We start from the raw sequence: 110010 nt of genomic DNA, 5'->3' as shown, positions 1-110010 counted from the left end.
GGTTCTCCCCTTCCCTTCTCTGTCCTCTTTGTTTCAGAAGCTGAGCCCACCTGCCTGACACCTGGCACCCAACTTGTCTGGGATGCTCTCTATCTCCCTGCTAAAGCTGAGGCCTGGTCTTCTGCCTGTCTCCCTTTTCTTCAGTGCCTCCTGGAGGGGGCAGCCCAGAGGAGCAGGTTTTGGAAGGCGGGGCTTGATCTGTGTTGAAGGAGGAGTCTGTGCTTTGTGCAGTGAGGTGTGGCATGGGCTGGCTTGCTTAAGCTGCGGCAGATCAGAAGGCTGGTTCGAGGGGTGCAGGAACGTCTGACCGTGCTACTCTGGTATTATCTCCCTTCCTTTAAACTTAAGACCTAGGTGGAGTTCCCTGGTGGCTCAGCCAGTTAAGGATTGGCATTGTCTCTGCTGTGACTGGTGACTACTGTGGCACAGGTTCAATCTTTTGATCCCTGGCCTAGGAATTTCCCAGTCCACTGGCATGGACCAACAAACAAAAAAACCCCAAAAAACAAAAACAAAAATAAAAATCCCATCCAGTTGTCTTTCCTTTATTGTTTATATGCTCTGACAGTTTTTCCTCTGGGTTTTGGGTCTTTTCTAGAGACCTATGAGGTTTCAGAGTTGAATATGGAGTTTTAGAGTTTGCATTCTGAAGCCAAACTTCAATTCTGTTTTGAATCCTGGCTCTACCACTTACTAGCTCCATGGCCTTGGGCGAGTTGCTTAACCTCTCTGTGCCTTAGTCGCCTCACCTATAAAATGGAGATGATATAGGATTGTTGTGAGCATTGAATGAATGAATGCATCAAAAAAACAGTACCTGGGAGTTCCCGTCGTGGCGCAGTGGTTAACGAACCCGACTAGGAACCATGAGGTTGCGGGTTCGGTCCCTGCCCTTGCTCAGTGGGTTAACCATCCGGCGTTGCCGTGAGCTGTGGTGTAGGTCGCAGACGCGGCTCGGATCCTGCGTTGCTGTGGCTCTGGCATAGGCTGGCAGCTATAGCTCCGATTCAACCCCTAGCCTGGGAACCTCCATATGCCGCGAGAGCGGCCCACGAAATAGCAAAAAGACCAAAAAAAAAACCAAAACCAAAAACAGTACCTGCCACATATTAGGTACCGTATACATGTTTGGTTTTGTTATTATTTCTTTGATGTCTAGCAGCTCTTTTTTTTTTTTTTTTTGCTTTTTAGGGCCGCACCCATGGCAGATAGAAATTCGCAGGCTAGGGGTCGAATTGGAGCTGCAGCTGCTGGTCTACACCACAGCCACAGCAACGCGGGATCCAAGCCGAATCTGCAACCTACACCATAGCTCACAGCAAAGCTGGATCCCTGACCCACTGAGCAGGGCCAAGGATCAAACCCGCATCCTAGTGGGAACTCCTTGAAGCTCTTTATATGTGAGGGACATTAGGTCTTTATGATATGAGTTGCATATATTTTAATACAGTCCTCTTTTTCTTTTTCTTTTTCTTTTTTCCCCTTTGGCTTGCTGTGGGATCTCAGTTCCCAGACCAGTAATTAAACTCAGGCTGCAGCGGTGAAAGCACTGAGTCCTAACCACTTGACCACCAGGGAACTCCCTGTTTCCTTTTAAAAAAAAAAAAACAAATAACTTTCTATTTTGAAATAATATGGGTTCACATGCAATTGTCAAAAAGAATCCAGAGCTCTTGTATACCTTTCATCCAATTTCCCCCAATGGTAACATCTTACATAATTATAGTACAATATCACCACCAGGAAATTGACATTAATGCAATCCCCTGATCTTACTCAGATTTCACCCATTTTGCGCATACTTATTTGTGTGTGTGTGTGTGTGTATTTAGTTTCGTGTAATTTTATGATGTTTACATTCCTGTGATCACCACCACAGTCAAGATTTAGAACAGTTCCACAGGGGTATTTCGTTCCACCTCTTTCCCTTTCTTCTCCCCAACCTCTGGCAACTACTAGCCTGCTCTCCCTCTCTGTAATTTTGCCATTTCAAGAATGTAGTATACATCTATGAGGACGCAGGTTCGATCCCTGGCCTTGCTCAGTGGGTTAAGGATCCGGCATTGCCCTGAGCTGTGGTGTAGGTCACAGACCAGCTCGGATCTGGCATTGCTGTGGCTGTGGTGTAGGCCAGCAGCTACAGCTCCAATTGGACCCCTAGTCTGGGAACCTCCAGGGTGGGGTGTGGCCCTAAAAAGACCAAAAAAAAAAAAAAGAATGTAATATAGGAGTTCCTGCTGTGGCACAATGGGATCGATGGTGCCTCTGCAGTGGCAGGGATGCAGGTTTGATCCCTGGCCTGGTACAGTGGGTTCAGGATCTGGCACTGCTGCAGTTGTGACATAGGCTGCAGCTCCGGCTTGGATTCGATCCCCGGCCCAGGAGCTCGGTATACCACGGGGTGGCCAAAAAAGAAAAAAAAAAGTTATATAAATGAAATTGTATAGTAGATAGCCTTTTGAGATTGGCTTTTTTTCATGCACCATGATGCCCTTAAGATTTATCCAAGTCGTATGTGTCAATCGCCTGTTCCTTTTTATTCCCGAGTAGTTTTCTGTGGTGGGGATGTTTCACAGTTTGTTTTTAACCAGACGACGCTGAAGGGCATTTGGGTTTTTCCAGTTGGAAGCTCTTACACATAAAGCCTCCATGGACATTTGTGTGCAGATTTTTGTGCATTTCAAGAGTGCAATTTCTGAGTCATAAGGTAAGTGCTTGTTTGATGTTGTTAGAAACTACCACACTCATTTCCAGAGCGGCTGTACCTTCTACGTTCCCACCAGTCATGTGTGAGTTTATCCAGGGCCCGGCTGCACCCTCAGGCCTACAGGTACTCTGCTTGCACAGCTTCAAGACGGGAGGAGGAGCCCAGAGTCAGCAACAGAGATGTGAGTGGTTTAATGGGGTGGGGGTGGCAGTGGAGATTAGGTTGGCTGCTTAGTTACCAGGGAAACCAAGAGGCACAGACCCCTCACCCTCTCTTTGATAAGATACCCCTTCCTGGGGCCTGGGCCAAGGACACAGGAAGGTCAGTCATGTGCATAGGGTGTAGGGGAACCAGGTCCTGTTGGAACAGGGGGTGTGCACATATGGAGAGCAAGAGAACAGCCATGGGACTTGCTGGACTGAACATCCAGTTACCCCCGTCCTCGCCAGCATTTGCTGTTACTAATTTTTATTTTAGCCATTCTGACACGTGTGTGTAGTAATATTTCATTCTGGTATTAATTTGCATTTTTCTGGTGACTAATGCTGTTGAACATCTTTTCATTTATGTTCAAATAATTTCCATCCCTATAGCCTCTTTAGTGAAACGTCTGTTGATGAGTTTTGCCCATTTTCTCATTGGATCGTTGTTGTTTTAGAGTTTTGAGAGCTTAAAAAGATGTTTTTTCTCTCTCTATATATATATATCTCCACACTTTGTTGGAGATGTCTTTTGCAAATAAATTCTCCCAAAGTGTAGCCGTCATTTCATCGTCTTAGCAGGGTCTTTCACAAAGTACAATTTCTTAGTTTTGATGAGGTCTAATTTATCAAGTTTTCCTTTTATGGATTGTGCCTTTGGTGTCACGTCTAAGAACACTTCCCCTAGCCCTAGGTTCTGAAGCTTTTCTGTTTTTTCCCCTATAGTTTATATTTTACATTGAAGTCTGTGATACATTTTAACTTTTTTTTTTTTTTTTTGTCTTTGTGCCTTTTCTAGGGCCGCTCCTGTGGCATATGGAGGTTCCCAGGCTAGGGGTTTAATCAGAGCTGCAGCCACTGGCCTACACCAGAGCCACAGCAACTCGGGATCCCAGCTGCATCTGTGACCTACACCACAGCTCACGGCAACTCCGGATCCTTACCCCACTGAGCAAGGCCAGGGATTGAACCTGCAACCTCATGGTTCCCAGTTAGATTCGTTAACCACTGCGCCACAACGGAAACTCCCATTTTAACTTTTCGTGTAAGGTGTGAGGTTTAGGACGAGGTTATGTTTTTGCTTATGGATGTGCAGTTGCTCCAGCACCATTTGTTGAAATGGTCATCCTTTCCTCACTGAATTCCTTTTGCACCTTTTTGTCAAAAGTCAGTTGGTTGCAGAGTTCCCTTGTGGCAAAGTGGGTGAAGGATCCAGGGTTGTCACCGCAGCAGCTCAGGTTGCTGCTGTGGTGCAAGTTTGACCCCTGGCCCCTGGAACTTGCACACACTGTGGTCTCGGCAAAACAAACAAACAAAAAACAGTTGGATGTATTCCTATGGGTCTGTGGATCCAATTCTGAGTTCTCTACTCTGTTCCACTGAACTATGTGTCTTGCCAGTACCACACTGTCTGGATTACTACAGTGAGGCCCTAACATTGGGTAGAGTGATTCCTCCCATTTTGTTCTTCTTTTCAAATATTGCTTTAGCTGTTATTTTGTTTTTCAAATACACAATATGGTATCATTAACCATGCTGTACATTACATCCCCAGGACTTATTTATTTTATCACTGGAGATTTGTGCCTTTGTTTTTGTTTGTTTGTTTGTGGTTTTTTTTTGTCTTTTGTCTTTTGTCTTTTTTGTTGTTGTTGTTGTTGTTGCTATTTCTTGGGCCGCTCCCGCGGCACATGGAGGTTCCCAGGCTAGGGGTTGAATCGGAGCTGTAGCCACCGGCCTACGCCAGAGCCACAACAACTCGGGATCCGAGCCGCGTCTGCAACCTACACCACAGCTCACGGCAATGCCGGATCATTAACCCACTGAGCAAGGGCAGGGACCGAACCCGCAACCTCATGGTTCCTAGTTGGATTCGTTAACCACTGCGCCACGATGGGAACTCCTGTTTGTTTTTTAATTTGTGCTTTTTGACCACCTTCATTCATTTTGCCTACTCCCTACCCCCCTGCCTCTGGCAACCACCAGTCTGTCTCTGTATCTATGAGTTTGTCTTTATCTCTCTCTCTCTCTCTCTCTTTTTTTTTTTTGCTTTTTAGGGCTGCGCCCACAGCATGTGGAGGTTCCCAGGATAGGGCTTTGATCAGAGCTACAACTGCCAGGCTACACCACAGCCACAGCCACGCCAGATCCAAGCTGCATCTGTGACCTACACCACAGCTCACGGCAACGCTGGATCCTTAACCTGCTGAGTGAGGCCAGAGATTGAACCCGCAACCTTATGGTTCCTAGTAGGATTCGTTTCCTCTGCACCACGATGGGAACTGCTGTCTTTCTCTTTTTTAGCTGCATTCATGGCATGTGGAAGTTCCCAGGGCCAGGTATTGAACCTGAGCCACAGATGCAAACTGCACCACAAATGTAGCAACAGCATATCCTCCTTAACCTGCTGCATCACATGGGAACTTCTTTTTTTTTTCTTTTTTAATTCCACATGTAGGTGAGATCATATGGTATTTGTCTTTCTCTGTTTGATTTAATCTCACTTAGTATAACGCCCTCAGGTTCTATCCATGTTGTCACAAATGGCAGGATTTCCTTTTTTATGGCTGAATAATATTTCATTATATACACAATTTTTATATATGTATATATTTCTTTTTTCTTTCTTTCTTTCTTTTTTTTTTGTCTTTTTGCTATTTCTTGGGCCACTCCTGTGGCATATGAAGGTTCCCAGGCTAGGGGTCTAATCAGAGTTGTAGTCTCCAGCCTACTCCAGAACCACAGCAATGCAGGATCTGAGCCGCATCTGCAACCTACACCACAGCTCACGGCAATGCCGGATCCTTAACCCACTGAGCAAGGGCAGGGACCTTGCAACCTCATGGTTCCTAGTCGGATTCGTTAACCACTGCGCCACGACGGGAACTCCCTATATATGTATATATTTCTTTATCTGTTCATCCATCAGTGGACACTTAGGTTGCTTCTTTGTCTTGGCTATTGTAAATAATGCTGCAATGAACATTGGGGTGCAAATATCTTATGTGAGTTAGTGTTTTCATTTTTTTCAGACAAATTCCCAGAAGTGGGATTGTTGGATCATATGGTTCTATTTTTAATTTTTCGAGGACCCTCCATACTGTTTTCTGTAGTGGCTGCACCAGCTTACATTCCAATCAGCAGTGCCCAAGGGTTCCCTTTTCTCACATCCTTGCCAGCAATTGTTGTTTCTTACCTTTTTTTTTTTTTTTTGGCTGCCCCATGGCCCATGGAGTTCTCAGGCCAGGGATCAGATCTGAGCCACAGTTGCAACCTGTGCTGCAAGTGGCAATGCCAAATCCTTAACCCACTGTGCCAGGCCTGGGATGGAACCTGCATTCCAGCATTCCAGAGACACAGCTGATCCTATTGCGACATGAGGGGAAGACCTTTTTTTTTTTTTTTTTTGCTACACCCGTGGCATATGGAAGTTCCTTGGCCAGGGATTGAATCCCAGCTCAGCTGTGGCAACTCCAGATCCTTAACCCACTGTACCTGGCCAGACAACACTGGATCCTTTACTTGCAGCAGGAATACCTATTTCTTATCTTTTTTTTTTGTTTTAAATGATTTTTATTTTTTTCCATTCTAGTTGGTTTACAGTGTTCTGTCAATTTTCTACTGTTACAGCAGTGTTTCTAGTCTTTTTGATGATAGCCATTCTAGTAGATGTGAGATTATGTTTATTTTTTTACCAGGCAGATATATTTTGGAAAATTTTTATGGGGTTAGATAGATATTTTAGTGTGACTTGGAGCATGTCATTGCTCCACTTAAGATCTTTTCCTGTAGCATTTAGGATGAAATCCAAACTCCTTGCCCTAGCACCTGGCTGTGGTCCCTGCCTACTTGCCTGATCTTGTCTCTCCAAGTGTCCCTTCATGGTCATTTCTCTGTGCTTGGCTAACCTCGGTTCATTTCCTTTTTCCCTTGGGCCTTCAAAAATGCTGATTGTTCTGTTTTGAAAGCAGTTCCTCTACATTCTTCACATGGCTTTCTTTCATTTCTCCTTGAGATATACTCTCTAACCACCTGAGAGAGGCCTTCCCTGAATCCCCGCCTCCCTGTCCCCTAGGCTTGGTTCACTCCTGTGTTCCAGGGCTGATGTCAGCACAGTGCCTGTCATGCAAAGGACAGTGGTGTTTGGGGTGGGGAAGGATAACTTACGTAGGAGGTACTGCATCCTGGCCTGCCCACCTGATGGGTTCAGACTCCCGCTCTTTGGGGTCCTATTGAAACAGAAACACCTCTGACTCAAATCCTCCCTAAACCCAAAGGTTTTTGTGTGTGTGTATTTTTTTTTTTTTTGTCTTTTCTAGGGCCGCACCCATGGCATAGGGAGGGTTCCAGGCTAGGGGTCCAATCGGAGCTATAGCCGCCGGCCTACGCCACAGCCACAGCAATGGGGGATCTGAGCAGAGTCTGCAACCTACACCACAACTCACAACAACGCCAGATCCTTAACCCACTGAGCAAGGCCAGGGATTGAAACCACAACCTCATGGTTCCTAGTCGGGTTCATTAACCACTGAGCCATGATGGGAACTCGTGTGTGTGTGTGTGTGTGTGTGTGTGTGTGTGTGTGTGTGTGTGTGTGTGTGTGTGTGTCTTTTTAGGGACGAGCCCATGGCGCTGTAGCTGCCGGGCTACACCTCAGTTACAGCAACACTGGATCTGAGCCGCATCTGCGACCCATGCCATAGTTTGTGGCAACAACGCTAGATCCTTGACCCACTGGTTGAGGCCAGGATCAAACCTCATGGATACTAGTCGGTTTGTTTCCACTGAGCCATGATGGGAACTCCCGAACCCTGTTTTTTAATTAGAATCACTCATCTGGTGTCTGGACTTACTGAGCCTCAGGTTGTTTGTGTCTCAGTGTAGAAGGAATTCAGCAAGAGGCCAAGTGAAAGGCAAGAAGTAGATTTATTGAGATAGGACCCTGTGAGAGGACTCCGAGGATTAGGTGGGCTACATTTTTATAATCCAAGGAAAGTGGGAAAAGACCGCCTTCTTCCTGATTCTTCGAGTAGATGTCAGGCTCACATCACCAGCTCCTCCTCCATAGCAGGTAAGAGAGTGTTTGACCCTATGAGGTAAACTAGGACTGTCGTGATGCTTCTTCAGATCAGCAGAAGGGCGGTAACCGATGCTAAAATATGTTGAATCATCTCAGGCTTCCCTGGCTCATGAAGGTCTCCCACTCTGAAATGTCATCTTTCCCTTAAATTTGTGTCCTCGGTCCTAAGGATCATTATGTTGCTGAGCTTGAAGGCAGGCCTCATTTTATCTTTCACTTTAACGACCTCTTGCGATTTTATTTGTGGTTTTATAGTTGAGCAAGCCAGCTTTGTTCCATGATGTCCCGATGGCTTTCTTGATGGTGGTCTCCCCCTCCCTCGGTGTCCCTCTCTGTCTACGGTCCCTTACTGGGACCTTCTACAACTACCTGAGTTGATTGTCCTGCTCCATTCCTATCACTGTCTCTGGCTCTCCCGCTGTGCTCCCTGTCCAGGCCATGCTCCCTTCCCTGGAGGACTTTTAAGACCCTGTAGCCAGTGAGGAGAAGCAGAAAGCTGGGGGCTGTGATGAAGAGGCAGAGGAGAATGAACACTCTCCCGAGGGGCTGCTGACCCCTGCATCAGGCCCACTCCACGGAAGTTTGAGGGCGACAGGACTAGGAAGTCACAGGTAGGAGTCCTCATCCCTAGCAGCCCACCTAGCTTTGTTATTTTCCTCACCACACTATCCTTCACCTGAGGGCCCGCTCGGATGTGCTGCTCAACTCTCCACCCTGCCAGGAGCTGTGGCTTGACCTATGTGAGCCCATCCCTAAGGACAGACTCCCCCCCGGGGAGCTCTCTGGGCAGAACCTCCAGGCAGCACTGCACTGACCAGGCAGCAGGGCACCTGTGCGGCATCACCTCTCCTTTCTCCTCGCAGGACCCGGTGGCCCTGCCTCCCTCCTGCTCTTCTTGCAGCACCCAAGTGTCCTCCCTTCTCCTAGTCCCCTGTGATCCATTCAGGAAACTCATTCTGGAGCCAATCAGAGAGAAGTCAAGGGGCCTTCTGTGCCAAAGAGTGTGGACGTGAGGGAATGAGGGGTCAGGACTACATGAGGATTAGGCTTCTCTGTACTGTCTCCATGAACACCCAGGGTAGAGAAACTGGTACCCAACAAAGCCAGTCCCCTGAACCCAGGGGAATGAGGGAGGGAGGACTTCAAAGCCCATCTTGCACCTTCTCAGGCTTCTGGAAAGTGCCTAGTTGACTTCTAGAGACCACACAAGCCCTTGGAGGGGATAACTAGCAGTGTGCACAGGAGGCCCAACCAGCCCAACCTTTGGATTCCGAAAGACCTGGGTCAAATCCTGCCCTGCCTGGCTGTGTGACCTTGAGCAAGTGAGTTGCCATGTCTGAATCTCCCTTTCCCTATCTGGAGAATATGGTAAATATTTATTTCACACCACTGTATGAATGTGAAGTGCCTTGCACAAGGCTTGGGACACAGTGAATTGGCAACAGGTGAAAACTCTTCTAAATGTATCATTAAAGCAGTGGTTGTCCACAACACTGTGAATCAACTATACGCCAATAAAATTTAATTTTTAAAATTTAAGAAAAAAAAGAAGTGGTTCTCTGAGCGTGGTCCTGGACCAGCCACATCAGCATCCCTGGAGACAGGTAAAAATAGAAACTCTCGGATCCCACCCCAGACGCCCTGAATCCTGAAACTCTGAGGGCAGTCACCCAGCACCCTGCTTTAACAAGCCCACTGCAGTTTGAGAACCACTTTGGGAATGCAGGCAATCAGATTCCGAAGCCTAGGAGACAACAGAATCACCTGGAAGCTTGTTAAAAACTATAGATTCCTGGTGACAAAGCTAGGATTGAGGTGGGACCTGAGAATCTACTTTTTCACTGGCAATGAGTTTGGTAGGGGCCCCTGCACTAGAGACTGTCCCGAGGGAAGGTCGTGGAAAGCACTTCGGGTTGTAGAAGGTTCCAGTCCAGGGAGCTGAGGGCTCCCCGTGGGTGGAGGAGGGGACCTAAAACTGGAGGAGGGACGAATTTGGACTTTACCCTAAAATCACCGAGGGCTGGGGAGGAGGAGTACGCAAGGAAGGAAGGAAGGGCGTGCCCTACGCGCCCAGTGACGTCATCCCACGAGCCGAGCCCGCGCACTCCGCCCGAAAGGGGCGTGGCCTCTGAGAGGCGACGTCTCCCCCGCCCCCGCCTCCGGTCGAGTCCGAAGTTTCTCCCGCTCCCGGTCGAGTTCGAAGTCGCTCCACGTTCGGTGGGTGCTGGACGAAGAGCCCTGGTTCAAGGACCCTAAGTGCTGGGTGGGAACGATGAGGGGGGCGGGGGTGGCTCTGGACGACCTGTCACCTCCCGGTCCTGAGCGCCAGGGGGCGCAGCGCCGCCTGGACCCTGACACAACCCGCGGCGCCGCCTTGGGCCTCTCTCTGCACGGCTTCAGGATTGCGGGGAAGGCGGGGCGGTGTCTCCAGACAGGCTTCCCTTCGTGAGCCCGTCAGCCCCGACGGCGTTAACCAGTGGAGGATTAGCTGACGGAGAACCCCTACCCTGTACCTTTAAACATTTAGGGTCACCTACCGTGGTGACAGGGCCATTGGTGTTATCAGTTTCACAGGACAGTTCATTTCTAGTTAAAACAACTTTTCAACAAGCTAGTGAAACCATGTCCGGTGGCCTGGAGCAGCCGGCCTCTCACTCCCCTTTCCCTCTCTGTGTCAGCTGCTGTCCTGGTTGCCACACCATTAGGGCGTTAGGTCATGGCCAGCGGGCTTTGCATCGACCTCTTATTTGGTCCTAAGGGCAGGCCGTCCCTTAGGTCCCTAGGGCATCACCCCACTTCCCAAATCAGTAAACTGTGGTTCAAGGAGTTTGGTAACGCCGGCAGTTAGTGATATTAGAGTGGGAATGGGTGTTCAGGGACCACTGCCTTCCCCACCCAGGGGTTCCCCCCTTTTCTCTCAGAGCTCCCCCGCATCCCTCATGGCCACCCCTCACATTGTGTAGGTTGTGCACTGCACAGCTCCACAGTCGACAGATATATAGAACCATTAAGGGAATTTTCCATCAGATGGCAGTAAAGAGCTTTGAGGAAGGGGCACAGTTTTCTCATTTGCGCAAAGTAGCCTTCTGCGCTGCTCTGCTGACCCTGTAGCCATCTCCCTGTGTTTCTTCCTCTTCCCCCTAGCACAGAACATGTTCCTGGCAGGGGATGTGACCTGCTTCATCCTTCCAGTTCTCAATGCACTCACTTTATGCTTCTAGGGTTTTCTTTATGGCCAAGGAGTAGCTCATTTCCAGCGTCTTCCAGACCTGCCACTTTTGCGCTGCATCAGGAGTTCTGCTGCTTCCTGTGGTGCGTGGTAGGCCTGGGTATAGTGGGCATGCTCTCTACCTAGCTCATCCTGAGCTGCTGCTGATGCTGGGAGTGAGGCTGGTTGGGGGGGCTGCCTTGGGTGATGGAGATGGGGGGGATGCTGGAATCCTGGGCAGGAGGGAGGAAGGAAGGGGCTGGCTGCAGGAGAGGGGACCAATCCTTGGATTGTGGCAAAAGAGTGTGTGTGTATGATGTTAGGGGTGGGGATGTACAGCCTGGAACAGATGCTGTGCAGAGATCAGCTGGTATAGCCTCTCCAAGCCCTCTCCCCATTTTATAGATAATGAGACTGAGGCCCCAAAGAGGAAAAAGATGGTGTCACTGTGAAGTGGGTGGAATCCCCTGACTTCTGGCCCCAGGCACAGTCCTCTGTGGGATGTGAGTCCCTCCTGCTCCGCTGCGTCCCAGGAGCAGACTTTGGACCTGGGACTGCCAATGTAATCTCAATGCTGTGGTCATAGTACACTGGTGACTGGTGTCAAAGGCCTCTTTCTCCGCCAAGTTCACTTTCTGCTGGGCCACCCAATCCTCGCCTGCAGCCCCCTCTGTTCCTGCAGCCCAGAACCAACCCAGCCTCAGCCGTTTGTTGCCGGGGTAGCAGCCTTTCCTTAGCCTGGGAGGCCAGCAGGAAATGAGCTGGGTGTTTGGGTTTTTTTCTCAGGTTGAAGGACTGACATTGTGTGTGTGGGGAGTAGCTTGTGGGGATGGGGCTAGGTCCTGATGCCTAGGGCTCTGCTAGCAGCCTAGGCTTCCTAAAATTCAAGTGACTAAGGCCTGAGTTTCTTTTTCCTTTTTGCTTCATCTTTTTAGGGCTGCACCCAGGCTAGGGGTCCAATCGGAGCTACAGCTGCCAGCCTCCACCACAGCCACAGCAACGCCAGATCCAAACCACGTCTGTGACCTATACCTCAGCTCATGGCAACGCCGGATCCTTAACTCACTGAGTGAGGCCAGGGCTCGAACCCGCAACTTCACCGTTCCTAGTTGGATTCATTTCTGCTGTGCCTTGACAGGAACACCAGGCCTGAATTTCTTGAGTACGGTTCCTGGTTGCCATGGCAACCTGATGCTGCTGAGCATGATTGGTGACCAATGGTATGGCCACATTATTATACCAGCCTTCCTTCAAACACACATGTGTCGATCACTTAGTCTACAAGTTGTAGAATCAACCAGGAAAGGAGTTAAGTAGGAGGAGAGGTCCCAGGACCAACTCGGGACCAAATTCTCCAGGCAGGCCCACTTGGGGGTCAGGTGACGGGGCAGGAAAGACCGGAGAGGCAACTGCATTTTTCCACAAGTTGTGCAAACAGAACTTGCGTAAAGGCCTCCTTTATGCCACTTGCCCTGCTCTCAGGTCAGGAAGCACTAGGGGTTGTGGGTAAGAGCCCGGGCGGTCCGACCAACCTAGGGGTAGACAGAGGCTTCACTCCTTACCAGCTGTGGTTCTCCAAAGTGTGGACCAGGGGCCAGCAGCAGCATCTCCTGGGAATTTATTGGAAATGCAATTTCTAAAAATTAAAACAAAAAGAAATGCAATTTCTAGGGCCCCATTCAGAAACTCTGCGGTGGAGCCCAGCACTGTGGTTGACAAGCCCTCCAGGAGATTCTGATGCTTGCTGGAGTTTGAGAACCACTGCCTTAGACTCCTCATTTAAAAATGTGCACAGTAGTACCTACAGCAAACACACCGTGATGGATAGGATTGAACATAGTTACGTCCATGGAGGACTTACTCCTGTACCTGGACCTTCACAGTAGGTGCCCGGTACATATTTGTGGGATGAGCGAAAGAGCTTTAAAATGAATAATGGAATACGAGTGGTATGGTTTTCATTCACTCAACATTTACTGAGTGCTAGGTCCTGCATGTGGTGTTTTTAAAGGTAATTCACTCCTGCTGGTCCACAATCAAGAGAGGGTAATTTGATAGCCTCAGTGCAAGTTGAGAAGTCCCTGCAGCTGAGGAATGTTTAGATGGGCTGAGGGAGCCTGAAGATGGAAGGAAGGAAACCATTGTAGACTCCGGAGCTTTCACACATGCATTATCTTTTAGATCTATGAAAAGAGCATTAGAGTGTAGTTTCGTTTCCTACTTACCAAGCGACTGAGCAAATCCCTTGGCTTCTTTGTATGCAGATGTATTTCCCCATCTGTGAAACGGGGATGATAACACTGCACCCGGTCTTGTTTCAAGCATCTAGCTCAACCTCTGGCACGTAGAAGTTCTGAAAAAAGTTGAATGTCTTCTTATAATCCTCCCAGCAATCCTGTGATGGAGGTGTTACATTCATTTTTTAAGGTCTAGAAGGAACTAAACATGCGAAAACCTAGGCTGAGGTCAGTTACTGCAGTCTGGCCGAAGCTTTAGCATTGAGCTACCTGGCAGCCACATAGAGGAGGAAAGGTGATGGTTACCAGGAGAGCTGCTTACTTTACACAATAAAAGGAGACTGCCTGGCCCGTTGGGGGACTGGAAGCAGGGCTACCCCCAGGCTGGCCCTCTCCACCTGCCCTCTCTCCTGCTCCAGTATCCAGCTAGTGGGGTGATGGGGCTTGTGGGAAGCAGAGGTGTTTCAGTGAAGGTGCACCTGAGTCAGAAGCCTGCTCAACATGTGTGTATACTGGAGTTCCCGTCGTGATACAGTGGAAACGAATCCGAATAGGAACCACGAGGTTTCGGGTTCGATCCCTGGCCTCGATCAGTGGGTTAAGAATCCGGCATTGCTTTGAGCTGTGGTGTAGGTTGCAGATACAGCTTGGATCTCATGTTGCTGTGGCTGTGCTGTAGGCTGGCCGCTGTAGTTCTCACTAGACCCCTAGCCTAGGAACCTCCATATGCCACGGGTGTGGCCCTAAAAAGCAAAAAAAAAAAGTATATATATATATATATTGTGTGTGTGTGTGTGTGTGTGTGTGTGTGTGTATGACTGAGCTGCTTTGCTGTACAGCAGAAATTGGTGCATTGTAAATCAACTATACTTATAAAAAAATCCTGCTCAGATTCAAGGGAAAGGGACATAGACCTTGCTTCTCAATGGAAGGAACGTCAAAGCATTTTTAGGATTTCCCCGGTGGCTCAGTGGGTTAAAGATTTGGCAGTTGTCACTGCTGCGGCGCAGGTTCAACCCCTGGCCCAGGAACTTCCACATGCCAAAAATTAAAAAAATAAATAAATAAAAAATCACCATTTAAATCAAATCCCAAATTGTCAGAATCAGGGATGGTGTTTAAAACCTCAAGAGTACTTTTCTGACAAATATTTATTTTCTTTCTGTGGTGGACTTGTGCTAGGCTCTGGGGAACATGGTCCCCCCTTACCTAAGCACAAATGGTCGCAGAGGGAGGTGGTTGGGAGAGCATCACACAGAGGCGGGTGCCCCAGGGTCAGGTCCTGGCTCTGCACCTACCAGCTGGGTCAGTTCTCTCATAAGCTCTGCGATCCTCTTTGTGTTGCAGTTTCTAGGAGAGGGCTCAGTCTGCACCTGGGTACCTCTTGGGTGCACTTGGGGGAGATGGGGACAGTGTAGGGGCAGAGACATAGGCTGAGATAAGGGGAATGTGTTTGGAGAACTGGTTCAGACTGGACAAGAGAGGATGGTAGTCTGTGGAGGGTGGGACCCCCTGTCCCAGTAGTTTTGAGGAGAAGAGTCCTGTTCCCCCTTCCCCTCCCCCACCTCCCGTAGCCTCAGCAGCAGTGGATGCCAGTGGGCTCCGGACGGTCTTTCCTTCTTTGCCATCTTGGAAACCTCTTGCAGCCTCAGGACCAAGGCAGGACCTCAGAGCTTCGGTTTCCTCTCAGGCCTTCTCCCCTTTACCCCCAGCCCTGGTCCCTCTTCAAGTTTCTGCGCAGCTGAGGTTATTGCTGGGGACCACAGCACCTCTTGGTTGCTCCATGATGTCCCAGCTCCCAGTACCTTGTCTCTGCTCCCTGGACTTGCATTTCTCCTCTTTGCCTAGAGCACCTCTCACCCCTACCTGGCAACTTTCTCTGTCTGTTTCCCATCCCTTCCAGCTTTCCTCCTCTTCTCCTCCCCCTGCTCCCGCTGTGTCTTTTCCTACTGGGAAAGCATTTGGCAGATGGTCCTGGGGCCACTGTGGAGAATGGAGTCCTGGGGATTCTGGCCCTTCTTTTCTACCAGCCAGCCTTGGGCTGTGGAAGGATCTGACACCGGCATCTCCCTGTCTGATCTCGAGATTTCCATGGACTCACCCTTCACCCTAGAGATCCCCCAGCATATCCTGTCTGCCTCCCTTCACTGAGTAACAGACTGTTCCCATTCCATTCTTTGAGGCCCTGACTTCCTGCCAGGCGGAGATCTGTCAGGACCTGTTTCCCAGGAGAAGGCCAGCAGTTTATCACATGTCCCCTCTGCATAGTTAAAACTCCCCCACCCACGGCCCCATACTCCAGGCTTATGGCCACTTAAGGTTTTTTTGTTTTTGTTTTCATTTTTGCTTTCAAGGACCACACCTGTGGCATATGGAAATTCCCAGGCTAGGGGTCAAATCAGAGCTGCAGCTGCCAGCCTACATAAGAAGCACAGCAACGTAGGATCGAAGCAGCACCTTCAACCTACACCAAAGCTCACAGCAATGCCAGATCCTTAGCCCACTGAGCGAGGCCAGGGATCGAACCCAGGTCCTCATGGATACTAGTTGGGTTTGTTACCACGGAGTCACAACAGGAACTCCTGGCCATATGTTTTATGGCTCTAACCCCACCCAAGTTGCTCATGGCCTCTATCCCCACCTCTTTTTTTTTTTTTTTTTTAATAGCTCCAGTGGTTTTTGACCAGCCTCTCCCCAGACTCTTTTAGGCCGTAACCAACAGGCATCAACTTCTGTTCTGTGTTGGCGTCAAGGCCATCCCCTCCTCAGCAAGATCAGGCCCTCAGTTCAATACTGTTCCCTTTGCTGAACCCAGCTCCATGAGTTCTCCATACCTCCAACCCTAAAAATCTGTTTCTGTTTTTCTGGCTTCATCCAGTTTCCCCTTGTTCGTTCTCCACCCCACCCAGACTGTGGACCACTTCTTCCAAATGCGACCCTGTTCCCTACCCTCACCTCTCCTTCATCCCAGAAGCCGGCCTCATGCCGTATCCCTGGAGACTCGGACAGAAGGGGTGTCCTCCTGGCCCTCCTGTTCCTTTTCCTGCTGCTGGAGGGGCCAGGCTGAGGGGCTCAGAGTCCGTGCATTGGCCTGCAGCCAGATCTGGATCTCCCATCTGGATCTCGGTGCATTCCTTCGGGGTTGGGAGAAATGAGTGGTGGGCTCAGGCCTGATTTTCTGCTTTGGGGGAGGGTTATCCTGCCAAACCCTGAGATTAGGTAGGACAGCAAAGCAAACTGTGAGTCTGCGAGCCTGGATGTGTGTGTGGCTGGCAGGTGGGATTACAGCCATTGAAGTGCAAGGTCAGCCTCTCCCATTTTTCCAGCACCCCCCATGTGACAGGGACACAGTGTGGCGGTGTCTCTGGGTTGACCCATAGGCAGCAGCCAATTTGGGAGTGGGAGATGGAAAGTGAGGGGTTCTTGTCCGTGGGGTTTGCAGAGGGTGGTGCTGGAGGGTTTCTGCCTCATCTCTTTGACTTGTCTTGGCCCTACTGGAGGGCGCCTCTGGATGGAACCTTTGCTCTTCCTTCCTCAGCCCTGGCAGGTCTTCCTAGCTGCCCGCTGCCATAGTCCCAGCCCTACAATGGCTTCATCTTAGTGCTACTCAACAGCATGGCCCCTGGAAGGACCTCTGACTCTGTCCTGTCTTCTGTCCCACCTTAGCCACTCCCCACCCACCCATAGTGTCTGGCCCAGCAGAACCTTTGCGAGTTTTTTTTTTGTTTTGTTTTGTTTTGTTTTTTTAGGGCTGCAGCTGCAGCATACGGAAGTTCCAGGGCTAGGGGTCAAATCGGATCCTCATGGACACTAGTCAGGTTCATAACCCGCTGTTGTAACTGAAACTCCCAGAACCTCAGGTGTGACCCTGAATGACCCCTTCCAGCACTTTGTCTTTTCCAAACCGGGCTCCAGATCTGGGATTGCCTGTCCCAGATGACTAAACTGAACGCCACTACCTGGTGAGTCTAACCCATCAAGACAAAACCCAAGAGCCTAAAGCAGGGCCTCTTACCCTCTTCCTTCAGCATTTCCTCTCCCCTCCCACCCTTCCCTGGATGGGAGATGATGCAGAGGTGGGACCCCCCCCCCCCCCCCCCCCCGCCAGCCTGGAGAAGGGAGGGAGGAGCGAGTTGATGAGGGCTCGGGCAGGGCCCCCTCAGGAGGCAGTCTCAGCTAATGGGGTCAGGGAAGCTTCTGGTTCTTCCTTCCTTTGCTTTGAGGAGAGTGGGGCGGGGTCCGTTCCTGGACTCCCTCCTCTTGGGTTTCCTTCTTGTACCTTCTACTGCCCCAGTCAGTGCTTGGTTTGGTGTGGTGTGTACTTGGAATCCATCTTTGCAGAAGAAGGTATAGCCCTAGAACGTGCTGTCAGAAGGAGACTCTGAAGGTAAAGAGGAGTCTTCCTCTCTTACCAGCACCTTCTTAAGTGGAGATTTTTTTTTTTTTTTTAAAGAGGAAAAGCCATTGTAGGCCTCAGCCTGGTCCAGCCAAAAAAATCTTAGGAAGACTGGGGGCAGGACTCACCTCCAACGACCCATCCTCATATTCACATTGTTTCTTTTTTCTTTTTTTTGGCTGCACCCGCAGCATGTGGAAGTTCCTAGGCCACTGCAGTGACAATGCTGGGTCCTTAACCTGCTCTGCCACAGGGGAACTCCTCATATTCTTTAAAGTTGTTTGGTAAACCTTCCACTTCCTGGAGCCCCATAAACATAAGCTGGCAAACAGAATGGCTTGTTTTTGTCCCTCTGTCCAGGCCTAGGAAGAGGTAGTAGCTAGATTTTTAAGGCTAAGGAATCGAGTTTACTGAATTCACGGCTTGGGTTCCTGTAGGAACTTTATGTCCACCAGCACAGCCAAGGCCTGGGGTAGGGGTGGGGGCACAATTTCAAGTTTCAGCTTCAGCATTTCCTGGGTACCTCAGCCTCTTTAAAAAAAAAAAAAGTTGTTTTTTTTTTTTTTCGATAGAAATGTTCCAGTATATACAAAAGCAAATATTCTCATAAACCCCCATGTACATACACATCACCCTGCTTCAAAAATCATCCACATTTGGCTAATCTTATATCCTATATATACCCATGCTCACATACTGCCCCCTTCCCAACCCCAGCATTACCTTTATTTGTTTTTGTTTATTTGTTGGCCATGCCCGTGGCATGTGGAAGTTCCCGGGGCTAGGGATCAAACCTGAGCTGGGTCCTTAACCCACCGAGTCATAGAGGGAACTTCCTGTCTTCCATTTCTAAATCTTTTTTTTTTTTTTTTTTTGCTTTTTAGGGCCACCCTTGCAGCATATGGAAGTTCCAAGGCTAGGGGTAGAATTGGAGCTACAGCTGCTGGTCTGTGTCACAGCCACAACAATTCAGAATCTGAGCCACATCTGTGACCCACGCTATAGCTCATGGCAACGCCGGATCCTTAACCCACTGAGCGAGGCCAGAGATCGGATCCACATCCTCGTGGATCCTAGTCGGGTTTGTTAACTGCTGAGCCATGAAGGGAACTCCCCATTTCTAAATCTTTGTTATTTCTAAAATGTCATATAAATGGAACTATCCAGCTTGTAATTTCTGGGCGGTTGGCTTTTTTTTTGGCTCAGCATAATAACCTGTGAATTCATCCAAGTTGTTGCATATATCAATAACAATCACCTTTTGGTTGCTGAGGAGAATTCTGTGGTATGAGTGGATCACAGTTTAACTCTACCTGGTGAAGAATGTTGGGTTGTTTTCAGTTTTTGTCTGTATGAATGAAGCTGTTATGAACATTTGTGTATAGGTTTTAAAACGCCCAGGGATATGGAATTAGCTATCAAATTCTGGAGGCCAGGGGTGCTTACTGGATCCATCATGGTTTCTAAGCACTTTTCAGTGGGTTAGGATATACTTTTCTTTTTAGGGCCGCACCTGAGGCATATGGAAGTTCCCAGGCTAGGGGTCGAATTGGAGCTGCAGCTGCCGGCCTACGCCACAGCCACTGGGTCTGAGTTGTGTCTGTGACCTACAACTCATGGCAATGCCAGATCCTTAACCCGCTGAGCAAGGCCAAGGATCCAACTCTCATTCTCATAGATCCTAATTGGGTTCCTTACATGCTGAGCCATGACAGGAACTCCTACACTTTTTACATTTAAGCTAAAATACACCATGGGTTTATAAGATACTTCCTGAGTTTAAGGTTACAGGCAATTTGCGTAGTATTATTGATTTTATAATCCACTATGTCTTTTCTCCTATGCCAAAATTCCAGTTCTGACAACATCAACATAATTATGGGTTATTTGTTTGTTTTTGTTCTTTTGTTTTTGGCTATGGCATCCAGCGGCTTAATGTGGGATCTCAGTTCCCAGACCAGGGATTGAACCTGGGGCACAGCAGTGAAAACACTTGAGTTTTAGCCATTAGGCCACCAGGGAACTCCCATTTATGTTCTATCCATTTCCTCCTACTCCCAATTATATGACTGCTGAATTCAATTTAAGATTTTTACATCAGCTTTTTTTTTTTCCCCTATGGCAATCAATATCCTCAGGGCAGATCTTTGGGACATATAGCTAAATTACTGTGTTTTAAAGTCATTCAGGAGAGTTCCTTTCTGTGCAGTTAGGCCACCAACTAGATTTACATTTAGGTTCATCTGTTTCATTTTACTTTCTTATTATTTTATTTTACTCCCCCCCCCCCCCGACTGGCATCTTTTTTTTTCCCCCACTGTACAGCATGGGGGCCAAGTTACGCATACATGTATACATACTTTTTCCTCCCATTGTTGTGTTGCGATGTAAGTGTCTAGACATAGTTCTCAGTGTATTTTTGTCTTTTTAGGGCTGCACCCCCAGCATATGAAAGTTCCCAGCCTAAGGGGTCAAATTGGAACTGTAGTTGCTGGTCTATACCACAATCACAGCCGCACCTTATTTGAGCTGAATCTGCAATCTGTACCACGGCTCCTGGCAATGCCAGATCCTAAGCCTACTGAGCGAGGCCAGGGATCAGACCTGAGCCACTGCAGTGACAATGGTCGATCCTTAACCTGCTGAGCTACAGGGGAACTCCAAAAATTATTATTTTTTTATCCATATAATCATGTAAACCATAGATTTTCAAAGTCAGAATACACAAACACAAAACAAAGAATTCAGATGGTCTGGTTTATAATAGTTCGACTGAGAATTTTTTGGCTTTATGGTGATTGTGTGAATGTGATACACATTCAGTAGAAACCATACTTTGGATTCTTTTTTTTTTTTTGTCTTTTGTTGTTGTTGTTGCTATTTCTTGGGCTGCTCCCGAGGCATGTGGAGGTTCCCAGGCTAGGGGTCGAATCGGAGCTGTAGCCACCGGCCTACGCCAGAGCCACAGCAACGCGGGATCCGAGCCGAGTCTGCAACCTACACCACAGCTCACGGCAACGCCGGATTGTTAACCCACTGAGCAAGGGCAGGGACCGAACCCGCAACCTCATGGTTCCTAGTCGGATTTGTTAACCACTGCGCCACGACGGGAACTCCTGGATTCTGAATTTTGATCTTTTTCCCAGGCTTGTGATAAGTGGTACGATACTCTTTCGTGATGTTGGGCAGAAGCAGTGAGCTGCAGCTTCCAGTCAGCCTCTCCATTAGGAAGGTAAGCCACCTGATACACTTACAACCATTCTGTACCCGTATCCTTTCAGCACAGTATTCAGTAAATTACATGAGATATTCAACACTTTATTATAAAATAGGCTTTCTGTTAGATGATTCTGCCCAGCTATAGGCTAATGAAAATGCTCTGAGTACATTTAAGGGAGGGTAGGCTAAGCTGTGATGTTCAGTAGGTGTATTAAATGAATTTTCAATTTATGCTATTTTTCAACTTACAATGGCTTTAATGTGACATAGCCCCATCATAAGTTGAGGAAGATCAGCAGTAAAGGGAATGGTCATACTTTCTCAATCCTGATTTTAGCAGGAAAGCTTTTAGAGTTTCACCATTGAGATCCTAGAAAACTTTATTTTGTAAAACGCAGGTAACACTATCCATTCTCTCTGATCTTCCACAGGGTTTCTTGGGAAGATAAAGGATGTAAAAACTCTCAAACTGAAAAGTGGTGTACAGACATGCCTGTTGACTATCTGTTTATCGCCCTGGCAGCCACGGTGCCCAGAGTCCTAGGAGGGAGACGGGCTGGCGTCAGTGAGCCAGGCCCTCACTCAAACTGGGAAGCTCTGCTGGGGTTCAGAGGTGATGGGACACCTGGAGATGCTCTGGAGGTACTGCACAGGTGTTGCCGAAACTCGGCTTCTGTTTACTGGTGCTAAAAAGAAAAGTGGAGTTATGGGCGAAGTAGAAAAGAATAGCTTTTATTGCTTTGCCAGGTAAAGGAGGCCACAGCAGGCTTATGCCTTAAAGACTGTGCCCTTCTTTGAGAGAGAAAAGGATGAGGTTTGGGAGTGGGAAACAGGGCCTCAGATAAGGATCAGAGTAGATGCAAGCCTGTATTCTTCAGGGCTCGCGTCAGACAGTCCAGGGACAGGTTCCAGCGGTCTTTCAAACTGAAGTCGTGGTGACTGGATCGGGAGGACAATTGGTCTTGATGAGGACCCGTAGGGCTTCCACAGGCTTGGACTCTTAAGATCCCAGCCCAGAGGCGGGGCGAGGTTGTGCGGGCGGAAGCCGACAGGGAGTCACGTGGACAGAGCAGCGGAAGTGACGCCTAGGAGCCCCCACAGGGCGGGGCGGGGCTGTTCCCCCTCCCGCCTGGGGAAGGGGCCAACGGTTTTCAGGAAGGGCGGGGGAGAGGAGGTGGTGAGGCCGCGCTTCGTGACCCTTGGCCCCCAGCGACCCCCGCCAAGATGATGGGCTGTAGGGAGTCAGAGCTGGAGTCGGTGGAAGGGGGAGAGGCCCTGGCGGCCCCAGGGCCACCTCCAACACCTCGCGCCCCGGAGCCCGGAGCCCCAGTGCCGGAGCCCGGCCTGGATCTGAGCCTGAGCCTGAGCCTGAGCCCGCGGTCCGAGAGCCCTGGGCACCGGCGGCCCGACTGCAGCCCAGGACGGCGGAAGGGGCGGGCGGACCGACGGGGCGGGGCCCGCAAGGGGCGGCAGGTGAGCTGGGGGGAGGCCTGGCTGCCAGCCAGCCGCCGGCTCGCGCCCACCTCCTCACCACCTCGCTCTGTTCCCAGGTCCGCTTCCGCCTGGCGCCGCCCTCCCCGGTCAGGTCCGAGCCGCCGCCGGCCGCTGCCGCACCGAACGAGAAACCTGCGGCGTCGCAGGACCTGGGGGCGCCCGCGCAGCAGAGCAGCCTGGCCCTGAGCCTCGAGCTGCAGGCTGCACGGGCCGCAGCCAGGGGCCAGTTCGATGCCGCGAAGGCCGTGGAGGAACAGCTGAGGAAGTCATTCCAGACCCGCTGCGGCCTGGAGGAGAGCGTGGCGGAGGGTGAGGGGGGCAGACAGATGGCTGGCCGGGCGCGGGAGTCGGGGTGAGACGCGCCGCTCACCTCCACTCCTGCGGTCTCAGGGTTGAACGTGCCGCGCTCCAAGCGGCTCTTTCGGGACCTGGTGAGCCTGCAGGTGCCCGAGGAACAAGTTCTGAAGGCCGCGCTGCGGGAGAAACTGGCGCTCCTGCCGCCGCAGGCCCGAGCCCCGCCTCCAAAGGTGAGGGACCTGGCTTGCGTTTGCCTATCCCGGCCCCTCCCCGACTGCCGCGGGTCCTGTCCCCTCCCCGAGTGTAACCTCGATTTGGGTGCCCATTCCAACAGGAGCCACCTGGGCCAGGGCCAGACATGACCATTTTGTGTGATCCAGAAACACTATTTTATGAATCTCCACACCTGACCCTGGAAGGCTTGCCCCCTCTCCGGCTTCAACTCCGGCCCCGCCCTTCAGAGGACACCTTCCTCATGCATCGGACACTGAGGCGCTGGGAAGCGTAGACCTGGAAGCTCCCTGGATTGCTAGTGCACATTTGTTAAAACGATCAGAATAAAGTGGTTTTGCTAACAAGACTCTTCTTGGAACCCTTAAGATGAGGTCAAGTTTCAGGTTGCAAGCAGCCTGACGTCAAGGTTTTGGTTCTCTTAAACTTTAAAAGCACTTGGTAGTGGCAAGTTGAAAACACTGCCCAAGTAGGGTTTCTATACTCTTCTCACCTCATACCCTGACTTCAGTCAGTTACCACTTTTTTGTGTTGTTTTTGCATGCTGAAGTTCCCAGGCCAGGGATCCAACCCATGCTACAGCAGTACCACCACCAGAGTCTTAACCCACTGAGCCACCAGGGAACTCCACCACCTTTGTTTTTGATGACACCTCATTTGTTCTTTTTCTTGTCTTTTTGCCTTTTCTAGGGCCCCTCCCAAGGCACAAGGAGGTTCTCAGGCTAGAGGTCTAATCGGAGTGGTAGACGCCAGCCTAAACCAGAGCCACAGCAACGTGGGATCTGAGCAGCGTCTGCCACCTACACCACAGCTCACAGCAATGCCAGACCCTTAACCCACTGAGCAAGGCCAGGGACTGAACCTGCAACCTCATGGTTCCTAGTCAGATTCGTTAACCACTGCGTCACAATTGGAGCTCATTTGTTCCTTTGAACCACTTATTTCTGATCACTTTAATATGTGGGTCTCAGCCCACATCACACTTTGGGGAAGGCTTCCCTCAAAACCCAGCTCAAAGAGTGCAAGGTAGCTGCTAGCACCCTTGGTGAAATTACCTCCTTGCTTTCACCTTAAAGGACTCACTCATCTTGTTTACATCCAACCCAAGAGTGCTCAATATTTGTTGAATGAATGTTCACAGCTCCAGGAACACTGTTGAGCTGCCTAAGAATTTGATGTTAATTAAATCACCCATTAGTCTGGTTTCACAGCACACCAAAAAATGTGGGTAGGTAGGTGCTACAGTCCAAAGAGTGCCTTTTCTAGTTTTACTTCGGCTTCCAAAGTTAGCTTTGTGCCCAAAGCTCCCACAAAAAATGTTGCCAATGGGCTTTTTGGGGAGGGTAGAGGGACATTTCTGTTTCACATCAGAATTCACGTTATACCCGCTTTTCCTGACCTAGGATTCTGTATACTTGTGTGTAGGTCTCAGTAGCATTCAATAATCTTCCCACCACTGAAAAAAACCCTCCTTTTCCTTAAGACTATAGTTTGGGCACAGAGGAAGCACCCCCCCCACCCCAGCCCTGCCACTAGAATGTCCCATACACAGGTGTGGGGGGCCACTGCCCTAAACATCAAGTTTATTGTGCTGTTCTCACAATCCAAACCCAAACCCGTCTCCCAGTGGGGGATAGCAGAGGGAAGGATTTTCACAGTACCTGTATGCCTCCCCGCCACCTTCCCCCTCTTAACCCTTAGTCCGTCTATCCGTGGTCCACTGAAACGCAGCAAGGGACAAGGGCTGAGGAGAAATGGGAATCTCTCCTTGGGAGGACAGGAAGAAGAGGCTAGAGAACTTGGTAACTCTACCTCCCATGCCCTAGGAGAACAGAGGTCAGCAAACAGTCCATGCCATCCAGCCCAGTGGGCCGGGGGAGAGGAAGATGGTAACTCCAGCACAGCTGGGCTTAGGTGCCAGAGGTGTAGGGGAGAGGCTGGGGCAGCAACATAAGAAAAGCATTCTTTGCAGATCCAAGAAAGGAAAGTATTTTTGGAGCCAGAAAGGAAAGACCTTGGGATACTTCCTCTTCCCCCAGGTCCTCAGGAGCAGTGGGCCGCTTCTTCATACTCTCTGTTCAGGAGGCCACTTAGTGGCTGGGGGAAGAGGCCTTGTGGAACAGGTACACAGGACGCTGGAAGCCTGAGGAAGAGTGTGCCATCAGGAGGGGTTGGCAGGACCTTAAGACTCTCCACAGGGTCTACCCTGCACCAGGACAGGCCTCCCTTCCACCCCCAACAAAACAAGCCAGCCTTACCTTTGGAGGTGTTGTGAGGTGTGGCCACAAGCTCATAGCTGGAGAAGCCCACCTCTGGGGATGTCAGGTAGGAACTGAACTGCTCTGGCTTCAGCTGAATTCGATAGTAGTTCTTGTAGATTGTTTCCTAGAGAGAAGGGCAAGGGACCGCTTCAGCTTGGTGCCTTCTCTGTTGATGGAGAGTGATGCCCACCCAGGGGGCCTTTTCACTTTGTTCAGAAAGTCCGCTTTCTGCTTCCTTGAGACCTTTCTTGCCTCACCTAAAGGAAGGACAGCCACAATTTCCACAGAAACCCCAACTCACCGTGAGAGTCTTTCTCTTGCCGTAGGTTGACCAAGGTTGGGGCTCCAGGACCAGGATGCCCCCAGGGCGTAGGTGCAGATAGATCCGGCGAAACATGCGCTTCAGCCCCTCGTCTCCCCAGTTGAGATGCACCCACTTGGTGAGGCTGAGGCAGAGCACCACATCATACTCAGGTTTTTGGGCCTCCACCAGCTCATCTCGATCCAGCACATAGTTACCCTGAGGGTGAAGAGTTAGGGGTGAGGTCAAGAGACGCATTCAAGAACCACTGCCGCCCCCACAGTCCACTCTGCAGCCTCACTATAGTCCTGGCCACAACCTTCTCTGACATGCCTCAAAATAACTCCCAAACGGTGCCCTCTGGTTTTTTTGGACCCAAAGCACATGGAAATTCCAGGGCGAAGGACCAAACCTGAGCCACAGCAGTGACAATGTTGAATCTTTAGCCACCAGGGAACTCTAAATGGTGCCCTCTTTTGAGTCTCATTTTCTTGCTTTCTATTGGTAACAAGCCAATCAAACATAAAAAGGGAGCCTGGATAATTTTAAGTTGAGCAAATTATCCATGAGATCGACAAAGTTGGGGTCAAATTGCAAAGAAAGAATGCTTGGGTTCTCCTAGGACCCTGTCCAGTACTTATTCCCACTCCACAATCACTGAGCTGAGTGACCCAACATTATGCAAAGGGCTCTAACTCAGGTTTGAAAGGGAGACCCGTGGACTCATTCCCTGTAGTTGGGGCTGACAAAGTTTCAGGCCTATTCTTCCCTTTCTCTCAGGGAAATGAAGAGCTTCATCCCAAGAAAAGTTTTCTAGATGATAAGCTTATTACCACCCTCTGCCAAGTCCATTCTTCCAGTTGTAACCCAACACACTCTATTCCTGTGGAAGGCCTACCTGGAGCATTTTACGGGAAGCCACGTAAAGTCAGGGGACAGACACTGAGGGCACAGTCATCTTTCCTAGAGGACTTTCTGACCCTCCCCCCGACCCCATCATCTAGGGTCAGTGTGGAGAGGATTTAAGGCCACGGACACTCTTCAACCAACTCTGCATCTAACTGTAAACGAGGTCCCTATGGAAGGGCAGAAACTATGAATATTAGCCACTTCCTCAATCCTCCCCCCATTCCAAGACATTCGAGGTCTGACACCCATTCCATGCACCTTCAGGAGGTTGGAGGACAGGTTTTCATTTGGACCAGATGAGCACCAGCCCCCAAGGGAAGGTGGACAGGAGCCTGTGCCCATCCTGGGGCTTGTAGTCATGAGAAAGGACTCCAAGTAGAGCCCCTACCTTCCCCACCTTGCTAGGTTATAGGAAAGGAAAGACACCCAGTGGAATCAGTCGCCGATTCAGACCCTTCTTTTGAGGATGTGGGCTCTTCGTGCGCACAGAAGTCCTCTGGGTCATAACCTTCCCCTGCCATGTTCCTGTTTAATCTCATCTTCATTCCCGGGCCCCTATCCCAAGCCTGCAGATCTTCTTACCGTAACGAAGACAACATTGTTGGGGAAGACGGATGTGTCTGCTCCATCCAAGGGCACTTGGGGTGCAGCGATGGGACCCCGGCTGGCGGTCAGTGAAGCTGGGAAGCAGCTCCTCTTTTGGACGGTTGAGGTCCCTTCCTCACCCTCTGTTCCTGGGTCCCCCTCAGAAGTCTGGGGTGGCTGACGCAGCTCTTCAGACAAGTAGTGTCGGATGTTTTGGCGGGCCGAGTGGATGAGATGGGGATCAATGTCCAGGCCCACCATGCGGGATGGGCCCCACTTACAGGCAATGCTCAGAGTCAGATGGCCCACGTTGCAGCCCAGATCTAGGACGTCACGACCCCGAAACCACTCAGGCTTCATAACTCGAAGGCGCCCATCCTCACAGGAAGGATTGCGGTACCCATAGTACTTGCAATAATTCCCATACTGGAACTTGCACTGCTGCTTTTTGAAGCCTGCTGCAGGTAGTGGGTGGGGGTGTTGGCGGCCTCCCCCACTCCCTCTGCCCTTTTCCTTGGGACCCTGGCCTCCACCCCTAGCCCCTGCCTCTGACTTGCTGGAAGTCCTGCGACGTTTGCGATGTCGTGAGGAGGAAGACGGGGGTGCAGAGGTAACTGAGGCAGCTGAAGGGGCTGAAAGGGAGCCTGAGGGACCCTGTAGGGCAGATGGAAGGGGAGACACGACCTCATCCCTGCAGTTGATGGCTGTGTTGAGTTCATAGGGTTGGGGGACGTCCCGGTTCTGGCCCCTTTGCCGCTGCTGCTGTGTGGTGCCCTCCCCTTGGAGTGAGGGAGTGAGGGGGGCTGTGGGCAGCACGGAGTGGCTATCATTCCCTCCAGTTGCCTGCTGCTGCTGCTGCTGGTGGTGCTGTCCCCGATGTCTATGCCGCTTCCGACCAGTCTTGAGTGGTGAAGCAAGGACTACTTGGGCCTCATCAGTGCAAGTATTGAGACTGAGAGGGTCAGTAATATCTTTGGGGATGAGTATCTCCACTGGATCTCGTCCCTTGGCCGGAAGTGGGGATGACTTAGGGGTCTCCGCATTGAGTGCACGGCTCACTTCCTCATCCAGGAGACTATTCAGGTTCAGCGGATCAAAGATATTGCCCCCCAGGAGGAAGTTGGAAGGTAAGACAGAGTCACAGTCCGAATTAACCCGCCTGCGCCTCTTGAAGGCCGGATGTTTGAAGCCTCCACCACCTCCCCCTACATTACAGCTATTTCTCCTCTTGCCCCCACCTCCCCCAGGGGGCCGGTGGGGCTGATAGCCATTACGCGGTCGAGGAGGAGCAAGGGGGCCCAGTTCTGTTCCGCCCCCTCCCCGGCGCTCCTCCCCCACGTCCGGGGGAGCGGCTAGCCCCTGGGGATCCGACAAGCAGGCCTCCCCGGTCGACAGGGCCTGGGGGCCGCCCCCTCGCTGCTGCTGCGACTGGCCGCCCCGAGGGGTAGAGGTAGCCCCGGGGCTCTCCTTGCCTGCCCCAGAAGCTGGGGACCCCGCCGACTGTGCGCGCGGGCCCGGCCCACGCTGCGTCCCGCCGCGGAGCTCCCCGGAGGCGACCTCTCGGTGTGGTTGCACCGTGGGGCCGCCCCCTCCGCCCGACTCATCTTTGAGCGGCGGTGGCGGGGCCGGCACCAGAAACGGCTCCTTCTCCGCCGCCATCTCGATCATTTCCTCCCCTTATTCCGTCCCAGTCGAGGGCAACCAGGGGGACCAGGGGGCTTAACCCCCCCTTCCTAAGACCGCGCTCCCTTCCCCCCTTTCCTGAGTGCGCGCGCAGTTCCGCTTCTCGCCTAGTCTCGTCCCCAAGCGCCTCCCCCGAAGCGCGCCCCACTCGCCCGCGAGACCAAAACAAGATGCCCGCGAGACCCGAACTCGAGGAACCAACCGCGCGTGCGCCGACTCCTTTCTCCTCTACCACTACCGCTTCGCCGCGAGCGCGCACTGCTGGAGCGCGTTCCTCTGGCCCCGGAATCACGCATGCGCACTCAGCCACCACCCTGGTTGCGCGCGCATCAGAGTACGAACCAACTTAACGGCTCCGGGAGTTTAAATATAGCCCCCCTCAGCCCCCCCAACCAAAGCCCACCACCCCAAACTGACGCCCTACTTCCCTTCGCAGCTACGTCCGTCCCTAGTGATATCCTTTGTCTCTGCCGCGCGATCCCACCCACCGTAGGCGGGGGACGGGGAGCTGGTGTGAAAAGGTCTCCTTGACACCCGACCCTTGTTCCTGAGGAATGAGTCTCGGCCGTCTCCGCCCGGCTCTAAACCCAGCAACCTCCCTACCCCGCCTCCTTCCTCCCCCTGGCGGGCAGCGCCTGCGCACACCCTTTTGGGCTTGCGCGGGTAGATGCAGCACGTGCTGGAGATGACGCCCCTCCCTCCGTCCTAGAGGCGGGGACTGCTACGTCGCTTCCTCAGGTTTGGTACGCGCAACATGCGTCAGCACGATTCGGAGGGGCGTGGCTAAAGAACGGGGAGGCCCTCGTGAATTATTCATAAAGTGGTGGCCCTCTTGGCCCACCTATTTCTAAAGAGGGGCGAACCTAGAAGTAGGAGAAGGAAAGGAGCGGCGTGTACCCACCGTCTTCCTAACTACTGTTCTCAGTATAATACAATAGGTCATTTTAACTCACCCCCCTGGAAAATATTCTCTGATGAACTGGGGGAAAAAAAGTACTAAAACAGGCGATGTTGTCCAACTTCCTCTTTCCCCGAAACAGCCAGGTCGTTCTCTCGCTCCTCCGCCTTCCCACAATCGCGATCACCTGGGGACACCACGCCCTCCTCTCCGCCTCCACACCCACCACCCGACGCCTGCTCGCGAGCCCCTCCCCCCGTTAGGGAACGGCGACCCAGACGCCCACCACAGCCACCAATAACAGTGTATCTACCACCACCGCCCCCTTTGCACGCAGGCTTTCCCGAGCACCCGCGGCGCGTTTGCGCCGCCTTATATAAAAACGAACGTGGGCAGGGAAGAGATTTCGGTCGGCTTTGGGGGCCCCGGCCTCAGCCAATGGGGAACAAGCTACTCGATGCCCTTTTCAGAGGGGGCCCGTTCTCCGAGCCAACAGCGATTGGGGTTTGGGTCCTGTGGCTGCGAAGAGGGCGAAAGAGGCGGGAGTGGTGTTAAGGGTAGTCTCAAAATATCAAAATAAGGGTTTGAAGGAGACTCAAAGGAAGAATGGGAATCAGGAAGGAAGTCTAGGGCAGAGAAAAAAGTTAGGAAAAGGAAGATGGGCTTCATGAACGATCAGGCACTGCTGCTGCCACCTAAAAAAAAAAAAAATGAGGCCAACCAGGATTATGGGACTTGTAGTTTTACGGGGCGTTCGTTTGGAAGATGGCGCTATAACTCAGCTGCGCAAGCGCCGAACTAGCTTCCAGCTGCTCATGCGCAGCAGTCCTGCGAGCACGCCGCTTGTAGGAGGGGTGGGGTGGAGCTTGTGTGTGGCCTCGCGCCTTACCTTGCTTGGTGGCGGGAAAACTGGCTCGAGTTTTGGAGGAGTTTGCAGAGTTGCTGCGGTAGCTCATTCTGCTCCTCGCCTTTAGGTCCTCCTCGCTCCAGAAGATTGTTGGTGCTTTTCCGGTTGCAGGTGAAGGTGCTAGGCGCGGCCAATCCTAGTACCTGTTGCCTGAGGAGAAGTTTTCTCTTTAGGGCGAGGACCAACTCTTAGCCTGAGGAGTTTTCTCTTTAGGGCGAGGACCAACTCTTAGCCCTCTCCTCAGAATCTCCAACAGCAAACTCGCACCCAACAAACAAACAAAAGTAACCCAGTAGTATCGGGGCGGGCGACGACTGGCCGGGAAAGAATGAGGATCCTGGTGCCTCAGCGGGGTGGGGGAGGGGAGAGGGAGCTGAGGGGAAATTCAGGAGGAGTTTCTTGACGGGGAAGAGCTAGTCACTGTTTTACCTATTGAGGGGAGTGAAGAACTTTTGCCTGTGGTACCTTTGGTGTTAATTGCCGTCCTTAAGAGGGAATTGGTGAGGGAAGAGCGAAGGGAAATGCAGGTCGCCCAAAATTCTTCCTTCTGGTTTTAAAGGTGGAAGTAGGGCTTTTACTGTTCCAAGCCTTGGCTCTTTGAGAGGGCAGATGGTGAAGAGATATGGGAGTTCATGGCCGTGTGCCCTTCAAGGGAAAACAACATGAGCTAGTTTGAAGTCAGCAACAGGGGCACGTGTGGAAGCATTTCAGGGAGTTAGATAGAAAGGGTCTGAACCAAGATCAGGGTCCCGAAAAAAAAAAAGTCTGTTTTGGTGATAAGTGGCCCTGTCCCTGTTGCCTGGCGTTCTGAAGCAATCGGCTTTAGTTCACCATTAACTTCCTTATATGATTCTGTAAAGGTTTAGTTCAAGTAGTTTATGGCAGTAAATGCCTTGTTAGGTGTGAGAAGTAAGGGTAGCTGGGATGATTTTTCCTTTCAGTTTTGTTAAAAGTTTGAAATCATTCTGTGCTCATACACCCAAAAAAGAAAAGGCAAGGAGAAAGGGAGACAGAAAGGAAGAAAGAAGAAAAAACTACTACTGATGAAAATAAGCAAGGGTCTACATGCCATTAGGAATGTGAATGAAATCAAACTCCAGCTTGAAAGAAATTTTAAATAGAGTCTTTCTTAAATTATTCACTTTTTTTTTTTCTTTTTAGGCATGAACCCCCATAGCACATGGAGGTTCCCAGGCTAGGGGTGGAATCAGAGCCGCAGGTGCCTGGCTACGCCATAGCCACAGTAACGTTGTGCAACTTACACCGAACCTCACGGCAATGCCAGATCCTGAACCCACCAAGCAAGGTCAGGGGTTGAACCCATATCCTCATGGATACTGTGTCAGGTTCTTAACTGCTGAGCCACAGTGGGAACTCCCAGTTTTTGTTTTTTTCCAAGGCTCATGGCTTCTGTTAGAGGACAGTTCTAAAGAGTTTACATTTGCTCTTAGACCAAGGATTCCAGGGACAATATAAAGAGAATAATTGGATGGTTAAGAGGGGGAAAATTTGTGAACATGCTGTAAATGGGGGAAGGAGGAAGGAGGATTAATGCTTTTGAAAATATTGATAAAGCTAAATTAAGTTATTTAGCTAGATCAGTTCTCAAACATTTTGGTTTCAGGACACTTTTATATCCTTAAAAATTATGGAGGACTCCAAATGTTGGTTTGTATCTGTTTATCTATTAATATTAATATACTAGAAATTAAACTGAGAAAGGTTAAACATTTATTTTAAAATACTAAACCCATTACATGTTAATGTGGATAACATTTTAAGGGAAAATATATCTTCCTAAATGGAAGAAAATTTGGTATGAAGAATGGTGTTTTACATTTCTGCGAATCTCGTTCATGTCTGCTTTAATAGAAAACACCTTGATTTTCATCTATTTCTGAATTCAGTCTGTATTGGTATCTTGTTTTGGTTGAAGTGTATGAGAAAACCCAGCCTAACACAGATAAGTAATTGGAAAATAGAGGGGACCCCCAGGAGTCTTTGGATCATACTTTGAGAACTGTTGAGCTAGGTGATTTCATTGTAAAATAGATGTGATGATTTTTAGTATTCTAAGTGAAAGAAAACTATTTTTTGGAACACCTCATTTACCTTTCCTTGGTTCCCCTTAATATTTCTAGTTATTTTTTCCCCTCCTTCTTCACCCTTCTTTCTATGTCAGTCAAATAGTTAGGATCTGGTTTTGGAACTCTCTTTTACGTTCACACTTAAAGCTTTATTGCATATATTTTTTTATCTCTCTTTTTCATCTAAGGTCGGAAAAGAGAAACTAAAACCCCAAATGTTATTCCTGGGCCTAGAACCCCCAGTCATTTAGTAGCTGGTCAGATGAAAGTTGGTGGTATTTTGTATATTTATTAACTGTCTTTAAAACTATTTTTTTCTCTCTGAATTAGATTTCAGTATTTGTTTTTGTGGAAGAAAATATTACATCTGAAACGGAGGAACGGAAGCTTGAGTTGTCAGACAGTGACTTCCTGGCTTCTCTATTGACCAGGTTAGAGATTTTCTTTAAAAGTAATATTCTTCATTACATTCTCACTCTAGGTTAAGGGAAGCCAACATTCATTGCTGCTTGTAGATTTCGTAAATCTTATGAACTCAACAGCAATCCGCAATTTTTTCTAGTTATTTGGGGTGCTAGTAACACATTGTGGCCTAGAGAGGTCAGTATATGTTTAGATAATGATTTGAGAATGCAAATATTCTTTTTATCTTCTTTTAAAAATTTAGAATTAAAAAATCATTTTTAAAATGATTTTTTAAATTTGAAAATGGTGATGCATATATAAAACACTAATTACATAATTTGAACATGGTGATGCATATATAAAACACTAGAATCACACAGTGGTGTAAGTACAGTAGAAAGCGCCCACACCCACTTCCCAGAAACTGCCTGTAAAAAGGGGAGATGGCACGTCATGACCTCTGAAGACTTTCCTAGAGCTGTAATGCTTGTTATAATTGTTGCAAAAATAGGAGTGCTCTAAGCCTAAAGAAAATTGGGTAAAAGAGTCACAAGAGGTTTAGGCTGATAAAATAAAAGGTAGTTCTAACAGCTGAGTAGAAATATATCAATAGTGCAGTATGTACGACTGGAAAAATGTATAAATTCTTGGAACATCATAAGATGAGTCTTGGCACTGTGCTGGGTCACACTTGATGTATAAAGCTGTGTAGAGATGCTAACCTCTTCAGCCTCTGGTTTGGCTGGAGGCCCCCTACTCCCACCCCTCGGTTTTATATGGCTCTTAGTAGCCTGGTCCTTTTACCCTAGAGCACGTAGAAATATTTTCTGTGTATTTCAGTGTCTGCGTTAGTATATGCTTTACACCTGTGCTGTGATATTAAAATGGTTGTGAAGTGCTGAACTACTGAACTAGACTATTGGGGTGTAGTGTAGCACAGTTCATAGCACAGATTTATAAATCAGACATGTTCTAATCCTGATTTTGCCGCTTATCAATTACTTAATTTCTCTAAATCCCTCTAAGCCTCATTTTCCCTAAGTGTAAAACAATATCAATCTCAGATTCATTGGGAGAATTAAATGAGATGACATATTCAAAGATACAGTCAGTGCTCAGTGTTATTCACTATTATTAGTAACAATTTTGGCAGAAATTATGAAGCATATTGATGTCATGTGTAGAACGTCTGTGAGTAGATAGCTACAAATAAACTATGTGTATAGAGTGAGAATGCAAGATTCTTATTTCTAGCTTCTCTGGGACCTCTGCTGGTTACCAAATATTCCTGAACCATGAGGAGAAATTGTTAGCATCCAGCACCTTTGGGAAACTTATTGGACTAGAAGATCTAAGTGAAGTGAAGATATACATTATAGTGATGTTAAAAGAGGGTTCTCTATGCATAGGGACCTCTGAATTATGTTAGAGAATTTCCAGTTTGTGTTTTAGGCTTTAGGAGAACCTTGTGAAATGAGGTTATCTCTCTGAAGAAAACTCTCACTCTTTGACTCCTAGGACTGACCACATCCTACTGCCACTACTACTAGTACTACTGCTGCTACGACTTTTTTTTTTTTTCTTTTCTAGGGCCACACCCTTGGCATGTGGAGGTTCCCAGGCTAGGGGTCTAATCGGAGCTGTAGCCCCTGGCCTACACCAGAGCCACCTGCTACTACTACTTATACTTCCATCTCTTAAAAATTTGTCTGTTTTAATAAGAGGCACCAAATAGAGTTGCTTATGCTAAGCTCCATGTCACTAAACTAAAACAGCCTAATTACAATTATGGCTCTCCCAGCAGTGGAATTTTTTTTTTTTTTTTTAGGGCCGCTTCTGCGGCACATGGAGGTTCCCAGGCTAGGGGTCGAATGAGTCAGAGCTGTAGCTGCCAGCCTACACCACGGCTCACAGCAACGCCAGATCCTTAACCCATGGATCGAGGCCAGGGATGGAACCTGCATCCTCATGGATACTAGTCAGATTTGTTTCCACTGAGCCACGACAGGAACTCCCCGGTAGTGGAATCTTAAAGTCAATCAGGAATTGCCTGATCAGCACTAGTTGGGTAATCTGCTTGATAGGCCCCAGTAATCCCCTAAAAGAAAGTGACCTTGTATAACCAATCTGCTTCATTTGGCCTAGTATTACTTCTTTGTTCCTGTGCCCTTCTGCCTATATTAAACTCTTTTAATTTTGTACAGGTCCTTGAGGCTCTTATCTTTCTGGTAGATTGTATGCTGCCTGATTCATAAATCATTGAATAAAGCCAATGAGATCCTCAAAATTTACTCAGTTGAATTTTGTTTTTTAACAGATTACCACCACTATCATTTCCATCTACTTATAAGTGGCTGCTTCATGTTGGACATGAGTCTAGGCACTTAAAACACTAAGGATTGTTGCTTATCTTTAAAATAATAACTCTCCCCTGGCCTGGGAACTTCCATATGCCATGGGCATGGCAAAAAATTAAAATAGTTAACTCATTGTCCTCCAGCATCTAATTGACACTGCTGAGAAGTAGAATTGTATTCCATAAGGCAGAAAATGTAGTTTAGGTTTCCCAGGCAAAGAGTCCCTGAGCCCAAGAAGACAGGGAGAGGAGTTCCCTTATGACACATAGCAGGTTAAAGGTCCATTACTGTGGCTTGGGTTGCTGCTGTGGCATGGGTTCAATCTCTGGCCTGGGAACTTGTGCATGCCGTGGGTGTGCCCCCCCCCCAAAAAAAGAAAAGGCGGGAAGGGGAGAAAGTTTAAAATCATGTTCAATCAGAGTCATAGCACTTCAATTCTTTTTTCTAACAGAGACATAAAGTATAGCTTCTGAGCTCAATGATGACAACTTTGCAGAATAAAGAAGGTAAGTCAACAGTCATTTTCCTCTTCTTTCTCAGACCGTTGTCATCTGGACATCCTTCCCACCAAAGGGAAGCTCAGTTTACATACATTTTGTGTCTACTTTGTTGAAGACACTTTGAGTGAAATATGTATGACTTAGAAACAATCTTGTGGAGTTCCCCTTGTGGCTTGTTGGTGGGTGAAGAATCCAACTAGTATCCATGAGGATGCAGGTTTGATCCCTGGCCTTGCTCGATGGTTAAGGATCTGGTAGGTCACAGACGTGGCTAGGATCCCACATGGCTATGGCTGTGACCAGCAGTTGCAGCTGCAATGTGACCCCTAGCCTGGGAACTTCCGTGTGCTGCAGGTGTGGCACTTAAAAAAAATAAAAGGAAAAAAAAGAGAAACAGTCTTGCTTAAGAAAAGAATGGACTTGTAGGGAGAAAAGAGACATTTAAACATTTATAACATAAATTTGAATTTGAAATGTTACAGGACAGGTACAGAGTATTATGGAAACTGGGAAGAAAGATACATTGTTTATACTTGTGAGGATCAGTATAATTTTCATTGCATCATTTGTAGATTTTGAGTAGGTTTTAAAGCTTTTCTCTATTTTCCTGTAAAATTTTTGTGCAAAGTTGAAACAAATTATTCACATTTGAATAATTCAGTTTCCTGCATACTTACATTTATCACCTTTAAGTTACTCAGTGGTTTCTAAACCTGGAAGTGCATCAGAATCATTTAGATAGCCTTGTAAAATTATAGATTCCTGGACCTCACTTCAAGCTGCGTTATCAGAATCTCTGGGCAGGGGAGTTCCCATTGTGGCTCAGTGGAAACAAATCCAGCTAGTATCCATGAGGATGCAGGTTCGATCCCTAGCTTTGCTCAGTGCGTTAAGGGTCTGGCACTGCCATGAGCTGTACTGTAGGTCACAGACTTGGATCTGGTGTTGATGTTGCTGTGGTGAAGGCTGGCAACTGTAGCTCAATTTGACCCCCATGGCCTGGGAACTTACATATGCTGCAGGTATGGCCCTACAAAACCAAAACCAAAACTAAACCAAAACAAAACAAGAGAATCTCAGGACAGGGGTGAGAGGATAGGGTACTGGGAGGGCTGGCTAAGGAGAGGCCTAGGACTCTGAATTTGTTAAAAGCTCTCTCCAGATAAATCTGATATGGTCAGTCACTGGGTAATGTTTGACAGTTTCTGTGTTAGATTCCATGTTTCAAAAATTCCATTTGATGATCAAATTTCTTTCAGGATGCGGGAAGGGAGCAAAGAAAACCTTTGCCCCACCTGCACAAAAATTTCGTAGCCTGATGCCCTATAGCCTTAACTCAGCCAAGGAGGAGATCCTGGAGATCAGTCCCCCAGGGGCAGAGGCCACGCCAAGCCTGCAAAAGGCCGGGTTAGAGAAGAAGGAGAAAGTGACCACAGAGGATGGTCCAGACAGTGGCCAGGAGATAAAAGGAAAGGCTGAAGACAACAAGAAAGCAGAGAAGAAAGAAAAGGTAAAAATCACAGGGGCGAGCTCCAGTGGTACAGTTTCTTCTTGTCACCCAGCCTGGACAAACAGAATCCTTTCATTTCGGAAGAGACATTTAAATATTTATAACATAGATTTGAATGTGGTAAATACCACAGGGGAAATTCATTCTGTAGTTTCAGTTTTTATTCCTTTTAAGGGATGCTTCTGTTTTCTTTTCAAAGAGGTAAAACATGTTTTTTTTTTGGTTTTGTTTTGTTTTGTAGAACATGCTTTGATGAAAGCTTTTAGCAGAAAATAGTGGGTAGGTAGGGGCTGAGATGGGATGGAGGTGAGAGTAGAAGTGGACAGAGACCTTATAAACTTTTTCTTTTTCTTTGAATTCTCTGTTCCTAGAAGATCTGGGATAGAATTTATGGAATCCTTAGGTTGACTTCATGTTCTCAGCCTTGTGAACTTACTGCTTCATCTGAAGGAGGCTTCCTTGACTAGTGAGAGAGGAGGACTCTCCCCTGCTTTTCTCCCCTGCTTTTTCTCTCTCTGCAGGAAAAATCAAGTCTCACCAATGCAGAATTTGAGGAGATTGTCCAGATTGTGCTACAAAAGTCCCTCCAGGAGTGCTTGGGTATGGCTCATAGGGAGAGAAAGAGTTTCAGTTAGGCAAAGAAACTGTTATCTGAGGGGTCGAGTAAGCTCATGGCTTCTCTCCTTTCCTCCATCTTTCTAAGTAAGGAAATATTAGATGGGACTTTGAAATATTTTAAAATACTTTATGTATAAACAGGACTATAGCTAAACCACCTTAGACAGGGGGTATAGGTTTTTAGAAAAGTAGATTACATTGACTCCAGAATATATAGTCTCATCTCATTTTTTTCCCCCCTTTTTTGGCCACCTGGCGGCATATGTAGTTCTCTGGCCAGGGGTCAGATCTGAGCCGTAGTTGCAACCTAAGCAGCACCTGTGGCAACACTCAGTCCTTAACCCACTGTGCCAGGCTGGGGATAGAACCTGGGTCCCAGCACTTTCAAGTTGCCGCTGATCCCATTGCGCCACAGCAGGAAGTCCTCATCTCAATTTTTACCATGTAATTTAAATTTATTTTTATATGTTTATGATCTGTTTAGAAAAGACAAATTGTTTTTCCCAGATTTGAAGAACTTAGTCTTCATACACATGTTCTTTCATACATACACTTGTGTATTTCTGTTTCCAATACTGTTTTAACATGTGCAGAGAAATTTGATTTTTAGAATAAGGAATTCTATAGCATAGCCCCTGAGGCCTTCTCCATAAGGTCATGAAGCTAAGCACAGTGGTTTGACCTAAGCTATTCTTAGGTATACTTCTGCTCCTAGAGAAAGTTTGAGAAATAAATGATACAACACATAATATATAAAGTTTCTGTTATGTACACTAAATAAAATGAATATTACCTAGCTACCCTTGAATAGGCAGCTCAGTCTGGAAAGGCTTGCAGAAGGATACAGATTTGTGGTTTTTCCTGAGAATTAAAAAACTTAAAGTTCTATGGTGTGACAAAAGTCCAAAGGTAAGTTGTCCAAAGGCAACCAATATGAGATATTTTAATGAAAGTTTATAGTTTGGAAATAATGTGATTATTTTCTTTAATTGCTTCTCTGCTTATGTTTTGGGAGGGATGGAATCTAGCCTTGATTTTGCAGAGACTTCCTATGCCCAGCCTACAAGATGTACCCAATTAGACAAGGAACCAAGAATTACTTCTACTCCAGATAATGAAAATGCTGTTGGGTAAGTTTATCCCAGTGAGTTGAGTTGATCATAGGGTAGACTTAACATTGATAAGTGATTATCCATCTAGCTGTCTATTTATCTAGTCATTTTTCATATCTCTATAGATTTCCCTCACCTTAGGAAGTTGAGTTGGGAAAAACAGGCCAGTAGATGGATAAAATGACCTCAGGAGACCATCGAGAACCTGTGATTCTTCTGTCCTAATTTTTATCTTTGGGTTTTTTCAAAAGAAGTTTACTACAAGTTGCTCCCTTTCACCTTTTTTTTTTTGTCTTTTTAGGGCCGCACCCACAGCATATGGAGGTTCCCAGGCTAGGGGTCCAGTCAGAGCCGTAGCTGCCGGCCTGCTCCACAGCCACAGCAATGCTGGATCCTTAACCCACTGAGCAAGGCCGGGGATCGAACCTGAGTCCTCATGGATGCTAGTTGGGTTTGTTAACCGCTGAGCCATGATGGGAACTCCTCCCTTTTACCTTTTAATAAAAAATCTTATTTTCAGAGAGAGGGTAGTGGTACCTCATAATCTAGAGATTTCAGCCTCTCAGGAAGACGGAATAATTCCTGAGATAAAGACATCTAAGCCAGGCCAGCCAGATCCTGCACCCTCTGAGAAGAAATTCAGTAGACTTTCCTTAAGCAAAAGAGAGAAGAAAGCTCGTAAGTATATCAGATATACTTTGACATCTGGCTTAAGTACTTACTCCGTGAAATTAGGGAATGGGACAGGGGGCATGCTGAGAATTTTCAGCCCAAGATGTGAAACTATTTAGCTGTGATTCTTCTTCCTTCTTTCACTGGCCCGTAGTATCTACAAAGTTTCTCTTCTTTATCTCCCTACCATGCAATTTTTTTTTTTTTTGCATTCCCAGATCAGAAAATGGAGAAAACCCAAAGTGGATATGAGCACAGACAGAAAGACCAACTGAAGAAAGTGGTTCAGGATCATTCTCAGTTCAGGGACCAACAAAAAGGAGAGGGAAGTGGTTTTGGTGAGTTCAGCCATGGTGTGAAAAATCTGCTTGGGCTTGAAAATGGAAGGTGGGAGAGAGAGGTAAGGGTTAGGGTGTTAGAAAAAATTCTGCAAAGATTGTAATTTCTCTCTCACAGTTACTTGTTAGATATATGCTGCTGAGGAAGAGAGAGAACTGTTTCATTCATTCAGTTATTCAGTCATATAATCCATAGTTAATGGGTGACTACCATATACCAGACATTTTAGGAGGTGCTGAATAAATGCAGAGGGAACAAATGTAAGCCTACCACAAGAGAGATAGGTTTGTGAGGAAGGCCAACAAGAAATAGAGTAGACCTGGAATAGTTTCCAAGAAAAAGATATGGCTTAAGCCAGATCTTGAAGTATAATTTACTCAGGTGAACTAAGATGAAATTGGAGGTCAGAGTGATAATTATTGGCAGAGTCATGGAGGAGGGCTAATGGCTGTAGTTCTTGGGTGTTTTGGGTGTGGGATGTTGTAGGGATGGGACTAGATCATAAGGGACCTTACAAGTCAGGATAAGGAATTTGGATTTTATCTTAAAGGTAAAGAGGAACCATTGATATTAAGCAGGGAAAACTTTTTTTTTTGTCTTTTTAGGGCTGCAGTCATGGCATATGGAGATTCCCAGGTTAGGGGTTGAATTGGAGCTGTAGCCACCGGCCTGCGTCACAGCCACAACAATGCCATATCTGAGCTGCGTCTGCAACCTACACCGAAGCTCATGGCAATGCCAGATTCTTAACCCACTGAGCGAGGCTAGAGACCCAACTTGTGTCCTTATGGTTACTAGTCAGATTCGTTTCCACTGAGCCATGACAGAAACGCCAGAAAACTTGATAAAATTTGCATTTTAGAAAGCTTTCCCTGGCACTAGCATGGAAGATGGATTGGCAGGAGCAAGGCTGGACCCATAAAAATAAGTACAAAGAAGACAAAAAGAGTAGCAATGAAGAGGAAGAGACAAATTTGAGATCTTTAGAAGGCAGGATCAATATATGATCACCTTTTGTTATGAGAGCTGAGGAAGAGTGAGGCCTCTAAGGTAGTCTTTTTTTTTTTTTTTTTTTTTTTTTGTGTGTGTGTGTGTGTGTGTGTGTGTGTCCATGGCATGTGGAAGATCCCAGGTTAGGGATTGAACTCACCACAGCATCCATCTGAGCCTCTGCAGTGACAACTTGGGATCCTTTAGCAGATGCACCACAAGGGAACTTCAAGGACAGTCCTATTTTCTGGCATGAGTGACTGAGTGACTGAAGAATCATGATCTGAAGTGGAGACTATAGATGAGAGAGCAAGTGGAAGATGATGAATTGAGCTTTGGATGATTTAGGGGGTCTGTGATAAGATTTAAAGCTCAAGAAGGGGGTCTTGGCTGACAATACAGATTTGGGAGTTACCTGCATCAATAGGAATAGATGAAATTTTCCAGGAAGAGAGTATAGAATGAAAAGAGAAGCACAGTGGATAAAAAAACCACAGGGGGACATAACATTTAGGGTTGAACAGTGGAAAGTGGCCCAGGGAGAAAACTAAGAACTAAGAGAAAGCTTAGAAAGGTAGGAGGAAAATTAGGAGAGCGTGGTATCACAGACACCAGGTGGGGAGAGAAGTCAAGAAAGAGGGAGGGTTTAGCTGTGTCAAATGCTACTACAGGAGTTCTGGCAGCAGTGGTACAGAAGCTTAAGAATCCAGCATTGTCTCTGTGGCGGTCTGGATTTGATTCCTGGCCCCACATGGTGAAGTAAGGGTCTGGCGTTGCTGCAGCTGTGGAGTGGGTTGAAGTTGTGGCTCAGATTTGGCCCTTGGTCTAGGAACTTCCATATGCAACGGCTTCGGCCAAAAGAAAAAAAAATGCTACTATGTAGACTTCAAAAAGGATAAAGATTCGAAAATGCTCAATGGATGTCGAAAGTCATTAAGGTTGATTAGGGCAACCATGAGGGTTGGGAAGGGTGAATGGCAAGATTATAGTTGGTTGAAGAATAAATACTTATTTTTAGATGTGAAAACTAGGAGGGGAAAAATGGTCAATGCGAGTGGGTATAAAGTTAAAGATTTTTCTGTTTTTAGCTTTCTTTTAAAAGAAAGACACTTGACCTCTATATTATCAACATATTTATATGCTGAGGGAAAAATTGTTTATAGAGTGGGAGAGATTAAAGTGAATAAGAAGAGAATCAGGGAGTTCCCGTTGTGGCGCAGTGGTTAACGAATCCGACTAGGAACCATGAGGTTGCGGGTTCGATCCCTGCCCTTGCTCAGTGGGTTAATGATCTGGCGTTGCCGTGAGCTGTGGTGTAGGTCGCAGACGTGGCTCAGATCCCACCTTGCTGTGGCTCTCGTGTAGGCCGGTGGCTACAGCTCCGATTCAACCCTTAGCCTGGGAATCTTCATATGCCGTGGGAGCGGCCCAAGAAATGGCAAAAAGACAAAAAAAAAAAAAGAGAGAATCAGAATGTTTATTTTTAGTCAGAAAGGACACCTTAGCTTTTTCAGATTGGATGGAGGGAAATAGGATTGATATAGATTTATTTATTCTTTTAACAATAGTTTTTAATGCCTTATATTATGTGCCAGGCATTGTGTTGGGTACTGAAAATACAGTGGTAAACAAAGTAGATAATCCTTGTCTTCATAGAGTTTACAGTTTTAGTGTGTTAGATAATAAACACAGTGTGTGAAATAATCTTGATAATAATAATGGGAAATTTTGGTATGAGAAATAAAATAAGTTATATATTAGTATGTTTAATATTTTGAATAAGTAGACAGTCTGGGGGAAAACAGGCTTGCACCAAAAAACAAAACAAAACAGAACACAAAGTTTAAAGAACAGTGGAAGAAACAGTCATGTAGTATCTAATATGTAGTGTGTATGTATATGATTTTGATTATAAAATCATAATATGGTTTGTACACACTTGAAAGAAAACTCTAGAAAGACTCTGCAGGTGCCAAACGAGATGATCTAGGGCAGTAAACCACTCTTCATCTTGTATTGATGTGGAAATGTAAAGAGCTGGAGGTATAAGTCTCATCTGGGCAGGCTGATAGTCTGGATGTTGGTGTTCCATCTCCTATAACTCTCAAAATTAGGGTGAGGATTTGATTTTAGGCTGGGAGTTGGATGTTCACGCTTTGGCAGGGAGCTGAATTGTGATTGTAGTGAAAAGGAGGAAAAGCTGCCCAGGGTGAGCCTCTTACTATCAGTGAACCTTTCTTCCTGTTTCTCATAGTTGTCAAGGAGAGAGGGGGGGTGCTCATGCAGTAGGAAGTAGAAAGGGAGTATCCAGTGAATAAAATTTGCATTAAGTTATGTGAAGGGAAGGAAAAGAATGTCATGAGAGGAAATGGTGGAGACCTAATTAAGATCTGGCCATTTGGGAAATGCATTTGTGCAGAAATAACATTCAAGCTGAAACCTGGAGAAAGAGTAGAAGTTAGGAGTGAAGCATAGGAGAAAGAGTTTTATTTACTTGGTTAGTTAGTTATTTAGTTAATTATTTTTTTGTCTTTTCGTCTTTTAGGGCTGCACCCGAGGCATATGGAGGTTCCCAGGCTAGGGGTCCAATTGGAGCTACAACCGCCAGCCTACACCACAGCCACAGCCATGCAAAATCCGAGCTGCGTCTGTGACCTACACCACAGCTCACTGCAACGGCAGATCCTTTACCCACTGAGCGAGGCCAGGGATCGAACCCGAAACCTCATGGTTTTTTGTTGAATTCACTTCCAGTGCGCCACGACGGGTACTCCTGGGGGGAAGAGTTTTATGTAAGGTGAAGTTTGGCATATTGCAGGTACTTAAAGAAAGCCAGTGTAAATTGGGATTCAGATAGCAAGGGCAGCAAGGCTGAAAAGTGGCTCTGGATAAGTGTAAGGAGGGAAGCAGTGACTAGATCAAAGACCATGTTACACAGTGAGCATTTTATCTTAAGTGCAATGGGAAGCCACTGGTTGGTTTTAACCAGGGAAGTGACACCATCAAATTGATGTTTTTTTTTTTATTTTTTTTTATTTTTGTCTTTTTGCTATTTCTTTGGGCCACTCCTGTGGCATATGGAGGTTCCCAGGCTAGGGGTCGAATCGGAGCTGTAGCCACTGGCCTATGCCAGAGCCACAGCAAAGCAGGATCCGAGCCGCGTCTGCAAACTACACCACAGGTCACGGCAAGGCTGGATCCTTAACCCACTGAGCAAGGGCAGGGACTGAACCCGCAACCTCATGGTTTCTAGTCGGATTTGTTAACCACTGTGCCACGACGGGAACTCCAAATTGATGTTTTAAAAGGATCCCCTTGGTGATTAAGTGGAGAATTGAGTATGGGGAGACAAGAGTAGACTAGTTAGGAAGTTAGTGCCAGGATTAGATATTTTTGTGGTATGGATTAGGATGATGAAAGGGAGATAGTGGATGGTTTTAAGATTTTTGGAGGTAAAATTGTCAGAACTTGGTAATGAACTGCATATTGGGAGGTTAAGAGAGCAGAGAGGGTATGCCAGAGACGACTGGATGTGAAAGAAGGTGGGAAAAAGCAGCTCTGTAGGATAAGATCAAGCATTTGGGTTTGGGCTCATTAGGCTTGTGAGACATCCACATAGAGATGTCAGAGAGCAAGCCGACTGCAGGAACGGGGAGCTCAGTACGGCTCCTGGTGTGGCTCTGTGATAGTGAACACTGATGTCATAGACACATGTCAAAAGCATTTCAGTTGACTGCTCATTCTTGAAACATTCGAGGTCTCTGAGCTGAGGTTCCAAAGCCTGATCACGGGTCTGCACTCCCCATGCGGCACTTTCTCCTGAGGCCAGCTCACTCATCCCTTCTGCCTTGAAATCCATTTTCACATGTAACGACGCACAGATGTACACTAGAGGCCTGGAGATTGGACAGAGAACAAGGGGAACCCAGTAAAGGAGACTGAGGAGGGAGGTGCAAGAAATATGGGCAGGGAAGCGGGAGAATGAAGAATCACAGAACCCAAGGAAACTAGCGTTTCAGGAATGAGCAGTCAACTGAAATGCTTTTGACATGAATCTATGACATCAGTGCTCATTATCACAGAGCCACGTCAGGAACCTCAAACGCAGTTTTCAAACACACCTTCTAAGTTGTATGTAAAGGAAACTTTAAGGAACTGAATGTCTTTAAAAACATTCCTTGGAAATTTCATCCTAAACCATAAATACCTAGTTTTATAGCATTAGGATGATTCCCCCCACTTATTTCCTCATGAATATTCATTATTTTCACAACTACCATTTATTTTATTCATCTCTGTTCACTTTTTTTTTTTTTGTCTTTTTGCCATTTCTTGGGCCGCTCCTGCGGTATATGGAGGTTCCCAGGCTAGGGGTCCAATTGGAGCTGTAGCCACCGGCCTACACCACAGTCACAGCAACGCGGGATCCGAGCCGAGTCTGCAACCTACACCACAGCTCACGGCAACGCCGGATCCTTTAACCCACTGAGTGAGGCCAGGGATTGAACCCGCAACCTCATGGTTCTTAGTCGGATTCGTTAACTACTGTACCACGACGGGAACTCCTCTGTTCACTTTTAAGGTCCCTGGCCCTTTCCCCACTCTTTTTTTCTAGTCTTGCCAGGTCACCTCCATAAACATCCAAAACTTTGAGTGGCACTTTTCACTGAGATGGAGGGCCTCCTGTGTGTTTCAGCATTTAAGGTAGAATTTGATAGTGAATTTAGTAGAGAAACGTATTGATTGATGATTATTATGAATATAAATGTACTTATGTGCCTGATTATGTTATTGTTCTCTAGCAACAGGCACTGAATGGGTATAGGGACAGAAAAGGCAGAGTGGGTTCATTCAGAGTTGTGTTTTGCCAGCTAGGAGGGAGGGAGGACAGAGGGGAAGGGAGTTAAAGATATCAGCAAAAGAATCTAAGGTAATAAATCTGTGTAAATACAGAGTGAAGAGGTTGCTACTAGATTGAGAGGAAGGTAGGATTGGAGATCTAGACAAAGTGAAAGTTGCTGTGGTTGTTTTTGAGCAGGTGAGGTAGAAGAATGGGGCATTTTTATCAGAGAGGGATGTTTGGATAAGTGTGTTTAGGGGTGTGTGAGGTCTCTGCAGATGACTGGGTGGGGCATGCAGGATGAGAGTGGGTTCCTGAGGTGAAGGAAAGGTGTGAGGGCAGGAGGTGGACAGGAGGAGACCGAACCAGATGCCAGATGCCAACATCTTTATGAGGGAGATGAGAAGGCAGTGTAATCCAATAGCATGGACCTCAAGGGAGGAAGGGTTTTTATAGGAGGGAAGGTACTAAATATCAGTGGGGAGCAAGGATGATGCTGACCCCACTTTCTGGCCTGGGGTATGTGAGAAGGAGCAGACTGTACTTAGAGGGCTGCAGGGGTCGGGTTGGGGCCTTGTCATTAGTGCATCACCAGGTTTCAAAAAGGAGGAGAGGTTCAGAGAAGAGGTTGACAATATGTGGACTTTTGTTGCTTTTGTCTGGAATTCCAAAGAATGTAGTGGAAGGGTTTGGGAGGGAGCGAGTAGAGGCTGTGGGGGGCGTTGGGTCAACTTAGAAGATGGGGGGATAGAGAAAATTTGGAAGATAATGGATAAAAGGCATGTTTGGCCTTTGAGCAGGGCCTGAAGTAAACAGGCTTAGACCTGTCTTTTGGAGGGGAGTGAACTCAGGTCTCAAGGGCTGCAATTTAGTGATTTGGTGACAGGTTAATTTGTTGAGATTCAAATAGGAACTCTGGATGTTATGAGCAAAAGAGGTGCTGATTAGTCCTTCAAAAGTACTTTTAGTAGTGACATGACAGCAGAGAATGAGGCACTAGCCAGAAGGATGCCAGGCAACCTTTTAAAGAACTGTCAATACAAAGAACACTCCTTTCTGCCTTGAGGGCAGGGGAGATGATAGCATGGTGTGAAAGAAAGCTTGAGATGTGAGACCTGGGTTTAAATTCAGCTTTGCCACCAATTTAGACTGATCTTCAGCTGTTAGTTATCTTCTCTCTCTCTCTCTCTCTCTCTCTCTCTCTCTCTCTTTTTGGCTTTTGCCATTTCTCGAGCCGCTCCCGTGGCATATGGAGGTTCCCAGGCTAGGGGTCTCATTGGAGCTGTAGCCACTGGCCTACACCACAGCCATAGCAACGTGGGATCCGAGCTGCATCTGCCACCCACACCACAGCTCACGGCAACGCTGGATCCTTAACCCATTGAGCAAGGCCAGGGAACAAACCTGCCACCTCATAGTTCCTAGTCGGATTCGTTAACCACTGTGCCACTACGGGAACTCCTTGTTATCTTCTCTGAGCTTTTAGTTTTCCCATTTATAAGTCAGGGATTGGACTAGTTGATCTCTAAGGCTATGTGATTCCGGCAGGGATGCAGTGGTGGGGAGTATATTGTTTTTAATTGAATTGAAGAAGGAAGAACATATTTTTGAGTCTCTTACTTCATATTTTTTCCTGTGACAGATCAGTGTCTAGTCTGGGTCCAGTGTTCCTCTCCAAACTGTGAGAAATGGAGGCGGCTACGTGGGAACATTGACCCCTCAGTTCTTCCAGATAATTGGTCCTGTGACCAGAATACAGGTAGAGTGGAGTAGAAATTTTTTTTTTTTTTGTAAATCAGTTTTTATTGGTCCTTCCTTTCTTTCTCTGCTTGCATACTTTAGATTAAATATGACAAAAATAGGAGTTTCTGCTGGGGCACAGTGGGTTAAGGATCTGGCATTATCTCTGCAATGGCTTGGGTTGCTGTTGAGGCACAGGTTTGATCCTCAACCTAGGAACTTCTGTATGCCATGGGTGCAGCCCCCCAAAATATGACAGAATTATAGTTATAATTCCAGGTGTCCTTGTGTTAGTGTTTGGAGGAGAGGAAAGGATCTTCCTGATATATCAGAATGAATCAGGCAAAAAGGGCTAGAAGGGAGTTCCTGTTGTGGCGCAGTGGTTAATGAATCCAACTAGGAACCATGAGGTTGCAGGTTTGATCCCTGGCCTTGTTCAATGGGTTAAGGATCCAGTGTTGCCGTGAACTGTGGTGTAGGTCGCAGATGCGGCTTGGATCCCTTGTTGCTGTGGCTGTGGTGTAGGCCGGTGGCTACAGCTCCGATTGGACCCCTGGCCTGGGAACCTCCACATGCCGCAGGAGCAGCCCTAGAAAGGGCAAAAAGACCACAAAAAGGGGGGGGGGCCTTGAAGAAAACAGCCTTTCTTCTAGAAAGAGAAGAGTTATGTTGGGTGGAGGGTCCTAGAATCTAAACATATATTCTGAGTGAATTCCATCCTGTTCAGCATTGGTTTGACTCTGTCATTCTGATTAGATTGTTGGTATTGGGTAGGTGGGTAGGAAGGGATATGGGATGTATGGAGAAAAGCAGATGAGAGAGATGCAGTGGCTTAGAATTCTAGAATGTTTGAAACTACTTGAAAGAGATTATGATTATCTAGTCTAGCTCAACTCTTTTACAGACAAGAAAAAAGCCTCAGAGAAATTACCTTTGTGATGGTACATTGATGGGAGCAGGGTCAGACATATGGGGTATAGGCAGAAGTTTGTAATCACTTGCTACAGAGCATAACGAGGCAACACTCCTGCTTCCGCTGCCTCTAGCTGCATTTCCTTCAAGGGTCGTTACTCTTCCTCCATGCCGGTCTCCCAGGTGTCCTTTTGGGCCTGCCTGATGCATATGCCAGCTTCTGCTTGTCCTCTCCTTGCCCTCATCCAGATTTTCACCTTATGAGGCGCTTTCCTTCCCTTCTTTCCTCCTCTGTTTTGGCAGACGCAGAGTATAATCGCTGTGATATCCCTGAGGAGACCTGGACAGGGCATGAAAGTGATGTGGCCTATGCCTCCTATATCCCAGGATCCATCATCTGGGCCAAGCAATACGGTTACCCCTGGTAGGGCCCATGGCAGTCCCTCATGAACTTGGGAGTGGTAGAATCCGTAAGGAGGGGGATGGAAATGTAAAGCATTTATAATGAAAGTGGTACCTGCCTTATAGAGCTCACAGGGTGGGGGAGAAGCTAAAGTATCAAGCTTGGAGGCTTTGCAGGAGCACGTTTTCTAGCAGTTTCACAGTGGAGGTGTATCTTCCTGGGAAAAAGGGTCAGACAATTCTACTCTGAATGGGTAGAAAGAGGAAAGTGGCTCCAAGTTTTTTTTTTTAATACATTGAGATTTGAGAGATGTACAAAGTAAAGAGAACCAGGAAGAGTGGAATAATTTCTTCTTTGGAGATGTCACTAGTCAGAAGATTTTGTTCTTGAAGTTTCCAGAAGACCTAGAACAATAAGATACTTTTACTAGGAAAATCCTGGGGTTCTTTGTACATTGATGGAAGTCACTTCAGTCATTTGTTAATGACCACTGTGGGGAGTTACAGGGGGTTCTGTTTTGGGGATCTTTTGTTTGCTAAACACATTGCTGATTTCTGTACATGTATATCGATGAGTTTGTGTTCTGTTCATCTAACCGCCTTCTGTCCCCTCTACCCATCTGTCTTCTCCAGGTGGCCAGGAATGGTAGAATCTGATCCTGACCTGGGGGAATATTTTCTTTTTGCTTCTCATCTTGATTCCCTACCGGTGAGTTTTCTTGGTTCAGGGTGGCTAGGTCAAAGTAATGAACAAATCCATCCTAACAGATTTGCAGAGTTAGAAGTATAAACATAGCCAGCAGACATGAGCAGAAACAGATACTTAGCTGGAGTGACAAACATGGAAATAAACTTGTACTTAATTAAATATTTATTCATTATTAGGACATTTGTGGTTTAAATTTTTTTATAGTTGATTTAGTATGTTCTGTCAGGACATTTATGTTTTTGATAAATATGCTTTGGTTAGTCTTGAGGTCTGGATGGAAGAACAGCGGAGTGAGGTGGGGTAGGTAGGTCAGGTTTAAGGGAATGGATGAAGCCCAGCACTCCCTTCCTTGTGGATCCTAAGTTCTTCTCCTACCCCTTCTGGCTGGAGGGCCAAAGCATGGAGGAGGACAAGAGGCCGTAACAGAACCATCTTTTATTTCAGTCCAAGTACCACGTGACATTTTTTGGAGAAACAGTCTCTCGTGCTTGGATCCCAGTCAACATGCTAAAGAACTTCCAGGAGCTGTCCCCGGAGCTAGCTGGAGTGGTGAGCAACTCTCCGGGGTCAGTTGTGATACAGGGAACTTGAAAAACTAAATCTCCCATTATTAAACCTGACTGTGCTAGGGGAAGCTGTGTTTAGAGAAAGTCCCATGTCTAACCAAATATGCAAGGGTGTGGTTATTCGTGAAGGACTCTTCTTTCTACCAGGGTTGCAGCAGGATAGTTAATGAAACAATATTTTCTTCCTATAATTGGGGGATTAGCCTTACAAATGATCAGAGGCCCAGAAGCTCTGGGACCTTAGAAAAATCAGGTAGTGAGTATTAAATCAAACATCTGGATCTAAAGAAACTTGTGAGAAGCTTAGAAGTGCAATCACTGGAAATCCTTTAATCTTGCCTTTAAAAATTTCCATGGGCTTTACTTTGGAGAGGAAACCAAAATGTTGGTTGAAAATATTGCTAGAAGTTGATGAAAGTTTTATTTGGATGTAAGGGGGGTTTGTGTCTCTAAACTCAAAAGATGAAGAATAGAAGTATCATCTCAGTACCAGAAACTGGAAATGGATGTAAAGATAACGTCTGGTGAGTAGCAGTATGTTGGGGTCACCTCTCAAAAAAAAATATGCATAGTCTTTTTAGGGCTGCACTTGCAGTATACGGAGGTTCCCAGGCTAGGGGTCCAATCGGAGCTGCAGCTGCCGGCCTACACCACAGCCACAGCAACACAGACTCCGAGTTGCATCTGCGACCTACACCTTAGCTCACAGCTAATATTTATCATTGACTTTAATCTCCTTTTATTTCAGAAAAAGTGCAGGAATAAGGACTGCAGCCAGAAACTTGGGGCAGCCCTGATGATGGCTCAAGAGGCAGAGCAGATCAGTATTCAGGTGGGAGAGTTTAGATCACATACCTGCTCCTTTTTGGGACTTGGGACACAAAGCGAACCATACATCCCCTACTATAGAAAACTGGCTTGTTCTTATCCGTTATAGTTGATCTTAAAACTACTAGTCTTTTCTTCCCAGGCCAGATTCCCTTGACTCCTTAAATTGTCCATTCGTTTCCTTATATTTGGACAAATGGGATCTTTTCTAAGCCCAGGCAGAGTCAGTTTGTGGTAGGGAGCATCTTACTTTCCTGTTTAATTTCAGGTCTCAGTTGTATGTATCTTACCCGTTCTTTTATGTGGAGTCAGTTTTTACTCTCAAATTGTGCCTTTGGGTGGGGCAGAGAACTACAAATAGTGCATTTCCCCTTTCCAGTTATTAACTGAACTGTAAACAAACTGGAAAAAGAAATAATAATAATATTATGTATTATAATGTAATATATTATACTGGTTAATCGCCATAAAAATATAGATAAACCTAATGTGAAATTTATTTTTCTTTTTCCTTTTTTTTTTTTGGTCTTTTCTAGGGCCACACCTGCGGTGTATGGAGGTTCCCAGGCTAGGGGTCTAATCGGAGCTGTAGCTGCTGGCCTGTGCCACAGCCATAGCAACGCCACATCTGAGCCGCGCCTGCGACCTACACCACAGCTCATGGCAACACTGGATCCTTAACCCACTGAGCAAGGCCAGGGATCAGACCCGCAACCTCATGGTTCCTAGTCGGATTCGTTAACCACTGAGCCATGACGGGAACTCCCTAATGTGAAATTTAAAGTGAAAATGGTGTGGAATATGTATAAAAATTCTGCAACAAAAAAATCTTGAAAACAAAAAAGCACAAATAGCTCCTGGGAGAGTAGTGGATAATGCCTTTGTTTCTTGGTTCCCTCAGGAGCGGGTTAATTTGTTTGGTTTCTGGAGCCGATACAGTGGATCTGACCATGGTAGGGAAGGAAAAGGTAGGATAAGTAGGAGTTAAGGACTAGAGATGGCTCAGAGGAATTCCTTCATGAGGCAGCAACTTAAACATTTCTTTATTGTGTATCTAATGTCATCAGCCTAGTTCTGAATTCTATAATGGGAGGTTCTCCATGGATGCCATTGACCAAGTATCTGGGATGTATGGATAGACAGAGGGGTAAAGAGAGAAGTGGAGGAGAAAAGAGAGTAAGGAGGGAGGGTGCATGTTGCATAGTGACAGGACTTTGCAAGGGGTGGAACCATGATCTAGGATCGTGTTTTATGGAGAAAATACCACTTGGATATGAAAAAGTTTGAAAACTGATTCTTTGGAATCAGCTCCACTAATGAATCAATTTTTTTATTGGATAATTTTTTTAGCCTTTCCTTCTTATTCCTGTTGTAGACTTAATGCTCTCTAGGGCTAACAGTTCAGATTCCTGCATGGAGAAGGAAGAGGAAGAGTCAGAGTTGGAGGAGGAGGAGGAAGTGGAGGAGGAGCAAGAGAAAAAAGTAAGATTGATCTTGGGGATTCCTTTTAGGAGATTACTGTAGGGCATCTGGTTAGCATGGATTTATTTATATTTATTTATTTATTTATTTGGTCTTTTTGCCTTTTCTAGGGCCACTCCTGCGGCATATGGAGGTTCCCAGGCTAGGGGTCCAATTGGAGCTACAGTCACCGGTCTACACCAGAGCCATAGCAACACAGGATCCGAGCCGCGTCTGCGACCTACACCACAGTTCATGGCAACGCCGGATCCTTAACCCACTGAGCAAGGGCAGGGACCGAACCCGCAACCTCATGGTTCCTAGTCGGATTCGTTAACCACTGCGCCATGATGGGAACTCCGGATTTATATTTACTAAGGAACTGTCCGGCCCCTGCCTCAGGGTCATCCTGACTGGCTGGTCTTATCTTCTTAGGGGTTTCTGGGGAAGGAGAGTCTCCTCTTTACTCAGTCTAATATTTCACATCTCTAGGAACTTTATTTTTTTAGGGGGTGGCCCGTGGAAGTTCCCAGGGGAGGGGTCAAATCGGAGCTACAGCTGCTGGCCTACACCGCAGCCACAGCCACATGGGATCTGAGCCACATCTGCAACCTACACTACAGCTCACTGCTACGCCAGATCCTTAACCCACTGAGTGAGGCCAGGGATCAAACTTGCATCCTCATGGATACTATCGGGTTTGTTACCACTGAGCCACAATGGAAACTCTAGAACTTATTTGATTATCATTTTAGTTCCTATTGTAGTTCTTTGGTTCTTACTGGAGCAATTTCAGAGAATAGCAGGTTGCTTTTCTTCACTCTCCTTTCTTCCTTGTGTGGATATTAGGATATTCATTATTTTATTTCCTGAGTGTTTTCATGCATATGAAATATAGATTTTTTTCATATTTAAAGACTTTAAGAGCTGTTTTAGGTTCAAAGGAAAATTGAGAGGAAGGTACAAAGAGTTCCCATATCCCCCTGCCCCACATTATCAATATCCCCTACCAGAATGGTGCATTTATTTAAAACTGATGGAGTTCCCATCATGGTGTAGTGGAAGTGAATCTGACTAGGAACCATGAGGTTGTGGGTTCAATCCCTGGCCTCGCTCGGTGGATTAAGGATCCGGCCCTAAAAAAACAAAACAAAACCAAAAAAACCAGTCTATCTTTGTGAGAGTTCCCTGGTGGCTCAGTGCGTTAAGGCTCTCTTGTCATTGCTGTGACTTAGGTTGCTTCTGTGGAGCAGATTTGATCCCTGGCCTGGGAACTTCTGCGTACTATGGGCAAAGTCCCTACCCTAAGACTATCTTTGTTCCATTTTATTGCCTTTTTTCTTCTTTGTCTAAGATCAGCTGACTCTGTTGATGTGAGTCTATTTCTGGGCTCTGTCTTATCTTCCATTGATCTATTTGTCTATTCTTTTACCAGTACCACACGGTCTTGATTACTGTAGCTTTACAGTAAGTCTTGAATTTGGGTAGGGTCAGTCTTTTAACTTTGTCCTTCTCCTTCAATACTGTGTTGGCTATTCTGGGTCTTTTGCTTTTCCGTATAACTTTAGAATCAGTTTGTTGATATCCACAAAATAACTTCCTGGGATTTTGATTGGAGTTGCATTGATTCTATAGATCAGGCTGAGAAAAACTAACGTCTTGAAAATATTGAGTCTTTCCACTCACAAACATGAACTATTTCTTCATCTATTTAGTTTTTCTTTGATTTCATTCATCAGAGTTTTGTAGTTTTCCTCATGTATATCTTGTATATATATTTCTAGATTTATACCTAAGTATTTAATTTTTGGAGGGTGTTAATATAAATGGTATATAAATGTGCTTTTTTTCTTTTTTTTTGTCTTTTCGTCTTTTTCTAGGACCATACTCGCGGCACATGGAGGTTCCCAGGCTAGGGGTCGAATCGGAGCTGTAGCCGCCAGCCTACACCAGAGCCACAGCAACGCGGGATCGAGCTGCGTCTGCGACCTACACCACAGCTCACAGCAACGCCAGATCCCTAACCTGCTGAGCGAGGCCAGGGATCGAACTTGCAACCTCATGGTTCCTAGTCAGATTCGTTAACCACTGCGCTATGAGGGGAACTCCATAAATGTGCTTTTTATTTATATTTTTTTTTCTTAGGACTACACCTGCACCATATGGAAGTTCCTGGGCTAGGGGTTGAATCAGAGCTGCAGCTGCTGGCCTACACCACAGCCACAGCAGCACCAAATGCGAGCCACATCTACAACCTATGCTGAAGCTTGCAGCAATGCCAGATCCTTAACCCACTGAGCAAGGCCAGGGATGGAACCTTCATCCTCGTAGACACTATGTCAGTTTCTTAACCCGCTGAGCCACAATGGGAATTCCCTAAATGTGCTTTTAAATATCAAATTCCACTTGTTTATTGCTGGTATATAGAAAAGTTATTAACTTTGGTATATTAATCTTGTGTCCTCCAAACTTGCTACAATTGCTTATTAGCTGCTGGAGTTTTTATTTGTTACTTTTGGATTTTCTACATAGATAGTCATGTCACCTGTAAACAAAGACAGTTTCATTTCTTCATCCTCAGTCTCTATACTTTTTGTTTCCTTTATATTATTGCATGAGCTGGAACTTCCCAGTATGATGTTGAAAAGGAGTGGTGATGGAGTTCCTATTGTGGCTCATCAGGATAAGGACCCAGTGTTGTCTCTGTGAGGATGCAGGTTCAATCCCTGGCTTGGCTCAGTGGAGGATCTGGCATTGTCATTAAGCTGTGGCATAGTTTGCAGATGCAGCTCAGATGTGGTATTGCCATGGCTGTGGCATAACCTGCACCTGCAGCTCCAATTGAGCCCCTGGCCTGGGAACTTCCATATGCCACAGGTGCAGCTGTAAAAAGAAAAGAAAAAGAAAGAAAAAAAGAAAAGGAGTGGCAAAAGGGGACATTGTTGCCTTGTGTCTGATTTCTAGTTTCTCACCATTAAGTATGAGGTTGGCTGTAGCCTTTTTGTAGATATTCTCTTTTTTTTGTTGTTGTTGTTGTTGTTGTTATTGTTGTTGTTGTTGTTGCTATTTCTTGGGCCGCTCCCGCGGCACATGGAGGTTCCCAGGCTAGGGGTTGAATCGGAGCTGTAGCCACCGGCCTACGCCAGAGCCACAGCAACGCGGGATCCGAGCCGCTTCTGCAACCTACACCACAGCTCATGGCAACGCCGGATCGTTAACCCACTGAGCAAGGGCAGGGACCGAACCCGCAACCTCATGGTTCCTAGTCGGATTCGTTAACCACTGCGCCACGACGGGAACTCCTTTGTAGATATTCTTTATCAAGTTGAGGAAGTTCAGCTGTATCCCTAATTTACTGAGAATTTTTGTTATGAATAAGTGTTGAATTTTGTCAAATGCTTTTTCTGCATCTATTGATATGATCATGTGATTTTTTTTTTAGCCTGTTGATGTGATGGAATACATGAATTGATTTTCATATGTTGAACCAGGAGTTGTGACTCAGTGGTAATGAACACAACTTGTGTCCATGAGGACGAGGGTTCAATCCCTGGCATCATGTAGTGGGTTAAGGATCTGGCATTACCATGAACTGTGGTATAGTTTGCAGACATGGCTCAGGTCCTGAGTTACTGTGGCTATGGCGTAGGCCAGCAGTTATAGCTTTGATTTGACCTCTAGCCTGGAAACTTCCATATGCCATGGGTGTGGCCCTAAAAAAAAAAAAAAGCAAATGTTGAACCAGCCTTGCATGCATTAGATAAATCCCCCTTGTTCATGGTGTATAATTCTTTTTATACATTGTTGGATTTGATTTGCTAATATTTTGTTGAGGACTTTTACATCTTACATCTCTTCCTAAGAGATATTGGCTTATCATTTTCTTTTCTTGTGTTGTCTTTGTCTGGTTTCAGTATTAGGGTAATGCTGGCCTCATAGAATGAGTTAGGAAATAAAATAGTGAATATCCTAATATCCATACAAGGAAGAAAGGAGAGTGAAGAAAAGGAACCTGCTATTCTCTGAAATTGCTCCAGTAAGAACCAAGAACTACAACAGGAACTAAGATGATAGTCATAAAATAAGTTAGGAAATATTCTCTTTGCTTCTAGTCTCTGAAACAGATTATAGAGAATTGGTATAATTTTTTTTTTGTCTTTTTGCCTTTTCTAGGGCCCAGGCTAGCATATGGAGGTTCCCAGGCTAGGGGTTTAATCAGAGCTGTAGCTGCTGGCCTACGCCAGAGCCACAGTAATGCGGGATCCAAGACACGTCTGCAACCTACACCACAGCTCATGGCAACGCTGGATCCTTAATCCACTGAGCGAGGCCAGGGATCAAACCCACAACCTCATGGTTCCTAGTTGGATTCGTTAACCACTGAGCCACGACGGCAACTCCAGAATTGGTATAATTTCTTCCCTTTATTTCCACTGTGCCACAATGGGAACTCCTAGATGATTGATTTTAGATCTTTCCTCTTTTCCAATATATGCATTCAATGCTATAAATTTCCCTTAAGCACTGCTTTCACTGTATCTCACAAATTTTAGTAAGTTGTATTTTCATTTTCATTTAGTTCAACACACTAAAAAATTTCTTTTGAGATTTCTTCTTTGACCTATGTGTTATTTAGAAGTGTCGTTTGGAGTTCCCGCTGTGGCACAGTGGGTTAATGATCTGGTTTGTCTCTGTGGAGGTGCCTAGTTCCATCCCAGGCCCTGTGCAGTGGGTTAAGGATCCTGTGTTGCTGTAACTGTGGTGAAGGTTGCAGCTCTGGGCTTGGATTCAATTCCTGGATTGGGGACTTCCGTGGGGGTGAAAGAAAAAGGAAAAAAAAAAGTGTGGTGTTTAATATTGACATGTTTTGGGAGTTTCCATTTTTTTTCCTTTTTGGCTGTGCTTGTGGCATGTGGAGGTTCCCAGGCCAGGGATCAAACCTGCACCATAGCAGCGACCTGAGCTGTTTCAGTGACAATGCTGGGTCCTTAACCTGCTAAGCCACAGAGGAACTCCTTCCAGTTACCTTTTTGTTATTGATTTCCAGTTTAATTTCAGTGGGATCTGAGAGCAGATATAATAGGATTTTTATTCTTTTAAAATTAAGTTGTGTTCTATGGCTGAGACTGTGGTCAATATTGGTGAATGTTCCACATGAGCCTGAGAAGAAGGTGTACTCTGTTGTTGGATGAAGTAATCTAAAGATGTCAATCATATTCAGTTAATTGGTGGTGGTGTTTAGTTCAGCTATGTCCTTACTGATTTTCTGCCTGCTGGATCTGTCCATTTCTGATAGAAGGGTGTTGAAGTCTCCAACTATGATAGTGGAATCAACTATTTTTCTTTGCAATTCTGTCATTGTTTGCCTCATGTAGTTTGGTGTTCTATTGTGAGCTGCATAAACTCTTAGGATTGTTATGTGTTCTCAGAGAATTAACCCCTTTATCATTATGTACTGCCCTTCTTCCTTAACTTTCATTGTTTTGAAGTCTGCTTTGTCTGAAATTAATACATTAGCTACTCCTGCTTCCTTTGGATCAGTGTTAGCATGGTATATTTTTTGTCATCCATTTATTATATATACATTATATATGTCTTTAAAGTGGGTTTCTTATAGACAGTATATAATTAGGTCTTAGTTTTTTGATCCATTCTGACAATCTGTGCCTTTTAATTGGTCATTTTAGACATTTATTTAGACTGTCTAAATTCAAAGTAATTATTAATACAGTTGGATTTATATCTACAGTATTTGTTACTGTTTTCTATTTGCTGCCCTTGTTCTTTCTTTCTTTTTTTTTTTTTTTTAAAGGGCAGCACCTGTGGCATTTGGACGTTCCTAGGCTAGGGTCAAATTGGAGCTGCAGTTGGCAGCCTACACCACAACCATAGCAACTCAGGATCCTTAACTCACTTCAACCTACACCACAGCTCATGGCAACTCGAGATCCTTAACTCAGTGAGCAAGGCCAGGGATTGAACCTACAGCCTCGTGGATACTAGTCGGGTTCATAACCTGCTGAGCCACAATGGGAACCCGCTTTCTTCCTATTTTTGTTTTCCATTCTTTACCTCTCTTTTGTAGTTTTGATTGAGCTTTTTTTTTTTTTTTTTTTTTTGCTTTTTAGTGCCACACCAGCAGCATATGGAGGTTCCCAGGCCAGGGGTCTAATTGGAGCTACAGCTGCCAGCCTACACCATAGCCATAGCAACGCCCGATCTGAGCCACGTCTGCGACCTACACCACAGCTCACGGCAATGCCGGATCCTTAACCCACTGAGCAAGGCCAGGGATTGAACCCGAAGCCTCATGGTTCCTAGTTGGATTCATTTCCACTGAGCCATGACAGGAACTCCCTGATTGAGCATTTTATATGATTCCATTTTCTTCCCTTTGTTAGCTTATCATATAAGATTTTTTTTTAAATCTTCTTTAAGGAGTTTATCTTTGTTTTTTTGTAGTTTGAAAAATGCTGTGGTGTGGTTATTTGGCATTTCTCTTTCTTGGTGTTCTCTGAACTTCATGGATCTCTGGTTTGGTGTCTGACATTAATTTGGGAAATTCTCAGTCATTTTTGTTTTCAATATTTCTTTGGTTCCTTTCTCTTTTTCTTCTCCTCCTGGTATTCCAGTTACATATATCTATATGTTCTGTGGTTGTCCTACAATCATTGGATATTGTGTTCATTTTTTTTCTTTTTTCAATTTTTGGGCTCTTTGATTTTCAGGTTTTTTAAAAAATTTTTTATGGCAATTTTTCCATGGCGCAAGGAAATTCTCGGGCCAGGAACTGAATCTGAGCCATAGCTGGGACCTACACTACAGATGCAGGAGTGCTAGATCCTTTAACTCACTCCACTGGGCCAGGGATCAAACTGGTGTCACCGCAGAGACAATGTCAGATCTTAATCTGTAGCACCACAGCGGGAACTCCTGATGTTCAGTTTTGAAGGTTTCTGTTGAGATACCCATTTCATGTTTAGGTTTGATACTTGCTCTGTCTCTTCAGGTTGTGTTTTTGCCTTTTGATGTGCCTTGTAGTTTTTTCTTGATTGACAGCCATGATGTACCAAGTAAAAGGAACTGCTGTAAATATATCTTTAGTAATGTGCTGGGAAGGTTTGAGGGAGGGGAAGTGTTCTAGGTCTATGTCTGTAAATGGACCTATTCCTTTAGACAGTGAACTTCCCAGTATTTGTAGTTTTTTTTCCTCCCCTTAGGTGGGACAGAATGGTTATAGTGGTTATTTCCTTACTGCCCAGACCCAAAGGCTCTGTTCACACTCTAATAGATTAGGTTCTGGTTAACTAGTTTCTCCTGAGGGCAAGCCTTGTTAAGAAGAAGAGAGTACTCTGGTGTATTTCAGAATGGTTCCCCTTCCCCTCTCCCTGCTGGAAGCATGAAGGAATTTTTCTCTGATATTTTCTGGGAGAATCTGGTTGGGCTTTCAGAGGTGTAAAACTCACAAAAGTCTGGAAGCGCCCCCCACTACCGCCCCATGACTGGGTATCTCTGTCTCTCAGACTTGTCTAAACTGAGTAATTCATTTATTACTATTGAGGTTTTCTTGTCCTGGCAATAGTTCTCCTGGTAGTTTCTGCTTTTGAGTCTGCTCTGGTAAGCCAATATATATTTGCCTCTGTATTTTCAATTTCGAGGGCAGAGGTTTGCCCTGTGTCTTTTGGATCCAAAAAAAGATGTTGATTTTGCACACTGTTTAGCCTTTTTTTTTTCCTTCTTTTTTTCTTTTTTGGCTGCCCCTCAGATTATGGAGTTCCAAGGCCAGGGATCAGATCTGAGCTGCAGTTGTGACCAAAGCTGCAGCTGCTACAATGACGGAACCCTAACTCACTGTGCCGGGCCAGGGATCAAACCTGTGTTCCAGTGCTCCCAAGACACCACCAATCCTGTTGCTTCACAGTGGGAACTCCTGTTCAGCTTAAAAAATTGTTGTTAGAACAGTTATGACTTCTCAGCTCCTTACTTGTAGGAATGGAAACTGAAAGTTCTGAAATGTATGTTTCACTTTCTCTTTTATTTTTGATTTTAGGGCTGCACCCACAGTATATGGAAGCTCTCAGGCTAGAGGTTGAATTGTGGCTATAGCTGCTGGTCTACACCACAACCTCAGCACCGCAGTATCCAAGCTGCCTCTGAGACCTACACCACAGCTCGTGGCAACGCCAGATTCCCCAACCCACTGAGCGCGGCCAGTGGATTGAACATGCATCCTCATGGATACTAGTCAGATTTGTTTCTGCTTTGCCACAATGGGAACTCCCTTTCTTTTATCTTTTAATTTGCCAGTTTTTATCATGTTTGTAGCCTAGCTTTATTTCCTTCTCTCGTGCGTAGAGCTTTGCATTGACTAATATCAAATCGAATAAGAAGGATGAACATTTTTATCTTTGCTGTCATTGTTTTAAGTTGTATTAGGCTCGCAGAACCTAATTTGACTTCCTTAAGTACACCCATCATTTCTGTACCATCCTATTCTATTACATTCAAAATTTTGTGACTTCATTTACATTTTATTTTTTTTCTCTCCTTATTTTTCTCAGGATCCAACTTTGCCTGGTCTGAAGCCAGCCAAAATTCAAACCAGAAAGCCTAAGGCAAGAGGTAAGCAAGATAAATGGGACATGTGCCCAGTTAAGGCAGGGCAGGAGAGAGTGGGAGGGGTCTGCAGATAGGTGGGCCTTACTGGCTGTCAGTTCCAGAACCTGAGAAGATGGGTAAGACTCATGCTAGTGTCATCAGGGAAGCGGGAACCTTTTCATTTCTGTGTGTTGAATTATAAAATCCTAGGTTATGAGTTCCTATTGTGGCTCAGCAGGTTAAGAACCTGACTAGTATCAATAAGAATTCGTGTTTGATCCCTGGCCTCTATCAGTGGGTTAAGGATCTGTCGTTGCCATGAGCTGTGGTGTGGGTCGCAGGTGCAGCTCGGATCTCATGTTGCTGTGGCTGTGGTGTAGGCCGGCAGCTGCAGCTCCAATTCGACCCCTGGCCCGGGAACCTCCATATGGCGCAGGTGTGGCCCTAAAAAGACAAATAAATAAATAAACAAAAAACAAAAGAAGAAGACCTAGGAAAAAAAAGGAAATATTTGGGAAAAAGAAAGGGACTGAGGGGGCTCATGAGATTGTGGATGAGCGGAAGATGGAGAGCAGAGACTAAATGTGGGAACTCTCTGGATCCTAGCTCTGCTGTCATTCAGGGAGAAGTAAACCATCGTCCTTCCTGGTTGGGGGGTGGGGGTGATGCAGGTGTAACAAATGGAGGAGATGCGACCCTGCAAAGGAAGAGAGTGAAGAGATCTCGGGGAAATGAAGCTGCAGCTCCTCCTGTACCCTTAATGAGAAGGAAGGAAGGGCCTGGGAATTCAGATCCAGAGCAGCCAGGTAAGGCTCAAGACTTGGGAAAAACTGTGGGGAAAATGAGGTTCATGTCTGCATTTCCCCTCCTTGTGTCATTTCTTAACAATTCTACAGTTTTTTTATTACTTTAAGAAAAAATGAAAATTAGGCCGAAAGGGCATCTTTCAAATTGTAGAAAGCAACATACTTTGCAGAAATGTAATGGTTGTTATTGGATTTGATTCAGGGGTAAGAGAATGGTAAGGAGGTGGGAACTAACATTTTTTGATCTTTCCATGAGCTGGCTAGATAGATACTTCTATGCTTATTCCCTTTAATTCTTTCAGTAGCTCTATGACTGAATATTAGCCGTTTTAGAGATAGGAGACTAAGGCTAAAAAGGTTTAAAATGTGCTCAAGACCCATGTCTACCATATGACTGATCCATGGCTTGAATTTGGGTCTTTCTGATTCCAAAGCCCATTTTCTTTCTGTTGAGAAAGGTCATCTTTCCCAGAGATTGCTTGGAAAAAGAAACTTAGGAGTTTGACTTGTAAAAGGTGAGAACAGATGGCCAAACAGGACTCTTAGTTTTGTCACTTTTTCATTTAGGCCCTAAGAAAAAATTTAAAGCTCCCCAAAGCAAGGTCTCACTAAGCAGCTCGTCTGAGGAAAAAGAAGCTAGAATAGCGCCTGAGGGGCTGACTCCACCAGCTCCTTGTGGGGCCTGTCCCGTGGTGGGGAAAGAGGGGCCTGAACCCCAGGAGCCACGGATTCTGGAGGCTGGAAGTGTCCCCTCTGACGATGAAGCCTCCAGGGACCTGGATCTGGAGCAGCTCATGGAGGATGTTGGAAAAGAGCCGGAGCCGAGGGAGGAGCCGCAGCGCAGAGACGCCGCAGGGGAGCTCGCCATGGCCTTCTTTGAGGAATAGCCGTGTGCTCGCACCTCCTCCCTGTGCTCTGACCCCTTCCCCGGGAGCAGGAGGGCCGGCTCTCCCAGGGTCCCCGAGAACCTGAGAAGTGTTGGGGTTGTTCGTTCACAATGAGGTTAAATGGCGAAAGGCAGAGTTGTCCAGTTGATGTGTTAATAAACCAGGTTACCAATTTAGTGGGTTTGGGTCACCTCTAACCACATGCGTTCTCTTGGCTTCTTCCCGTCCTCCTCCGTGTCACTGTAGCCCACTGCACTTTCTTGTGGGAGGCCTGTCAGTATGGGGACCTGGGAAGGTGATGACACCCGAGTCCCGGGAGAAGGACATTGAGAGGGCGGCTCTGGGGTCCCATCCTGGCTCAGCCACTTACTAGTTGTGTGGCCTTGGGAAAGGCCCTGTACCTGTTCAGGTTCTTGTTATCCTGCCTCCAAGGGCACATCCAGTGCCATATGAGGCTGTTGATGATGCTTACGTGGGGCGGTGCTTGTAAAACACAATACTTGCTGGTTGTTATCATAAGGGAAGTAGAATGGTCAGATCAGGAGGGCAGACGTGGGTTCCAGATGGGCTACTAGTACTGGGGATGTACTGGTCCCTGGCCTGAGCAGTCACTGAGCAAAAGTACAAGGGCAGGGGTCTGGGTGTGAGCTGTATATTATGGTTCCTTTTTGGACAGAGGAACAGAAGTTATGGGTGACACCACTTTCTCCTTAGATGCAATTGGTCAAATCATACAGGTACTTTTATTCGTGTGGTCAAGGGCTGGGAAGTCGAAGAGGAATTGGAGCAGGTAGGTGCTCAGGTCCTCGGTGGCCTTCGGCACCTGCTGGCTTCTGAGCGGTCTGTGTGTGGCTGTGATTATGGGGAAGTGAGATCCCCGTGCACGGCTGACCCTAAGGAGGTCATCACTCGTCCCAGTCCTTAGGTCTTCAGGGCAGAGTACAGGGTCTCTTCCTGGGGGCCCCCGTGGGCGGGAGGGCACGTAGGTGTGGCCGGTGAGGGCACGTTGTGGAGGGTGAGGGAGGCATAGAGGATGCCATCATCCTGGGTGAGAATGGAGAGGGAAGGGGGTTAGACAGGGGGTGGGGGCTGTCCCCTCTCAGAGCAGGGATCCTATGCCGAGTGCCCTGCCCACACCACAGTCCCTCTGTTCCTTCCACCCCACCTTCTCCAAACTTCCCTGTAATATTTCAGGCCAAGTCTGAGCTGCTTACATTTTGGTCCAGCTTGGGGTTTGTCTGTTGCACTAGAAAAAGTAAAAATGTCTGGGGTCAGGTGGGCTGGCAGGCAGGGTAGAGAAATGGGCAGGGGGCTCCAGGGGTGAGGTCGTCTGGGGGAAGGTGGGTGAGGCAGGGGAGAGAGGAGGATGCTGAGGGCAGGTATGTGGGGAGGGGGTGTGGGGAGGAAGGAAGGCCCAGGTGGAGAGCAGGAAGCATGGTGGCGGGACTTACCTTTGTTCCCAATGTTCTGGTATTTCTCCTCCAGGTTCTGGAAGGATCCTCTGCATGGGAACAGGAGGGTGGGCAATGGGTTAGAGGCTGGGCAGGACAGAGTTCACACCCGCCTGGGGCTGGTTCTCCTTGTGGGGGGGCTCTGTGACCTCCTGGACTGACTGAGAAGATGAGGGCAGAGGTTTGAGGCCGGGGTTGAGGGGCCATTTGCGGTGTAGCCCCGTCCCTGTGAGCTGACTGAAGGTGGATTGTTCTAGGGAAATGGCTTTATCTGAGGGGCACAGGGAGGAGAAATGGGGTGGGGGGGCTGCTGTCCTCTCTGCTGCAGCGCCTCGGTTCCAAGTGGAGGATGAAACCCAGGAAGCTAATCCGGGTCTGTGGGCGGTGCTCAGGCCAGGGTCCCTGGAGGAGGCAGCATCCTGGGAGGAGGGCAGCTGGCAAGAGTCAGGAGGGAGAGGAGGAGGGAGGGGCTGTGAGAAGGAAGAGTGTGGAGGTGGAGGGAGGGGGCGGAGAGGAGAAGGGCGGGTGGGCGAGGAGGGCGCGTGCTCGGGAAAGCAAGAGGCCCTTTGCCACGACACAGGGGAAAGGACAGGTTAGAAGAGGTGCAGGAGGGAGGAACCAGAGTGGGAGGAGTGGAAGGGGTGTGTCCAGGCGGGGTGATGTTCAAGGCTGAGAGAACCAGGATGGAAAGGGAGGAAAGCTTAGAAACGGGGACCAGAGGAGGACAAGGGGAGCCATTCCGGGACAGCACCAGTGACAGTGCTGGTGCACTGCTCCTGATTTCTTAAGGAGGTGGCAGCTCAGGAAGGGGAGGGCCTGGCCGGTCAGGGGATGGAGCGGCCAGGAGGGCAGCGGCTGCGAGAGGCTCCCGAAACCAGACCCCCCGCCCCACCCCTTGGAGGACAAGTGCTCACCTGGCGGGGGTTCTGGCTTTAGTCTGCAGACCTGCAGGGGGACGGACAGCCTGTCAGGGTGCCATCCACGGAGGCCTGTGCCCTCCCTGCCTGCCCTGCCCCGTCCCACTCTGAGTCCATCCTTGGAGGGACCAGAGCTGCTGAAACCCACCTGGGAAGGACCTGGGACTCAGAGCCGGACCCAGCTGGCACCCTAAGGCCACCCATATCTGTCCTGCCTTGTCCTCGGCAGCAATCGGGAGAGCAGCCCTCCCTGCACCCTGAGGCCCTTCACCCTGCTCTCTCCTGAGCTTTCCCGTTGCTTCCTCCCCTTCCTTGGAGTCCAGGGCATCCCCCAACCTGGTCCTTCCTCTGCTGAGACCTGCCCCTGCCCCCTTGTCACAGGCACCACTGCTCCCTCCTGTCCTCATAAGCCAGCTTCTTTGGCTGCCCTTCTGAGTGGCGGCTGTTGTGCTTATCCATTTTGTGATCCTCTGGGCTGGAATCCGCGTTGGCCCTGCAGCCCATTCCTCTGTACCCTTTGAAACCTGTGCTGTCTCCCCGCAGCCCTCTCCCTCTACATCCTTCTCAAGTCTCCGCAGCATTTCCCAAAGGTTTGGCCCCTGGTTCACACACCTCTTCTCCACCAGCCAGCACCACCCTGGGAGATCGCATCATTCATGGGAATGACCCTCTGAACACACTGGACTCTCCTGTCTCCCCACCCTGCCAACTCCAGAGACCTCCACTCCACAATTAGGCTTAAAAAAAAAAAAAATCACCGAGCCTGAGAACTCTGACTTAGTAAATACTAGCATCATTTTTAGGCTCCACTGTCTTTCCTTCCAGCTGATTTTTGTCACCATCCCTCTGTAGCTGTGCTTTGACCTCACTGAACTCTTGTCCCTTGAGGATCTACTTTCTTTCAGATGATCCACACTCCCTGCTGAGCCCTCTACTCTCCATCTGGGCCCTCTCACTGGCTCCTTGACCTTCTGTGTTCCCCTGTCCTTCTGTCACACTTACTTGACGCATCTCCAGTCCTGGATGGGAATGCGCTTTGCTTACCCAATACCCACTCACTTCTTTTTCAGTTGCGGAACCTTGACTTGACTGGGAATGTCAGAGTGCCCCTCTGTAGGGCGATGTGGGACCTATGACTAAATCTAGCCAGTAAGAAATAAGGTGAAGTTGTGGGTAGGACTTGGAGAGAGGCTCTTGAACAGGACAGACAGCTGGGGCATAGTCTTTTTGACCATGCCTCCTTCTTCCATTTTCCCACTTAGATTCTCAAATAACAGCGGGAGTCCCAGCAGCTTTTTTGAGCCGTGGGGCAACCTTCAGGGTAGAAGCCGGTATCTGGCACAGTGAGCAGAAAGGTAGGAGCCCACGTGCTTAAGTGGCCTCTACTGTCTGGCTCCAGTCCTTTTATTTTTAAGTTTTTTTGGGCCATACCCACAACATGTGGATGTTCCTGAGCCAGAGAAGGAACCCAGGCCACTGCAGTGCCAATGCTGGGTCCTTAACCTGCTGAGCCACATGAGAACTCTGTCTGGATCCTTTTCGGTGAGGAAGGAAAAGCCCTCTGTGTTGTTTACCACACTGTTAACTTCTGATGCTAGCAGCTGAATACAACCCCTGACGAACAATTTCTAAAGGTTTCTAAACCTGCATGGTGGAATACTGCTGGGAAAAAACATAACCACGTGAATGATGCCTTTACAGTTCTATGGCTTCTCATTCGTGTTGATCGTCAAATACCATTTTGTATTTCCTCAGTGCCTTTGTCACATTTTCTCTTCCTCTCTTAACCCTCATCCTCTCTCTCAGGAGACAAGCCCTGTGGTTTTTGCCCTGCAGAGCTAAAAGAACCATTTTAGACTGACTCCAGCCTGGCTCATCTTTGGCCCCTGCATTGCTGACTGGCATATATCTGCAAGGCCAAGCCAAGTTTGCCACTTTGCTTCTTCGCGTTGCCTCTGGGAGCAGAGGCTTTCAGATGTGATTCACAAGCTCTTCTGTCATCTCCTGCCTCCTACACAGCAATAAGTGACTCAAAGTTCCCAGAATGGTGCCTTCCCGTTGAAGGACAGTGACTTCTATGCCACCCATACAACCTGGCTAATTCTTTTTCATCCTTTGCGAGTTTTTGCAGATGTCTCTTCCTCTCGAAGTCCTCCTGGATTATCCTTCCTTCCTCCCAGCCTACCGTATCTCTTTCCAAGCGAGTCAGTCAGCCCTTGAGGCAGTTGTCCCCCTACTCCCACCCCACCCCCGGTCTCCCTCTGAGTTTCCTGAAAGCAGGAATAAAGCAGTGCTTTACATGCTTTTGTACCTCCAGTTATAAGCCAGGCTCTGGAAAATGGGCACCCAACCAGTGTTCTTTGAGTGTTTCCAACTTCCTATTCCCTTCTGCTCTCTCCTGCCTTTTTCCAGGGCGCAGACCCTGCCCTTCCCATGAACCAAAATGCAGGTTCCCAAGCCCAGACCTTAAGCCCAGCGGGGATCTGCATTTTTATTTAAGTGCACCTGGTTCATTCTGATGCACATAGGTTCTGAGCAACTCCCAGCTGGGAATCTCAGGGAGAGATTGGGGGTCCTGGACCACTTACCTTTCCTCTTCTCCCACCAGAGGCACAAAATCAGTCCCACAATTGCTATTATAAGCACAGCGCCTGCTATCCCCACGGTAGCTTCCGTACTCAGGGGCCAAGACCCCGAATGCCTTTGGTTCTCTGAGGTCCCGAGGCCAGCTGTGGTAGCAGTGGTGGTGGCAGCAGTGGTGGTGGCAGCAGTGGTGGTGGAGCTCAGGGTGGTTGTCTGGGCTAGGAAGACATGAGAAATAATAAAATTATCCATTTAAAGACTGGAGGTGTCTGGGTGACAGCTGTTGGCTGGTTTGGAGGGGAGCAAGTCTCTGAGGCTTTCCCATAAGGAGAAATGCTGGAAGCTTGTGATCTACTTCACTCTGTTTAAATCCTGACTCTACCGCTAGCCAGTGCTGTGACCTCAGAACCTCATTTCATCACCTACAAATAGGGAGCAGCCAATCACAGAATCAAAAAACAATTTTAATTGTAAAATCTACATAACATAAAATTTACCATTTTAATCACATTTACGTGTATAGTTCAGTGACATGACGTGCATTCACATTATTGTGCAGCCATCACCACCGTCCCATCTTCAGAACTTTTTCATCTTTCCAAACTGAAATTCTATCCCCATTAAACACTAACTCCCCGTTCCCCTTCCCAAGCCCCTGGAACCCACCATTCTTTCTGAAACTTAAAAATTTGTCTGCTCTAGGTACCTCATAGAAGTGGGTTCAAACAGTGTTTGTCCTTTACATGTTTTTATTTATTTATTTATTTATTTATTTATTTATCTTTTTGCCATTTCTTGGGCCACTCGCATGGCATATGGAGGTTCCCAGGCTAGGCGTCTAATCGGAGCTGTAGCCACTGGCCTCTGCCAGAGCCACAGCAACACGGGATCCGAGCTGCATCTGCAACCCACACCACAGCTCACGGCAACACCAGATCCTCAACCCACTGAGCAAGGCCATGGATTGAACCCACAACCTCATGATTCCTAGTCGGATTCATTAACTACTGTACCACGATGGGAACTACTACATGTTTTTTCAAAATACAGAAGTTACTTTATTATGGGTTTACATTGTAAAATAAAATTGATTTCCAGAAAATTAAAATATAAAACAGCTCGATAACAGAACATGGTATTTCATTATTTACAAACTGACTTTAAAAACTTAAAATTTAGGATTGTGCCATTTTCCCTAAATCTAATTCGCTTGGATCTTGAAATCTTTGATTATGTTGGAAGTGTTTTTTCTTGCATGAACTATTAATACAAAGTTTCCTCATTAAAATATAGTTTGTTCAGACAAGGTCACAACATAAATTTGCTTTATAACCTTAAATGTGATGAACATTTGAAAAGTACATGTTTAATGTTCTTAGCACTCAAAACTCTGTATGTAACAGGCCGTGGGAGTTCCCGTCATGGCTCAGTGGTTAACAAATCCAACTAGGAACCATGAGGTTTGGGGTTCGATCTCTGGCCTTGCTCAGTGGGTTAAGGATCCGACGTTGCGGTGAGCTGTGGTGTAGGTCACAGATGCGGCTCAGATCCTGTGTTGCTGTGGGCCAGCCACTACAGCTCCGATTCGACCCCTAACCTGGGAACCTCCATATGCTACTGGTGTGGCCCTAAAAAAGACAAAAAAATAAAAGGGTAATAGGCAGTGGTTTCCATCAGATTTACTCTGGTAGTTGTTTCTTAAAAGTCTTTTAACTTTTTTCTCTCCACACAGAGGGAGAAATGATACCCCTACTCCCTCATGTCTCTGCTTCAGAAAGACTTTGAAACTACAGCAACCAAAATGATATAGTACTGAGAAAAAAAAACCCCACTGAAATTGATAGGTTCCAAGTTCATTAAGTCTCAGCTCTTTTAAACTAATTTTAGGTGTGAATAGTTCATAAATGGTCTTCTTTCACTCAAAATAATATGTCTGTGGTTTTTTTTAAAAAACAATTGCTGTAAACAGGGAAATAGATAGCCTTTGTAACAGGCTCTAATAGAATAACTGAGTGAATTTCCCACTTTGCCCCATTAAATTACACATTAACTTCTGCATAATATGGTGATGAATCTGGTGTTCATTTGAAAAGGAAGACTTTGGTAATCACATGAGCTTTTGTTTTGAAGACTGTTAGGGAATGGAGTAAGAAGTCAACCTAGTGGCACTTTTGGTTTCCTTTTTTTTTTTTTTTGGCCCTGCCGCAGAAAAGATGGATGTAGTGAGAAAGTTGGAGAGAGGGAGAGGGGGAGTTCATTCCAGGGACAGAGAAGGGGACCTAGTAGTCATCAACTAAAAAAGAGAAGAAAAGTGATTTTTTTAAAGGAAAAAAAATTTTTTTAATAGAATAAAAGTTCCAGATTAAAAGAGTGATTAATTCTTACTTTCAGTGGTAGGAATACAGGCACCAGTTGCAGAGCCTTTATTGTTCACTGCTTTGCGTATTTAATCTCCTCCTCCTGGGACAGTTTCTGGTAAATAGAGGCAGTAAGTTTCTCTTTCAATAAACTTCTCCATCCTGCACTATCTCTCCTTCACAGCAGCAAGTAATTTCTGGTTTGGGTTTTCCTGTTACTTTAACAGTAAATCTCACTGGCTCACTATCTACAGTCCTTGTGTGTTTTAGAGATTTCTTGAGCCACAGAGCTCCTCCTCTGGTTTGCTCGTCATCTTCGATAGTGGAGCCATTCATGGTACTACCCTCTTCTTCCTCCTCTTTTCTTTTGTAGTGCTGCAGCAGTTTCCTTTTGTTCAAACTGCATGCATAGTAACGTTTGCTCTTCAATCCTTCTTTGTTGTTCTTTCTTGCCTTAGCCATTCATTCAAGTCCAGCTGTCATCCTCACTTTATGAGTAAATGGAGCCTCACTTTTTTTTTTTTTTTTCAGGCTTAATAGCAACATCTTGGTCTTGAAATAGCAACATCTTGGTCTTGAAAGTTTTCTGCTTCTCCCCCCCCCCCCCCCGGCTTCCTTTCTTTCTTTTTTAAGGCCGCACCTGCGACATATGGAAGTACCCAGGCTAGGGGTTGAGTCAGAGCTGTGTCTACCACACAAGATCTGAGCTCAGTCTCAACTTATACCAAAGCTCTTGGCAACAATGCCGGATCCTTAACCCACTGAGCGAGATCAGGGATTGAACCTGCAACCTCATGGATACTAGTTGGGTTTGTTACAGCTGAGCCACACTGGGAACTCCACTGCTTCTCATTTTTTAATTTCAAGGTCAGTCACTCTTCTTGCTTGTTCTTCTATTGCTGTATTTCTTTTTCAGACAATGGTTTCAGTTTTTTCAAACTTGCTTTTTAGATTTTTAGATTGAATAGAGCCACTCCTTTTTAATTCTTCATATTTCCTGCTCAGTTCATAAGTTTCATTTTCTTCCTCTTTTCTCACCTATTTCTTGCCTCAGTTGTTCATACTCCTGTTTTTCCAGCACTAGTTTATGCTTCTGTTCCTACTCTGTTCAACTTCTTTCTTCTTCTTTTTTTTTTCTTTTTTTTCTTTTTAGGGCCGCACCCACAGCATATAGAGGTTCCCAGGCTAGGGGTCAAATTGGAGCTATGGCTGCCGGCCAACGCCATAGCCACAGCAACACAGGATCCAAACCACGTCTTCGACCTACACCACAGTTCTCGGCAACACCAGATCCTTAACCCACTGAGTGAGGCCAGGGATCGGACCCAAAACCTCATGGTTCCTAGTCGGATTCATTTACACTGCGCCATGATGGGAGCTGCCCATTTTTGTTTTAATAGTTTGTCAAAATTAATTTCCAGGTTTCCCGGTGGAAGAGGTTCTTGAGAGATAATGTTTTATATCTCTGGAGAGTCATCATCTACTCCATTGCTTCTCCTTGCTTCAGCAAATGCCTTCTTTTCTTCCTCTGTTCTGCTTTTGGCTTCTTCTTCTGGTTTCCTTTTTTCATTTTCCCTCCTTTGTCTATTTCTTCAGAACGGAGTCTGAGTGTACCATTGTGGTACCCTTTAAAAATGTTTTCTGTGCCTTGGTTTTCTTCCTCTTCATTTACCATTTGCCTCCCTGCTTCTTCAAAAGCACACCTCTCTTCTAAAGGTTTTCTTGCTTCCTCCTCACCTTGCTTCCTTCAGTTTTCTTATCTTTGTCTTTCTGATTCTTCAAAGTCATTTTCAATTTTTCAGGAGAAAACGATTCTTCTTCTTCTTTTTTTTTTTGCCTCCTTTTCCAGTTCTTCATCCATGACCAACGAAAGACACTTGGCTTCTTTGAGAGATCAGTGTTCTTCGTATATTATTCTTTTATCTTCTTCATACTTGACCTTTTCCTTTTCTTCTAGCTCTCTTTCTAGATCTTTGAAATTCCTTTTTGTTTTTACAGATGTTTTGTGTGACTTGACAGGTACCACTGTTAGGAGTAGTGAATCATCTCCTTCCTCTGGTGCTGAATCAGTTCCGTATCGTTCAGCTTGGTCCTTTTTGCTAATTCATGTTGAGTCTTCCTCTTTTCTAACACATCCCGCTCAATTCTGCCTTTTCTTTTCTCCTCCATTCTCTTTGTTTCTCCTGTCTTTGTTTCTCCATTTCAGCAAATTTACCTTTAACAGTTCCTGTTAGCCTTGGGACATAAGCCTTTTTTACTTTAGAAGATACCTCTTCCTCATCATCAGAAGCAAGCATTTCTTTAATCTCACTCAGCCTTTTGGGAAATAACATTCATATTTGCTCTCTGTGGCCTTGGGGTGATTATGAAGCTTTGTAATTTTTTGCACCCACCCTGAGCTGGTGACAGAGGTCTGGAGTGCGTGAGGGGAGGCTGTGTGCATTGGGTGCTGGCGTGTGGGCAGGGGTCCTGCTGCTCTGGCTGCCACTGCTCCATCCACTGCGAGCCCTCTGGCAGCTGCCACGGTCTCCAGCAGCAAGTTTCCGTAGAAGTCCTGGTGCACAGCCTGTTCCTGCATTCCAGGTGGGCCCAGTGCCAGCTGCAGCTATTCTACATGATTGTTTTAACACGTGAGAAGACATTTGTAAAGCACCTAGTATAAATTGCAAGTATATTACTAAGGTTAAATGACTATATATTGAACTTTATTTCCTGCAAGAAAAATTCTTTGTAGATGTTTAAGGCACCATTAAAAAATTGACTTAATGCTAAGCCACATACAGAAAAACCAACTCCAATAAAATCCTCAGGTTTAGTGTGGACCAAATTCTGTCCATTCTTACTAGAAATTAGTAATAGTGAATTATTATCTCTCAATCAGATAAACATTTTAAATTCTTAGTCAAAGAAATATATATAATAACATGCTATTTGGAAAATAAAACAAGGAGTTCCTATTGTGGCTCAGTGGTAACCAACCCAACTAGTATCCATGAGGATGTGGGTTCAATCTCTGGCCTTGCTTAGTGGGTTACGGATCTGGCATTGCTGTGAGCTGTGGTGTAGGTTACAGACATGGCTCAGATCCTGCGTTGCTGAGGCTGTGGCATAGGCCAGCAGTTGTAACTCTTATTCGACCGCTAGTCTGGGAACTTCCAAATGCTGTGGGTGTAGCCCTAAAAAGCCAAAAAAAGAAAAAAGAAAACAGGTGCATTGCATGTAAAAAAAAACTTGTGGAATTTGACTGAAGATACACTCTAAGCTAAATTCATAGTATTAAATGCTTTTATTATTTAAAATGGGGAGAAATTTTTTAAATGAATGAAATAGTGAATTTCCAAAAAAAAAAAAAAAAAGGCCAAACAGAGAGGAGCCAGCTTTAAATAAACCCATAGTTTGAAAGTATTGAAATCCTATGTAGGAATAAGTTTTTTAGGAAATGGAAAAGCAGAAGGAATAATAAATGCAGGAAGTGGTTATTTATAGAAAAAAAACAAGAAAGCAAAGTTCTTGTAAACCTAACAAGGATAAAGAGTCTGTTGAAATCATGAGTGTGTGCTCAGTAACACGTTGCTAACCTAAAACCTCTGTGAAATGGATGATTTTCTGATACTAACAAAAAAATTTTTAAATGGATTTAAGACATTGTAAACTTTAACCGATAGGTAGACTGAGAAGTGAGAACATTATTTTAAAGAAATACCTTTCATAAAGAGCCTAAGCTCAGGATAGTTAAAGATTAATTCTTGCAAAAATTTAAGGAACAGGTAATTCTCAGAAGATTTTAGAAGAGGAATATACAAAAAACACTGCAAATCTGATTCATTTCATAAAATGAGGACATAACTCGGATGGTAATATCTGTTCATAATTTTTAGAAATGAAGATTAAAACAACAAAAGTCTGTTTCTTTCATTGATCTGAGTGGAGAAAATACCCAGTGTTGGCACAAGGGGAGCATGTGTTGGCACAGCTTTGGGGAATGCATTTGGGAATATCTATCAAAATGTAAAAAAGTGGAGTTCCCGTCGTGGTACAGTGGTTAACGAATCCGACTAGGAACCGTGAAGTTGCGGGTTCGGTCCCTGCCCTTGCGCAGTGGGTTAACGATCTGGCGTTGCTGTGGGCTGTGGTGTAGGTTGCAGACTCTGCTCAGATCCCGCATTGCTGTGGCTCTGGTGTAGGCCGGTGGCTACAGCTCCGATTGGACCCCTAGCCTGGGAATCTCCATATGCTGTGGGAGTGGCTCAAGAAATAGCAAAAAGATAAAAAAAAAAAGTAAAAAAAGTCATCCCTGCCCTTTGACCCAGTGATTTCTGTGCTAGGAAATACTGGCCCCTATATTCAAAGGCCAGTGCCTTTTTTTTTTTTTTTTTGGTCTTTTTCCCTTTTCTAGGCCTGCTCCTGCAGCATATGGAAGTTCCCAGGCTAGGGGTCCAATCAGAGCTGCAGCCACTGGCCTATGCCAGAGCCACAGCAACGCCAGATCCAAGCCGCATCTGTGACCTACACCACAGCTCATGGCAATGCCGAATCCTTAACCCATTGAGCAAGGCCAGGGATTGAACCTCATGGTTCCTAGTCAGACTCGTTAACCACTGAGCCACGACCATGGGAACTCCCCAGTGCCTTTGAATTTAATATTTAACTGTGCTCTCTGCAGCTTTGTGATGTGGCAACAACCTAAATATTTTTTAAAAAGGAGACTGATGAAATAGACTATGATACATTGTTACAGTGGGAGACCATGCTGTCATTTAAAAAGAAAGGCATAGATATGTGTGTCCTGAAGGGGAAAGACAGTTGAAGTCTAGGAAGTAAAAATAGCAATTTGAGGAACAAAAAAGTATGCAGTTTGATTTTATGTGATCTGTGTCTGTATATCTGTATCTACATCTATATCTGTAAAGAGAACGTTTCTACAGAAAGAGATGGTGGCTGAGAGATAAAATGGAGAGAGAGGAGTGAACTTTTCATCTGACCCCCATCTGCATTTTTGACCATTTTTTGGACGATGTGCAAGAATGTATTTCCTATACCTTTATTATTTTTAAAACATAGCATGTGTTTTTAGATGAGTTGTATGGGCACAGATTCAAAGAAGTATCGAATTCCACACAGCTTAAAAAAGCAGCCTTTCAGAAGCCTCCTCACTTGGTTCTCACTCTCCAGAGGCAACTGTTTTCAGGCCCTTTGGCTGTTTTTTTGGCATTAACCTCATATTTCTTGATCACAGGCATTTACTGCTGTTCCGTGATTCTGCTGCTTTAGGTAGTACCTGGTCATTTCTCACTACGGAAATCCAGGATTTAGGTCTCTTACACCCCTTGTCTTCAACTTGCTCAGTGTCTCGGCGTTTGATACTCTCCCTTTCATGAGAGGGGCTGCTCACATGGCATCTGGACCACTGTCTCTCTTGGCTCTTGTCGTGCCTCACTAGCAGCTCCTTCTCAGTCTTCTTTGTTGATTCCTTCTCATCCTCCCACCTGTAACCATCAGGGTTCAGTCCTGGGACCTCCTCTCTCTACACTCACTTCCCAGGTAATCTTATCCGCTCCTATGGCATCAACCACCAGCGATATGCAGAAAACCCCCAAACGTACACATCTGGCCGGCTCTCCCCCAGCCCTCAGACTGTCATATGTCACTGCCTACTCACGCCTCCTTTTGTCTGTCTGGTAACCTCTCAGATGGAAGACGTCCTGAACAGAACTCTGGATTTCTTCCCAAACCTGTTCCTCCCCCATCTCCCCCTTTCAGTAAGTGGAACCCTCTCCTTCAGGATGCCCTTCTCCCATCATGTGCACATCTTGTCTGCCCTGTCTTCAGAATATAACCAGCCTCTGGTGACCTCTCACCCGCCATTGCTGTCACCCTCATCCAGCCGCACCATCTCTCACTGGTCTCCCTGCTGTGACCTGGCTCACCTGTGTGGTCTTATTTTTCACACAACAGCCAGAAGGACACAGTTAGGACATAAATCACATGACGGAGCTCCTCTGCAGGAAAGCCTCACCAGCCCCATCATCCTCAGAGGGCAAGTTCTCTCCCTGGCTGTCAAAGCCACACTGGACCTGCCTGTCCTGCCCTCACCTCCTGTCACCTGAGTTTCTTCCTCTGCTCAGCCACACCTGTCCCACCTCACGGCCTTGGCCCTTGCTGCTACCTCTTGACTGGGACTTCTTTTTCAGAACTTTCTCTCACTTCCTACACATCTGTGCCTCGGCTGGACTTTTCTGCTGGCTTTTGCAGGTCCCCTCCCAGCTCTTCTCCATCCTGCTCTGTGCCCGTGGAGGCAGGTCTTGGTGGAGTCCGGCTGTGAGCTTTCTGGCTTTGCTGGCCAGTGGGAGTCACCAGCCGGAGATGAAGGGAGATGCAGGTCAGAGCCTAGCCCTTGGATGCTTCCTTGATGGGCGTTGTATTAGTCAGGGTTCTCCAGAGAAACAAGAACCAATACCATATGTACAGATGGAGAAATAGGGTTTTCTTGTGAGGGACTGGCTCTCGTGACTCTGAGAGCTGAGCTGTCTCAACGTCTGCATCTGCAGGGGTGGAGGTGCGTGGTGTAGTTCTAGTCCAAACCCAAAGACCCGAGAACCAGGAGGGCCAGGGTGTAAATCCTTGTCTTATTCCCAAAGACCTGAGAACCAGGAGCGCTGAGGTCTGGGCCAGGCGAGGCTGGCTATCCCAGCTCAAGGGGGGAGCAGCTGTGCCCTTTCTCTCCATTATTGTTCTGTCCAGGCCCTCAAGGGACCAGATGGTGCCCACCTACTGCTCATCTCTTCTGGAAACAGTCTCACAGACCTACTCAGAAATAATGTCTTACCAGCGATCTGGGGGTCCCTTAGCTCAACTGAGTGGACACATAAAACTAGCTGTCACAGGCATGCGGACTCTCTCTCCTCAGAGGCCACGGCTCCTTTCTGGGCTCCAGGACCTACTTCTTCCCCTGCTCCTTAGGCTTGTGGCTGCTTCCAGGTGTCTCCCTGTCCCTGACTGGTTTCCTTACCCTGCATCCCCTCAAAACTCTCCTCATTTACCCTGTTTGAGCAGCTGTCCCAGAGGCCCTCCTGGTTCCATCTGAACAAAGCGGCACCCCCAGCACCTCTCTCCACTGATTCTGCTCCCCTCCTTTTCTCTTTTCACCGCCACATGACACACAGACAGATGCTCAATTAATTGACAACTTATTGATGGAAAAACTCATAGTAAATGTGATTGAAACAGAGAAATGAGAAAAGGAAGGAAGAATTAGGAAAGGAAGAAGAGGGATTTAAGGAGAACCAGAGTTGCCCAAAAAATGTTACTTAAGGAAATATGGAGGAGGTGCAGGAAATACTAATGCACGTCTGTCTTGCTTCACTTACATTGTGAGTCACTGTCTCTTTGCTCTAAAACCAGCATGGTGGTCAAGACAGGGCAGGGGTTTTCCAAGGAGGAGACAGGGAGAGGGTCTCTGCTGGCCAGGAGCAGTAATCCAGCGTGATGCTGTTTAAAATTGCCAGCACGAGTGATTATAAAAATCAAACCAACTTAATCAATTTTTAATTTTCAAAGAAATTTATCAACAGAAGACACACCTGGTTATTGCCTGTGCCTGGGAGAAACCCCCTGCCCCCTGCTCTGGAGACAGATAAACTGAGGTTCAAGTTCTGATAGCCCAGAGTGACAGAGGAAGATCTATTGATGCTACACATCCATTATCAGGTTAAAAATAGTTAAGATAAGAAGATGATCAGGTCAGTAGGTGAGGCTGAGCAGCCAGTGGTTAAGAGAGGAGGCTCTGGGGTTAAACGGGGCGGGGGGGAAGGGTCAAATCCCACCTGCACCAGGAGTGACCTTGGCAGGTGTTTGCTCTGTGAGCGTCACTTTCCCTTCCTGTAACAGGAGGGTGGCAGCAGTGCCGACTGTCACTGGGGGTCGTGGGGAAGGCTAGCTGGGGCGATGCCCCCTGTTGTCCAGCCAGGACGCAGAGCGCAGTCGGCGGGAGCTGTTGTTACTGCTGCTGCTGCCGCTTCATGACCAGGACAGAGGAGCAAGGCCAGGCTGGACGAGGGGGACAGTGTGACTAGAACAACCCAGGGAGAGGTGGGGGGAGTGAGAGGCAAGGAGGGTAGAGTGGACGGAGGCGGGGGAGAGGAGATGGGGAGGAGAGGGGGGCTGGGGGCGGAGCGCTGAGGGCCGTGTTCTGGGGGGCAGAGCGGGGGGGGGGAGGTTGGGAAGGCAGGTGATGGGGAGTGGCCAGGAGATGGGGCTCCTCGGGCCACCGGTGGGTACCCACTCTGTGTGCCAGGCTGAGCTCAGGGCTGTGGGGGAGACACAGACATGGGGTAACTGGGCCTCCACATAGGAACTCGTGACGGGGGAGGCAGCCGCATCCTGAAGGTGTCCCGTCCACTCGGAGGACTGGGGCAAGGACAGGGGCAGCAGGAGGGAGGAGAGCTGGGGGCCTGGAAGGTGCCGGGGACGGGGCGGGGGAGGGGCTGGATCTGGAGGGTTGGGGGAGGGATGGGCAAGGAAGGCAGCCCTGCTTGGGGGAAGATGCAGGGGAAAAGGGGAAGGTTGGCGGAGGCCTAGAGAGGAGCTGGAGGGGCAGGGAGAGGAGTTTGCGAGAAGAGCCAGGAAGAGGGGCCAGGCCTGGGGTTGAGGCACCCGTGGCCTCCAGGAGCCTCAGGCAGGACAGCTGGACTCACCGTGTGTGATCGTGAGCTCGGTCCCCTGGATGGACTGCCACTTCTGTGCAGCGTATTTCTCTGTGATCATCTCCACTCGGCAGAAGTACGAACCCTCGTCCTCCCTCCGTAGGTTCAAGATCTGGAGGGAGCCGTTCTTCATACCCTCTTCCCAGTTCAGGAGGAGCCGGTTCTCGAAGTTCTTATGGATGAGTCGGGGGGTCGTTTTGTAGATGAAATCCCCATGGAAGTGTTTCCATCTCCAGGATATATTCACATTGGAAACCCTGCCTGAGTCCTGGGAGTAGTCGAAGGAGAAGGGGATGCGGATGGAGCCACCCTCAGGGGCTGAGAGTTGTGTTGGCTGGTTCATCTCAAACTGAAAGTATGGTTGTGCCCAGTGATCTAGAGGAGGGAGAGGGAGAGACTCTGAAGCCACCAGGAGAGACAGTGAAGGTGACCCCAGACCATCTGGCACCTGCACCAGGGGCATTAGTGTGACAGATGGTAGGACTGGCCCTCCGGCCTGGATGCGCCCCTCTCCAGGCTTGGGGCAGGGAGGCAGGTGAGGGGTTGGGGGCCCCAGCACTGTGGGACCAGCCCTTTGTTTGCTGGGGGTGGGAGGCCTGGCCGGCTCCCCCAGGGGACCCCTTCCACAGCCAGCTGGCCACGGCCCCTCCCCAGGTCCTGGGCAGAGCAGGGCAGTTCTGGCCACTCACCACCCTGCAGAGATGCCGGTGGCAGCAGCAGCAGGGGCAGCAGCAGGGGCAGCAGCAGGGGCAGCCCCATGGCCTCACTCTCCTCCCGGGGATGAGAAGACAAGCAGAGCCCTCGAGGCCGGAGGAGAGGCCTCTGGGGTGGCTGCTGGGGAGAGTGTGGGCCCCAGGAGAGGGAGGACCAGGCTCCTTCAAAGGACCGAGGGAGGTGGCAGCCTTCCCCAAACTTGCCCACCCCCATGGCGACCGTCACTTCCTTTATCAGTCTTGCTTCTTCTTTTCTTGTATTTCAAAAGGTCCTCCCTGTGGTCAGTGCAAAGGGAGCCATGACCCAGGGCTCTCAGCCCCCATCTTCCCACTGAAGGGCAAGTCCTCTGTCACCTCAGCCCCCTGCTTCTGCCACCCCCTTGGTGTCTCTCTCCTCCCAGGGGAAGGACTGGCAGCAGGACCAGCTCAGGCTCTTTGAGGGAGGGGTTGGCAGCCATGAGTCTCTGCCCAGCTCCTGCCCCACAGAGAGGAGGAGAAGGGGGCTGCTGGTGGGCAGAGCCCCAGCCCCCAGCCCAGGCCCCAGGGGCACTCAGCCTGCTCCCAGTCCCTCTCCCTTCAGGCAGGGGCTCCCCTGAAGTCCTCCCACTGCAGTCCCCAGGCAGAACTGAGGCCTGCCAGGCCCCCTCCTGCCCTGGTATGCTCCCTGTGTGCAGTCTCACCCCCTCCCCAAGGTTAGGAGTGGGGTGGGCTCCCATGCCCACCTCCCCAGCCAGTGGGCCTTCTGGCGGCCACGCCTCCACCCCCAGATGCAAGACTGGATCTGCAGGGCCCTCTGTCCTCACAATTCTCTATTCAGAGAAGCAGTTGCCACATCTTCGGCTCTGAAGTGGCAGGACCAGGACTCGAACTCCAGGCTGCTGAGCCCACAGAGCCTTCTGGTTCTTCTGGATGCTTCCTCCAGGTTGCACCCCAGAATCTCTAAGTGCAGAGCTCTGGGGAGTGAAGTCTGTTTTTGTTTTTTTGTTTTTTGTTTTTTGTTTTTTGTTTTTTTTGGCTGCTCCTGAGGCATGTGGAAGTTCCCAGATCAGGATTAGAACCTGCACCACTGCAGTGACAGTACCAGATCCTTAACCTGCTGTGCCACAAGGGAGCTCTGGGGGATAGATATATATATGTGTGTGTGTGTGTGTGTGTATTTTTTTCTTCTTTTTTGTCGACTTGAGGCATATGAAATTCTGGGCCAGGGATCAGATCCGAGCTGCAGTTTCGACCTATGCAGTAGCTTTGTTAATGTTGGATCCTTAACTCACTGTGCTGGGTCGGGGATCAAACATATGTCCCACTGCTCCAGAGATGCTGCTGATCCCAATGGCCCACAGTGGGAACTCCGTGAGGGGCTATATTTTTATAACACAGCTCAGAGGATTCCATCCACAGCTGTGATACCCTGTCTCAACCAGAGCTTTCCCTGGACAGAGGGATATGAAGGAGCAGTAATGAGCTATCCAGATGGCAGTCCCTGGGGCCATCTCTGACAGAAGGCACTGCCAGCCTGTGACTGGTGGTAGACAGGGTGAGAGATTGAGAGACCTTTTGTGACTCACAGGGCTGGCTGCGAAGGAGGCTCTGTTCTCCCCCTCCCCAGGCTGAAGCTGGCATTGGCTTTCTGAGTAGACCAGGAGTGTGTGGGGACATGGTTTTATCAGAGGAAGTGGCCTTAGTTCTGGAAGTGGAAGTGAATTGACTGACTTGTTTTCTCCTTTTCTCAGTTTCCGCCCACCCCCCCCCCCTTTTTTTTTTTTTTTGGTCTTTTTAGGGCCGTACCTCCAGCATATGGAAGCTCCGAAGCAACATCAGATCCGAGCCGTGTCTGCGACCTACACCACAGCTCGCAGCAATGCCAGATCCTTAATGCAGTGAGTGAGGCCATGCAGACTAGTCGGATTCGTCACCGCTGAGCCCCAGTGGGAACTCCCTCCCCCCCCCAATTTTTATAGTTTTCTTCTGTGATTTTCTCACGGCCAGCTAGGCAGCCCCCAACCTCTATGTGTTTCTGCTTTTCTCATCCCTCCTCCCAGGCCTGAGAGGAGAGATTCTGCATTTTCATGGAACCCTCTTATAGAGTTCGGCCTCAACCATTTTCTCATTTTCAGCTTTACCGCATGCTGTGGTGGATGTGTGCTCATTTCCATGTTACCCAGGGGGAAACTTAGGCACGGAGCCTTAATACCATGGAGTCTTCTGGGCTGTGTAAGATGTTTGGGATGAATTGGTAACAGCTGGAACGGTGGGCAGAGGAGGACAGGGACCTACTGGGTTCTTTTCAGGGCCTCCCAAGTATGGGGTGACATCTGAGTTCCATTCCTGCCTTTTGGGCTTGGTACCTGGAAGGTCTTTTCCTTGCCAGGCCACCCACAAGGGGACGCCACAGAAGTTTTACAAAACAGGCTCTGGGTAACTTCTGCAGAGTACCTCCTATCCAGGTGCCCTCAGACCCTGCTGCTTCCCCAGTAGGTCTCCCTAGACACACATTGGACATTTCACTTCATGTTCAAATCCCTGGACCCTGTTGGACCTCCATGAGCTAGGATTTGTGAGGTGTGATTTCTGCTCAGGGATGGCACGTGGTTTTCTGGTTTGTTCATTCTCCCTTCCCGAGCAGGAATGGGAGGGCCTGGGAATCACCCCGACTGTGGCTCTACTCACAGGGGAGCTTTCTGGGGGAGGAAGCCCTGGGTTTTGTGGCTCAAGATGGGTAGAGCCTCAGTGGAGCACTTTAGCTCAGCGGGTGGCCGTGAGGGAGAGGTCAGAAGCGGTGTGACTAAGAGCAGAGGCAGAGTGAGGGCTGTGAGCCATGGACCACATTTTGAGAACCACTGCCTTAGATCTTCCCCACTTTCTACCAAGCATCCTTTTTTTCCTCCCTCATGGACCACATCCACCATTGCCCCAGCCTCTTCCTCTTCCATGGCACCTCATCCTGCTCCTGCTTTCCCCCCAAGATTAGGAATAAGGCAGAGACATGTGTTTTCCTAACCTTTATTCATGGAAGGTTCTAGCCCATGCAATCAGGCAAGAACCATAAGTAAAATTTTTCTAACTATATTTTCTTAGATGCTGTATTTAGGTTTGGCTTTCACCACTTGGCCAACTCTACTAACTATATTTTCTTATTTTCTGAATTCTTGATGCTTTGACATCAGGGGCTTCATGGGCCAGGGAGTTACCGCCTCTTCCAGATCTAGCTAATTTCTAGAGGTAGATAGCAGAGGACTTTCCTGGGAACATGCTTTTCATATACAGACGCTCTACCCCAAGGCTCATACTCTAACCTATCTCCTTTATCTAACTTCCCCATACCAAGCCAATATTTTTCCTGCCTTAAATCAACCCAGGGCCAGGTTCTAGACAGCTAGGGACAACATCTATAGCCCGAAGCCCACCGGAATTATTTTAACTAGCCAATCCTAAGTTATTTCCCTGTCCTGCCTTATTTTTCCTGCAGAAAACGTGCTTGCTTTATGCTCATTCTTGTTTCTGCCTCCAGTGCTTCCTCACCTATAAGGGTGATGTACCCCCTCCCCTTGGGAAATGTAAGTAGTAAAAATCTTCCTGTAATGGCATTAACCTCTCTGAGTCATCACTCAGTCACCTCCTTAAATTCAAATCCCGCAGGTACAATAATTGAGATAAAAGCCATCTGGATTGGAAAGGAAGAAGTAAAAACTATCTTCATTCACAGATGATCTGTTTTTTTTTGTTTGTTTGTTTGTTTTTTGTCTTTTTAGGGCTGTACCCATGGCATATGGAAGTTCCCAGGCTAGGAGTTGAATCGGAGCTGCGGCTGCCGGCAGGCACCACAGCCATAGCAATGCCAGATCTGAGCTGCATCTGTCACCTACACCAACTGAGCGAGGCCAGGGATCGAACTCATGTCCTTATGGGTACTAGTTGGGTTTGTTATCACTGAGCCACAGCAGAAACTCCGACTTGGTTGTTTATATAGAAGAAAGATCCGATGGACTCTACAAAAAAGCTACTAGAACCATTAATGAGTTAAGCAAGGTTGCAAGATACAGGATCAATATACAGAAATCAATTTTCTTTCTTTTTTTCTTTTTTATGGCCACACCCAGGGCATATGGAAGTTCCCAAGCCGGGGATTGAACCTGTGCCATAGCAGTGACCCAAGCTGCTGCAGTAACAACGATGGATCCTTGACTCACTGCACCACAAGAGAACTCCTCCATTCTGTTTCCTTATATTAACATCGAAGAATTGAAAACTGAAATGAAAACAATGCTATACACAATATTATCAGTGATATGAAGTATATAGGAGTAAATTTGATGGAAGTTGTGCAAAACCCGATTATAAAAATTACAACATTGTTGAGAGAGATTAAAAAATACAAATAAATGATTTCATACATGAGAGGACTCAATACTCTTATATGTCAGTTCTTCCCAAATAACATGTAGATTTAATATAGTCTCAATCAAAATTCCAGTAGGTTTTGGGTTCTTTTTGTAGAAACTGACAAGCCAGTTCTAAAATTCCTATAGAAAATTAAGTATCACAAGTTCCCTTGTGCGGGAGTTCCCCTTGTGGCTCAGCAGTAACAAACTTGACTGGTATCCATAAGGACACTAGTGCAACCCCTGGCCTCGCTCAGTGGATTAAGGATCTGGTGTTGCCATGAGCTGTGGTGTAGGTCACAGGCAAAGGCTTGGATCTGGCGTTGCTGTGGTTATGCCGGAGGCTGATTCAACCCCTAGCATGGGAACTTTCATATGCCACCAGTGCAGCCCTAAAAAGACAAAAAAAAAAAAAAAAGAGTTCCCAGCATGACTTAGCAGAAATGAATCTGACTAGCATCCATGAGGATGCAGGTTCGATCCTTTGCCTTGCTCAGTGGGTTAAGGATCCAGTGTCGCCGTGACCTGTGTTGTAGGTCACAGATGCAGCTCAGATCTGGCGTTGCTGTGGCTGTCTCGTAGGCCAGCAGCTACAGCTTCGATTCCACCCCTAGCCTTGGAACCTCCATATGCTATGGGTGTGGCCCCTAAAAAAAAAGAAGTTCCCTTGTGGTGCAGCAAGTTAAGGGATCCAGCATTGTTGCAGCTGGGCATAGGCCACAGCTGCAGAGTAGGTTTGACCTCTGGCCTGGGAACTTCCACGTGAGAAAAAGAAAATTTAAGTCTGAGAATAGGCAAAAACAAAACAAAACAACTTTGCAATTAAAGAACAAATTTGGAGAGTTCCTGACTTCAAGACTTATTATTATAAAGCTACTGTTATCAAGATATATTGGCATCAAAATAGACAAATAGATTAATGAACAGAACAGAGGGTACAGAAATAGGCCCACACATTTATGGTCAATTAATTTTTAGCAAATATGCAAAGGCAGTTTGGTGAAGAAATGATAGATTTTTAAACAAATGGTACTAGAACAATCTCATATTTATTTAAAAAAAAAAGAACTTGAACTATATTAAAAAATGAACTCAAAATGAATCATAGGCCTAAATGTAACTCCTATAATTATATAACTCCAGAAAAAAACATAGGAGAAAATCTGTGTGACCTTGGATTTGGCAAAGATTTCTTAGATTCAATATCAAAAGCATTACCCATGAAAGTTAAGATTGAAAAATTGGAGTTCATCAAAATTAGCAACTTCTGTTCTTCAAAAGATACTATAAAGGAAACAAAAAGATAAGATATGGACAGGGAGAAAATATTTGCAAATCACACAATGGACAATGGATTTGTATCTAGAAAATACAGTAAATGCTTAAAATTTAATAAGAAAACAAAATTCCACTTAAAAAAATGAACTAGGGAGTTCCCAGTGTGACACAGTGGAAATGAATCCGACTAGTATCCATGAGGATGTGGGCTCGATCCCTGGCCTCGCTCAGTGGGTTAAGGTTCTGGCATTGCCATGAAGTGTGGTGTGGGTCTCAGACGAAGCTCAGATCTGGCATGGCTGTGGCTGTGGCTGTGGTGGGTGTAGGCCAGCAGCTCTAACTCCAATTCAACCCCTAGCCTGGGAACTCCCATACGCCATAGGTGTGGCCCTAAAAAGCAATAAATAAAGAAATAAAAGTAAAAAATTTTAAATGGGCTAAAGATGTGAATAGATACTTTATCAAGAAGATATGCAGATAACAACCATGTGAGGAGATGTGTAGCCATAATTAGTCAATAGGGAAATGCAAATAAAAACCACAATGAGTTACCCTACCATCATCTTTCTCTCTCTCTCTTTTTTTTGTAGGGCTGAACCTTCAGCTTATGGAAGTTCCTGGGTTAGGAGTCAAATCAGAGCTGCATCTGCAACCTACACCACAGCTTGTGGCAACTTCAGATCCTTAACCCATTGAACAAGGCCAGGGATTGAACCTGGGTTCTTAACCTGCTGAGCCACAATGGTAACTCCTTTGTATCTATTAAATGGCTAAAATCAATAGACGGACCATAAGAACTTTAGGCAAGGATGTGGAGCAGCTGGAGCTCTCATACACAACTGGTAGGAATGTGAAATGGTCATTCTTTAAACAATTGACCACATACCTACCATATGACCTAGTCACACCACTCAGAGGTTATCACAGCATTGACCAGCAGCATCAATTTGTGACTTGTGGGAAATGCCAGTTCTCAGGCCCCAGCCCAACCTGCTGAAGTTTGAGAGCCCCTGCCCAGGGCAAGGACACACACTGAGAACCAGCCATGTGTGTTACTTTACTTTTCACAGCCATCATGTGAGATAAAGGAATCTGATTCCCACTTGTCAGAGGAAGAAGAGCTTACCTCACTTTTTCTAGTTCCCTCCACTGCCTGGCTCTGGATTTGGACCACATTCAGGTCTGTCTGCCTTGGGAACTTGGTGCTTACCCAAATGATTGCCCCTCCCTACCAACAGTTAACCTCCCACACTTCCCCTTCCTTCCACAGCCCATCCTAGAGGGTGTCACTTGTCATGCTTCATTCAGCTGGCCACTTATCAGGGTCTGGGCAACCAAGGCAGGAGGGGTGTGAGTGTGGCCCCTAGGATGAGGCAGGATACATGAGGTGTGGAAAGATGTCAAGGGGTTCTCTGAGGGACAGGAAAGGAGAGACAAGGGCCAAGGTCTTGGTTTCCACTCTTTTCCCAGGGACTAGGGGCCTCTGCTGACATTAGCCCTCTGTTTACTTCCTCTTATTTTCCAAGGGAGAAGGGGCCCAGAGAGAGCTTGCCCTGCCCTGGTTGGGTAGCAGGCTTGCAGTGAGCCCCCCAGGAATTAGAGTCCAGCTGGGAAGGGAAGACTCACCATGTGAAAGAAGTAGAAGGAGACCCAGGCCCCACAATATTAGTATTGAAACAAGCCCGATGACATCCCCCACGAAATGTGTGCCAGGTGCTTTGCATTCATATTAACTATGATTTCTTATTTGCTGTATTCTTAATTTTTTTTTGTCTACACCCACAGCATGTGGAAGTTCCATGGTCAGGGATTGAACCCACACCACAGCAGTGACCCAAGCCACACCAGTGATGATGTCAGATCCCTAACCTGTTAGGCCACCAGGGCCCTCCTTACTTGCTGTATTCTTGATGCTCAAGAATCAAGGCCTCACTGAAAAGGGAGAGACTGTCCTTCCCAGGGTTGTCAATTCTTAGAGAAATGGACTTGCCCAGAAGCTCCCTTTTTAATATGCAAACCAATCAGTCCAGAGCCCACACTCCCAACCACCTAGGTCTTGTGCTTTGGGAGGCCCATGTTCCTTTTCACCCCAGGGCCAGGAACCAGGCAACTAAGGACAGCCCCTGATCTGCAGAACCTGCAGATATTATTCAAACCATCCAACCCTGCCTGCTCTCCCTTGCCTTGCTTTTCTTTCTTTCTTTCTTTTTTTTTAAATTCAAGTATAGTTGATTTTATAGTTGATTTAATTCAAGTATAGTTGTGTCAGTTTCTGCTGTACAGCAAAGTGACTCAATCATACATACAAATATATGTGTATACATTCTTTTTCTCATATTATCTTCCATCATGTTCTATCCCAAGAGGTTGGATATTGTTCTCTGTGCTGTACAGCAGGACCTCATTGCTTATCCATTCTAAAGGTAATAGCTTGTATCTACTAACCCCAACCTCACAGTCTAGCATACTCTCCTGCCCCTTGGCAACCACAAGTCTGCTGTCCATGTCTGTGAGTCTGTTTAAATTTTGTAGATACGTTCATTTTTATTTTAGATTTCACATGTAAATCATCTCATGTGATATTTTTATTTCAGACTTACTTCACTTAGTATGAGAATCTCTAGTTGTATCTATGTTGTTGCAAATGCCATTATTCCATTCCTTTTTATGGCTGAGTAGTAGTCCATTGTATACATGTACCACATCTTCTTAATCCCATCTGTCAATAATGATCAAAGGGTCAATCCAAGAAGAAGATATAACAATTGTAAATATATATGCACACAACAAAGGAGCACCACAACATATAATGCAACTAACAGCCATAAAAGAGACAGTAGTACAATAATAGTGGGGGACTTTAACACCCTACTTATATCAATGGACGTATTATCCAGACAGAAAACAAGGAAACACAGACCTTAAATGACACCCTAGACCAGAGAGACTTAACTATTTATAGAACATTCCAGTGCAAAGCAGCAGAATATACTTCTTCTCAAGTGAACATGGAACAGTCTCCAGGATAGATCACATCTTGGGCCACAGATCAAGCCTTGGTAAATGCAAAACAATTTAAATTATATAAAGCATTGTTTCTAACCACAATAAGAAGCCAACTACAAGAACAAAAGAATAGCTAAACCCAGAAACTCCTGGAAGCTAAACAATATGCTACTGAACAACCAATGGATCACAGAAGAAATTAAAGAGGAAATCAAAAGATGCTTGGAGACAAATGACAACAAATATGAAACAATCCAAACCCTATGGGACACAGCAAAAGTAGTTCTGAGAGAAAAGTTTATAGCAATACAATCTTATCTCAGGAAACAAGAGAAAGCTCAAATCAACTTACACCTAAAGCAATTAGAGGAGGAAGAACAGACAAAGCCCCAAGTTAATAGAAGGAAAGAAATCATAAAGATCAGAGCAGAAATAAATGAAACAGAGACAAAGAAAAACAATAGAGAAGATGAGTGAAACCAAAGGAAATGGAGAAGGAGAAGTTACAACTGGCACCACAGAAATGCAAAAGATCATTAGAGACGACTCTCATAAGCAGCTCTGTGCTGATGAAATGGACAACATTGAAGAAACTGACAGATTCTTAGCAAGGGACAATCTTTCAAGACTGAATGAGGAAGAAATAGAGAATGTGAACAGACTAAACACAAGTACTAAAATAGAAAATGTGATTTTAAAACTTCCAAAAAATAAAAGTCCAGGACCTGAAGGCTTACAGGCAAATGCTGTCAAACATTCAGAGAAGAGTTAACACTTATTCTTCTGAAACTCTTGCAAAAACTTGCTGAGGAAGGAAAACTCCCAAGATCATTCTATGAGGCCACCATCAGCCTGACAATCACCAAAATCAAAGATATCATGAAAAGATTATAGGCCAATATCACTGATGAACATAGATGCATAAATCCTCAACAAAATATTAGCCTTACTTTTGTTATGGAGACTACGAGAGAGGCAGGCTCCTGCCCGCATTTCCCCCTCCCTCCCTCTGCCTCCTGACTGATCCTGGTGCCTCTGTGCATGGCCCTGTGTGGAGTGCTGTGCCCTCTTTTTTTATGGATTCATGAATATAAACTGCTGCCTTCATAACAATCATTTTCATGTCTGTGTGTCTTACCATGCATAATTAAAACAAATCCAGGTTATATTTTAAAATAGCTCTTAACTCTCCCAGCAACCCCAGAAAGTAGGCAGGGTCTGCGAAGCTCCCTTATCTTATGCAAGAAGAGACTCAGGCCCCAAGTGAGTTTATGAGACTAGACAAGTTCACATTATATGCAAATGTTTGCTGTGGTGTTGGGTCTCAGCCCAGGGCCCGTGCTCCTGACCACTTCCCCATGCAGTGAAAATGGTCAACACCCTCTGACCACAGTAACACCAAGGCTTCCCTTTCCTGTGTTGTCTTCCTGATACACAGGGAGATGCTTGAGGAGTGACTAGGGCACTGACTTATGGAGATTTGAGTCCCTGTCATGTGGCAGAGTGCGTTAGGCAGTCAGTGCTCACTGAATGTTTACAGAAGGAAGGAGAGATCTTTAAAGGACAGGTATCAGGGTGAAGATCCAGGTAGTTTTCCAGGCTATGTTCAGGATAATCTGTGTTACCTTATTCTATCCGTACTCAGACCCTCCAAGGGAGGTACTGGTCTTACCCCCACTTTACAGATGAGAAACCTGAGGCTTAGGGAAGGGAAGTCATTGTCCCAACAGTCTGACTCCAAAATCTGGAAAAGGTACCAAATCTCAAAGCATTACTCAGCTGTGCTTCCTGGAGCCAAACAGGGTAAAGGCCTGCAGCTGCAGGCCTACACCACAGCCACAGCAATGCCAAATCTGAGCTGCATCTGCAACCTATATGCCACAGCTTGTGGCAAGACCAGACCCTTAACCCAGTAAGCGAGGCCAGGGATTGAACCCACATCTTAACGGAGACAGGTGTCAGGTTGTTAATCCGCTGAGCTCCAATGGGAACTCCCTGGATAATTAGCATTTTTGTGGCTTATCCTGCATCCCAGAAGTTCCAAGTTTCCATGTGGTATCATTTCTCTTCCCTGTGAAGAGCTTCCTCTAGCATGTCTCTCTCTCTCTCTTTTGGCTGCCTTTGCAGCATGTAGAGTTCCAGGGCCAGAGATCAAACCTGCGCCATAGCAGAGACCTGAGCCACAGCAGTGACAATGCCATTTTCTTAGTCCCCTGTGCCACCAGGGAACTCCTAACATTCCTTTTAGAGCAGATTTACTGACCGTGAATTCATTTAGTTGTCCTTCGTTTGAGAATGTTTATTTAATCTTCATTACTGAAGGATGTTTTTGCTGGATGTCAAATCTGGGTGGACAGTTCTTTCCTTGCAGCACTTTAAACCGGTAGTTCTGCTACCTTCTGGCCTCCAGGGTTTCTGGTGAGAAATCTGCTGTCATTCGAATCATTGTTCCCTGTGTGGAATGCTTTGTGATTCTTTTTCAAGCTCTCTCTCTTCATCTTTGATTTTCATTACTTTGATTATGACGTGTCAGGACATGGTTTTCTTTGAGTTTAAGAACTTCACTGAGCTTCTTAAATCTTTATCACTTTCAAGCATTTGAGAAATTTGTAGCCATTGTTTTTTTTTTTTTGGTCTTTTTGTTGTTGTTGTTATTGTTGTTGTTGTTTTTGTTGTTGTTGTTGTTGTTGTTGTTGCTATTTCTTGGGCTGCTCCCGCAGCATATGGAGGTTCCCAGGCTAGGAGTTGAATCGGAGCTGTAGCCACCGGCCTACACCAGAGCCACAGCAACGCAGGATCTGAGCCGCGTCTGCAACCTACACCACAGCTCATGGCAACGCCGGATCGTTAACCCACTGAGCAAGGGCAGGGACCGAACCCACAACCTCATGGTTCCTAGTCGGATTCGTTAACCACTGCGCCACGACGGGAACTCCTGTAGCCATTGTTTGATCAAATATTTCTGGATGGATCTCTATCTCCTCTTCTTCCAGAATTCCAGGGACGCATATGTTAAACCTTTTCATATCACTTCCTGGGTGTCTAAGGCTCTGTTCATTTTTATAAATCTTATTTTTCCTGGCTGTTCAGGTTGGATAATTTCTTTTGATCTCTTTTTAAGTTTACTGACTCTTTCCTCTGTCATCTCAATTCTGCTACTGAACTCTTCCAGTTAACCTTTTCTTTCAGCAATTTCATGTTTTCTCAGCTCTAAAATTTTTATTTGGTTCTTTCTTATGGGTTTTATTTTCTGCTGAGAATGTCTATCTTTCCGTTTATTTCAAGACTGTTCACCTTTATTTTATGGAGCATGTTTGTAATTGCTGTGTTAAGTCTTTGCCTAACAATTCCAACCTTTGTGTCGTCTCACGGCAGGTGTCTTTTGCCTTGTGGGTTGTTGAGATTTTCTCATTTCTTTCTATGTCAATTAATTTTAGATCATATCCTGGACCTTTTAATTATTGTTCTATGCCAGGCTGGACCCTATTAAAATATTTTGGAGAGTGTTCATTTTTTTGTTTCTCTTAGTTCAGACCCCAAGTCCCAACATACCTTTCATGGGCTGTGATTCCAAAGCCATTTCCATTTTCAGAAACTTGGCTGTGGAGTTTGCATCTGTCCTGTGTGTGTACTCCTCCCTTCTTCTCCTTCACCCCACCCCCCACGCTTCCCTGAGTCATCCTGGGACTGAGTGGGGTGCTACATCACAATTTAGTTGTCAAAGCCTTTAGTGTGTTTTTAGGATCAAGTCCATGTACATGTATCTTGGATGTGGCCTCCAAATGCAGCTGAAGGACTCCCTCTTGGTCACTTTTTCCTCTTAAAGATAGAAAGCCGAGGTTTTAGCTTCCTCATCACTTCTTGCATATACTTCCTACGACTGAGTTCTGCCTCTTAGGGGGAGCAGTGAGAGCAAGGGGAGAGAGAAAAGCAAGGAGATTTTCCCCAGGCTCTTTCAACCACAAGGGTTCCCTTTCTTAGTCTGCGGTCAGCAAGACGGTTTTTTCCTTTCCCCTAGCTGCTCCATCAGGCTGATCATGGTTGGTTGCCACTACTGCCATGACGGGGCATCTGTGGGTCTGGCTTCAGGGCAGAGTTGGGTGGGATTACAAATAAAGCCGGAATTCTCCTCTTACTCTGTCCTAGGCTTCTGAGAAGAAAAGAGGGTTTCTGTTGGAGCTTTTACTTCCTGAGCCTCCTGGGCAGTTCTGGGATTCAGGAAGCTCTGAGTCGGAGCCGAGAGAGGTGGGAGGGTAAAAAAACAAAATAAAGCCATAAACTTGTTGCCATACCTTTCACCGAGGTTTTGTTTGTTTGTTTGCTTGTTTAGGGTCGCACCCGCAGCATATGGAATTTCCCAGGCTAGGGGTCGAATCGAGCCGTAGATGCTGGCCTATGCCACAGCCACAGCAACACCAGATTTGAGCTGCATCTTCGACCTATGCCACAGCTTGCAGCAATGCCAGATGCTTAACCCACTGAGTGGGGCCGGGGATCGAACCCATTTCTTCACTGATACTAGTCGGGTTTTTTACCCCTGAGCCACAACAAGGACTCCCCTTTCACTGAATTGTTTTTTTTGTTTGTTTGTTCTGTTTTTTTTTTTGTCTTTTCTAGGGCCACACCTGCAGCACATGGAGGTTCCCAGGCTAGGGGTCTAATCAGAGCTGTAGCTGCCGGCCTACACCACAGCTACAGCAATGCCAGATCCGAGCCACGTCTTTGACCCACACCACAGCTCATGGCAACGCCGGATCGTTAACCCACTGAGTGAGGCCAGGAATTGAATCTGCCACCCCATGGTTCCTAGTCGGATTCATTAGCCACTGAGCCACAATGGGAACTCCATTTTGGTTTTTTTTGTTTGTTTGTTTTCCTTTTCACTGAGTTTTGATTTCTCTCTCCAACCTCTCTGCTCTTATTTTCAGAGTCCTGAAATGGTTGATTCGTGTGTTGTATCCAGGGTTTTGGTTCTCATCTGTGGGGGAGAGATAGGATGGAGTGTGTGTATTCATTTTAATCAGAACTGGGACTCCTACCTTGATATTTTCAATCCTACAAATTAGGCATCATTGTTACTGTTTTATAAGTTCAGTATTGGTGTTGATTTACCTACCTGCTTCTTTTTTCCCCCTCACCATTCCATTTTGCATCTCAGACCTTACTTCTTTCTCTTACTTTTATTTTGTCTGGAAATGTCTGTATTTTGCTAGAGTTCTTGAAAATAACTTGGCTGGGTACATAATTCTAGGCTGATATAGTATTTTTCTTAATGCTTCAAAGATAGCATTGCACTGTGTTTTTTAAAAGATTTCTATTTTTTCTATTATAGTTGATTTACAATGTTCTCTCCATTTCTGCTGTACAGCAAAGTGACTGAGCTATACACATATATACATTCTTTTTTTTCACATTATCCTCCATCATGTTCTATCACAAGTGACTAGATATAGTTCCCCGTGCTGTACAGCAGGATCTCATTGCTTATCCACTCCAAGTGCAATAGTTTGCATCTACTAACTCCAAACTCCTAGTCCATCCCACTCCCTCCCCTTCCCCCGTGCACTGTCTTTTGAGTTCTATTGAGAGATTAGCTGTCTATTTGCGGCTCTTCTGTATATACTGGTTTTTCATTTCGCCTACTATTAGCATTTCTTTGTCTTTGGTATTTTACAGTTAGACTAGAATGTTTCCAGCTGTGGACTTATTTTTATTTATTATGCTTGGAATTTGGGGACATCCTGAATCAATACTAGAAAATTCATCATCTCATCAAATAATGTTTATTTCCCAGTTTCTCTAGTCTCTCTTTCTGAAGTCCAATTATTAGACAGGTCGATTTTTTACTGTCTTTTTTATTTTATTTTTATTTTTATTTCTTATTTTTTTTGTCTTTTGCCTTTTCTAGGGCCGCTCCCGTGGCATATGGAGATTCCCAGGCTAGAAGTCTAATTGGAGCCATAGCCACCGGCCTATGCCAGAGCCACAGCAATGCGGGGTCTGAGCCATGTCTGCAACCTACACCATAGCTCAGCCTACACCACAGCTCACGGCAATGCCGGATCCTCGACCCCACTGACCAAGGCCAGGGATCAAACCTGCAACCTCATGGTTCCTAGTCAGATTCATTAACCACTGTACCACGACGGGAACTCCTACTCTTTTATGTTTGACTTTTTTTCTTTATATTTTTCCTTCTATGGATTCATGCTTCATTCTGACACTATCTTTGGACCTCTCTTAAGCAAACCCACTACTTCTATCTTCAGCTGTATTAACTTCCTATTTATTTTATTCATTTACTTTTTTTTTTGTCTTTTTGCTATTTCTTGGGCCGCTCCTGAGGCATATGGAGGTTCCCAGGCTAGGGGTTGAATCGGAGCTGTGGCCGCCAGCCTACGCCAGAGCCACAGCAACTCGGGATCCGAGCCGAGTCTGCAACCTACACCACAGCTCACGGCAACGCCGGAACGTTAACCCACTGAGCAAGGGCAGGGACCGAACCCGCAACCTCATGGTTCCTAGTCAGATTCGTTAACCACTGCGCCACGACAGGAACTCCTCATTTACTTTTTTATTTGAATTTTTATATTTTACATTTGTTCAGTTTCTATTTGTGTTTCCCCCCCCCCCAAATCTGCCAGATCAGTTCTTTTTTTCTTTTTTCTTTTTTTTTTTCCCCCTCGCCTCGTCCATGGTGTGCAGAAGTTTCAGGGCCAAGGATGGAACCCAAGCCAGAGCAGTGACAATGCTAACCACTAGGCCACCAAAGTACCTCTCTGCCTGGTCAGTTTTACATTCTCTTGTTACATCATACTTCCAATATCTTCTTTTATTTCTGTAAACATACTGTTTTCTGATCTATGTGAAATAACTCTAATAGCAGTCGCCTTTGAAGATCTAACTTTGCAGTTAATTATTTCTGCAGTTCTTTGTCTCATGCTCGCTTGTTTTGTTGTGTTTGATGTTTTTTTTAAAACTGAGATATCTTATTTGGAAGTTAATTTGTGGGGATTCCTTGGGGCCTCAGTGTAAGTGCCTTCCTGCAGAGGGGATGTGTGTTCACATCTGCTGGGTGCAGGGATACTCCTCATGGAGAGTCACCTCAGTGAAAGTGTGGGGTATTCTTCAAGCCTCATAGGCAATGTGAATCCTGGCCTAAACCCTCGAGAGTGTGCGTGAGGGTGAGGGATGCTCCGGAAGCTATTTTTCCTTCTTTTCTCTGCAGCTGTGGCTGAAGAATCAGTGTCCCTCCCTCCCCCTTCATGGTGGCTCTTTCCCTTCGAACTCAGTATATGAGGGTCAGTGTTTTAGGGGCCTGGCTTTCTGCAGAGGTCTCATCCGATTTCTCTCTCCTGCTCTGGACCAGACTTTGTCTCTTGTCGCCGGGGATGCTGGTTGACATCCTTTGGATGACTAATGATTGATGATTGATGCAAGGTATCTTCCAGGGTACATTCATTTGCAATTTGCCTTTACTCTAGCAGTATTTTGATTGGTAAGAAAGACATTTTGTCATTCACATGACTAAGATATATTTCTTATATATATCTGGCCTTCATCCACAGTTCCTGAATCACAGCTCCTAAAACCTTGGGAATTTCCTGAGCCCTAAGAGTCATGACAGCATCTTTTCTTATAATATTTGATCTCTTGTTCTCAGTTCTTGACATTGTTTCAGAGCCATAAAGGTGAAATGGGCGTCTTGTTATTTATAACAAGCCCCTTTTCACCAAGCTGGGTTTATGTTAATGAGGTTACGTTTAGGAATCACCTGAGGAGTTCCCGTCATGGCTCAGTGGTTAACAAATCCGACTAGGAACCATGAGGTTGCGGGTTTGATCCCTGCCCTTGCTCAGTGGGTTAAGGATCCGGCGTTGCCGTGAGCTGTGGTATAGGTCGCAGACGCGGCTCGGATCCCGGATCCCGCGTGGCTGTGGCTGTGGCGTAGGCTGGTGGCTACAGCTCCGATTCGACCCCTAGCCTGGGAACTTCCATATGCCTCAGGAGCGGCCCAAGAAATGGCAAAAAGACCAAAAAAAAAAAAAAAGAAAAAAGAAATCACCTGAGGATGGGGGCTAGTTGCCAGGGGAACCAACCGTGAATGGGAACTGGCTGTTGAATTAATCACCAAGAACCAATCCTATTTACATAATAAACGTTCCAGGAATTCCCATTGTGGCTCAGTGATAATGAACCCATCTAGTATCCATAAGGATGCAGGTTCAATCCCTGACCCTGCTCAGTGGGTTAAGGATCTGGCATTGCCATGAGCTGCAGCGTAGGTTGAAGATTTAGGTCAGATCTGGTGTTGCTGTGACTGTGGCATAGGCCGACAGCTACAGCTCTGATTCGACCCCCTAGCCTGGGAACTTTCACATGCCACAGGTGTGGCCCTAAAGAAAATAAGCAGTCCATGACACCCCAAAAGTTTGAGGTTTGTAAGGCATCTGGGATGATGAATATGAAGAGGTGGCTGGAACAGCACTCCGAGAGAGCATGGAAAATTCTTGCCCTTCCCCCATATCTTGCCCCAGCAGCTTTTTCTATCTGATGCTTCCTCAGTTATATATCCTTTCATGCTAACCTGGTGATCCAGGAAGTAAAATGTTTCTCTGAGCTGCTCTAGCAAATTAACCAAAACTGAATCACTGAAACCTTCGGTCCATAGCTGAAGGGTCAGAAGCCCAGGAGACAATCTGAACTTGGAATTGGCACCTGAAGTGGGGTATGGTGGGAGGAGGTCTTACAGGACTGAGCCCTTAACTTGTGGAATCTGACCCTGTCTTAAGTGGATTGTGTCAGAATTAAGTTGAATTGTAGGATATTCAGCTGGTGTCAGAGCATGGCTTGGTGTGTAGGGAAAACCCACTCACACTCAGAACCCTTTTTAAGCTTACACTATGATTTTGAGATGTTTATCCCATGTTGACAGATGAACTGGAGTTCATGTTAAATGCTGCTAAGTACTTCATTGGGAATATTTACCATGATCCATTTATCCGTTCTCCTGTTGATGGGCATTTAGTTTATTCTGTTTTTGACTATTGTAAATAATGCTGCAAGAAACATTTTTTATATGTTTCTTTGGATACATGTGCAAGAGTTTCTCTAGTGTATATACCTAATTGTGGACTTTCTGGATCAGACTATGTGCATTTGAACTTTTTGAGATTAATTGTTCTCCAAGCAGTACTAAGACATGCTCCCACCACTGTTCACATTGCCTCCAACATCTAACAAGCCAGACACTTAAATTTTTACCAATCCAATGTGTGTTAAAATGGCTGTTTTTGGTGGCATGTCCTTGGTGGTGAGGGAGAAGAGCCTTTCTCAGGTTTTCACCCATTTTGGTTTCCTCCTCTGTGAATTGCCTCTTTGTATTTATCTTTTGTGGATTTGAAGCTGATTATAATTCGATCCATTACGCCTGTAACCTGCCTTCACTGCTCACGCTCCCTTCAATTGTTGCTCCTTTAAAAGGGTTGCATGTCCTCCAAGCCTCAAGCCGCCTCGACAATAGAGATATTTGCCCACGTTGTTTTTAAGGAACCCGGGGTTGGCTGTGTCCAGTTTGAGCTTGAGCCAGTTAAGATGGCTAAGAGCACTGACCCTCCAGTGGGCATGCGTGAGTGTCCACTCCGGGGCCTTCAGACCCCCGAAGGCCCAGAACTGCCCCCTCAGGGCATGGCAACACCCATAGCCCCACCATTTTCTGAGCACCTGTCGGGTGAAGAAGCTTAGGAGCTTATCGCACCTGTGGCAGGAAGCCAATCGCCTCACCTTTTCCTTCTTCCCAATCACCTTTCCGAGCTCCACGTGCCTCAGCTTCATCCCATCCCTCCCCTGAGCCCCTCCCCTTTCGGGAGGCATACTTGAGGGCCCTTCTCCCCTCTCTCCTTGCTGCTGGGCTGCCTGGGGAAGAAGCGTCTTCTGGGCTGCAGATCTCGGCGCCTCCATGTTTGGCCTGCTGCCTTCCAGCAAACGAACCAGGTTTGGAAACATTTTTTTCTATCTTTCAATTGGTTTGCTGTCCATTTGCTATTTTGAATTCTACTTCTTTGTCAATGACATATGTTACAAATGTCCTCTTTCTGTTGGTGATTTGTTATTTTACTTGAGTGTATTTTGAACCATAGAAATTTCTTTGTCATTTTAAGAAATCCTGTCCTACTCTTTTTTTTCTTTTTTTTTTTTTGGTGTTTTTAAGGCCAGGCCCATGGCATATGGAGGTTCCCAGGCTAGAGGTCGAATCAGAGCTGCAGCCACTGGCCTACACCACAGCCAAGATGCATCTGCTACTTACACCACAGCTCATGGCAATGTCGGATCCTTAACCCACTGAGCGAGGCCAGGGATGGAACCCACATCCTCATGGATACCAGTGGAATTTGTTTCCGCTGAGCCACGCCAGGAACTCCCTGTCCTGCTCTTAAGGTCATGAAGGCAGTCTCCTGTATTTTATGCTAAAGACAAAGTTTGCTTTTCATATTCAATTTTTTAGCTAATTGGAATTCATTTTAGGGTGTGAAGTTGGAATTTAATTTTTCAGGATGGATAGTCAATTATCCTGGCCATCCTTTGTCTGTAGAATTGTAATGACATCTCTCTAATATGCACAGGTTCCCCATGTGCATTGATCTATTTCCAGGCTCCCTTCTCATTGCTCTGTTTGTGCCAAAGCACATTGTCTTAATTTCAATAACTCTAATTAGTACCAATATGTGAGACCTGGTATATAAGACCCTTAGCTAATTTTGGTTCTTCAAAATCTCACTTAGGATGTTCCCTCATGGGTCAGCAGGTTAAGGATCCGTCATGGTTGCAGCTGTGGTTCGTGTCCAGCTAAAGTGCTGGTTCGGCTCCTGGCCCCAGGGATCTTACATGTGCTGCGGATATGGCCAAAAAAAAAAAAAAAAAATCTCATTTAGTCTAGGTGTTTTGCTCTTCCATTTGCATTTTAAAATCCGCTTGAGGTTTGCATGATAAAAACTTGTGGTTTTTATTGGAATGGTTTACATTTCTGGACTAAATTTCAGTAGTTTTTGAAACAAAAGTTCCCCATATCTTTTACATTTATTCATTTCATTCCTATTAGCACTTTTCTTGTTGTTTTATATAGTTGTCTTTTATAAATTGAGGCCTATTGTGGTATAATTTATATACAGTAAAATTTCTGCCTTTTAGGTATTACAGCTCAGTGAGTTTGAAAAGGCATAAAGTTGTGTGGCCACCATCACAAGACACAGTATATTTCTCTATCCTGAGTTGCCTTGTGCCCCCTTGTAGTGATTCCTCTCACATTTCTAGCCCTAGGTAATCCTTGCTCCAAATTCTGTCCCTATAATTTTGCCTTTTCCAGGGTGTGATATAATTGGAATCATACTGTAAGTAGCCTTTTGAGTATGGTTTGTTTTTTACTTAGCAAAATAACTTCTGCCGTTGTTGTTCAGGAGGCCAAAATTTAATAGATTTGATTACAAATGGTTGTTCTGTTCAACAAACAGCACCATGAACAAAATTAATAGACGATGGGGTTCCCATCATGGCTCAGCAAAAACGAATCTGACTAGTGCCCATGAAGACGTAGGTTCAATCCCTGGCCTTGCTCAGTGGGTTAAGGATCCAGCATTGCCGTGAGCTGTGATGTAGGTTGCAGATGTGGCTGGGATCTGGCATGGCTGTGGCTGTGGCGTAGGCTGGAGGCTATAGCTCCAATTAGACCTCTATCCTGGGAATCTCAATATGCCCTAAAAAGGTGCAGCCCTAAAAAGACAAAAATAAAGAAATTAATAGATGAATGACAAATTGGGGGTATATATCTGCAATATATGCAAGACAGGAGACTAATAACTAGAATACGGAAACTCTTGAAAATCAAAAAGAAAAATCTGTCCAGAAACCCCAGTCCATCTACATCAAAATATATCCAGAATCAGAACACTTCTCACTCCCTTCACTCTGTCAGGGTGGTCTGAGCTGCTGTCATTTCCTACCTGGATTAATCAAATTCCCTTGATCACTTTTTTTTGGTGAATGTCATCAGTAGTCTTTTTATTGAAGCATGATCTTTGAGATAGTCGGTGAGAAGGCATAGGAATTTGGAATTAGGAACTATAAGAATCCAAGTTTGTCTCATTTTTGTGAGAAAGGAAAATTGCATAACCCTCTGTATGTGTATATTTTAAGGAGTAAAGCAGCAGTGATGTTTAAAGTGGTCGAGAGGATTACTTGAGGTAAAGCTTTATGTGTAGCGTGCACGCACGTGTTTCTTTGACTTTCTTCTCTTGACGCCTGCATATAATTAAAGCATTCCCATGGTGTGTAAATATTTGCACTAAATTCTTGTGCTTTCCTTCTGCCCATTTTTTAGTTCTTTTTGTATGTTTGATTTTCAAAATTGGTGTATTAAAGCAGCACCTGAATGCATGCTCTTGGAAGAGATTCAAAACAAGACAGTTTAGAAGCATGTGGAGTAAAAGTAAAAGATCCTTTTTAGCCCGAATTTAGCATCTTATTCCCACCACTTCCTCTCTTTCGAGATAACCATGATTATAAATTTGGAATATTGTTTTCAGACTTCTTTTTTTGGTCTTTATTTATGCGTGTATGGCATTTACCGGATGGAATTCAGTCAAGCATATTACTGTGTACTTTTTAAAAAAATTAACTGTAACTGTATATTTTGGCGAGCATTCTATGTGACTATACGTGAATTTACTGTTTTATTTAAGCACTATATAGTATTCTATACCTTGGAATTTATTTGACCTTCTTCATATTGCTGTCCATAAGCTCAGAAGTAATAAGTGAAATAGGAAAGTAATTTTTCAAATACCAAATTAACATGTTTTAAATTTCAATATGCCATATTTTTTAAGAAAGTATAATAACTTCTTACACATTGATTATGAGAGTATAACTTGGTACACTGATTTTGAAGGGGAATTTGTTGGTACTAATCAAAATTCTGAAATGCATAATTTTTAATATAATTTTTATTTTTTTCCATTTTAGCTGGTTTACAGTGTTCTGTCAATTGTCTACTGTATAGCATGGTGACCCAGTTACACATACGTGTATACATTCTTTTTTCTCATATTACCATGCTCCGTCATAAGTGACAAGACATAGTTCTCAGTGCTACACAGCAGGATCTGTTGCTAATCCCTTCCAAAGGCAATAGTCTGCATCTATTAACCCCAAGCTCCCCCTCCATCCCACTCCCTCCCCCTCCCCCTTGGCAACCACAAGTCTATTCTCCAAGTCCATGATTTTCTTTTCTCTGGAAAGGTTCATTTGTGCTGTATATTAGATTCCAGATATAAGTGATATCATAGGGTATAAAATGGTTAATTTTTAGATTCAGCAATTCTACTAGTATGTTACATAGAAATTATACTTCTAGATATTTGTGATACAGAAATACTTGCACATGTGTAAAAAGATCATCACTGAAGCATTATTTGAAATAGTGAAGTGTAAGCACCTTAAATGTTGATGTATATCATACTTTCTACTAACTGTACATATTTTTTCTGGATTCTTTTAAGATTTTTAAAAAATTGAAGTATAGCTGATTTATAATGTGCTAATTTCTGCTGTACAACAAAGTGACCCAGTGATACCATATGTATACATTCTTTTTCTCATTATCTTCCATGATGTTCTAGCCCAAGAGATTGGATATAACTCCAATCCAATTGCATAACTCCCTGTGTGAAACAGTAGGACTTCATTGCCCAGATAACTTTATTTATTTATTTATTTTGCTTTTTAGGGCTGCATTGACAGAATGTGGAAGTTCCTAGGCTAGTGGTCCAATTGGAGCTGTGGCTGTTGTCCTATACCACAGCCACAGCAATGTGGGACCACAGCTCACGGCAATGCCAGATCTTAACCCACTGAGCAAGGCCAGGGATTGAATCTACAACCTCATGGTTCCTAGTCGGATTTGTTGACCACTGAGCCACGACAGGAACTCCTACACCACAGCCACAGCAATGTGAGATCTGAGCCATGTCTGTGACCTATACTACAGCTCAAGGCAACGCTGGATCCTTAATCCACTGAGCGAGGCCAGGGATCAAACCTGTATCCTCATGGATACTAGTCAGATTCATTTCTGCTGCGCCACAATGGGAACTCCCCAAAATAACTTTCGAGGTTTGTCCATATCATCGTGAGTATTGGTAGTTGACTGCTTTTACTACTAAGGAATATTTGTTGTATGGTTGTACCACGGCTTGTTTACACACTCACCAGATGACGGAAAAATTTTTCCTCCATTTCAGATGACTATGAAGAAAGTTGCTGTGAATATTAGCATACAAATTTGCGTGAGAACATGTTTTGATTTTTCCTGTGGTTCGTTGGGTCAATATAGTCATTGTATTTACATTTATAAGAAATTGTTGAAGTGTTTTTTGATGTGGTCATCCTATTTTGAATCCCCATCAACAAAATGAGAGTTTCATATTCACCACTTCTCAGTATTGTTGTGGTAGGTCATTGTGGCTTTAATTTGCATTTCCCAATTGAATAATAACAAAGTTGCCAAGTTTGAGCTTTGTTTTGTGTGATTGTCATCTGTATCTCTTTTTTTTTAATTATTATGATACTATGAGACATTTAGACATGAGAAAGAGCTGGGGGGAGGAATGTGGGAATAGGATGAGTTAATATAACAATGCACACTGTTGACCAACAATTAGCCATTTTTTGAATAAATGCTCCCTAGATGGCTGGTAGCCGTTGGTTGATTTTCAGAGCTCTGAACAGATGGGTTCTGACAATTTCTGCCAGGGTTCTCGCTGTCTTGATGGAGGAGAGGGTTTCTGACATCCTTATTGTTTCATTTTCACTGATATTACCGCCTCGTTTTTGTTTCTGTATTTCTTGTAGTGCGGTTTTGCTGGTAATGAATTATCAAATTTTACATGTCTGAAATTTGCCTATCTTTATTTTGCCTTCATTTTTGGGATATATTTCACTGGACATAGAATTCTAGTTTGATTTCCCTGTCCTAGTATTTATTTATTTATTAAAGAATAGTTAATTACAATGTTGTGCCAATTTCTGCTGTATAGCAAAGTGACTCAGTCATACATACGTGTGTGTATATATATACATATATATTATTAAAAATATTATTTTCTTAAGTATTCCTTTAAAAATATTATCATGGTCTATCACGGAAGATTATAGTTTCCTGACTGATACAGTAGGATCTTACTGCTTACCCATTCTAAATGTAATCGTTTGCATCTATTAACCCCAAACTCCCAGTCCATCCACTCCCCCACCCCCTTGGAAATCACAAGTCTGTTCTCTGTCTGTGAGTCTATTTCTGTTCTCTAGATAGGTTCATCTGTGCCATAGTTGAGATTACACATATAAGGGATATCGTATAGTATTTGTCCTTCTCTTTCTGACCTACTTCACTTAATCTGAGAATCTCTAGTTCCATCCATGTTGCTGCAAATGGCATTATTTTGTTCTTTTTTTATTTTTTTATTTACTTATTTTTCTTTTTTTATAGCTGAGTAGTATTCCATGGTGTATATATACATCACATCTTCTTAATCCAATCATCTGTCATGGACATTTAGGTTGTTTCCATGTCTTGGCTGTTGTGAATAGTGCTGCAATGAACATATGGGTGCATGTGTCCTTTTCAAGGAAAGTTTTGTCTGGGTAGGATTGCTGGGTCATATGGTAGTTCTATGTATAGTTTTCTAAGGTACCTCCATACTGTTTTCCATAGTGGTTGTACCAATTTACATTCCCACCAACAGTGTAGGAGGGTTCCCTTTTCTCCACACCCTCTCCAGCATTTGTTATTTGTGGACTTACTAATGATGGCCATTCTGACGGGTGTGAGGTGGTACCTCATAGTAGTTTTGATTTGCACTTCTCTAATAATCAGTGATGTTGAGCATTTTTTCATGTGCTTGTTGGCCATCTGTATATATTTGGAGAAATGTCTATTCAGGTCTTCTGCCCATTTTTTCAATTGGGTTGTTGGCTTTTTTGCTGTTGAGTTGTATGAGTTTTTATATTTTAGAGATAAAGCTCTTGTCCATTGCATTGTTTGAAACTATTTTCTGCCATTCTCTAAGTTGTCTTTTTTTTTATGGTTTTCTTTGCTGTGCAAAAGATTGTAAATTTGATTAGGTCCCATTGGTTTGTTTTTGCTTTTATTTCTGTTGCTTTGGGAGACTGACCTGAGAAAACATTTGTAAGGTTGTTATCAGAGAATGTTTTGCCTATGTTCTCTTCTAGGAATTTGATGGTGTCTTGTCTTATATTTAAGTCTTTAAGCCATTTTGAGTTTATTTTTGTACATGGCGTGAAGATGTGTTCCAATTTCACCAATTTACATGCAGCTGTCCAGTTTTCCCAGCACCACTTGCTGAAAAGACTGTCTTTTTCTCATTTTATATTTTGCCTCCTTTGTTGAAGATTAATTGACCATATGTTCCTGGGTTTATATCTGGGCTCTTTGTTCTGTTCCATTGGTCTGTATATATGTTTTTGTACCAGTACCACACTGTCTTGATTACTGTGGTTTTGTAAGATTGCCTGAAGTCTGGGAGAGTGATGCCTCCTGCATGTTTTTGTTCCTCAGGATTGCTTTGGCAATTCTGGGTCTTGTGGTTCCATATAAATGTTTGGATTGTTTGTTCTAGTTCTGTGAAAAATGTCATGGGTAACTTGATAGGGATTGCATTGAATCTGTAGATCGCTTTTGGTAGTGTGGCCATTTTTACAATATTAATTTTTCCAACCTAGAAGCATGGAATATCTTTCCATTTCTTTGAATCCTCTTTAATTTCGTTGATTAATGTTTTATAGTTCTCAGCATATAAGTCTTTTACCTCCTTGGTTAAGTTTATTCCCAGGTATTTGATTTTTTTTTTGGTTTATTGCCATTTTAAACTTTGTTTTCTAGTTGATTCTGTTTCTCCTTTGTTCTTTTCTTTTTCTTTTTGTGGTTTGATGATTTATTTTATGCTTGTGTCCTCTGCTTTTTGGTTTTCATGAATCTATTCATTTTGGAGTTGTGGTCACCCTGTTTTTCAAGTGTGTTAATTTCTTCCTATATTTGCTTGCATTTTAGACTGATAGGCTCAAACATATTCTAAAAAAAAGTCTAGATTTTTTACCCCTCTCCCCACATTTTATGATTTTGATGTTCTTTTTGAAATCTTCATGTTTATCCTTTTGCTGTTATTTGTATTTATCATTGCTTTCACAAATAGGTGTTTTTTTTTCAATTGTATACTGGTTTATTTAAGTGATTACTTTCCAGTTGTGATTTCCTCCATCCTATATCTTGCTTCTTTCCTATTTTTAATTTTTAATTTTTTAAATAAAAATTATAGTTGATTTACAATGTTTTGTCAACTTCTGCTGTACAGCAAAGTGACCCAGTAATACATACATAACACTCTTCTCACACTGTCTTCCATCATGTGACCCAGTCATAAATAGATACACTCTCTCTTCTTTTCACATTATCTTCCATCATGTTCTATCACAAGTGATTTTGATATAGTTTCCTGTGCTATACAGCAGGACCTCACTGCTTATCCATTCTAAATGTAATAGTTTGCATCTATTAACCCCAAACTCCCAGTCCATCCCACTCCCTCCCCATCCTCCTTGGCAACCACAAATAAGCTGTCCATGTCTGTGAGTCTGTTTCAGTTTTGTAGATAGGTCTTCTGCCAATTTTTCAATTTTTTTTTTCAATTTTTTTTCAATTTTTTTTTTGCTGTTGAGTTGTATGAGTTGTTTCTGTATTTGGATATCAAGCCCTTGATGATATTTGCAACTACTTATCTCCCATTTCGTAGGTTGTCTTTTCATCTTTTTTATGGTTTCCTTTGCTATGCAAAAGCTGATAAATTTGATTAGGTCCCATTGGTTTATTTTTGTTTTTATTTCTGTTGCCTTGGGATACTGACCTAAGAAAACATTAGTACAGTCGATGTCAGAGAATGTTTTGCCTCTCTTCTTGTCTAGGAGTTTTATGATATCATGTCTTATGTTGAAGTCTTTAAGATACTTTGAGTTTATTTTTGTGCGTGGTGTGAGGGTGTGTTCTATTTTCACTGATGTTACATGCAGCTGTCCAGTTTTCCCAGCACCATTTTATATTCTTGCCTCCTTTGCCAAAGATTGATCATAGGTTTCTGGGTTTATATCTGGGTGCTCTATTCTGTTCCATTGGTCTGTATGTCTGTTTTTGTACCAGTACCACACTGTCTTGATTACTGTAGCTTTATAATATTGTCTGAAGTCTGGGAGAGTTATGCCTCCTGCTTGGTTTCTTTTCCTTAGGATTGTTTTGGCAATTCTGGGTCTTCTATGGTTTCATATAAATTTTAGGGGCCCTTGGCAGTAGTAACAGCAGGGTATGTGTGTTCCCAGGGAGGTGTGGGCAATGGGTGGTGCTCCGTTGCAGGGCCATCTGTGGTGGTGACCCCTGGGGTGAATGGGGTGGCAGGGTATGCTTGGTCATGAGACCCTGGGTGGTGGTGGACCATGCTCACCTCTGGAGTCTGTGATGGCTGCAGCAGTTTGCACTCACACTTGGAGCCCACGTAAGAGGCACCCTGCTGCCTGAGGGCACGTATGTGTGCAGAGAAAGAAGTTCCTAAGGCAGTCCCATCTCCACTCATCTTGCAATGGTGACTTGCTTCTCTGGCAGGCCCAGGCTTCCTCCCACACACCCTCAGCTGTGGCGCACTGCTCCCTAGCCTCTTCAGGCTGTTTCCACACAGCTAACTCTAGCCTCTCCTTGGAACTGATCTCTGAAGCCCAAGCCTCAAAGCTTAGCCCCCACTGGAGTGTTTCAGGCCCTGGTGCACCAGGCAGTGGTATCAATCATCTGTGTGATTCTCTCTATGCTTTACGCTTCTCAGACCAACTGCTGTGCTTCTCTCCTGTGACTTGAGGCTCCCCCTTCATCCTGGCTGATCTACCTGTCAGGTTGCCTTCCACTGTGCAGATTCCTTCCCTCTTTTATAGCTCCCTCTCAGGAGTGCTGGTCCTGTCCAGATGTCTTTTTTCTCTTTTCTCTCTCTTGTTTCCTCCTTTCGTTCTACCCAGCTATGTGGAGGGGTTCTTGCCCTTTGAGGAAGTGTGAGGTCTTCTGCCAACATTCAGTAGATATTCAGTACAAATTGTTCTTTATGCAGATTTTTCTTTTTTTGGTGTGTTTGTGGGAGAAGGTCAGCTGCACATTCTGCACATCTGACATCTTGTGCCAGGATCTATATCTCTTCTTTGATTAAATATTTGTTCAAATCTTTTGTCCAATCTTAAAAAATTTGGATTTTTGGTACTCAGTATTGAGAGGTCTTTATATGTTGTGATTACAAGTGTGTGTTTTACAAGTATTTTCTCTAGTTTGCAGATGATTTTTAAAATTTTCTTAATAGTGTCTTTTGAAAAGCAGAAGCTGATAATTTTGATAAAGTCCAGTTTATCAGTATTTTTCTCTAATGAATCATGATTTGGGTGTCAAATTTAAGAAAGCTTTGCTTAACTCAAATATTTTCTCCTATTTTTCTTTCTAAAAGTTTAATAGTCTTAGATTTTACACTGTTTATAATCTAAGTTTTAAAAATAGATAGTGGAGGAGTTCCCGTCGTGGCGCAGTGGTTAACGAATCCGACTAGGAACCATGAGGTTGCCGGTTCGGTCCCTGCCCTTGCTCAGTGGGTTAAGGGTCCGGCGTTGCCGTGAGCTGTGGTGTAGGTCGCAGATGTGGCTCAGTTCCCACGTTGCTATGGCTCTGGCGCAGGCCGGTGGCTACAGCTCCGATTGGACCCCTAGCCTGGGAACCTCCATATGCCGCAGGAGCGGCCCAAGAAATAGCAAAAAGACAAAAAAAAAAAAAAAATAGATAGTGGAAAGTATGGGTGAAGATTCATTCTTATTTTTGCACATGGATATTCAGTTGTCTCAGAATCACTTGTTAAAAAGAATATTCTTACCCAATTACATTGGCACTTTCATTGCAAATCAATTGTCTATACAATCCCTTGTTATCTGTGGAGGGGATTGGTTTCAGGACCCTCTCTGAATTCAAAAATCCCAGGATGCTCTAGTCCGTTATATAAATGGCATGGTATTGGCATGTAACCTACATAACCCTCCTATAAACTTTAACTTTTCATAAATTTTTATTGAAATACAACTGTATAATGTCTTAGTTTCAGGTATATGACATTGGCATACATTATTAAATGATCATCATAATTCTAATGACCATCTGTCTCCATACAAAATTACTACAATATTATTGACCATATTTCTTATGCTGTGTATTACATGCCCATGAAGTATTTATTTTATGAAAGGGGGTTTGTTCTTCTTAGTCCCCTTCGCCTGTTTTGCCCTCATTCCCAACCTCCTTCCCTAAGCACACATTTATTCTTTGTATTGATGAGTCTGATTTTTTTTTTCAGATTCCACATATGCATTCATGGTGTTAGTCTTTTCCCTGTCTGACTTATTTCACTTAGCATAGTACCTTGTACATGCATCCAGGTTGCCGCAAATGGCAAGATTTTGTTTTCTATGGCTGAGTAATATTCCATTGTTTATATATACCACATCTTCTTATACTTTCGTCTATTAACGGGCACTTGGATTGCTTCTATATCTTGGCTATTGTAATTAATGCTGCAGCGAACATGAGGGTGCATGTCTTTTCAAATGAGTGTTTTTGTTTTCTTCAGATAAATACCCAAAAGTGAAATTGCTCTATCATATCCAGTTCAAATTTAATTTTTTGAAGAATCTGTAAACTGTTTTTCATAGTGGCTGCACCAGTTTACATCCCCACCAACAGTGCATGAGGGTTCCCTTCTCTCCACATCCTTGCCAACACTTACTTGTTGTCTTCTCGATGACAGCCATTCAGGCAGATGTGAGGTGTTATCTTGTAGTTTTCATTTGAATTTCTCTTCTTAGTAATGACCATTTTTTTCAGGTGTCTGGAGGCCATCTGTAGGACTTCTTTGGAAAACTGTGTATTAAGGTTTCCTGTCCATTAAATTCTTTTCATGGTGTTGTTTGACTTTTTTTGGGTGGGGGGAGGCACTCCTGTGGTATATAGAAGTTCTCAGGCAGTGGCGCAGTGGTTAATGAATCCAACTAGGAACCATGAGGTTGCGGGTTCGATCCCTGGCCTTGCTCAGTGGGTTAAGGATCCGGCGTTGCCGTGAGCTGTGTGGTGTGGGTTGCAGACGCGGCTTGGATCCCGTGTGGCTGTGGCTCTGGTGTAGGCTGGTGGCTACAGCTCCTATTAGACCCCTAGCCTAGGAACCTCCATATGCCTTGGGAGTGGCTCCAGAAAAAGCCAAAAAGACAAAAAATAAAAATAAAAATACCATCAATCCAGGGAGTTGGCAGTGTGGCTCAGTATTTCCATACAAATTTTAGAATTATTCTAGTTCTATGGAAAGTGTCATGGGTGTCTTTTTTTAGGTGCACTTACAGCATATGGAAGTTCCTAGGCTAGGGATCGAATTCAAACCACAGCTGTGACCTATGCCTATGTCACAGCTGCAGTAACACCAGATCCTTAACCCATTGTTCCAGGCTGGGGATGGGTAATTTGATAGGGATTGCACTGAATCTGTAGATTGCCTT

General features: G+C 45.8%; 4 protein-coding genes and 1 pseudogene across 11 annotated transcripts; 2 read left to right on the top strand and 3 right to left on the bottom strand.

Annotated features, from left to right (window-relative positions):
• Positions 1-10111: 10111 nt before the first annotated feature.
• PPP1R35 (protein phosphatase 1 regulatory subunit 35) lies at positions 10112-23418 on the top strand. Of its 3 annotated transcripts, XM_047779686.1 has the most exons (7): positions 10112-10204; positions 11209-11299; positions 20975-21060; positions 21479-21689; positions 22598-22850; positions 22932-23068; positions 23173-23418. In XM_047779686.1, the coding sequence occupies exons 4-7, from the start codon at positions 21537-21539 to the stop codon at positions 23344-23346; spliced, it is 717 nt and encodes a 238-aa protein (XP_047635642.1). In that variant the 5' UTR covers positions 10112-10204; positions 11209-11299; positions 20975-21060; positions 21479-21536; the 3' UTR covers positions 23347-23418. The 3 variants fall into 3 exon arrangements, with proteins under 3 accessions (XP_047635642.1, XP_047635643.1, XP_047635641.1); XM_047779687.1 differs by lacking the exons at positions 10112-10204; positions 11209-11299 and adding an exon at positions 12284-12415; XM_047779685.1 differs by lacking the exons at positions 10112-10204; positions 11209-11299; positions 20975-21060; positions 21479-21689 and adding an exon at positions 21832-22520.
• A 1206-nt stretch (positions 23419-24624) lies between these two features.
• On the bottom strand, positions 24625-29680 carry MEPCE (methylphosphate capping enzyme). Its single transcript, XM_047779676.1, has 4 exons — positions 27123-29680; positions 25632-25850; positions 25328-25454; positions 24625-25212 (listed from the first exon to the last, which is right to left on the bottom strand). Exons 1-4 carry the CDS (start codon positions 28791-28793, stop codon positions 25160-25162), a joined length of 2070 nt encoding a protein of 689 aa, XP_047635632.1. The 5' UTR covers positions 28794-29680; the 3' UTR covers positions 24625-25159.
• Positions 29681-30013: 333 nt separating this feature from the next.
• ZCWPW1 (zinc finger CW-type and PWWP domain containing 1) lies at positions 30014-63128 on the top strand. 5 transcript variants are annotated; one of them, XM_047779678.1, is made up of 18 exons: positions 30533-30724; positions 33031-33131; positions 35914-35968; positions 37222-37472; positions 37994-38072; positions 39133-39220; positions 39723-39880; positions 40093-40212; positions 47686-47802; positions 48999-49119; positions 49731-49806; positions 50251-50355; positions 51121-51204; positions 52102-52153; positions 52576-52682; positions 61223-61283; positions 61931-62065; positions 62612-63128. In XM_047779678.1, exons 3-18 carry the CDS (start codon positions 35941-35943, stop codon positions 62950-62952), a joined length of 1923 nt encoding a protein of 640 aa, XP_047635634.1. In that variant the 5' UTR covers positions 30533-30724; positions 33031-33131; positions 35914-35940; the 3' UTR covers positions 62953-63128. The 5 variants fall into 5 exon arrangements, with proteins under 5 accessions (XP_047635636.1, XP_047635634.1, XP_047635633.1 ...); XM_047779677.1 differs by having other exon boundaries at positions 52102-52168; XM_047779679.1 differs by having other exon boundaries at positions 30539-30724; positions 52102-52168; positions 62633-63128.
• Positions 63129-63676: 548 nt separating this feature from the next.
• On the bottom strand, positions 63677-79867 carry LOC125127113 (paired immunoglobulin-like type 2 receptor alpha). 2 transcript variants are annotated; one of them, XM_047779683.1, is made up of 7 exons: positions 79652-79867; positions 78954-79337; positions 67909-68121; positions 65318-65348; positions 64404-64453; positions 64167-64198; positions 63677-63996 (listed from the first exon to the last, which is right to left on the bottom strand). In XM_047779683.1, exons 1-7 carry the CDS (start codon positions 79719-79721, stop codon positions 63874-63876), a joined length of 903 nt encoding a protein of 300 aa, XP_047635639.1. In that variant the 5' UTR covers positions 79722-79867; the 3' UTR covers positions 63677-63873. The 2 variants fall into 2 exon arrangements, with proteins under 2 accessions (XP_047635639.1, XP_047635638.1); XM_047779682.1 differs by lacking the exon at positions 64167-64198 and having other exon boundaries at positions 63905-63996; positions 79652-79866.
• On the bottom strand, positions 69919-72659 carry LOC125127114 (nexilin-like; annotated as a pseudogene).
• Positions 79868-110010: the final 30143 nt, after the last annotated feature.

Source organism: Phacochoerus africanus, chromosome 5 (assembly GCF_016906955.1).
Source record: "Phacochoerus africanus isolate WHEZ1 chromosome 5, ROS_Pafr_v1, whole genome shotgun sequence".
NCBI classification, from domain to species: Eukaryota; Metazoa; Chordata; class Mammalia; order Artiodactyla; family Suidae; genus Phacochoerus; species Phacochoerus africanus.
The sequence above is the reverse complement of the archived record's forward strand: the minus strand, read 5'-3'. Positions and strand labels throughout refer to the sequence as shown.

What these genes read in the sequence shown, in the direction of transcription:
- PPP1R35 (XM_047779685.1), top strand. Translation starts at nt 22,272, where the DNA reads ATGATGGGCTGTAGGGAGTCAGAGCTGGAGTCGGTGGAAGGGGGAGAG. An exon ending in GGGCCCGCAAGGGGCGGCAG is followed by an intron (nt 22,521 to 22,597) that starts GTGAGCTGGGGG and finishes CTCTGTTCCCAG; the next exon opens with GTCCGCTTCCGCCTGGCGCC. An exon ending in CCCGAGCCCCGCCTCCAAAG is followed by an intron (nt 23,069 to 23,172) that starts GTGAGGGACCTG and finishes CCATTCCAACAG; the next exon opens with GAGCCACCTGGGCCAGGGCC.
- MEPCE (XM_047779676.1), bottom strand. Translation starts at nt 28,793, where the DNA reads ATGATCGAGATGGCGGCGGAGAAGGAGCCGTTTCTGGTGCCGGCCCCG. An exon ending in GCAAGAGAAAGACTCTCACG is followed by an intron (nt 25,455 to 25,631) that starts GTGAGTTGGGGT and finishes CCTTCTCTCTAG; the next exon opens with GAAACAATCTACAAGAACTA. An exon ending in ACCTCACAACACCTCCAAAG is followed by an intron (nt 25,213 to 25,327) that starts GTAAGGCTGGCT and finishes ACTCTTCCTCAG; the next exon opens with GCTTCCAGCGTCCTGTGTAC.
- ZCWPW1 (XM_047779681.1), top strand. Translation starts at nt 35,941, where the DNA reads ATGATGACAACTTTGCAGAATAAAGAAG. An exon ending in CTCATCTTGATTCCCTACCG is followed by an intron (nt 49,807 to 50,250) that starts GTGAGTTTTCTT and finishes CTTTTATTTCAG; the next exon opens with TCCAAGTACCACGTGACATT. An exon ending in AGGAGGAGCAAGAGAAAAAA is followed by an intron (nt 52,683 to 61,222) that starts GTAAGATTGATC and finishes TATTTTTCTCAG; the next exon opens with GATCCAACTTTGCCTGGTCT.
- LOC125127113 (XM_047779683.1), bottom strand. Translation starts at nt 79,721, where the DNA reads ATGGGGCTGCCCCTGCTGCTGCCCCTGCTGCTGCCCCTGCTGCTGCTG. An exon ending in CGAGCTCACGATCACACACG is followed by an intron (nt 68,122 to 78,953) that starts GTGAGTCCAGCT and finishes ATGTCTTCCTAG; the next exon opens with CCCAGACAACCACCCTGAGC. An exon ending in ACCCCAAGCTGGACCAAAAT is followed by an intron (nt 63,997 to 64,166) that starts GTAAGCAGCTCA and finishes ATTCTCACCCAG; the next exon opens with GATGATGGCATCCTCTATGC.